Source organism: Aegilops tauschii, chromosome 4 (assembly GCF_002575655.3).
Source record: "Aegilops tauschii subsp. strangulata cultivar AL8/78 chromosome 4, Aet v6.0, whole genome shotgun sequence".
In the NCBI taxonomy this organism is placed as follows: domain Eukaryota; kingdom Viridiplantae; phylum Streptophyta; class Magnoliopsida; order Poales; family Poaceae; genus Aegilops; species Aegilops tauschii.
Window position 1 is genome coordinate 496,809,945 of NC_053038.3, and position 144,179 is coordinate 496,954,123.

At 46.9% G+C, this 144,179-nt stretch overlaps 4 protein-coding genes across 7 annotated transcripts; all 4 read right to left on the reverse strand.

Moving 5' to 3' along the window:
* Positions 1 to 3,532: 3,532 nt before the first annotated feature.
* LOC141022001 (uncharacterized) lies at positions 3,533 to 7,232 on the reverse strand. The gene is made up of 3 exons (XM_073497872.1): positions 6,275 to 7,232; positions 5,298 to 5,472; positions 3,533 to 3,907 (listed from the first exon to the last, which is right to left on the reverse strand). The coding sequence occupies exons 1-3, from the start codon at positions 7,129 to 7,131 to the stop codon at positions 3,533 to 3,535; spliced, it is 1,407 nt and encodes a 468-aa protein (XP_073353973.1). The 5' UTR covers positions 7,132 to 7,232.
* Positions 7,233 to 10,017: 2,785 nt separating this feature from the next.
* LOC109735429 (transcription factor BHLH3) lies at positions 10,018 to 12,668 on the reverse strand. Of its 4 annotated transcripts, XR_002226122.4 has the most exons (5): positions 11,823 to 12,656; positions 11,488 to 11,664; positions 10,718 to 10,888; positions 10,439 to 10,582; positions 10,018 to 10,288 (listed from the first exon to the last, which is right to left on the reverse strand). XR_002226122.4 is itself a non-coding variant. In XM_045228014.2 (4 exons), the coding sequence occupies exons 1-4, from the start codon at positions 12,447 to 12,449 to the stop codon at positions 10,496 to 10,498; spliced, it is 1,044 nt and encodes a 347-aa protein (XP_045083949.1). In that variant the 5' UTR covers positions 12,450 to 12,662; the 3' UTR covers positions 10,018 to 10,495. The 4 variants fall into 4 exon arrangements, 3 of the variants coding, with proteins under 3 accessions (XP_045083949.1, XP_020150227.1, XP_073353238.1); XM_045228014.2 differs by having other exon boundaries at positions 10,018 to 10,582; positions 10,718 to 10,870; positions 11,823 to 12,662; XM_020294638.4 differs by having other exon boundaries at positions 10,018 to 10,582.
* A 3,711-nt stretch (positions 12,669 to 16,379) lies between these two features.
* On the reverse strand, positions 16,380 to 66,625 carry LOC109735448 (transcription factor BHLH3). The gene is given in 10 exon segments (XM_073497138.1): positions 16,380 to 16,539; positions 16,740 to 16,818; positions 16,948 to 17,118; positions 17,198 to 17,350; positions 17,352 to 17,381; positions 64,263 to 64,320; positions 64,493 to 64,569; positions 64,701 to 64,871; positions 65,472 to 65,692; positions 65,736 to 66,625. Coding segments are annotated over 10 exon segments (1,767 nt in total). The 5' UTR covers positions 66,400 to 66,625; the 3' UTR covers positions 16,380 to 16,396.
* A 58,705-nt stretch (positions 66,626 to 125,330) lies between these two features.
* Positions 125,331 to 125,753, reverse strand: LOC141022002 (B3 domain-containing protein At1g16640-like). The gene has a single exon (XM_073497873.1). It carries the CDS (start codon positions 125,751 to 125,753, stop codon positions 125,331 to 125,333), a length of 423 nt encoding a protein of 140 aa, XP_073353974.1.
* Positions 125,754 to 144,179: the final 18,426 nt, after the last annotated feature.

Below are 144,179 nucleotides of genomic sequence, written 5' to 3' on the forward strand. Positions count from 1 at the left end.
CACCGGCGCGACACCTTGATCTCCATCGTAGCATCGTTGTCGTCTCGTCAATCTTATGCTTCTACGACTATCGCTACCGCTTAGTGATAAAGTAAAGCATTACATGGCGATTGCATTGCGTACAATAAAACGACAACCATATGGCTCCTGCCAGTTGCCGATAACTCGGTTACAAAACATGATCATCTCATACAACAAATTATATCACATCATGTCTTGACCATTTCACATCACAACATGCCCTGCAAAAACAAGTTAGACGTCCTCTACTTTGTTGTTGCAAGTTTTAGGTGGCTGCTACGGGCTTAGAAAGAACCGTTCTTACCTACGCATTAAAACCACAACGATAGTTTGTCAAGTTGGTGTTGTTTTAACCTTCGCAAGGACCGGGCGTAGCCACACTCGGTTCAACTAAAGTGAGAGAGACAGACACCCGCCAGTCACCTTTAAGCAACGAGTGCTCCCAACGGTGAAACCAGTCTCGCGTAAGCGTACGCGTAATGTCGGTCCGGGCCGCTTCATCTCACAATACCGCCGAACCAAAGTATGACATGCTGGTAAGCAGTATGACTTATATCGCCCATAACTCACTTGTGTTCTACTCGTGCATAGCATCAACGCATAAAACCAGGCTCGGATACCACTGTTGGGGAACGTAGTAATTTCAAAAAAAAATTCCTACGCACACACAAGATCATGGTGATGCATAGCAACGAGAGGGGAGAGTGTTGTCTACGTACCCTCGTAGACCGACAGCGGAAGCGTTATCACAACGCGGTTGATGTAGTCGTACGTCTTCACGATCCGACCGATCAAGTACCGAACGCACGGCACCTCCGAGTTCTACACACGTTCAGCTCGATGACGTCCCTCGAACTCCGATCCAGCCGAGTGTTGAGGGAAAGTTTCGTCAGCACGACGGCGTGGTGACGATGATGATGTTCCACCGACACAGGGCTTCGCCTAAGCTCCGCAACGGTATTATCGAGGTGTAATATGTTGGAGGGGGGCACCGCACACGGCTAAGAGATCTCAAGGATGAATTGTTGTGTCTCTGGGGTGCCCCCCTGCCCCCGTATATAAAGGAGCAAGCGGGAGGCAGCCGGCCAAGGGGAGAGGCGCGCCATAGGGGGGAGTCCTACTCCCACCGGGAGTAGGACTCCTCCTTTCCTTGTGGGAGTAGGAGAAGGGAAGGGGGAAGGAGAAAGAAGGAAGGGTGCGCCCCCCTTCCCTAGTCCAATTCGGACCAGACCATGGGGAGGGGTGCGGCCACCTTTTGAGGCCTTTCTCTCCTTTCCCGTATGGCCCATTAAGGCCCAATACGAATTCCCGTAACTCTCCGGTACTCCAAAAAATACCCGAATCACTCGGAACCTTTCCGAAGTCCGAATATAGTCGTCCAATATATCGAATTTTACGTCTCGACCATTTCGAGACTCCTCGTCATATCCCCGATCTCATCCGGGACTCCGAACTCCTTCGGTACATCAAAACTCAATAAAATTGTCATCGTAACGTTAAGCGTGCGGACCCTACGGGTTCGAGAACTATGTAGACATGACCGAGACACGTCTCCGGTCAATAACCAATAGCGGGACCTGGATGCCCATATTGGCTCCCACATATTCTACGAAGATCTTTATCGGTCAGACCGCATAACAACATACGTTGTTCCCTTTGTCACCGGTATGTTACTTGCCCGAGATTTGATCGTCGGTATCTCGATACCTAGTTCAATCTCGTTACCGGCAAGTCTCTTTACTCGTTCCGTAACACATCATCCCGCAACTAACTCATTAGTCACAATGCTTGCAAGGCTTATAGTAATATGCATTACCGAGTGGGCCCAGAGATACCTCTCCGACAATCGGAGTGACAAATCCTAATCTCGAAATACGCCAACCCAACAAGTACCTTTGGAGACACCTGTAGAGCACCTTTATAATCACCCATTTACGTTGTGACGTTTGGTAGCACACAAAGTGTTCCTCCGGTAAACGGGAGTTGCATAATCTCATAGTCATAGGAACATGTATAAGTCATGAAGAAAGCAATAGCAACATACTAAACGATCGAGTGATAAGCTAACGGAATGGGTCAAGTCAATCACGTCATTCTCCTAATGAGGTGATCCCGTTAATCAAATGACAACTCATGTCTATGGCTAGGAAACATAACCATCTTTGATTAACGAGCTAGTCAAGTAGAGGCATACTGGTGACACTCTGTTTGTCTATGTATTCACACATGTATTATGTTTCCGGTTAATACAATTCTAGCATGAATAATAAACATTTATCATGATATAAGGAAATATATAATACTTTATTATTGCCTCTAGGGCATATTTCCTTCAAAAAATGCACTGAAATATGCATTGTTTTGATGAAGTAGATACGTGCAAAGATTTTAAGCAGTATAACTAATAGGACATGGGGCTTCATTAGTGCAGAATCCATAAGGGTCGGTGGACAAAATGAATGAAGAGGGAGATGAAATACTTGAGGTGGTTGCTGCAAATGTTCTATTTTATAACTAGTTATTAGTAGGGGGTTTTCGTAAAATGTACATTAAGTGGCTGAGATCCATCCACCTGAATCTGTGCCATCTACCTATGATCCAATGGCCTAGGTTCCTTTTTCTATTTTTGCACCTGTAGCCCTTTTTCTATTGTAGTCGCTCCCAGTTCATGCAAGCATGCAACTCCTTTAGTTCATGGAACAGTAGACATGCATAAAAACAATCATAAAACAATAGTGGACAAGCAACAAATATGTAAAGCAAAAAAAAAAACAAGTTACAACACATACATGTGTTCATGCAGCCATGCACGAATGGATCTATCTATCCTCCTTAAAAAATGATTCAATTAATTTAATGTATCAAAAAAGACTTTTTGATACATTAAATTAATTGAATCATTTTAAGGAGGATACATGCATTAAATTTAGTGCATGGAATTTAGTGTATCAAAAAATGATCCATCACAAAATTTAGTGCACGAATGGATCTATCTATCAAAAAGTTGTTTTATCGATTTACATTGTGTATCAAAAAATGATCCATCACAAAAATTAGTGCACGACCTACACGGGTGCACCAAGCGGGTGGGCTTGTTTTCTATTTGGCCTGCTTTTTCTCACAGTCCTCCATGAAGAAAAATTTGGCCAAAGTAAAAACAAGTAACATTTTATTTGCCGAAGTTAGAGGTTTATTTGCGGAAGCAACATTTTATTTAAAGGTTTAATCAAAGTATTTTTCTCTAAACATGGGTGCCTCTATGCTATTAAAAAGGGCTGGTGCCCCTACGCGGGTGGGTTGGTCTCTATTTGGGCTGGTTATTTTCTCATGGCCCAACATCTATTCGGCTGCCCAATTTTGTTTTTTACTAGAAACTGAATTTGGGTGTGCACTCTGTTAACTGAAGAACAAAACCAGAGCATGAACACTGAATAATTTTTCAAATTGCTGCTTCATTTCAGATACATGAACTTGGCATGGCGCAGATATCATATCCTCTACCCTGACAGGCCTAAATGCCCATTCTAATGACGAATGAACAACAAATAAAACAAAAACAGAGCAATGATACAACAATAGAACGCCCCTGCCATGATATTTGCTTGCTTCTGCAATCGATCATCTGCATTAGATGTTTCTTGATATTCTTCAGTTCCTCGGTCACTTCAGACTCCGCGTGCAGTTCAGCATTGCGCGCATACATCGCCATCGGCACGACTCTACCCGCCCCTCCGCCCGAGCTCCCCAAATTCTCCACAGCAATCGGCGACACCCCGCCCAAATTGAGCTCCCAGGTTGCGGCCCCGCTCGAATCAATGTAGCCCTCAAACTGAATCCTGTCAATATAATCATCAATCCACTCGAAATGGGTACATTTCTTCAGGATCTGAAAACAACAACATGAACCCTAAATCCCAAATTCGAGGAGAAAAAACAAAATATGGAGAAATCAGAGCAAATGACAGCGAAAGAACGGGCTAAGAACTGAGGTCTAACCTTGCCATTCCTTCCTGCCATTGGTCTGCTCAAGCATTTCACAAATTCCCACCCAAGATTGCCATTCTCATCCGTCTTACTGACCAACCGTTTAAGAGGCTCTGGGCGTGGGCAGTCAGGGCACCTTGTGAGCAGCACTGGACCATATTGTCGTCATTTTGAGTGCGTGACGGAGGAGGTAGACATCTGCGCTAGGTCGTCGGAGAAGAGAAAGATTGGGGAAAGGGGAAGCAATGGGCGGCGCCGGGCGGACGGGCACGGGCGCTCGTCTCTTCTAGCTGCGAGGAGGTAGGTCCCGTGCTTACGTGGAAAAGTGGTGGGTCCCGTGCTTATGTGGATAAGTGATGGGTCCAGCCCCTAACAGCTAACAAGGGCATCAGTTGAGTTTAAGAGCCATGCTGTGCGTGGGCTATTTTTTTTTGCGAGAAAACTTTCAATCTATTCATCTTCTATCATAGCAGTACAACGAACACTAGAAATAATAAAAATTACATCCAAATTTGTAGAACGCCTAGCGACGACTACAATCACTGAAGCGAGCCGAAGGTGCGCCGCCGTCATCACCCCTCCCTCGCCGAAGTCGGGCACAACTTGTTGTATTAGACAGTCGGGAAGTCGTCGTGCTAAGCCCCCATAGGACCAGCGCACCAGAACAACAATCGCCGCTGATGAAGAATAACATAGATCGAAAGGATCCAACCTGAAGACACACGAACATAGACAAACCACAACCAAATCCGAGCAAATCCACCGAGGATAGATCCGCCGGATACACACCTCCACACGGCCACCAACGATGGTAGACGCACCACCGGAATGGGGACTAGGCGGGGAGACCTTTATTCCATCTTCAGAGAGCCGCCGCCGTCTCGTCTTCCCAAGTAGGACACAAACCCTAACAAATCTCGAAGAAACAACTAACAACGGAGCCCTCCCGCCGGTCCTTGCCAGGATCCACCGCGCTCACATGGCCCTAGGGCCACCGGAGACGAGGCGGACCTGCGGCGGAGCCGGCGAGAGGCACCAACCCTAGCTTTTCTTGGAGGAGGAGGCGACGGCTGGAAAGAGGAGCACGATCTGTTTTGTTACATGTGCGTGGGTTATTTACTCTCTCAAAAGTGTCACACGACAGCCATTCAGTCGAACAACGTCTCACCCATTCCAATTCCCACGAAATGTGTCGCACAGGAGCTATAAGCCCGGCCTCATGAGTCTATCGCCACGGGCAGCGGCAGCTCACAACAACACACACAAGGACCGCACATCGTGAGCGGGCATACGTGCAGCGCCCACGGGCTCACGGGCGCCGGGGCAGATTGGATGAGGTGTCCCCGTGTGAGGGCGCACGGCGTGCTGGATCCGCAGCTAGTTTTGCACCGGAAAACAGTGGTGCATGGTGACCGCAGCGGCACGATGATTTCACGGTCGTCGTTGGAGATGTCCTCAGAGGTCACCCTGTAAAACTAAGTAACCTTTTTGTATTTCTAGCAAAACTAGGCAGCTAGCTAGGCGTGTGGCCGTGTCAGTGAGCCAGGCCAGCTGGTCGGCTGGCTACCGATCGAAATGGTCCCCGATGCGCTGGCGACGCAACCGGCCGCCGCGAATACGAGCGAGCTCGATCGGTTTAATCATGCCGCCGCTGGATCACGTGCGCGCACGTACTTGGTCGATTATAGTATGCTGGACACATTCATCCTTGGTCGTCCGGATCAGCTATCGGATCAGATGTGATCGATCGGAGGAATCGAATGAAAATAATGCAAACAAAATCGTAAGAGCAACTCCAACGGGCCGACCCAAACGGACGGCGATTTCGTCCGCTTTTTGTCCGTTTGGGTCGGCCGCCCGCCCGGCGTCCGCCCTGTTTTTCATATGGGTCGGCAGCGCGCCCAACGCGCCGACCCATATGTGCAGGCGTGGCCGGCTGGCCGCCCAATTTTACATTGAGTTGCATTCAACATATTGTGAAATGAAAATTTAACAAGCAAAATAGTTTAGCCGCCCAAATAAATAGTATAGTTTTACATGCCAAATACAAATAAAAATGTTTCACATAGTTTTGTAAACGAATAAAAGAAGATACATCTATTGGTTGCCAACATGAGTCCACATATGCTCAACCAAATCATTTTGCAGTTGCACGTGAGTTTCCCAATCACGCATGTCTTCATGAAACTGAGTGAACTGCTCAAATGTTGACGCTACTCCATGCTCAGACACAACATTCTCACCCTGAAACTGAAAGCCTTGATCGTACAGACGTTCCGGGCGCTCGTCTACTACGATCATATTGTGCATGATCACACAAGCAGTCATCACCTCCCATAGTTTCTGCGTGCTCCAAGTATTAGCAGGATACCGAACGACGCCCCATCGAGATTGCAAAACACCAAAGGCACGCTCGACATCCTTTCTAGCACTCTCTTGCTCTTGGGCAAATGTTTTCCTTTTCTCTCCGACAGGGTTGGGTATTGTCTTTACAATAGTGGTCCACTGAGGATAGATACCGTCACCCAAATAGTACCCTTTGTCGTAGTTGTGGCCGTTGACAGCAAAGTTCACCGGTGGGCTGTTGCCTTCGGCAAGCTTAGCAAACACCGGCGAGCGCTGAAGCACGTTGATATCATTGTGTGATCCAGCCATGCCAAAGAAAGAGTGCCAGATCCAGAGATCTTGAGACGCCACGGCCTCTAGTATGATAGTGCAAGCCCTGACATGTCCCTTATACTGCCCTTGCCAGGCAGAAGGGCGGTTCTTCCACTCCCAGTGCATGCAGTCTATGCTGCCAAGCATCCCCGGGAAGCCCCTGCTAGCATTCATCGCCAACAAACGGACTGTATCTTCAGCTGTCGGCTCTCTCAAGTATTCAGGGCCAAACACAGCAATCACAGCCTTGCAGAACTTATACAGGGACTCTAGGCATGTAGACTCGCTGATACGGACGTACTCGTCAATGAGATCACCGGGCACTCCGTATGCAAGCATTCGGATGGCGGCAGTGCATTTCTGATAAGAGGAGAAACCAATCTTGCCGACGGCATCCTCTTTGCACTCGAAGTAGTCATCATAGCCGACCACTCCCTCTCTAATACGGTTGAAAACATGCCTACTCATACGGAACCGGCGGCGGAATTTGTGATGTTTGAACAACGGGTTTGTTGTATCAAAATAGTCCTTCCAGAGAAGGAAATGCCCGCTCTCTCGGTTACGATTCAACGCCGGAAGGTGGCCCGGAATGGAGCCACGGAACAATGGCCGCTGGTTGTTGAGGTGGTGATGGACCAACACGGCAGCCAATATCTCCTCCTTGTCGTCGGACGACGAATCGTCGGAGTCGCAAATGAAATTGTGGAAAAAGAACTCGTCGGCGGAGTCCATTTTCGTACCTTGGCAAACTGTCGAACAGCTTGCGGGCATCGAAGAAGGAGACGGCCGGCGAGGGGAGACGTGGCGCCCACAGAACAGCTAGCTGCCCTGCCGGCGTCCGACGAGTGTGACGGCGTCGAGCGAGCGTGCCGGTCATATGTGGCGGGGGCGGCGAGGCGTCTTCTTGGTCGCGGGCGGCTGGGCGGTGGGGGAATCGGCGGCGGGAACCAGTTTGCTCCCCGGCGGCAAAACGGCGGCGGCGGGTGACTGGGGGCAGGGCGGCGTTGCGGCAGCTGGAAGAGTTGCCTACAAAAATGGGCGGCGGCGTCGGTGACGGAGGAGGCGGGGGCGAGGGTTGCTTGTTGGCCGGGGGGAGGGGAGGTCAATGTGTCACAGACCAGCGGGCCCGGAGACAGGAGTAGGCGAGCGCGCGCGTCCGTCGCGTGTCCGCGCCGACGCAAATCAGGCTAAAAAATGGGCCGGGAATGGGTCGCCCGCGGACGAAAAACGGACGCGCGTCCGTTTGGGTCGGCACGTTGGGCCGCCTTTTCTGTCCGCGCCGACCCAAACGGACGGCCGCGGACGAAATGGATCGCCCCATTAGAGTTACTCTAATCTATAATTTATTATCGGGGTTGCTAGTTCTCATCTAGACACACCCATTTACATGACTCAGACATGCACGCAATACATATTTTCACACAACTCAGATCTGTACGTACGTGCAAGCATCGATCATGACATCATGTCTCCCACCACCTGACCTGATGATCACATACGGCCGGACGCAGCCTGGTGAATGCATGGATCCCCGCTACGTGCTCACGGCGCTCACGGGCACGGCTAAGCTAGCTTCCAGCACGGGACAAGTTGGAGGTGTCACCATGTCGGGGCGCAGGGCCGTAGCCTACGCGCGCCGGCGCCGTGTCCGCCGACGGTTGCCAAATACAGCTGCGCAACGTCGTGGCTGCGTGTGCCGTGCGTACACGGATACCGCGCGGTTTTGCCCACCAAACAGCGGCGCCCGTTGTCCCGTAGTGGGTAGTAACTTAGATTAGCCTAACATGCATAGTCTAAGTTACTATCTCTACAATGGCGAATAACATATGTGTGGTGTCATGCAACACTTCATTTATTAGGTTATAGACTCATCTTCCTTGGTATGTGTGATGTTACTCATAGTAGTAGTAACTAGCTACTATGTTACTACAAGCCTCTCTTTCTTCATTAATTGCTTGCCACATCATCTATTTTATCTAGATATGTGTGGTGTTACCATCTATGTTACTCTCACAGTGGGTAGTTAGGATGATGGGGCGTTCCCGGCCGGCGTCAAGCAGCCAGAAGAGATGTTGGGTCGGCGGTCGGCGTATGCGTTGGCGCTTGTGTGTGTGAGGGGGGGGGGGGGGGGGGCTTTCAAGGTAGGTGTTGGTGTGTAGCAGGGGAACTACTTGAATAAATAGTTTTTCACCTAGTATTATCCACATTAGCTAACCCTCAATTGATTGACTTTAGCTAATGGGTTAGTCGATTTTCAGATTCCCCGAAGAAATTCGCCAGAGGAAGGCCAGAGGTGAGGAACGCGAAGGAAGGGGTTCGCCGGAGGGCTACCACATTATCTATCTTAGGTTTAGGGTGGGGCGGTGGTGGGGCTTCGCCAGAGAAAAAATTGGACTCGGACAGAGCTAGAGGGATGTCCAGGGGTGGCGGAAGGTCGGCCGTGGGGGCGCTTCAGCGGAGGGCGGGGCGGCGAGGCGGTCGCCGGAGCGCCGACAGCAGCGGGTGGTGGTCGCAGGCGGTTCAACCGGTAGCCTGTGCAGCGGTCTGGGAAGAAGAAGGCCAACTGAAGGAAGAAGAAAGCCAACTGCATGCCATCATTTGAAAATGTAGATGTGATATACCTAGGGGGCCACACCGAGAGATCTAGATGGGATTAATACTTCCTTCGCCAACGTCTACATAGGATGCACGACATACCATTCTCTATGCCAATACATCTTCATTTCCTATCTATTATACATGTTTTATTTACTCAATATAGTCAGATTATTGTTTATTATAATTGTGCTAGGCGATTACACGCAAAAATTGGTGCTTGAGTAGCATGCATGGATGAACTATAACAGAAGTATGCATAGGATTCCACATTTAAAAATATTTGTCCTATGGGTCTGAAGAATGAACTCAGAGTTGTAGTGGAAAGTATCAATACCAAGAAGTAACTACGGAGCATCTATAAATCTTCTTGGTTTAACATGAAATTCAATTTCACTCATCAAAATTTTCAAATCACAATTTCCCTCAATGTCTATGGCATCGACATAGCAGACGAGAGTTTGCATCCTCTTGGATGTTTGCCTCCAGTTTGTATCTCGTTGGATAAACCATAAAATAACGATTTCAAATCAATATATGTCCAAGTCAGAATGTTACTAGTGGTGTAAAATGCACACAGCAGGGTCACACAATTCTCCAAACATGGAAGGAATCAACGGACCACTGTGTGTACAGTATGAGAGGTACTCGTCAGGGCTTGTTCATATGTGCCCATATGTGTACCCAATCCTTGACCACTGTGCTCGTATACCCCAGGTAAATCTTGATGAACAATTGTTGTCAGGAAACAGCTAAACATGCACAAGAAACAAAAATCTGTAACAGTGCCCAACCAAATGCAACAATAGATTGGTATCTTTTCATGTCGGCCAAATCCCAATACTCCACTCCACATTGATACATCTGGCATGCATTACACTCACGGACACACACCCAACTATTACAATCTTGTCACAAACATTTGAACTTTAGATACTACTAAAAAGGCAGCCCGGTGCATGTAGCTCCCGCTTGCGCAGGGTCCGGAAAAGGGTCCGACCACTTTGGGTCTATAGTACGCAGCCTTTCCCTACATTTTTGTAAGAGGCTGTTGAACTTTAGATAGTACTACTATTCAAAAATCTAACATAAACACTACATATGCTTGATTGATGCAGATATATTTCAAAACAAATCAAGCAAATATATGCAAACACAAATCTCACGGATGATTAATTACCAAATTACAAGCAGCTTGTTCTGCTACATCATTGATGAATTGGCATGCTCCATCGATCTAGAGACACCTTCCTCTATAGCCTGCACTCGTGAACAATGCCTGCTTGATCTCGTTGGTGCTTGTCACTCGGCTCCTCCCTTCCTCCTATATACAACACACACACCATGCATCGACGATTGAGTTATAATAGTGTAGAAAACATGTACATTCGGGATTTGGCCAAGAAATTAGTGGAAAATTTAGCTTCTCCAAGAAAAAGACACACAATTAATTCCTTACTTGTGAGCAGGATGCCTGAATCGCGAAGTCACCGAAACAGCTGACAACGCACTGCTCAATCTCCAACCCCAGCACCTCCAGCGCGCTCACCGTCGAGATCAGCACACCGGGGCTTGTGGCGCAGCAGATGTCGATCCTCGTTTCGCCAACGCCCTGCTTCTCGATCACAAACTGGATGGATAACAATCAGTTCAGATTTGAAGGGTTGGGTGCGCTTCGATGCGTTGTTTGTACTGTTGGGATTTCATTAAGATAAAAATTGGTTTGGCACGTGAGGAAGATGGTGAAGCTTATTTTTTAATGCAGTGTTTTGTGTCAATTTTTCGCGGTATGATTCGTGTTATCTGCTAATCAACTCATACTTACATGGTGAAATTTATTTCATTGGTGGCCGCATGTAATATTGGTGCCACAATGAACGTGCCGGTGCTTCTTTTTTACCCCCTCCGTCCCATAATATAAGAGTGTCAAAAAACGTCTTAAATTATGGGACGGAAGGAGTAGTAGTGAAAGGGTGCATGGGATGTGTTTTACAAGCTGGCTGGTGCCAACTAATTTAAAAGGTCATTGACCCACTCAAAATTATGAATCAAATCTGAAATATAAGTCCTCAATTTAATGATAGAACTCCTTGAGAAATTGTTGATCCGGTCAAAATCATAAACCAAATTTTAGTTGAACACCTCAATTAATTAGGAGAACTCTAAAATTAGGGAGCAACGTCACGAACTAGATGATTTGATGTCTGGCTGCCTGAGCAAAGTGTGCACCTTTGTGGAATTCCTCATCGGCATCTCCTCGCTGCTACCGCTGGAGAAATTCTTCCTAGTGTTCAGCAGGTTCAGCTCCTCCGGCGTGGCGCCGATCTCCTCCTCGAGGGTTTTGATCCGCTCGGTTAGTTCATTCACGTAGTCTATGGTGTCCCCAAGGATCGAGGTCCTATCCATCTACAGATTGATCGATTGATTCGATGTAAAGATGTTAACAAGGTCCACAACTCTCATTGATAACTGATACTACTACTCGATAGAAATTAAGAAATCACTAGCTAAGTTAATTAACTAATTAGGTCACTGGACAATGCGAGTTGCGACTTGCCACACACCTTGGTAATCTTGGGCACGATGGAGCGGAGCATGGAGAGGCGGTCGTTCAGACGCTTCCGGCGCCGCCTTTCCGCCATGAGGTTCTTGGACGTAGTGCCGCCGTTGAGCTTGCCTCTAGCGTGGGCGCCGGTGAGGACGCCCCTTATCATCTCCGGGCTCTCCCCGGCGCCTCCTGCTCCGAACACGATCGGCACCGGTGACGACGACGACCCACCACCGCGATGCAGGTTGCCGCCGCTGGGGCCGTCCTCCGCCATGGCGTCGTGGAGGGGAAACTGAGACAGCGCCTGGCCGGCCCCGTGGGCGACCCCATGCCGAGGGACGACGCCGACGCAGCTCCTATAAGGATTGCACACTTCGCTGAGGCAGTCGAAGTTGAACTCCTCGTGCGGCCCGTGGGGAGACGTGCCCGGCGGTGGCGCCATGGGCTGCTGAATCGGCCCGGCAAAGTCCATTCCGCTGCTCGCCTCGGTGGTGCCGTCGCCGCCGTAGAGTAGGAGGTCGCTCGTCGTCATCATGCCGCTGCCCGGGTACGCCTGCCACGGAGCCGGAGCCGGCACCGGCGCCTCCTCCCGGCGCAGCGACATAAGCTCGTCCAGGAACGACTGCTCATCAAGCTGATCCATGCCGCCCAAGAACTACTACTAGGTACCAGCTCTAGCTAGAATATGCTTGCTTCCCTTGATTTCTCTGCCAGCTAGCTTGCGCAAACTCCTCACGCTTATACTCCCAGCTGCAAGCAAGGCGGCCAGTAGCTAGCAGTAGCAGTAGCACTTCCACAGGTGACAGGTCCACACGACACGGCCAACTTGCGGGTAGCTAGAGTCCAATGGCAGTGTAGGGCTGGGCCAGGAGGGGGTCACGGAAGGAAGCAACCTGGGAGTTAAGTGCGGCGTGACAAACCCAAGCGACAATCATTCCTTGGCATCAACTGGTGTTGTCACGGCTGGTTGCATCGGCTGGGTTGGTCAGGCAGAAATGGCTAAGCTATCCTGCCGTTATTTTAACTCTTTGGGAGCTCGGTTCATGCATGCACGCGGCTTCAATTGCCGTCCTTAAATCTGCAACCTCACCGCCACGGTGCGCCTGACGCCTGTCGCCTGATTTGCCAACCAATCACCGATCGAAAGGAATTCATTGTGCGCTTTGTTTAATCATGCTATGCGTGTGCAGGGGATCGTAGGGGAGTTGGCACCTGCTAATCAGCCATCTTTGTTATTGTTTAATGAAACTTGTTCTTGTTTAGCGGTAAAATGATGAAAGAGGGAGAATATTGCTTTGCTGTTTTGGCAACTCGGCCCACCGTGACAGAGCTACTACGGCGGGATCGTGAGTCGGGGTCTCGAGTTTGTACGTGCAGCAAGTGCTTTCCTGGTGACATAGACACGTCGCGTGCGCCACCGGCGTGTTCGGTGGGTAATCGAGCTGTCGACCGATCGGTTCTAATCAGCTCGATCGGTTAGTCATGCCGGCCGCGCGGTTACGTGCGTGAGGAGTCCTTCAGGATATCGTGGGTCTCGCTGTCTGGGAGATTTAGGGGGATTAATCAATCGTCGATCATCCGGATGAGCTATGTGATCGGATGTGACGGGGATGGTGCAAGGAGCCAAACAAAACACATTGCGCACGCACTACGAACCAGAATTGCTTTGTCCAGTTAAGAAAAGACGTCGATAACTGCCACACGTGTGGCAGGAAGGGAGACGCACCACATGTCTCTAATGCAAATAGATTGTCATGTCATCGCATGCATGCGTGCGAGAATCTTTTTGAATTTTCAGTTTTTAAAATGTTTTATCTCTTAAATGAAAAATCCGATTGAAGATCCGTTTTCACCATTAAATCCCTCGCGACGAGATCTTCGAAACTAGATCTCATATCAATATATTTCGACGAATTATTTTGGGGGTTAAAAATTGCCATGTCTATTGCACATGAATTGCCATGGTGTTTACACTGAAGTTGCCATGATATGTTTCAGTTATTTTCTTTTATATTTAAAAGTAATTTTTGACATACTATAAAACGAGGAATTAAGAAACTAGACTTGCCATGCACCATAAACTAAAATTGCCATGATACATGCACTTAAAATTGCCATGATTCATACAAAAAAATATTTTCATGGTCAAAGTACTGGAATTGCCATCATCAAAATATTAAAATTGCCAGGATCTACAAACTAAAATTGCCACATGGCAACTTTAGTTTAAGCACTATGGCAATTATAGTGTAAACATCATGGCAACTTCTGGGAAAAAAATCGTCAAAACATATCAACATGGGGTCTAGTTTTGAAGATCTCGTTGAGACGGATTTAATGGTGAAAACGGATTTTTAATTCACTTTTCTAATTAAGAGATAAAACATTTTTAAGCCAAAAACCAAAAAGATTTCTGCTGATGTCATCTATTCATACGTGGAAAAATGAATAGTGATGGAGGCGTGTGAGAGATGTGCAAACGTCCACACGTGTGGGCGTTAGTTTTTCCGTAAAAAAACAAAGTTGCTTGTCGATCGTATCGAGCCATTGGACCTACACTCAAGCATAATGCATCATTGTTCGTGTCTCCGTGCACTTGATGATCCATATAACCACGGCCGGTCGGTCCCTCGCGGGAACCATTAATGCAAGTGCCTGCCACGGCACGGGCGCGCCGGCGGCTGCACTGCAGCACAATATTTAGGACTTTCTACCTTCCGAACGGTTGGAAGATAGCTACATCTCTGAACGCCCCTTTCTCTTCCTTAATTGCTAATCACACATTTAATTCCTCATTCTTCTTAATTACTGTAATATCTTTCATGCTGATGAAGGGCATGCATGTATTGATTTGTGATTCTATGAATGCATGCAAACTACAATACAAACCAGATGATGTCAGCAAAAAGTTCTTCCTATTTTGAAAGTTTAAAATGTTCTGTAACTCAAACCGTCGGTCGGATTGAAAAACTGCCACACACAAAATTCGCGGTGATGAGATCTTTAAAACTTGATCCCATGTAGCAATGTTTCGATGGATTTTTTTTAGGTAAAAGGTTAATTATCAGGCCAGGGCTACGTAAGTTATTATGTCTGTAACACATAAGTTACCAACCTACTTTCACAGAAATTATCTGGTATGAAATATGATTTTCCAACATTTCTTTCCACATGCACATGCATGCATGCACTAGAGGACAAAGCGTTGATATTATCCTAGAGTCACCCCATTTTGAAACTTCAAAATATTTTGTAACTCAAACCATCTGTTCGATTGAAAAATCATTTTCACATAAAATGTTCGTGGTGATGAGACCTTTGAAACTAGATCCCATGGTACGTTTCGACGACTTTTTTTTGGATAATAAGTTACCATGCCTGGACACATAAGTTACCAACCTGGTTTCATAGAAATTACCAGGCATGGAAATAAAATGGTATTTCAACCTTTCTCTAGTGCATGCATTAAGTTACCAAACCTGGACTAAGTAAGTTATCAGCTCTGATGTGTGTATATTATCGTGTTATTTGCACATGAGTTACCGTGATGCGTTTTCAACCATTTTTTTCTCAGGACAAAGTTCTCGCGGTGTTTGTGCGTGAGTTACCACGCCTAGGGTCCGTATATTACTCCACTATTTACACATAAATAATCGAGGGGTATGTTTTCAAATAACTTCCTCCCCAAGGGTCAAAGTTTCCCTGTTGTTTGTATGTGAGTTATCAAGTCTAAGGTGCGTATATTACCGTGCACTTTTTACGGAAATTATCGGGAGGTGGATCTGTTTTCAAACAACTTTCTCCCCTCCCCCGCCCCCGGGTCAAAATTACTGCGGTGTTTGTGCGTGTGTTATCACATATATGGTGCGTATACTATCATGCTATTTACACTTTAGTTTTCAGGGGTATATTTTCAAGCAACCCCCCTCCTCGGACTCAAAGTTACCATGGTGTTTGTGCATAAGTATCATTTATGTTATGCGTATGTTACCATGCTATTTATACAGAATTTATCATGTGTATGTTTTGAAAAACTTCTTTCCCCCGGGTCAAAACATCTATAAATGTTATTGGTTAACATGAAATTAATATTTTTTTTAATTTTCACCGGGGAGGGAGAAGAATCTCACCACCTGAATTGTATTCATTTTGCCTATAATTCTTTACAGCCTTGTCGCAAGATCGGGTTCAAGTGAACCAGATATACAAAGAGGCATAGAAGAAGAAAATGAAACTCAATTTCACTCATCGATTTTCCGACTCGCAATTTCCCTCAATGTCTATCGCATCGACATAGCAGTCGAGAGTTTGCATCCTCGTGGATGTTTGTCTCCAGTTTGTATCGCTTTGGATAAGACCATAAAATAACGATTTCAACCCAATATATATGCAGGTCAATATGTTACTAGTGCTGTAAAATGCACACAACAGGCTTACACAATTCAGCAAACACGGAAGAAATCAACGGACCACTGTGTGTAAAGTACGAGAGGTACTCCTGAGGGCTTGTTCATATGTGCCCATATGTGTACCCAATCCTTGACCACTGTGTTCGTATAGCCTAGGACAAAACTTGATGAACAATTGTTGTCAGGAAACAGCTAAACATACACAAGAAACAAGAAGCTGTAACAGTGCCAAACCAAATACAACAACAGATTGGTATGTTTTCATGTCGGCCAAATCCCAATACTCCACCCCATATATTGATACATATACATGCATGCATTACACTCACGGACACACGCCCAACCATTGCAATCTGGTCACAAATAGCTGAACTTTAGGTAGTATTACTACTATTCAAAAGTTTAACATAAACACTACATTAATTCATACAGATATTTATCAAAACAAATCCAGCAAGTATATGCAAACACAGAACTCACGGACGATTACAAAATTAAAATTACAAGCAGCTTGTTCTACAGACACCTTCCTCCATAGCCTGCACTGGTGAACAATGCCTGCTTGATCTCGTCGGTGCTTGTCACTTGGCTCCTCCCTTCCTCCTATATATATACACCACACACACCGTCCATCGATGATCGAATTATAATAGTGCAGATAACAAGTACATTCGGGCAAGAAATTAATGGAAAATTTGGCTCCTCCAAAAAAAGGACACGATAATTCCTTACTTGTGAGCAGGATGCCTGCATGGCGAAGTCGCCGAAGCAGCCGACGACGTACTGCTCGATGTCCAGCCCCAGCACCTCCAGCGCGCTCACCGTCGAGATCAGCTTGCCGGGGCTTGTGGCGCAGCAGATGTCGATCCTCGTTTCGCCGTCGGCCTGCTTCTCGATGACAAACTGTATGGATAACAATCAGTTCAGATTTTATGTCTGCATCCTGTAATTTGATCAGCTGCCTGCTGAGAGAAGTGTGTACCTTGGTGGAATTCCTCATCGGCATCTCCTCGCTGCTACCGCTGGAGAAATTCTTCGTGGTGTTCAGCAGGTACAGCTCCTCCGGCGTGGCGCCGATCTCCTCCTCAAGGGTTTTGATCCGCTCGGTTAGTTCATTCACGTAGTCTATGGTGTCCCGTGTCCCCGAGGATCGAGGTCCTATCCATCTACAGATTGATCGATTGATTCGATCTAAAGATGTTAACTAAGGTCAACAACTCAAATTGATAGCTGATACTCCATAATAGAAATTAAGAAATCACTAGCTAGGTTGATTAATTAATTAATTAGGTCACAGGACAAATGCGAGTCGCCGGGTACGCCTGCCACGGAGCCGGAGCCGGTGCCGGCGCCTCCTCCCGGCGCTGGGACATGAGCTCGTCCAGGAACGACTGCTCGTCAAGCTGATCCATGGCGCCCAAGTTCTACTACTAGGTACTGGTACCAACTACCAACTCTAGCTAGAATATGCTTGCTTCCCTTAATTTCTCTCCCAGCTAGCTTGCGCAAACTCCTCACGCTTATACTCCCAACTGCAAGCAAGGCGGCGAGTAGCTAGCAGTAGCAGTAAAACTGCGCCACTGCCACAGGTCCACACGACACGGCCAACTTGCAGGTAGCTAGAGTCCAATGGCGGTGTAGGGCTGGGGCAGGAGGGGGATCACGGAAGCAAGCAACCTGGGAGTTAAATGCGGTGCGACAAACCCAAGCGACAATCATTCCTTGGTCTCAACTGGCTAGTTACTCTTGGTGGTGTTGTCACGGCTGGCTGCATGGGTTGGATTGGTCAGGCAGAAAATGGCGAAGCTATCCTGCCGTTATTTTAACTCTTTGGGAGATCTCAGCTCTGGGTGCATGCATGCATGCGGCCTTAGAGCGACTCCGGGATCCAATTCGTCCGGCGTGTCCGTTTGAGTCTGTGTGGACAAATAACATAGCCCAACGCAGGGACCCATTTTCATTTCGTGACTGTTTTGTGTTCGTTTGAATCCATTTTCGTCCTAAATTTGGGTCATATTTGGATCAAACGCGGATACAAAGCAGACGTTTTACGTGTCCCTCTCGTCCGTATGTGTCCGCTGCATGCGAGTGGTGACCCATCTCTCATATCCAAACAGGAGGGGGCCACCCACCTATCCAACCCCCCCCCCCCCCCTCTCTCTTCTCCTTTTCTCTCGTTCTCTCCATCCACGCCACCGGGCACGCCGATGCGGGCGTGGCGCCGGCCGCTTCGGCCTCCGCCGTGAGCGCCTCGCTGGCCTCCACCGCCGCCAGCCTCTGCTTCACTTCACCTTCTTCTTCCTGATGCGCTCCTCCACGTAGCCCGGTGAGCGCATCCAGGACCTTGCCGAGGTTCCTGCACGACCATGGCTTCATCGAAAGCACGGCCTGGGCAAGCGCACAGGCGAGCTCATCGCGGTCCAACAACAGAGCTTGCATGCCAAGTTTAAGGGCTCGCATCACCACTTCGTCTACTCCTCCCGTGGCAGGGCAGAGCAGCGGCGGTGGAGGTGAGCTCGTAGGCGGGACGGGCGGCGGCCGCTATGGGACCTCCACGCTCGCCATAGCGCGGTCTGCGTCGTTGTCGGGCGCCCAGTTCAGCTCCGTCCAATTCAATTGCCGGCACGGCTTCGTTGCCAGGAGCTCGGGCTGGTGTCTACGAGCAGTTCGGCCTCGGAGTTGCCTGGCGCCGGCTTCGTCTGCGGGCAGTGTTGCGGCGCAGGAGCTCGGGGCGGCGGCCCACCAGGTGTTCGACGAAATGCCGGGACGAACATATCAAAAAAATCCGTCCACCCTCCGTTGGACACATCGGCTGATGCAAACGAAAACAGGCAAGCCTATCCGGACCGATCCAAATGAACAAAAAACGGACAAAGCGCGCGTCTGTTTGGGTCGCGTTGGAGTTGGCCTTAAATCTGGTACCTCACGGCCACGGGGCGCCTGACGCCTGTCGCCGGCGGCGATCGAGGCCTGCGGGCTGCCAACCAATCACCGATCGAAAGGAATTCGTTGTGCGCTTTGTTTAATCATGCTATGCGGAGTGAAGTCTAAAATAAACCTTGTAGTTGTAGAGCTCGACGCAAATGAGCCCTCACCTCTAAATCCCTGAAGTTTGTACCCTGTTCTTTCCAATCCCGGCCATTTTCAACCTTATATGCCTATCCAAACGGGGAACTAGAAGGTGGCAGTGGAAATGGCTGGGATGGATGGGCTATGTGCTGGAAATTCTACTAACCGACTAAGTTAACATATTTCGTGTGCGAATATGTGCTGAAGGCTACTTACGTTATGAGGCCTTATCTGAAGGCTAGCTTATGCATGCATGTGTGCGCGGTATATAGTGTATGTGTTTTCACTGACTGACATTGCTAATCATGCTTTGGGTGCGCGTAGACCTAGCGAAGCTCACGGCCAGGTTAGCTTCTCTTTGCAATTGCATCGATCGGCGTTTCTAATCTGGATGCATGGCACGGCACTTCAATTATGCAGGAGGACTCGGTGCTCTGCAGGGTGCTCGAGAAGCAGAAAGTGGACATCGAGCAAGACACCGTCCACTCCTCCTCGCTGACCTTCGCCGGCTTCTCGTAGGCAACGCAGGAGCTGTCCGTGACGGATGCGAGCAGCGACCAGATGGGCTCAGGCGCCGGGTTCACACCATGACAGGAGGAGATGGTATGTCACTCGAACCCGTTGACAAACGCAACGATATGGCAGCAATACAACTCGGCAAAGAAAATTGTTATGATCAAAGTCAGCAATCCCGGCCTTTAGTTGCCACATCATCAAATCCACTCATAAAACCGCCAGAAGGTTTATTTAGACCGGGATTAAAAAATGTAGGGTACAAACTTTACGGATTTAGAGGTGAGGGTTTATTTGCGTCGAGAGCTTTATAACGACAGGGTTTATTTCAGACTGTAGGGGAGTTGGCACGGGCCAATCAGCCATCTTGTTCTTGTTTAGCGGTAATGACGAAAGAGGGAGAATATTCCTTTGCTGTTTCGGCAGCTCGGCCTACCGTGACAGAGGTACTACGACGGTATCGTGAGTCGGGGTCTCGAGTTTGTACGTGCTTTCCTGCTGATGTAGACACGTCGCGTGCGCCGCCGGCGTAATCGAGCCGTCGATCGAAGCTGCGTGCCCGTCTCCATCGGGCGGGTCAGGTCTGCCGGCGTTGTGATCGATGCGCTGGCGAAACAACCGGCCGGCGCGAATACGAGCTCGATCGATCCGTTAATCATGCCGCTGGGTTGCGTGAGTGATGAGTCCTCAAAGGTCGATTGGATCGTGTGGGTCTCGTTGTCCGGGAGATTTAGGGATACTTAACAAGTACTGTATGTCACTGATTTTATGTGAAGATTTGTGTGGGTATTTATTGTTGTCTTTTTTTCTTTTTAGTTTGATTGAATAATTTAAATATGCAATAATTAGGGCATATCTAGATGTGCCTTAGACAAATCTTTTTTTTAGTACAGTAGAGACGCATGCGCTCATATATTCGCGCATATACTCATCCCTATGAACGTATACACGCACGCCCTAACCCTATGAGCATCCCGAGAGACTGTACCGGCATATCATCTTGAGATTTTACAAAGTCACCGTAGACGCCTCGTAATCGACGGGAACGTCTCATCTCACTGAACACGCATCACTGAAAATCCTGAAATAAATCTAGAATAAATGTAAGCATCAGGATTTGAACTTCGGTGGACTGTAGATACCACTGTCCTCTTAACCATCCAACCATAAGTTGGTTCACGCACACATACGTTATTATTCGTGTCTCCGTGCACTTGATGATCCATATCACCACGGCGGGTCGGTCCCTTGCGCAAGTCATTTTAAGCAAGTGCGCAAGTGCTGACGGCTGCACTGCAGCAGATCTCCAAACGAAGATGCTTTGCGTGCGCGCATGATCCAAAACCTAGCCTCTTGAGTCTACCGCCACGGGTAGCGGCAGCTCACAGCCTCACAGCACATACAGGGACCGCATGGCGTGAGCGGGCATACGTGCAACACCCTCGGGCTAGCTCATGGGCGCCGGGACAGATTCGAGGAGGTGTCACCGTGTCAAGGCTCACGGCCTGTTGGATCCGCGGCTAGTTTTGCCCCGAAAAACAGTGGTGCACGGTGACCGCGGCGGCATGATGGTTTGAGGGTCGTCGTTAGAGATGTCAGGTCACCCTGTACTTAAGTAACCTTTTGTAGCTAGCCGCGTGGCCGTGTCGGTGGGCCAGGCCAGCAGGTCCGCTGGCTACCGATCGATGTGGTCGTCGATGCGCTGGCGAAGCAACCGGCAGGCGCGAACACGAGCGAGCTCGATCCGTTTAGTCATGCCGCTCGGTCGCGTGCGCGTACTTAGGTGGTCGATCACACACAGTATGCTGGACCCGTCCATCCATGGTCGTCCGGATCAGCTATCGGATCGGATGTGATCGATGGGGATGATAAACAAAGGAATCCAACAAAAATAATGATAAAGTGCAAGTTCTCATCTAGACACACCCATTTACATGACTCAGACCTGCACGCAATACATGTTTTCACACAACTAAGATCTGTATGTATGTGCAAGCATCGATCATGTCTCCCACTACCTGACCTGATGATCCATATCGCGCGCACACCACTAATTGCACTGATGCAGATGCCATGGCACGGACGTACCGGCTGTACTAGCTGGAGCAACATATATATCTCCAAGCGAAGATGCTTTGCGTACGCGCATGATCAAAGCAGCTCCTGCTTCCTACTCGTACACATACGGACGCGGCCTGGTGAACGCATGGATCCCCGGCTCCCCGCTGCGTGCTCACGGCTCACGGGCGCGGCTAAGCTAGCTTCCAGCACGGGACAAGTTGGAGGTGTCACTATGTCAGGGCGCAGGGCCGTAGCCTACGGGCGCGGGCGCCGTGTCCGCCCGCGGTCGCCAAATACAGCTGCGCGGCGTTGTGGATCGGCGGCGTGTGCCGCGCGTGCACGCGTAGCGCGCGGTTTCGCCCACGAAACAGCGCGCCGCCGCCGCTTAGGATGATACGGCAGCAAGCAGCGCAAGAAGAGAGGTTGGGTCGGCCGTCGATGCGTTGGCGCGTGCGGGGGCATTCAAGGTGGGCGTAGGTGTGTAGCGGGGAACTACTCGAATAAGAGCGACTGCAACGGGCCGACTCAAACGGCATTTGTCCGCTTTTTGTCCGTTTGGGTCGGCCGCCACACGCCGACCCATTTCATGCCCGTATTCAATTTTTAAATAAAAAAGGTCCGCGGCCGATCATGCCAGCGGCCATGTCTCATGCCGGCACCATGCTAGCGCCGGCATACAATGCCGGCTTCAAAAAATATCACCACAGTTCATGCTCGCGCACTCGCCAGCCGGCCGGCACACATGCCAACACATAAAACGGGTGGGACTTGAGTTCGATCACGCTATCGCGGCTCCCGTGGTCATGCCGGCACACCTGCCGGCATACAAAATAGATGGCCCTCGCCGCCATAGATTACTTGTCGTCGAATTTGAGCATGTCGGCCTGCATCTTCTCGAACCACGGCCTCTTCCTTGGCGACACGGTGTTGAGATCCACCTTCATGATCTCCACCGCGGTCATCATGCTCGCGAGAGCCACTTCTTTCGCCTTGGTCTTGGCGTTGGCGGCCTCGATCTCTAGCATCTTGGCTTGCTTCTCCGCCTCGAGCTCGAACATCTTGGCTTGCTTCTCGGCGTCCAGATGAAGCCTCCTCCTTTGGATCTCCATGAAAGCATCCATTTGCTCCACCTTGAAATGTCGGCGCTCCTCCTCCCTTGAGTCCTTTTTATTCATCATGCCGTCCACGCTTGCGATCAAGGCGTTGGTGGCCGCATCTCGCTTGTCCTCCTTCTTGGAATTGGTCTTCCTCCGCGGCCGTGCCGGCTCGCCCTCCCCAACATCCTCCACTGTTTTCTTCCCCCCACGTGCCTTGAGTGCGGCATATTGCGCCTTGAACTTCTTCTCATCCTTGATGACCCGATAACAATGGGAGAGGTTGAAGCACTTGCCATTGTGTTGAACCTTGAATGCCTCCAAAGCTTGAAATGCCCACAAAATGTTTCCATGCAAGCATATGGGCAAGTGATATGCAAATGAACACGCAAAGGATAATCTTGATGACACAAAAGAGGGCGGCTTGCTTGCTATCGTACCATGTCTTGCATGCCGATGCCGCTCATGGGGCGGGCCTTGACGCTCTCAAGAGTGGCGCAAAACTTGTTGCACTCTTGTTGAATCACCCTCCACCGCTTGGAAATGGAGACCCACCCGCGCGTGCTCATAGATTGGTAAGGTAGAAACTTCTTGCGCTCATGAAACTCTCGGTGGACACGAGTCCAAAAGGTTGAATGCTTTTGCTCGGCGCCCGTCTTGGGGTCTTGTCCAATGTCTCGCCAACACTCGCAAAGAAGCTTGTCCTCGGCAGCTGTGTACGCCTTCGTGCGCTTGCTCTTGTGCTTCAGCTTAGGACCGGCGGCTTGGTTGGCGCGCTCGTCCTCGAACAAAGGCTCCACTTCGATGTCGCACTCGTCCTCTTCCTCTAGCCCATAGTCGTCCGGGAACTCGTGGTCGAGGGGGAAGCCGTCCAGGTCGATGCCGACCTGATCACGCATGAAGGCCGCCTGATCGGGATCATAGCCAGCGGCCGGCGTGAGCGCCCCGCGACCGTCCCGGCTTAGTGTCTCGTCGGGATCGTAGCCAGCGCCCGGCGCACCTGACAGTGTCCTGGACTAGGGGGTACTCACCACGTCATCTCCCGATCTGTTAGATTGGGCCGAGGACCCCCATGACCGTGTACTCATGGGCCAGTTCGGACAGCTGCCGCATACGAGGAAGATTCCACAAGACTTGACGATCAAGACAAGGACTCCTCCCCACCAGCGTATTCGGCTAGGACTCTTGTTATCCTAGGCCTCTGGTGCATTATATAAACCGAGGCCAGGCTAGTCGATAGATATATACACAATCATAATCATAGGCTAGCTTCTAGGGTTTAGCCTCTACGATCTCGTGGTAGATCAACTCTTGTAATACTCATATCATCAAGATCAATCAAGCAGGAAGTAGGGTATTACCTCCATCGAGAGGGCCCGAACCTGGGTAACATTGTGTACCCCGCCTCCTGTTACCATCGATCCTAGACGCACAGTTCGGGACCCCCTACCCGAGATCCACCGGTTTTGACACCGACATTGATGCTTTCATTGAGAGTTCCGCTGTGTGATCGGCAAAAGGATCAATGGCTCTGCAGATCAACTGCTATGTCGGCTTCTTCGTCACCGGCTCGGCTGGTCACCTTGGCTGGACCGAGGACTGCGTCCTACCTTCGATCGTCATGTTCGGATGAGGGCCTTCATCAACATCAACTCCGATCTCTATCAAGATCATGGAGGAATCATCCTGGGAGCCCGGGGGCTCAACGTCAACATTGCCCTCGGGCGACCGTGCTGTTTTTCTGGACAGCGAACTTGTATCCGCCGCCACCGCCTCCTCAAGTGTCGTTTTAACGATTGCTTCGGTGGAATTGTGCGGAATTGAGTCTACAACAACCCTGGAAAAATTCGTTGAGTTCCGATGGAGGAATCTCTCGCAATCCGCGATATACCGGAGCCATGTCAAATCTGGACGGGAATCTGGACGAGTTTAGGGCGTGGTGTCCAGCTTCTAGCTCGGACGTCCTTTGGAAGATCCAACCGTTGATCGGCTGCGGAATTCCTATATCTACCACCCCTCGCAATTTCAGCTCGATCCGACAGTCGAAACTTCGGGAACCTTCCGATTAGTGCATCACTTTTCGGATCTGTTTTCTGCGCGAAAACGAATCCGACCCGAGCTCGTCTTTTTTATGAACGGGATTTCGGACATCCTTTTTGAAGGAAGTTTTGTATGGAGTATTGTGTTTTGTTCTCGAACACATGGCACTAACTTTAAAATCTTTTGAACATGATCTTCATCATCATGCTGGTGTCAAACCAGTCCGGCAATATTGCTCCAAGGCTGCCGACCTGCGCTAGACACGTCGTCGCTTTGCTGAGCAAAGCTCAACTTCTTCGGATCATCATCTCGGCAAGACGAACAAGAATTCGGCATCGCGAAGGATAAATCATCACCAACATCGCCGCCCCACGGATTCCACGGAGCGGGCACACCGGCATCGCCGCACGGTCACTTCATCAAGCCGACATCGACCACGTCATGACCTGCATCTGCAGGGCCGCACTGTTGCTCCTTCAAGTGGTGTCCATCACGCCGACCTACTTCGACTCATCAGCTGACATCGAGGCTTCGACATCTCGGCTGGACCGGGGGCTTCGCCATCTCTTCATCAACCTACTTCGGAGACTCCGGCGTCACTAGCCGACCAACTCCGTCACGTTAGCTGGACCGAGGGCTTTGCCTCGGCGAGCCAACCTTTGCCAGCATCGCCATACCGTCGCTTTATCGCCCATCAGGCAATGGGTGTGCGGATCGAGTCCTAATTTTTGGAATCACCTTTCTTCGGATTGTTACAACAAATAAACCAGGTGCTATTAATCCTAATATTTTTTTCCTTGTTTGGGTTCATTTTTTCCAATGAATTATTACTCTGGTTTGTCCATCGTATGTACGCAGGTCTATCAAATGGTGGCCGCATTAACGATAGTCACATGGTGGTTCGATCAGTTTTCGTACATAGTCCGGCGAACGCCGCATCCGGAACTCGAACCGACCTGTGAATTCAGGCTTTGCCACGCCTTTACCGCATCACGCCGACGCCCTGCATCGACATTGACTTCGGCGTCAGGCCATATTTCTTTTATTACTCACGTTGCATAAATTATTTATTATGCATCAATTTTTTTATTATTACTATTATCTCCGGTTTGTACTATTTTTTGTGCACGGGAAAATGATCCGGGTTGGGTAGTATCGTCAACTCTGCGTACTGACATACCACGTCACCCCGGCTGGACGGGGGGCTTCGTTAACACTTCATTACCCCGTGCCGGGGATTTCGGCATCACTCTCCCGGCCTGCATTGACCGTGCTATGTCACCACTTTGGAGTGCCGAGCTCTTCGCTCCGCCACCTCGGGACCGGCTTAGGGGATGGAACCTTGTCCCGCATCAAGCTTGGACCGCATCATCAATACCGAACACATTAACCAGCTAAGTTGCCTTCATGCTCAAAGTTTTAAATTTTTAACTTGTGTTCGGTTCGACCAAGCATTATACTTTTTTGGAAAAAAGTTGCTTGTAAAAGAACTCCTTGTCAAAACTTTGTTTGTGACACACAAATTCAAATACCCCGTTTACTTGGGGGCTTCCTTTATGAAGCATTTCCTCTTGCAAATGATTACACTTGTACGGCTTCGTTCCTTGTTCGTGTATTACGCCACAATATGCACCATGTTGACTTAAGCGATTTGCAAGCTGGGTTGCCTCGCTCCTGTGTTTACCCCTACGTTCCCGATTGTTCGGCTAGGGAGTAAAGGGAGCACATCTGCGATTGTCACGATCGGGTCATCCGAGCCGGACCTCAGACTAGGTGAAGCCGAAACTAGCGCTCGTATTATTTTTAATTATGGTCGGCACACAACGGAACTCATGAGTACAAAAAATCTATTGCACAAGTCTCATAGTAGCAATGAGCAACCGAAGAAAGGTATCGGTGGGGGTACTATTTTCTTCGAAGATGCTTCTTACACTTTGTCAGTAATATAGCACAAGATCCCTGAGCGCACTTTGTCTGTTACAACCTTATGGTCTGATTGCCTGGTTATCGGAAACACCGTTGATATTTTCGACAGGTGGAGTACATAACACTTTTCGGTACTTGACCGAAGAGGGAGAAGCCGACAGTCGGTTAAGACGCATTTAAAGTTCGGGTGAACAAAGATATGATATTAGTACTTCGGTACATACAATCATTATACATAAAATTCTTTTACCCAAGTCACGTGGGGGCTCTTAAATTTATATGAGCCGTTTTATAGTAAGTGTTCTTCTTGTTAGTCGTTGCAAAGTTTTTATTATTATTATTTACCACTCCCTTTTTCGACACGAGTGTGTAGTCACTAGCCGGGGAGCCTAATTTCTCTCACAAAACCGCTAGAGATTAGTTTACTAAACTGGCCTAACGAGAAGTACTCCGCCGTCGGGATAGGAGGTTGAAGCCGTAGGCTGGCCCGCTTGGAGTCTTGAGATAGGATGTGTCATGTTAAAGCACGACAGAAGCACCCTTTTTTTCTAAGACCAATTTCCGATTTGGCACCGAACACTTGTTGTAGTTCGGACGTCCAGTTTTTACTGAAGTTTTTTTTGGTTTTCCAAGCCTATGGCACTTTTAAACTATTTGTGTGTTTCCAGCATAAGTCTCGCAGTGCAACGCCGGACACCTTTAGAGATTCGGCAAAAACATTCTCGGACACTACTATATATGCATTGGTTTCGAATTGTGTCTTTGGTCAATAGTTGGGTTGCCCGGCTCCTGTGCTTGCCTCCTACATTCCGCTTTGTTCGGCTAGGTGTGCAAAGGGAGAACCACTGCGATTGTGCTTCCAGCTCGTATGGTTAAGCACCTCAGTGGAGAAAGCCAAAAACTGACTGTCACAATAAGTGTAAACTGGTCAGCGATCCGATGACTATGTTAAATCATGGGCCGTTCATAACATTGGCCGAAGTGTTTACGGCTTGACCTCGGATGTCGCCGAACACTAACCGGGGGCTCATAGCTAGCTTCCCCAGTTTAAAGCTCCTATGACTAAGCGAAAGTTATAAAGCCCGCATACCTGATTGCCTCGTTTCCGCTGACACAACCGCCTTCGGGCACTGAGACGTCGGCTAAGGGTTCTCTTGTTATTGCGGAAACACCCTGCGTAGTATCTACAAAGGGGTAGAAGCCGGCGATGGGCCACTTTCAACTGATAAACGATCGCAATGGAGTAAAAATAATGATGTAAAGTACTTGGATACATAGAATCATTACACATAATCTGTGATTTTACTCTGGATATCGATCCTTAATGCGGCCACCCGTGCCCACATTAAGGCTCGTGGGCTACTGGGCTCTGCGCTCATTATTTACAAATATTAAAGGGGCACATCGATCCCCTGATCTGGTGTTGCCACCCGACCAGTGTCTCGGGGGCTACTGCATTGCCTATTCAATGTAGAAAATTCAAAGGGCTCAGTGTTCGGCCTGATCGAACTATGGGAAAGCGCATCTTCGGACAACAATAAGTACCATCTGGACCTATCTGGCATCGAGCTAATATATCACCGCGACTTCTCACGGCCCTCTCTCAGGGGCCCGTTCGCCGATCACTATTATCTCTAATATATTACACTACGTTTCTATTCCTACGTGTGCTACCGAGCTAGGAGTTGATCCTCAGGCCGATTCCGCGCATCGACCTGAGTCTCAGGGGCTTCTAGGATCAGCGGTTTCATGTTTCCCTTCAGGTGCATCTCGGGTTTTAGACTGACACACACCTTGAGGGCTACTAGTTATACATGTTGACAGCTAATAAATTTACGCGCATCGGAAATAAAATCCATAAACAATCAGCCCAAGCTCGAGGTGGTGCACCACCTTGGAGGTAGTCCGACATAAAGCTCGGATTTGAATGGCTGGCTCCATAGAGGGCATTTTCGGCATTAATCCACTAGTAGAAAAGAGGGCTTTGGTTCAGGCCGGGTCAGTCCATTAGTCCCGGTTCAGTCCAGAACAGGGACCAATGGGGGCACTGGTCCCGGTTCGTGAGGCCAGGGGCCTGCCGGGCCTCGTGGGGGCATTGGTCCCGGTTCATCTGGCCCCTTTGGTCCCGGTTGGTGGGACGAACCGGGACCAATGGGCCTCGCTCCTGGCCCACCACCATTGGTCCCGGTTGGTGGCTTGAACCGGGACCACAGGCTGCCCTTTAGTCCCGGTTCATGCCACGAACCGGGACCAATGAGGTGCCTATATATACCCCTCGCCCGCGAGTAGAGCACTCCAGTGCTCTGTTTTTCTCTGGCCGGCGAGGGGAGGGCTTTGTGGTGCTCTAGCTCACCTCCTATGCACATGAGGTGTTTGATGAAATGCCCGAGCCACAGTAGTTAAGCTTTCTCCTCTCGAAGCTCGACCTCAAAGCTCCATTTTCCTCGAGATTTGTCTAGGTGTCTTCACCGCCGTCGATCGCCCGCGCCGATCTCGTCGCCGGCACCACCGTGGTGAGCCTCTTGTTCTTATCTTCTTTCTGAAAGAAAAAAAATTCTTACTTGTTGGGGAACGTAGCAGAAATTCAAAATTTTCTACGCATCACCAAGATCAATCTATGGAGTAATCTAGCAACGAGGGGAAGGGGAGTGCATCTTCATACCCTTGAAGATCGCGATGCGGAAGCGTTGCAAGAACGCGGATGAAGGAGTCGTACTCGTAGCGATTCAGATCGCGGTTGATTCCGATCTAAGCGCCGAACCACGGCGCCTCCGCGTTCAACACACGTGCAGCCCGGTGACGTCTCCCACGCCTTGATCCAGCAAGGAGAGAGTGAGAGGTTGGGGCAGACTCCGTCCAGCAGCAGCACGACGGCGTGGTGGTGATGGAGGAGCGTGGCAATCCTGCAGGGCTTCGCCAAGCACCGCGGGAGAGGAGGAGGACATGGAAGAGGGGGAGGGCTGCGCCAGAACTTGGGTGCGGCTGCCCTCCCACCCCCCACATATATAGGGGCAAGGGAGAGGGGGGCCGGCCCCCTCAGATCCAATCTGAGGAGGGGGCGGTGGCCAGGGGGTTGCCTTGCCCCCCAAGGCAAGGGGGGCGCCTCCCCTTAGGGTTCCCCCAAAACCCCAGGCGCATGGGCCCTGGGAGGGAAGGCGCCCAGCCCACTAAGGGGCTGGTCCCTCTCCACATACAGACCATAGGGCCCTCCGGGGCTGGTGGCCCCTCCCGGTGGACCCCCGGAACCCTCCGGTGGTCTCGGTAAATTACTGGTGACGCCCGAAACTCTTCCGGTGGCCAAAACGGGACTTCCCATATATAAATCTTTACCTCCGGACCATTCCGGAACCCTCGTGACGTCCGGGATCTCATCCGGGCTCCGAACAATATTCGATAACCACGTATATCTATTCCCTATAACCCTAGCGTCATCGAACCTTAAGTGTGTAGACCCTACGGGTTCGGGAATCATGCAGACATGACCGAGACGTTCTCCGGCCAATAACCAACAGCGGGATCTGGATACCCATGTTGGCTCCCACATGTTCCACGATGATCTCATCGGATGAATCACGATGTCGGGGATTCAATCAATCCCGTATACAATTCCCTTTGTCTACCGGTATGTTACTTGCCCGAGATTCGATCGTCGGTATCCCGATACCTTGTTCAATATCGTTACCGGCAAGTCTCTTTACTCGTTCCGTAACACATCATCCCGTGATCAACTCCTTGGTCACATTGTGCACATTTATGATGATGTCCTACCGAGTGGGCCCAGAGATACCTCTCCGTTTACACGGAGTGACAAATCCCAGTCTCGATTCGTGCCAACCCAACAGACACTTTCGGAGATACCTGTAGTGCACCTTTATAGCCACCCAGTCACGTTGTGACGTTTGGTACACCCAAAGCATTCCTCCGGTATCCGGGAGTTGCACAATCTCATGGTCTAAGGAAATGATACTTGACATTAGAAAAGCTCTTAGCAAACGAACTACTCGATCTTGTGCTAGGCTTAGGATTGGGTCTTGTCCATCACATCATTCTCCTAATGATGTGATCCCGTTATCAACGACATCCAATGTCCATGGTCAGGAAACCGTAACCATCTATTGATCAACGAGCTAGTCAACTAGAGGCTTACTAGGGGCATGGTGTTGTCTATGTATCCACACATGTATCTGAGTTTCCTACCAATACAATTTTAGCATGGATAATAAATGATTATCATGAACAAGGAAATATAATAATAACCAATTTATTATTGCCTCTAGGGCATATTTCTAACAGTCTCCCACTTGCACTAGAGTCAATAATCTAGTTCACATCGCCATGTGATTAACACCCAAGAGTTTACCAGAGTCAACAATCTAGTTCACATCACAATGTGATTGTAATGATTCCAACACCCATGGGGTTTGTTCATATCTTGCTTGTGAGAGAGGTTATTAGTCAACGGGTCTGAACCTTTCAGATTCGTGTGTGCTTTATGAATATCTATGTCATCTTGTGGATGTAGCTACCACGCGCTACTTGGAGCCATTTCAAATAACTGCTCTACTATACGAATCCGGTTTACTACTCAGAGTCATCCGGATTAGTGTCAAAGTTTGCATCGACGTAACCCTTTACGAGGAACTCCTTTTCACCTCCATAATCGAGAAAATTTCTTAGTCCACTAGATACTAAGGATAAGTTCGACCGCTGTCATGTGATCCATTCCCGGATCACTATTGTACCCCTTGACCAACTCATGGCAAGGCACACTTCATGTGCGGTACACAGCATAGCATACTGTAGACCCTACGTCTAAAGCATAGGGGACGACCTTCGTCCTTTCTCTCTCTTCTGCTGTGGTCAGGTCTTGAGTCTTACTCAATACTCACACCTTGTAACACAGCCAAGAACTCCTTCTTTGCTGATCTATTTTGAACTCCTTCAAAAACTTGTCACGGTATGTATTCATTTGAAAGTACTATTAAGCGTTTTTGATCTATCCTTATAGATCTTGATGCTTAATGTTCAAGTAGCTTAATCCAGGTTTTCCATTGAAAAACACTTTTCAAATAACCCTGTATGCTTTCCAGAAATTCTACATCATTTCTAATCAACAATATGTTAACAACATATACTCATCAAAAATTCTATAGTGCTCCCACTCACTTCTTTGGAAATACAAGTTTCTCATAAACTTTGTATAAACCCAAAATCTTTGATCATCTCATCAAAGCGTACATTCCAACTCCGAGATGCTTACTCCAGTCCTTACAAGGATTGCTGGAGCTTTGCATACTTGTTAGCATCTTTCAGGATTGACAAAACCTTCTGGTTGTATCACATACAACCTTTACTCTAGAAAATCGTCGAGGAAACAATGTTTTGACATCCTATCTGCAAGATTTCATAAATAATGTAGTAACTGCTAATATAATTCCAACAGACTCTTAGCATCGCTACGAGTGAGAAAAATCTCATCGTAGTCAACTCCTTGAACTTGTCGGAAAACATCTTAACGACAAGTCGAGCTTTCTTAATGGTGACACTTACCATCGTTGTCTGTCTTCCTTTTAAAATCCATCTGCACCCAACAGCCTTACGACTATCAAGTATTTCTTCGAAAGTCTACACTTTGCTTTTACACATGGATCCTCTCTCGGATTTCATGGCCTCGAGCCATTCGTTGGAATCCGGGCCCACCATCGCTTCTCCATAGCTCGTAGGTTCATTGTTGTCTAGCAACATGACTTCCAAGACAGGATTACGTACCACTCTGAAGTAGTACGCATCCTTATCGACCTACGAGGTTTGGTAGTGACTTGATCCGAAGTTTCATGATCATATCATAAGCTTCCACTTCAATTGGTGTAGGTGCCACAGGAACAACTTCTTGTGCCCTGCTACACACTAGTTGAAGTGACGGTTCAATAACCTTATCAAGTCTTCCACCATCCTCCCACACAATTCTTTCGAGAGAAACTTTTCCTCGAGAAAGGACTCGTTTCTAGAAGCAATTACTTTTGCTTCCAGATCTGAAATAGGAGGTATACCCAACTGTTTTGGGTATTCTATGAAGATGCATTTATCCGCTTTGGGTTCGAGCTTATCAGCCTGAAACTTTTTTCACATAAGCATCGCAGCCCCAAACTTTTAAGAAACGACAACTTAGGTTTCTCTAAACGGTGTCGTCTCAACGGAATTGCATGGTGCCCTATTTAAAGTGAATGCGGTTGTCTCTAATGCCTAACCCATAAACGATAGTGGTAAAGAGACATCATGGTATGCACCATATCCAATAGGGTGCAGTTATGATGTTCGGACACACCATCACACTGTGGTGTTCCAGGCGGTATTAATTGTGAAACACTTTCCACAACGTCTTAATTGTGTGCCAAACTCGTAACTCAGATATCTCTATGATCATATCATAGACATTTTATCCTCTTGTCACGACGATCTTCAACTTCACTCTGAAATTACTTGAGCCTTTCAATAATTCAGACTTGTGTTTCATCAAGTAAATATTCTCAGCATCTACTCAAATCATTTGTGAAGTAAGAACATATCGATATCCACTGCGTGCCCAGCACTCATTGGACTGCACACATCAAATGTATTACTTCCAACAAGTTGCTCTCTTGTTCCATCTTACTGAAAATGAGGCATTTCAGTCATCTCGCCCATGTGGTATGATTTGCATGTCTCAAGTGATTCAAAATCAAGTGAGTCCAAACGATCCATCTGCATGGAGTTTCTTCATGCATATATACCAATAGACATGGTTCGCATGTCTCAATCTTTTCAAAAACGAGTGAGCCCAAAGATCCATCTACATGGAGCTTATTCATGCGTTCTATACCAATATGACTCAAATGGCAGTGCCACAAGTATGTGGTACTATCATTACTATTTTATATCTTTGGCACGAACATGTGTATCACTGCGATCGAGATTCATTTTAGGTGCAAGACCATTGAAGGTATTATTCAAATAAACAGAGTAACCATTATTCTCCTTAAATGAATAACCGTATTACGATAAACATAATCCAATCATGTTTATGCTCAACGCAAACACCAAATAACAATTATTTAGGTTTAACACCAATCTCGATGGTAGAGGGAGCATGCGATGCTTGATCACATCAACCTTGGAAACACTTCCAACACATATCGTCATCTCACCTTTAGCTAGTCTCCGTTTATTCCGCAGCTTTTATTTCGAGTTACTAACACTTAGCAACCGAACCGGTATCTAATACCCTGGTGCTGCTAGGAGTACTAGTAAAGTACACATTCATATAATGTATATCCAATATACTTCTGTCGACCTTGTCTGCCTTCTCATCTACCAAGTAAGGGTAGTTCTGCTTCAGTGACCGTTCCCCTCATTACAGAAGCACTTAGTCTCGGGTTTGGGTTGAACCTTGGGATTCTTCACTAGAGCAGCAAATGATTTGCTGTTTCATGAAGTATCCCTTTTGCCCTTGCCCTTCTAGAAACTAGTGGTTTTACTAACCATCAACAATTGATGCTCCTTCTTGATTTCTACTTTCGCGGTGTCAAACATTGCGAGTTGCTCAAGGATCATCATGTCTAACCCTGATATGTTATAGTTCATTACGAAGCTCTAATAGCTTGGTGGCAGTGACTATGGAGAACCATCACTATCTCATCTGGAAGATTAACTCCCACTCGATTCAGGTGATTGTAGTACTCAGAAAATCTGAGCACATGCTCAACGATTGAGCTTTTCTCCCTTAGTTTGCAGGCTTAAGAAACTCGTCAGAGGTCTCATACCTCTTGACGTGGGCACTAGTCTGAAATCCCAATTTCAGTCTTCGGAACATCTCATATATTCTGCGACGTTTCAAAAACGTTTTTGGTGCCACAATTCTAAACCGTTAGCATTACGCACTGAACTATCACGTAGTCATCAAAACGTGTATGTCAGATGTTTTGCAACATCTACAGACGACGCTAAGGTTCAGCACACCGAGCGGTGCATAAAGGACATAAGCCTTCTGTGCAGCAATGAGGACAATCCTCAGTTCACGGACCCAGTCCGCATAATTGCTACTATCAACTTTCAACTAAATTTTCTCTAGGAACATATCTTAAACAGTAGAACTAAAGCGTAAGCTATGACATAATTTGCAAAGACCTTTTGACTATGTTCATGATAATGAAGTTCATCTGATTATTTAATGAACTCCCACTCAGATAGACATCCCTCTAGTCATCTAAGTGATACATGATCCGAGTCAAACTAGGCCGTGTCCGATCATCACGTGAGACGGACTAGTCATCATCGGTGAACATCTCCATGTTGATCGCATCTACTATACGACTCATGTTCGACCTTTCGATCTCTTGTGTTCCGAGGCCATGTCTGTACATGCTAGGCTCGTCAAGTCAACCTAAGTGTTTCGCATGTGTTCTGAGGCCATGTCTGTACATGCTAGGCTCGTCAACACCCGTTGTATGCGAACGTTAGAATCTATCACACCCGATCATCACGTGGTGCTTCGAAACAACGAACCTTCGCAACGGTGCACAGTTAGGGGGAACACGTCTCTTGAAATTTTAGTGAGGGATCATCTTATTTATGCCACCGTCGTTATAAGCAAATAAGATGTAAACATGATAAACATCACATGCAAATCATAAAGTGACATGATATGGCCAATATCATCTTGCGCCTTTGATCTCCATCTTCGAGGCGTGGCATGATCACCTTCGTCACCGGCATGACACCATGATCTCCATCATCGTGTCTTCATGAGGTTGTCTCGCCAACTATTACTTCTACTACTATGGCTAACGGTTAGCAATAAAGTAAAGTAATTACATGGCGTTTTCATTGACACGCAGGTCATACAATAAATTAAGACAACTCCTATGGCTCCTGCCGGTTGTCATACTCATCGACATGCAAGTCGTGATTCCTATTACAAGAACATGATCAATCTCATACATCACATATATCATTCATCACATCCTTTTGACCATATCACATCACATAGCATACCCTGCAAAAACAAGTTAGACGTCCTCTAATTGTTGTTGCATGTTTTACGTGGCTGCTATGGGATTCTAGCAAGAACGTTTCTTACCTACGCAAAACCACAACGTGATATGCCAATTTCTATTTACCCTTCATAAGGACCCTTTTCATCGAATCCGATCTGACAAAACTGGGAGAGACAGACACCCGCTAGCCACCTTATGCAACTAGTGCATGTCAGTCGGTGGAACATGTCTCACGTAAGTGTACGTGTAAGGTCGGTCCGGGCCGCTTCATCCCACGATGCCGCCGAATCAAGATAAGACTAGTAACGGCAAGTAAATTGACAAAATCGACGCCCACAACTACTTTGTGTTCTACCCGTGCATAGAAACTACGCATAGACCTAGCTCATGATGCCACTGTTGGGGAATGTAGCAGAAATTCAAAATTTTCTACGCATCACCAAGATCAATCTATGGAGTAATCTAGAAACGAGGGGAAGGGGAGTGCATCTTCATACCCTTGAAGATCGCGATGCCGAAGCGTTGCAAGAACGCGGATGAAGGAGTCGTACTCGTAGCGATTCAGATCGCGGTTGATTCCGATCTAAGCGCCGAACCACGGCGCCTCCGCGTTCAACACACGTGCAGCCCGGTGACGTCTCCCACGCCTTGATCCAGCAAGGTGAGAGGGAGAGGTTGGGGAAGACTCCGTCCAGCAGCAGCACGATGGCGTGGTGGTGATGGAGGAGCGTGGCAATCCTGCAGGGCTTCGCCAAGCACTGCGGGAGAGGAGGAGGACATGGACGAGGGGGAGGGCTGCGCCAGAAATTGGGTGCGGCTGCCCTCCCACCCCCCACATATATATAGGGGCAAGGGAGAGGGGGGCCGGCCCCCTCAGATCCAATCTGAGGAGGGGGCGGCGGCCAGGGGGGTTGCCTTGCCCCCCAAGGCAAGGGGGCGCCTCCCCTTAGGGTTCCCCCAAAACCCCAGGCGCATGGGCCCTGGGAGGGAAGGTGCCCAGCCCACTAAGCGGCTGGTCCCTCTCCACATACAGCCCATAGGGCCCTCCGGGGCTGGTGGCCCCTCCCGGTGGACCCCCGGAACCCTCCGGTGGTCCCGGTACATTACCGGTGACGCCCGAAACTCTTCCGGTGGCCAAAACGGGACTTCCCATATATAAATCTTTACCTCCGGACCATTCTGGAACTCCTCGTGACGTCCGGGATCTCATTCGGGACTCCGAACAACATTCGGTAACCACGTATATCTATTCCCTATAACCCTAGCGTCATCGAACCTTAAGTGTGTAGACCCTACGGGTTCGGGAACCATGCAGACATGACCGAGACGTTCTCCGGCCAATAACCAACAGCGGGATCTGGATACCCATGTTGGCTCCCACATGTTCCACGATGATCTCATCGGATAAACCATGATGCCGGGGATTCAATCAATCCCGTATACAATTCCCTTTGTCTACTGGTATGTTACTTGCCCGAGATTCGATCGTCCGTATCCCGATACCTTGTTCAATCTCGTTACCGGCAAGTCTCTTTACTCGTTCCGTAACACATCATCCCGTGATCAACTCCTTGGTCACATTGTGCACATTTATGATGATGTCCTACCGAGTGGGCCCAGAGATACCTCTCCGTTTACACGGAGTGACAAATCCCAGTCTCGATTCGTGCCAACCCAACAGACACTTTCGGAGATACCTGTAGTGCACCTTTATAGCCACCCAGTCACGTTGTGATGTTTGGTACACCCAAAGCATTCCTACGGTATCCGGGAGTTGCACAATCTCATGGTCTAAGGAAATGATACTTGACATTAGAAAAGCTCTTAGCAAACGAACTACACGATCTTGTGCTAGGCTTAGGATTGGGTCTTGTCCATCACATCATTCTCCTAATGATGTGATCCCGTTATCAACGACATCCAATGTCCATGGTCAGGAAACCGTAACCATCTATTGATCAACAAGCTAGTCAACTAGAGGCTTACTAGGGACATGGTGTTGTCTATGTATCCACACATGTATCTGAGTTTCCTATCAATACAATTTTAGCATGGATAATAAACGATTATCATGAACAAGGAAATATAATAATAACCAATTTATTATTGCCTCTAGGGCATATTTCTAACATTACTTTAGATAGATACTTGTCTAATTTTCTTACTATTGTATTGCTTGTTATTATATAGTGCGATGGTTTTGGTATCCGCCCCCGTCGGCCCTCGTCCTGTCTATGATTCGGATGTGGTATATATTATCTTTATAACTATTGGTTCATTTATTGTTTATGAAAATTATGCCGACCAACGTGACATAGATTTTATTTATCTAGGAGGTATTTGAACCGGAAATTCCAACCAACCCTATTGTCGAGAGGTTAAATTTAGTTGAAGAAGAAAACAATTTCTTGAAGGAAAAAATAAAAAAATTGAGGAGGAGAAGATGATATTGGAGTTGCATGTTGCGGATGTCGTCGATGATCACAAGATCAAGATGGATGCAATGCGCTTGAAGATTAGAAAGATTAGAAAATATGCCATTCATACCGAGGCTTGGTATCATTATGCCGTTGGATCAATTGTTACCTTCGTTGCGATTATGATCGCATTTGTTTTCGCATTGAAATGTTTTACATAGTTTCAATGTATGGTTTAATTAATTAGATGCTCTGGAGAGCTATATGTTGTTAGATGAGAACTATGTATGTACTTTGGTTTTAATGTGATGATGAACTTCTATTAATTTGGTCACTTAATTATCTATTCATGATGTTCTGTAACCCATTTTCACGAATGGAGTTGAAGCGGCGCTTGATGTGCCTGGTCTTCTTCTGAAACCTGGGCTCCTTGGCAAGGGCAATAGCTCCAGTGTTGTCACAGAAGAGAGTCATCGGCCCCGATGCATTGGGAATAACTCCTAGGTCGGCAATGAACTCCTTCATCCAGATTGCTTCATGTGCTGCCTCCCGGGCTGCCATGTACTCCGCTTCACATGTAGAACCCGCCACGACTCTTTGCTTGCAACTGCACCAGCTGACTGCCCCACCATTCAAAATATACACGTATCCGGTTTGTGACTTAGAGTCATCCAGATCTGTGTCGAAGCTAGCATCGACGTAACCCTTTACGACGAGCTCTTCGTCACCTCCATAAACGAGAAACATATCCTTAGTCCTTTTCAGGTACTTCAGGATGTTCTTGACCACTGTCCAGTGTTCCATGCCAGGATTACTTTGGTACCTTCCTACCAAACTTACGGCAAGGTTTACATCAGGTCTAGTACACAGCATGGCATACATAATAGACCCTATGGCCGAGGCATAGGGTACGACACTCATCTTTTCTCTATCTTCTGCCGTGGTCGGGCATTGAGCCGTGCTCAATCTCACACCTTGCAATACAGGCAAGAACCCCTTCTTGGACTGATCCATATTGAACTTCTTCAATATCTTGTCAAGGTATGTGCTTTGTGAAAGACCTATGAGGCGTCTCGATCTATCTCTGTAGATCTTGATGCCTGATATGTAAGCAGCTTCTCCAAGGTCCTTCATTGAAAAACACTTATTCAAGTAGGCCTTTATACTTTCCAAGAATTCTATATCATTTCCCATCAATAGTATGTCATCCACATATAATAAGAGAAATGCTACAGAGCTCCCACTCACTTTCTTGTAAACACAGGCTTCTCCATAAGTCTGCGTAAACCCAAACGCTTTGATCATCTCATCAAAGCGAATGTTCCAACTCCGAGATGCCTGCACCAGCCCATAGATTGAGCGCTGGAGCTTGCATACTTTGTCAGCATTCTTAGGATCGACAAAACCTTCCGGCTGCATCATATACAATTCTTCCTTAAGGAAGCCGTTAAGGAATGCCGTTTTGATGTCCATTTGCCATATTTCATAATCGTAGAATGGGGCAATTGCTAACATGATTCGGACGGACTTCAGCTTCGCTACGGGTGAGAAGGTCTCATCGTAGTCAACTCCTTGAACTTGTCGATAACCCTTAGCGACAAGTCGAGCTTTATAGATGGTAACATTTCCATCCGCGTCCGTCTTCTTCTTAAAGATCCATTTATTTTCTATCGCTCGCCGATCATCGGGCAAGTCTGTCAAAGTCCATACTTTGTTTTCATACATGGATCCTATCTCGGATTGCATGGCTTCAAGCCATTTGTTGGAATCTGGACCCGCCATTGCTTCTTCATAGTTCGAAGGTTCACCGTTGTCCAACAACATGATTTCCAGGACAGGGTTGCCGTACCACTCTGGTGCGGAACGTGTCCTTGTGGACCTACGAAGTTCAGTGGTAACTTGATCATGATCGTCATCATTAACTTCCTCTCTAGTTGGTGCAGGCACCACAAAAACATTTTCTTGTGCTGCGCTACTTTCTGGTTCGAGAGGGGTCATCTCATCAAGTTCCACTTTCCTCCCACTTACTTCTTTCGAGAGAAACTCTTTCTCCAGAAAGGACCCATTCTTGGCAACGAAGATCTTGCCTTCGGATCTGAGGTAGAAGGTATACCCAATGGTTTCCTTAGGGTATCCTATGAAGACGCATTTTTCCGACTTGGGTTCGAGCTTTTCAGGTTGAAGTTTCTTGACATAAGCATCGCATCCCCAAACTTTAAGAAACGGCAGCTTAGGTTTCTTTCCAAACCATAATTCATACGGTGTCGTCTCAACGGATTTCGACGGAGCCCTATTTAAAGTGAATGTGGCAGTCTCTAAAGCATAACCCCAGAACGATAGCGGTAGATCGGTAAGAGACATCATAGATCGCACCATAACCAATAGAGTGCGATTACGACGTTCGGACACACCATTACGCTGAGGTCTTCCAGGCGGCGTGAGTTGTGAAACAATTCCACATTTCCTTAAGTGTGTGCCAAATTCGTGACTCAAATATTCCCCTCCACGATCTGATCGTAAGAACTTTATTTTCCTGTCACGTTGATTCTCAACCTCACTCTGAAATTCCTTGAACTTTTCAAAGGTCTCAGACTTGTGTTTCATTAAGTAGACATACCCATATCTACTCAAGTCATCGGTGAGGGTGAGAACATAACGATAGCCACCGCGAGCCTCAACGCTCATTGGACCACACACATCAGTATGTATGATTTCCAATAAGTTGGTTGCTCGCTCCACTGTTCCGGAGAACGGAGTCTTGGTCATTTTGCCCATGAGGCATGGTTCGCACGTGTCAAATGATTCATAATCAAGAGACTCCAAAAGTCCATCTGCATGGAGTTTCTTCATGCGTTTGACACCAATGTGACCAAAGCGGCAGTGCCACAAGTATGTGGGACTATCATTATCAACCTTACATTTCTTGGCATTCACACTATGAATATGTGTAACATCACATTCAAGATTCATTAAGAATAAACCATTGACCAGCGGGGCATGACCATAAAACATATCTCTCATATAAATAGAACAACCATTATTCTCGGATTTAAATGAGTAGCCATCTCGCATTAAACGAGAACCAGATACAATGTTCATGCTCAAAGCTGGCACTAAATAACAAATATTGAGGTTTAAAACTAGTCCCGTAGGTAAATGTAGAGGTAGCGTGCCGACAGCGATCACATCGACCTTGGAACCATTCCCGACGCGCATCGTCACCTCGTCCTTCGCCAGTCTCCGCTTATTCCACAGCTCCTGCTTTGAGTTACAAATATGAGCAACCGCACCGGTATCAAATACCCAGGAGCTACTACGAGCGCTGGTTAGGTACACATCTATAACATGTATATCACATATACCTTTGGTATTGCCGGCCTTCTTATCCGCTAAGTACTTGGGGCAGTTCCGCTTCCAGTGACTGTTTCCCTTGCAATAAAAGCACTCAGTCTCAGGCTTGGGTCCATTCTTTGTCTTCTTCCCGGCAGCTTGCTCACCGGGCGCGACAACTCCCTTGCCGTCTTTCTTGAAGTTCTTCTTACCCTTGCCTTTCTTGAACTTAGTGGTTTTATTCACCATCAACACTTGATGTTCCTTTTTGATCTCCACCTCCGCTGATTTCAGCACTGAATATACCTCAGGAATGGTCCTTTCCATCCCCTACATATTGAAGTTCATCACAAAGCTCTTGTAGCTAGGTGGGAGCGATTGAAGGATTCTCTCAACGACCGCGTCATCCGGGAGATTAACTCCCAGCTGAGACAAGCGGTTGTGCAACCCAGACATTTTGAGTATGTGTTCGCTGACGGAACTATTCTCCTCCATCTTACAACTGTAGAACTTGTCAGAGACTTCATATCTCTCGACCCGGGCATGAGCTTGGAAAACCATTTTCAGCTCTTGGAACATCTCATATGCTCCGTGCTGCTCAAAACGCTTTTGGAGCCCCGGTTCTAAGTTGTAAAGCATGCCGCACTGAACCAGGGAGTAATCATCACTACGTGACTGCCAGGCGTTCAGAACGTCTTGAGTTGCTGGGAAAACAGGTGCATCACCTAGCGGTGCTTCAAGGACATATGCTTTCTTGGCAGCTATGAGGATAATCCTCAGGTTACGGACCCAGTCCGTGTAGTTGCTACCATCGTCTTTCAGCTTGGTTTTCTCTAGGAACGCGTTGAAGTTGAGGGCAACATTAGCGTGGGCCATTTGATCTACAAGACATATTGTAAAGGTTTTTAGACTAAGTTCATGATAATTAAGTTCATCTAATCAAATTATTAACGAACTCCCACTCAGACAGACATCCCTCTAGTCATCTAAGTGATACATGATCCGAGTCAACTAGGCCGTGTCCGATCATCACGTGAGACGGACTAGTCATCATCGGTGAACATCTTCATGTTGATCGTATCTGCTATACGACTCATGTTCGACCTTTCGGTCTCTTGTGTTCCGAGGCCATGTCTGTACATGCTAGGCTCGTCAAGTCAACCTAAGTGTATTGCGTGTGTAAATCTGGCTTACACCCGTTGTATGCGAACGTTAGAACCTATCACACCAGATCATCACGTGGTGCTTCGGAACAACGAACCTTCGCAACGGTGCACAGTTAGGGGGAACACTTTCTTGAAATTTTAGCGAGGGATCATCTTATTTATGCTACCGTCGTTCTAAGCAAATAAGATGTAAAACATGATAAACATCACATGCAATCAAATAGTGACATGATATGGCCAATATCATTTTGCTCCTTTTGATCTCCATCTTCGGGGCGCCATGTTCATCATCGTCACCGGCATGACACCATGATCTCCATCATCGTGTCTTCATGAAGTTGTCTCGCCAACTATTACTTCTACTACTATGGCTAACAGTTAGCAATAAAGTAAAGTAATTACATGACGTTCCAGTTGACACGCAGGTCATAAATAAATTAAGACAACTCCTATGGCTCCTGCCGATTGTCATACTCATCGACATGCAAGTCGTGATTCCTATTACAAGAACATGATCGATCTCATACATCACATATATCATTCATCACATCCTTCTGGCCATATCACATCACATGACACTTGCTGCAAAAAACAAGTTAGACGTCCTCTAATTGTTGTTGCAAACTTTTACGTGGCTGCTATAGGTTTCTAGCAAGAACGATTCTTACCTACGCCAAAACCACAAAGTGATATGCCAATTTCTATTTACCCTTCATAAGGACCCTTTTCATCGAATCCGATCCGACTAAAGTGGGAGAGACAGACACCCGCTAGCCACCTTATGCAACTAGTGCATGTCAGTCGGTGCAACCTGTCTCACGTAAGCGTACGTGTAAGGTCGGTCCGGGCCGCTTCATCCCACGATGCCGCCGAATCAAGATAAGACTAGTAACGGCAAGTAAATTAACAAAATCGACGCCCACAACAACTTGTGTTCTACTCGTGCATAGAAACTACGCATAGACCTAGCTCATGATGCCACTGTTGGGGATCGTAGCAGAAATTAAAATTTTCTATGCATCACCAAGATCAATCTATGGAGTTTACTAGCAACGAGAGGGGAGGAGTGCATCTACATACCCTTGTAGATCGCGAGCGGAAGCGTTCAAGAGAACGGGGTTGATGGAGTCGTACTCGTCGTGATCCAAATCACCGATGATCCAAGCGCCGAACGGACGGCACCTCCGTGTTCAACACACGTACGGAGCGGTGACGTCTCCCACGCCTTGATCCAGCAAGGAGGAGGGAGAGGTTGAGGAAGAAGGCTCCAACAGCAGCATGACGGCGTGGTGGTGGTGGAGTGACAGTTCTCTGGCAGGGCTTCGCCAAGCACACGCGGAGGAGGAGAGGTGTTGGGGAGGGGAGGGGCTGCGCCTTGGATGTGGTGCTGCAGCCCTCCCCTCACCCCTCTATTTATAGGGAGAAGGGGAAAGGGGGCCGGCCCCTCTAGATGAGATCTAGAGGGGGGGCGGCAGCCAAGGGGGAGGGAGCTTGCCCCCCAAGCAAGGGGGGCGCCCCCTTTAGGGTTCCCCCCAAACCCTAGGCGCATGGGCCCTAGGGGGTTTGGCTCCCAGCCCACTAAGGGTTGGTTCCCTTCCACCTACAGCCCATAAGGCCCTCCGGGGCAGGTGGACCCTCCCGGTGGACCCTCGGAACCCCTCCGGTGGTCCCGGTACAATACCGGTATACCCCCCGAATATTTTCGGTGACCGTATGGTGACTTCCCATATATAAATCTTTACCTCCGGACCATTCCGGAACTCCTCGTGACGTCCGGGATCTCATCCGGGACTCCGAACAACATTCGGTAATCACATACAAACCTTCCTTATAACCCTAGCGTCATCGAACCTTAAGTGTGTAGACCCTACGGGTTCGGGAATCATGCAGACATGACTGAGACACCTCTCTAGCCAATAACCAACAGCGGGATCTGGATACCCATGTTGGCTCCCACATGTTCCACGATGATCTCATCGGATGAACCACGATGTCGAGGATTCAAGCAATCCCGTATACAATTCCCTTTGTCAATCGGTACTTTACTTGCCCGAGATTCGATCGTCGGTATCCCAATACCTCGTTCAATCTCATTACCGGCAAGTCACTTTACTCGTTCCGTAATGCATGATCCCGTGACTAACTACTTAGTCACATTGAGCTCATTATGATGATGCAATACCGAGTGGGCCCAGAGATACCTCTCCGTCATACGGAGTGACAAATCCCAGTCTCGATCCGAGCCAACCCAACAGACACTTTCGGAGATACCTGTAGTGCACCTTTATAGCCACCCAGTTACGTTGTGACGTTTGGTACACCCAAAGCATTCCTACGGTATCCGGGAGTTGCACGATCTCATGGTCTAAGGAAATGATACTTGACATTAGAAAAGCTTTAGCAAACGAACTACACGATCTAGTGCTATGCTTAGGATTGGGTCTTGTCCATCACATCATTCTCCTAATGATGTGATCCCGTTATCAATGACATCCAATGTCCATGGTCAGGAAATCCTAACCATCTATTGATCAACGAGCTAGTCAACTAGAGGCTCACTAGGGACATGTTATGGTCTATGTATTCACACATGTATTACGATTTCCGGATAACACAATTAAAGCATGAACAATAGACAATTATCATGAACAAGGAAATATAATAATAACCATTTTATTATTGCCTCTAGGGCAAATTTCCAACATTTTTGACACACTTAATTATATATAATGCACGCAGATGAACCGACAATGGATGTACGGTGACAGACACACCTCCGAGTACATTAAGGGCATGCATGATTTTCTCGAAGTGGCTGAGGCAAACAAGCAGAATGGTTTTATGTGTTGTCCATGCCCTAAATGTGGGAATACAAAGTCTTACTCTGACCGGAAAATCCTTCACACCCACCTGCTTTACAAGGGTTTCATGCCACACTATAATGTTTGGACGAGGCACGGAGAAATAGGGGTTATGATGGAAGACGGTGAAGAAGAAGAGGACGATGACAACTATGTGCCCCCTGAATACGGTGATGCTGCAACGGGGGAAGCTGCTGAAGATCAAGAGGAACCAGACGATGTGCCCAATGATGCTGCAACGGGGGAAGCTGCTGAAGATCAAGAGGAACCAGTGCCCGATGATGATGATCTCCGCCGGGTCATTGTCGACGCAAGGACGCAATGCGAAAGTCAAAAGGAGAAGCTGAAGTTCGATCGCATGTTAGAGGATCACAAAAAAGGGTTGTACCCCAATTGCGAAGATGGCAACACAAAGCTCGGTACCGTACTGGAATTGCTGCAGTGGAAGGCAGAGAATGCTCTGCCTGACAAAGGATTTGAGAAGCTATTGAAAATATTGATGAAGAAGCTTCCAAAGGATAACGAATTGCCCGACAGTACATACGCAGCAAAGAAGGTCGTATGCCCTCTAGGATTGGAGGTGCAGAAGATACATGCATGCCCTAATGACTGCATCCTCTACCGCGGTGCGTACAAGGATCTGAACGCATGCCCGGTATGCGGTGCATTGCGGTATAAGATCAGACGAGATGACCCTGGTGATGTTGACGGCGAGCCCCCCAGGAAGAGGGTTCCTGCGAAGGTGATGTGGTATGCTCCTATAATACCACGGTTGAAACGTCTGTTCAGAAACGAAGAGCATGCCAAGTTGATGCGATGGCACAGTGAGGACCGTAAGAAAGACGGGAAGTTGAGAGCACCCGCTGACGGGTCGCAGTGGAGAAAAATCGAGAGAAAGTACTGGGCTGAGTTTGCAGCTGACCCAAGGAACGTATGGTTTGGTTTAAGCGCGGATGGCATTAATCCTTTCGGGGAGCAGAGCAGCAATCACAGCACCTGGCTCGTGACTCTATGTATGTATAACCTTCCTCCTTGGATGTGCATGAAGCGGAAGTTCATTATGATGCCAGTTCTCATCCAAGGCCCTAAGCAACCCGGCAACGACATTGATGTGTACCTAAGGCCATTAGTTGAAGAACTTTTACAGCTGTGGAATGGAAACGGTGTATGTACGTGGGATGAGCACAAACAGGAGGAATTTAACCTGCACGCGTTGCTGTTTGTAACCATCAACGATTGGCCCGCTCTCAGTAACCTTTCAGGACAGACAAACAAGGGATACCACGCATGCACGCACTGTTTAGATGACATTGAAAGTATATACCTGGACAAATGCAGGAAGAATGTGTACCTGGGCCATCGTCGATTTCTTCCGACCAACCATCAATGTCGAAAGAAAGGCAAGCATTTCAAAGGCGAGGCAGATCACCGGAAGAAGCCCGCCATGCGTACCGGTGATCACGTACTTGCTATGGTCAATGATTTACACGTAATCTTTGGAAAGGGTCCCGGCGGACTAGCTGTTCCGAATGACGCTGAGGGACACGCACCCATCTGGAAGAAGAAATCTATATTTTGGGACCTACCCTACTGGAAAGACCTTGAGGTCCGCTCTTCAATCGACGTGATGCACGTGACGAAGAACCTTTGCGTGAACCTGCTAGGCTTCTTGGGCGTGTATGGGGAGACAAAAGATACGCTTGAGGCACGGGAGGACCTGCAACGTTTGCACGAAAAAGACGGCATGCCTCCGAAGCAGTATGAAGGTCCTGCCAGCTACGCTCTTACGAAAGAAGAGAAAGAAATCTTCTTTGAATGCCTGCTCAGTATGAAGGTCCCGACTGGCTTCTCGTCGAATATAAAGGGAATAATAAATATGCCAGAGAAAAAGTTCCAGAACCTAAAGTCTCATGACTGCCACGTGATTATGACACAACTACTTCCGGTTGCATTGAGGGGGCTTCTACCGGAAAACGTCCGATTAGCCATTGTGAAGCTATGTGCATTCCTCAATGCAATCTCTCAGAATGTGATCGATCCAGAAATCATACCAAGGCTAAGGAGTGATGTGGCGCAATGTCTTCCCACCATCCTTCTTCAATATCATGACGCACGTCCTAGTTCATCTAGTCGACGAGATTGTCATTCTGGGGCCCGTATTTCTACACAATATGTTCTCCTTTGAGAGGTTCATGGGAGTCCTAAAGAAATATGTCCATAACCGTGCTAGGCCAGAAGGAAGCATCTCCATGGGCCATCAAACAGAGGATGTCATTGGGTTTTGTGTTGACTTCATTCCTGGCCTTAAGAAGATAGGTCTCCCTAAATCGTGGTATGAGGGGAGACTGACTGGAAAAGGCACGCTAGGAGCGGACTCAATAATATGCAGGGACGGGCATTCTTGTTCTCAAGCACACTACACAGTTCTACAGAACTCTACCTTGGTGACCCCGTATGTCGATGAACACAAGAACAGTCTGCGCTTCAAACACCCGGAGTAGTGTGACGACTGGATTACATGTGAACACATCAGGACTTTCAGCAGTTGGTTGGAAACACGTCTCAGAGGTGACACCACTGTTTGTGATGAGTTGTACTCGTTGTCCAGGGGACCATCTTCGACTGTATTGACTTACAAAGGATACGAGATAAATGGGAATACATTTTACACGATCGCCCAAGATCAAAAGAGCACCAACCAAAACAGCGGTGTCCGCTTTGATGCAGCAACCGAGAGGGGAAAGGACACATATTATGGTTACATAATGGACATATGGGAACTTGACTACAGACATGATTTTAAGGTCCCTTTGTTTAAGTGCAAATGGGTCAATCTGTCAGGAGGCGGGGTACAGGTAGACCCACAGTACGGAATGACAACAGTGGATCTGAATAATCTTGGGTACACTGACGAACCGTTCGTCCTAGCCAATGATGTGGCACAGGTTATCTATGTGAAGGACATGTCTACCAGACCGAGAAAAAGAAAAGATAAGGAAGCGAATACATCATACGATGAGCCAAAGCGCCACATAGTTCTTTCAGGAAAAAGGGACATTGTGGGAGTGGAGGGCAAGACAGACATGTCTGAAGATTATGAAAAGTTTCATGAAATTCCTCCCTTCAAAGTCAAGGCTGACCCAAGCATCCTGATAAACGATGAAGACTATCCATGGTTACGGCCCAATAAGCAAATGACACAAGCGAAGAAAAAGTGAAGACTTTCTCCCGCAACTATTATGATGATAGCATGCCAACTTTGTAATAGACGAGTATGATACCATTGTCCGTTTTGTACACGAAGTGCATCCAGTTTTTGTCGTAACCCTCTCAACTTTCTTGCACATGCTATGTGGATGAAATGATGATACCATGCCAACTTTCAACCTTTTCAGAGTTCATTTGAAATGCTTTTCAATTTCAGGGTCTTATAGCTCAAAATAATCAATAAATGCATGAAAAATAACAAATGAAGTCAGAAATGGTTGAAAATTGATGATATGCCTTTGAATGGTGCATTTTGAACACACAAAAAGTCAGTAGTTCAAATAAGTTTTAAAAAATAAAATCCCTTTTTAACAGGCGAGTTTCCGTATGAAATCCTGATACTTCGAAAGAGATTGTCCGTTTTGTACACGAAGTGCATCCAGTTTTTGCCGTAACCCTCTCAACTTTCTTGCACATGCTATGTGGATGAAATGATGATACCATGCCAACTTTCAACCTTTTCAGAGTTCATTTGAAATGCTTTTCAATTTTAGGGTCTTATAGCTCAAAATAATCAGTAAATGCATGAAAAATGGTGCATGAAAAATAACAAATAAAATAAATAAGTAATTAGAAATAAAATAATATAAACTTTAATAAAATATATAAGTAGAAACAAAATAAAATAAACTTTAATAACATAAATAAAATTTATGAAACTAAAATTATCAAAGTATTTTCTGTTCAAAACATTATAAGCAACCTCTAGTATTATTGAAACTAAAATTATATAAAATTGATGCAACTAAAATTATCGAAGTATTTTCTGTTCAAAATCATTGAAAGCAAAAAGAATTTTCATAAAGAAATTTTTTTGTTAGAAACTTTAATAGCAAAAAGAATTATCATAAAATAAATAAATAAGTAATTAGAAACAAAATAAAATAAAATAAATAAGTTTTTTGTTGTAAGTAGAAACAAAAAAATAAATAAAGCAAAAAAGAAAACAAAAAAATAGGCAAAAAATAAAAATTATGCCACCTACTGGGCCACCACGGCCTGAATACGACTAGAAACCCATCCATGGGCCAGGATTCAGGCCCGCAGAAGGCCCAATAGGCCCACAGGCATGTACAGAGAGGTTAGGCCCGTAAGCCTGCTCTAGAGAGGAGCTCGACAGCTCAGGCGCACCGCACCTTATAAACAGGTGCGGCTCTCTCTCAGCTAGCGAGGTGGGACTAAACTCCCACCACCACGCCGTTGTGCAAGGCTTCCCGTCCCGGTTGGTGGCACCAACCGGGACTAAAGGGTGCCTTTGGTCCCGGTTGGTGGCACCAACCGGGACCAATGCCCCCCCTTTAGTCCCGGTTGGTGCCACCAACCGGGACCAAAGGCCGCCGCTTCCCGCCCTTTGGGCTGCTGAAAAGAGGCCTTTGGTCCCGGTTGTGGCACCAACCGGGACTAAAGGTAGCATTGGTCCCGGTTGGTGGCACCAACCGGGACCAATGCTCTTTGTATATAAGCTGGACTTGTGAAATTTCACAACTTCACCGTCAGTTCGTGCCCGACGCCCAAGCGCTGCTCCTCGTCGCCGTCGCCGTCATCGCCCCTGCCTCCGACGCCGTTGCCGCGCCGCCCTGCCTCCGACGCCGTCGCCGCGCCGCCCTGCCTCCGACTCCGTCGCCGCACCGCCCCTGTCCCCGACCACGCTGTCGCCGCGCCGGCCCCTGCCCCGCGCCCGAGCCCCTTCCCGCGGCCTGCCCCCGCGCGCCGACGCCCTCGCCTCCCCCGCCGTCGCCATCGCCAGACGCCCCCGCTGTGAGCCGCCGCGCCGGTCCGGCTCTGTTTTTATTTTGTATTAGATTATTTTTTTGTTCATATATATATAATGTATATTTGTATGTATGTGGCTATATGTAAGTTCAGAGCATGTTTTTTATTAGATTAATTTCTTATTAGATTTATTACATTAATTTTTTTGTTCACAACATGTTTTTGTTCATATATGTATTTTTTGTTCCTATGTGTATTAATGTTTTTGTTGTATATATGTAATTTTTTTCAATGTATATATGTATGTGGTAGCTATATATGCATGATGAGGGGGGTGGGGGTCGATATACCCCCTCCCCGATAATTTCAACATGAGGGGAGGTCGATACCCCCTCCCCGACAACATTTTTTAGAAAAGTTTTATATATCTAGCTAGGAAGAAAGGAAGAAGGAATGAACTAAGAAGAGGATTAAGAAGAAAAATAAGAGGAGAAGAAGAAGGAATAGAGGAGAAGAAGAAAAAATAGAGTCTATTTTTTCTTCTTCTCCTCTATTCCTTCTTCTACTTTTTTTTCTTCTTCTCCTCTTTTTTTATCTTCTACTTCCTCTTCTTAATTTTTATCGGGAACTCCATTCCAAAATAACTTCGACATGATGGGCGGTCGATATATATACCCCCTCTCGACCATGATAACTTATACCACGGGAGAACCCCCCGGCCCTCTCGCTCGACCAAAACTCTCGAGGACACCCAAACCGTAGAAAAAAACGATGTCGGTCTCCTACCCCCTCCCGCCGCGCCCCTACCCTTGAAGCGTTGCCGAGGCCACCCCAAACCCAGAATAAGCTAGGTCTACGTTTGCACTAATATATCCACCTGCTGTCATGTTTGTGTAATAATTGCCATGTTGTAATATTTGCAGAAACAATGGAGCACGGACGAGACGAGGAAGCAGAAGAGGTGTTGGGGGACATAATCTTAGCCGGAGGTGATGTCTTGTCGTATCTTAACGACAATGATGGTCTGGAAGAATAGGGTGAAGAAGCAGGCTACGGTGATCGAAGAGTGGAGGAGGAAAGACATGATTATGATGGCTCTGGTGACCCAATGCTGGTGCAAGAAGGAGCCCGTGGTGACGGCTCCGGTGACCGAACAGAGTCCGGCCAAGTAAATATATTAGTTAAGCCTATGCTGACTAGCTAATTGATGCATTCATTGTTTTGGTATGTACACATATTAATTAACTCTCGTCTTTCTTCTTTTTTCTAGCCCTCCGGATCGAGCACAACTTCGGTAAAGAGACGAGGCCTGAAGAGAAAGTTGCACTCGGATGAAAGGTTTGAGATCACAGCAATCGCGCGCGACGGCCAACCAATTGAACCCATCCGGACAAAGGAAGCATTTGCTGCTCAGTGCGGGGTTCTTGTTAGGGACAAGATCCCGACCAGCATCCACCAATGGTGTAAGCCTAAGAAGGAAGACCCTGAGGTGTCTTATGTCAATGATATGCAGAAAGATGATCTTTGGACTTAGCTGAAGGCAAATTTCACCCTACCGCCAGAGGAGAAGCTAGTTAAAGAGCAATTAATCAAGTCTCATGCTCTTAAGAAGATGGCATACCTATTCAGGAGGTGGAAGAATGAGCTGAAAACGTTTGTCGACAAAGAAGAGACACCAGAATTCATCGTCCGGTATGAGAAGATCAGAGATCACTGGCCCGCATTTTTGGCCCACAAGACATCGGAAAAGAGTAAGAAGATGTCAGCGACAAACAAGAAGGATGCTGCGAAGAAGAAGCTTCACCATCGCACGGGGTCAGGTGGCTACCTCAAAGCCCGGCCTAAGTGGGCCAAGGCTGAGAATGATTTGCTTGATAAAGGGATCGAACCACAGACAATGAACTGGCCAGACCGTTGCCGGACTTGGTTCTTCGGGGCTGGCGGAAAATTGGACCCTGTATCTGGGAGGTGCGTTTGGACGGACGAGCTTTTGAGAATACCAGTCAAGAGGCTTCAGCACTATATCGATGCAGCGCAGGAAGGGACGTTCGTTCCAGACAGAGAGAACGATGAGCTCACAATGGGCCCTCGGGAATCCTGAGCACCCTGGACGGACACGAGGCACGCCAGGCTCCGTTCCGTGGAAGGCTGGTTTTCCGGACGCAGGCGGTTACAAAAGCCAGGAGAGGAGGAAAAAAGTGGAGCAGACCCAAATTCAGAAGCTGCACGAAAGGGTTCAAGCGCTAGAGGAACGAGACGGCAATTGACATGCCGAAACTACCCCCGAAGCTACCCCGCCATCTCAGTGGAGAAGCAGCGTGGCTTCCACCGAGCTGCTTCAGCCGGAGCATGTCTTGACGGCTCCTGCTAGCTACCCCGTGGATGCTATCACGGAGTCTCAACATTGCCACCTTATGACGCAATGGATGAAATTCAAAGTCAAGGCGGCTGTTGGCTCTGTTTTACCTACTGAACCTGGCGCAACCTACCACTGCCGGCCAATTCTAGAAGGATATGCTAGGGTGATGGTGGATGAAATAACGGACGGATTTGAGGACCTCGAGCTTGACCACCCTACCGGTGAAGGGGAGACTCGGCTGGGTTCTGCTCTGAAGACTCCATGCCTATGGCGGAAGGAGCTCATCAACCTTCCGAACTGGACGCCTCCGGCGAGTAAGGGCACTCCGCCTCCTCCTCCGGCGAGTGATCAGGGCACTCAGCCTACTTCTCCGGCGCGTGGCGGCACTCCGCCTCCTCCTCCGGCGAGTGATCAGGGCACTCAGCCTCCTTCTCCGGCGCGTGGCGGCACTCCACCTCCTTCTCCGCCTGCGCCGGCGTGCCAGAGCAGACAGCCTCCTCCTTCTCCGCCTCGTCAGCAAGGGCGGGAGAGACCCGCCGCCGCTACGGCTGCTCCGGCGCATCGTAGTCCTTCTCCTCCGCCTCGTAAGCAAGGAAAGAAGACAGCCGCAGCCGCTCCGTCTGCTCTGCCAGCGTCTAGCAGTACAGCCAGAGGCGGGAGGCAATACAGATTCGGTCCTTCTGTGAAGACTCCAGAGAAGTTACCATACGAGAGGACCGAGGAGGAAACCACGAAGATCGTGCGAGCCGAAGTGACGAACTTCTTTGAAGGGGTGAAAGCAAAGAAACATCCACCTCCGGAGGAGAAGGTAGATCCGGTGAAAGCGAAGCGCACTCTGGCTGCCCTGACAAAACCACCAAAGTCTCCGTCGAGAGGCAACTATGAGCGCATTATTGCAAAGACATTTGCAGAAGCGGAGCGGTCGGGAAGTACGGTCAGTGATCAAAGGCTAAAAGAACGACAAGCTGGGAAAAAATTTGCCCAGCTCGGCGAACAAGCGAACCAATTGTGCCCCCCGCTCAAGGTGTCTAGCGACATCGTCGCTAATGATCCGAGGATGGTGCCCGGTTATAGCAATCTTGGAGATTACCTGCCCGACGATGTACATTATGATTTCTTGGAGGTGGACAAACACAAATACCATTACGGGAAGCCTCTCATCAAAGATGAAAGATCTCTAACAACGATGATGCGAAGATTACATGATTGGTACATGAAAACCTGCAGAGAGTCTAGGGGGAGGAATACTTTGACCCTCAGAGTTAAACAGGAGCATGACCTCGTTGGAATTGAACTGTTGAATGTTCCATTTGAGGAGTTCTTCCAGTTTCTCAATCAAAAGGCCCTCGATAAATCAACGATCACTTGCTACTGTCTGTAAGTAGTACTACTTCTGTTATTAAGTCTCTCCATAGGTCAGCTCTTTCATTGCATGTATTTATAATTATCCTCACTATATTATGCAGATTGAAGATCGCCGAATTGAAGAAAATACAAATCGGTGATATTGGGTTCATTAACAAAAATCTCACAGATGCAACTGAAGTTAAATATCATGCCGAAAATACCGAGGCCAACTAGCTACGATCGTTGGTAATAAATGAAAACAAAGATATAGTACTCTTTCCTTACAACTTCAAGTGAGTGTTACTGTCTTGTGCATATTCGGTTTCCTTATTAGTCCAGGTTATAGTAATGTAATTGATGACTTATGCATGTGTGCGCAGCTTCCACTATATTCTCCTAGAGATTAAGCTTGAGCAGGGAGTAGTAACCGTCTTAGACTCGAGACGAAAAGATCCCCAGGATTATGCGGACATGACTCAAATGCTCGAGAAGTAAGTTAAATCGATCATTATCCACCATATCAGCAACTTTGTTCATTTCCTGATATCAAGTAATTGTTTTCTTTGTCTGGCAGGGTTTGGAGAAAATTCACCAAAAAAGCTCCGGGACTGCCGAAGAAGCTGCAATTTAAACACCCGAAAGTAAGTACTATAGTAGCATGTTCCGCGCATCTCCTAGTGATTCAAGCGCTAGTTTCATCAATACCATTTAGCATGCTTGCTTATCAGTTTGATTGACCTCTATTTCTTGTAAAGTGGTTGTGGCAGGAACCCGGGAATAATTACTGTGGATACTACGTTTGCGAGTCCATCCCCTACACGACCTGTGAGCGGGGCTACTCTGACGAACAATATGAAGTGCGTAAGCAATAATATTCACAATTTTATTTTATTACCATCATTTGTGTTGAGTTTCATTTATTCATATATATATGTATTGACCCCCTTCTTCAAATTAGATCTTTCGGATGCGGGATGAACTCCTAGCACCAGATCGTATGTGAGCAATTCAAGAGGAATTGGCGGCATTCTTCCTTGACCACGTGATCGCTGAAAACGGAGAATACTATGTGGACCCTGTGTTCTTACAATTTAATTAGGAGATTATATTGTAAGAGATAATTATTGTATATATGTAGCCGGTAGTGTCGGATAGATATACGAGAACTTGTTGTTCGACCAATCTCTCGGAGAAGGAGAGGTGGTCGATATCACTTCTCTCTATATGCATATGTTCATGATGATCTTCTGTTTCCTTCATTTGCTTACTAGCTAGCGTGTCTAGTCCTCTCCATACGTATATAGTACGTAGCGTCGACCAAGCACGGAGATAAGAGAGGACACTTCTCTCTATTAATTAGCTAGCTAACACAATATATGAAACACCTAAATTAACCCCCCAAAACCCCCACCCCCCCCCCCCCCCTTCAAAAAAAACAAAAACCCCAGCCCCTGAAATGCTGACGCGTGGATGCCTATTGGTCCCGGTTAGTGCCACCAACCGGGACCAAAGGCCCTCCTGCCTGGGCTCGCCGCACCGGCTATGTGGAGGCCTATCTGTCCCGGTTCGTGTAAGAACCGGGACTAAAGGGTTAGGGCATTAGTAGCGACCCTTTAGTCAACCGGGACAAAAGGCCCTTACCAACCGGGACAATAGGCCCTTTTTCTACTAGTGATCTCGTCTAAACTCCTTCAACTTTTTTGAACCAAGGTGATCTATGACACCTCGGATATAGTCCGGCGTTGGAGCTCGGATACAGTCCGGTGTTGGAGCTTGGACACAGTCCGGCGTTGGTGCTTGGCTGCAAAGGATACCTCGAATGCAGTCCGGCGTTGGGGCTCGGATGCAAGACACCGCCGCACGGGAAAAACTTCAAACCCGAGGCGTGGCATAAAAATAACAAGGCATTGATAAAGGCCGAAGACTTAAAGGGCTCCTCGGATACCCGACGTATAAACTCATCAGATTTAGCTCGGCAATCCTCAAGACAGATGATGGGAAAATTTGTTGAACCAGTTTTCAAGACCGACGACCGAAGATGAAGAACAGTTCAGAAGAATCGAGGAGCGTCCCTAACTTGAAGACCGGTTCAGGGGGCTACTGACGGTGTCCTGGACTAGGGGGTACTCACCACGTCATCTCCCGATCTGTTAGATTGGGCCGAGGACCCCCATGGCTGTGTACTCATGGGCTAGTTCGGACAGCTGCCGCATACAAGGAAGATTCCACAAGACTTTGCGATCAAGACAAGGACTCCTCCCCACCGGCGTATTCGGCTAGGACTCTTGTTATCCTAGGCCTCTGGTGCATTATGTAAACCGAGGCCAAGCTAGTCGATAGATATATACACAATCATAATCATAGGCTAGCTTCTAGGGTTTAGCCTCTACGATCTCATGGTAGATCAACTCTTGTAATACTCATATCATCAAGATCAATCAAGCAGGAAGTAGGGTATTACCTCCATCGAGAGGGCCCGAACCTGGGTAAACATTGTGTCCCCCGCCTCCTGTTACCATCGATCCTAGACGCACAGTTCGGGACCCCCTACCCGAGATCCGCCGGTTTTGACACCGACAGCACCACCCTCGAAGATGAGGTTCTGCATGTAGTCCTCGTCGACGGTGGAAGGCATTTCCTCGAACGGGTTACGGGCAGAGCCCGCCCGCCGGCGTCTGCCGCGCGCGTTTCCTCGTGCCGCCGGATGACGAGCCACCGACCACCAGGGTGGCGTTGAGGTCGATGGGCGTGGGCGTGAAAGGCGCGACCACGCTCACGTTGGGCGAGCACTCCCCGGAGAGGCGGGAGGCCTGCGGGTAGACGTGGAAGCCGGGGATCGGGTTGCAAGCCGACGCGCGGGGTGAGTCGGGCAGCACCATCCGAGGAAAGGCCGACGAGCCGGTGCTGGCCGCGGCGACGGCGGCTTGGACGAGGCTGTGCTGGCTAGGGTTTACCCCGAGCATGTAGAGCGCCTCCCTCGTTGCCGCCGCGACGCGGGCATTGGTGAACTCCTGCTGCGCGGCGGCGACGGCGGCGGCCTGCGCGGCGGCCTCATCCCTCGCGTCCGCGGCGTGCCTTCGGCCCTTCCTCTTGGCTGACTCCCTTGCCCGCTGTTCGGGCGTCAGCGCGTTCTTCAGCTTGGTCGCGGCGGTGGTCTTGGGCGGGGCATGAGGCTTGCCTTTCCCGGACGGGGCGGCAGTGCCGGACGAGGCGAGGGAGGCGAGGCCGGCGGCAGCGTCGAGGTCGATGGCGTCGACCATGGCTGGATGGGGGCGAGAGCGCGCGCGGGCGGGGGTGTTTTGGGGGAAAATGGGGGGAATGGTGCTGGCTCCCACCGACAGGCGGGCCGGGGGAGAGGAGTAGGCGCGCGCGCACGTCCGTCTCGTGTCCACGCCGATGCAAATCCGGCTCAAAATTGGGCCAGGAATGGGTCGCCCGTGGACGAAAAACGGACGCGCGTCCATTTGGGTCGGCGCGTTGGGCCGCCACTTTTGTCCACGCCGACCCAAACGGACGCGGGCGGACGAAATGGGTCGCCCCATTGGAGTTGCTCTAAATACTTGGGTTTGGCTCAGGCACATCAAGATGTGCTCTAGTTAGGTCATATACGGCTGGTCATAGTGGGGAGTAACTTATACTAGTGTCATGCATATGACACTAGTCAAAGTTACTACATCTATAGTGCAAAGTAACATAGTAGTAGTGTCATACATTGTCTCACTTATTAGCTTGTACACTTATCTTGTCTTGGACTCATTAACTACTTACCACATAAGCAAAATTTTCTTGAAGTGCGCCATGTTATTAGCTATGTTACTCCCACTATGACTAGCCTACTACTAGTAGTATCATACGTTAATATCTTATATTACCTTATTAAATGCTATGCATGGGATAAAATAGTACAACATTTAATATGATACAGTATCATAATATGAGATCGCATCCTCTCTTTTTCTTATTTAATTGTGTGCCAGATCATAAAAAAAGTATAGTTGGTATGCATGATATCGCTTATGATACTCCCATTACAACCAGCCTACGGGCATCTCCAACGGCAACCCGTAAATTTCCTCTGCATCCGTCTGCGGACACGGATGCAGGAGGCCGCCATCCAACCGTAGCCACATACATCCGGTCTTCCTTATTGTTTTTCAAGTCCGACGATCAAATAGCCGCATGCAAAGGGTACATTCATGCAGCACTAGTTCAAATTTAAAAAAGTTCAAATATTACATCCCAACATTGTTGTCCCCTTTCACCGCCCACTGATGTTCAATTAGATCTTCCTTCAGCTGCTCGTGAGTTGGTCGATGCCGAATTTGTTGATGCATTTGAATAAACTCTTCAAATGTGCACGGATTCCGGTTCGGAAGTTGGATAGGATCACCCATGTTCTCAAATTTCAGAGCTGCGGCAGCATTGTCACCCTCATCCTCGACGATCATGTTGTGCATGGTCACACAACATGTCATCACCTCCCACAAGGTTTTCGGATCCCATTATTTTGTAAGTCCACGAACAACTGTAAAACGGGCCTACAGAACCTCAAATGCCCTCTCAACATCATTTCTAGCGGCTTCTTGTCTTTGCGCAAAGTGAGCCTTTTTCTGGCCAACTCGGTTTGCACTACTAGAAAAAGGCCTGTTAGTGGCGCACCTATTTTTGCCATTAACGGCGCACTATATAGGTGCGCCACTATTACCACGTCACTAGTAACAAATAGTAATGGCGCACCTATAGTGCGCCATTACTATCTGACTTAGTAATGGCGCGCCACATAGAAGTGCGCCATTACTAACAATTTTTTTCAAAAAAAAATTCCGAATTTTTTTGTTCAAATTTTTTTTTATTTTTTTTCTAAATCTCGGGTAACTATGGCTTAATATCGGGTCAATATGCTTAATCTCAAGTCAAATCGCACTAAGTGGTCAAACGTCCCGGAAGGTCACCCATCCTCACACTACTCCAGCCCGAGCACGCTTAACTTCGCAGTTCTATCCAACCCAGCACCACCTCATTTAACAGACACTTGTTGATATATCTATCATACCAATCCTATTAAACCTTGTTGATGTCTAGGACTTTGTTCATGTTCATGAGTGTGATGAAATTTTGAAAAAATATTTCAAACTTCCCGGTCATATTACGTATCATATTTTGAAAAAAAATTCCAAAAAAAATTCGAAACCAATTTTTTTTCTGTTACTAGTGGCGCACCTAGCAAATGGTGCGCCATTACTAAGTTTGAAACTTTTTCCATTTCCCCCCTCTAGATCTTAAAAGCCTCGTATCTTTCGTTCTGTTAGGTTGGGATTCTGAAAATCTTCAACGGGGTTCCCTCGATTGAATTCAGATGTAACTTTTTGAGTAGATGATTTTTCATATAAAATTTTTTTAATCCGAGTTCGTATGCAAAAGTTATGTCTATTTTACTAAATTCCAGAGAGATTTTGCAAATAAAGTTGAAATTCATATTTGTAAATTTTCCCAACAACTAGACCACATATCACGTGGAAAACTTTTTTTTTGACATTTCCATCATTTTCTTTTATTTATTTTTAACTGAAAAGGCAGTCCAGGGGGGTGCATTTGGTTATGAGTTGTTAGCAGTGGCGCACCAGGGGTAGTGCGCCATTACTATGTGTATGACTTGGTCAAACTTAGTAATGGCGCACTTTGTACATGTGCGCCATTACTAAGTTTGACATACTAATGGCGCACCTATGCAAAGTGCACCATTACTAAGTTTGACCAAGGTTTGACCAAGTCATACACATAGTAATGGCGCACTTTGTACAGGTGGGCCATTACTATGTCAACTAGTAATGGCGCACTATCCCCTGGTGCGCCACTTCTAACAATTTTTTTTTCAAAACTAGTAATGGCGCACTACACACCAGGTGCGCCATTAGTAATATGTCAATAATGACGTACCTGTATCTGGTGCGCCACTTACATGGTGCGCCATTAATGTCCATATTAGCTATAGCCCTTTTCCTAGTAGTGTTGAGATGGCGCTGGCAAAGGTACCCCATGAAGGAAAGATACTGTGTCAAGCAAATAGTAGCCCATGTTGTACTCATGTCTATTGGCAGTACAGTGCAAGAAGGAGCTTTTCCTTCAGTCGGCCTCTCAAACAACGGCAATCGTTGCAGCACATTGATGTCATTATGAGATCCGGGCATATGCGAAAGAAAGCGTGCCAAATCCAAATATCCTGTGATGCAACTGCTTCAGGAATGATGGTGCCCTGATATTGCCCTTGTAAAGCCTTCATGCAGTTCTTCCATTTTCAATGCATGCAGTCAAGATATCCAAGCAAACCTGGCCACCCTCTTGCTTCCGAGATTGCCAAGAGCCTCTCAGTGTCTACCACAGTTGGTTCTATCAGGTACTGAGGTCCGAACACCTCGACCATGGCATTTGCAAACATGACCATGGCATCTTCGTGCTCTCAGACATCCGTAGGTACTCGTCCCACGAATTAACGGTCGTGCCATATGCAAGCATCTGGCGTGCGGCCGTGCACTTCTGGTAACCAAAGAAGCCAATGGTTCCCACGGCGTCCTTCTTCAGGATGAAGTAGTCATCGTAGGACTAGACGCCATGGTACAAATGATCGAAGACAGTCTTGCACATCAGAAAACACCGGTGAAATAGTGCATCGGGGCAAAGTCGTCAGCCATCATTGTCAAATGCCCGCGTGCCCTGGTGCGGTTGAGCACTCGATGACCCTTGATCGAGCCCTTGAAATTGAGAACATGCTACTCTGCACGCCTCGCGTCTTCAAGGACCGCCTGCATCATCGCCGTCTCATCAGAGTACTCCTTGTGCGACGTCGGATGACTCAACATACTGCTCGTATATGTACTCCAAATCGGAATCCATTACTACAAAGAAGTAGAAAGGACAACTGTTTTCAACTCCGGCGATTCGTCGAACAGTTGCCGGGCATGGTGAGAATAGCAATAGAGTATGGTACCTGGCGGGGCGGTCGGAGGACAGGGGTTGAACAAAGATGGAGGAGAAAGCGGTAGGGAGCCCTGCTAGAGCGCCGAAGGTGAGGAGATGCAGGGTTTTGGCAGGGGTGTGCCGTGGTGGCCGGGATGGTGGAGCGGCAGCGAAGGTAAGAGAGAAAGAAGGAAGGAGAGAAAATGAGGAGGATGGAGTCCCGGGGTCCGGGAAGGGTATTGGGTGGGACGGGGGTGTCAGATTCGTATGTTTCGTGTGTCCCGACTCCTGCAAGCCTCCCTCACTTTTGTCTCTTGTTTACGGAAGAAATCACGTCCGGACCGCCCCGCGGCCGATATAGACCCGTGTTGGATGGTTCCCGCGGTCCGGGCGGATGGACTGTTTGCGGGCCCGCCTTGGAGATGTGCTAAGTGACTGAATCAAACTTGAAAGGAAAAGGAAAAAGACAAAAGAAAATGCTTTCACAAATCTTCACGTAAAATCAATGGCATAAGATTTAGCTGTGCAATACTTAAGGCACATATAGATGTGCTTTAGCAAAACTGTAAATAGCTCTTCACCTAATTTTATCCAAAGGATACAAAACTGGTCAAAGAAAAGTAAACTAAACTAAAAAACGCAAAATAGTGCACAAGACATGCACTACTGGTCGCCACCACCTCACCGGATGGGAGAGGGGAAAGGGCCCCCGCCTACCACCATTTTTGTTTACAAAGTCCGCTGAATATCAAGAAAACAAAATGAACTATTAAATAGCACAACTAATCTTGTGAAAAGCCTTTTGTGTTCCAAGCTAATTAAGTGTCGCAAGTGGTGTCTTTTTCTCTATGGTTGCATGCAAAGTTTGCATTAATAAGCATCATTGTACGAGGCGAAAATCTGGCCCAATCCTTCTCGGGAAGCAGTAGTGGTCTTGTATAGAAGCAAATTCTGATTTTGGTAGTGCCTTGTATATTAAACCGGAAAGAGTAGCATTAGTAAACACTCTCTACCAATTGAGCTAAATTATTAACATATACCTACAAATTATGCTATTTGAGAGCATCTTTAATCGTCCCCTAATAATAGGGATGTCAAAAAAATTACAGTTTTAGAAATTAGACCTATCTATGCATCCACAAAAGGTCTTAAAATCCCAAAATACTTTTGGGACAAATCAAAAAACTAAAAATCCTATAATAGGTATCCTTACCTTATAAAACCCCTCTCCCCACTCATGAATTTCACAGTGGGCCCCACACCTATTTTCGCTCTAATCTCTCAACGTAATCGCGTACTTTTCATAGCAAACCCCTCCGTACGTGTAGCATTGCTCATCAAAAACCGCCTCCCCTTCCCAAAAGACTGGCACAATGCGACCGTTCCAATGTAAAAAAATTGCAAGAGGAACATTTCGGTTCCAACTGCTGCAGTAATTGGTGCCAACCCTCTTTATTGATATTATCTTGATATGCTATCACTTATTTGGTCGCAATGCCTTCTACTTATGCTATGGTGACATGCCGCATGATGTATGTCGGTGTCTTGCATATGAGCCTGCTTGTTTTCTTTGACGTGTTGACAATCATGAGGTATTGATCTCGTGGTCAGTTGGTTCTTACAAGTATGTTCTTACCAAAGCTTGGTGGATCCATGTGTGTAGACATCAAGCAATGTTTACTTGTTGGTGTATCTACACATCGTGCTTAATGCAACACTTGCAAGGATTCAACTATCTGTTTGATTCTAATGACATATGACATGTGACATCTATGATTTATGCCGCTCATGATATGTTTAATAGAATGCGAGCATATTATGATATGTCACCAAAATTACTTAGTATTTGATTTGAAAATTAGCATGCCATCATTTGCAAATGTAGATGTGATATACCTAGGGGGGCCACACCGAGAGATCTAGACGGAATTAATACTTCCTTCATCAACGTCTAGGTAGGATGCACCACAGACCATTCTCGACGCCAATATATCTTTTCTATCTGTTATACATGTTTTACTTAATCAATATAGTCATATTATTGTTTATTATAACTGTGCTAGGTGATTACACACAAACATGGGTGCTCGAGTAGCATGCATGCACGAACTATAACAGAAGTATGCATAGGATTCCATATTTAAAATTATTTGTCCTCTGGGTCTGAAGAATGAACTCTGAGCTGTAGTGGAAGTATCAATACCAAGTTACTAGGGAGCATCTATAAATGTTATTGGTTTAACATGAAATTCATTTTTTTTTAATTTCACCGCGGAGGGAGAAGAATTTTCTCACATGAATTGTATCCATTTTGCACATAAGGCTTTACAACCTCGTTGCAAGATAGGGTTCAAGTGAACCAGATATACAAAGGGGCACAGAAGAAGAACATGAAATTCAATTTTACTCATCGATTTTTCATATCACTATTTCCCTCAATGTCTATCGCATAGACATAGCAGTTGAGAGTTTGCATCCTCGTGGATGTTTGTCTCCAGTTTGTATCGCTTTGGATAAGACCATAAAATAACGATTTCAACCCAATATATGTCCAAGTCAGAATGTTACTAGTGGTGTAAAATGCACACAGCACGGTCAGACAATTCTCCAAACATGGAAGGAATCAACGGACCACGCTGTGTGTACAGTACGAGAGGTACACGTCAGGGCTTGTTCATATGTGCCCATATGTGTACCCAATCCTTGACCACTGTGTTCGTATACCCCATGACAAAACTTGATGAACAATTGCTGTCAGGAAACAGCTAAACATACACAAGAAACAAAAATCTGCAACAGTGCCCAACCAAATGCAACAACGGATTGGTATCTTTTCATGTCGGCCAAATCCCAATACAACACTCCACATTGATACATACATGCATGCATTACACTCACGGACACACACCCAACTATTACAATCTGGTCACAAACATTTGAACTTTAGATAGTACTACTATTAAAAAATCTAACATTAACACTACATATGCTTGATTCATGCAGGTATATTTCAAAACAAATCAAGCAAATATATGCAGACACAAATCTCACGGATGATTACCAAATTACAAGCAGCTTGTTCTGCTACATGATTGATGAATTGGCGTGCTCCATCGATCTAGAGACACCTTCCTCCATAGCCTGCACTCGTGAACAATGCCTGCTTGATCTCGTCGGTGCTTGTCACTCGGCTCCTCCCTTCCTCCTATATACACCACACACACCATGCATCGACGATTGAATTATAATAGTGTAGAAAACATGTACATTCGGGATCCGGACAAGAAATTAGTGGAAATTTTAGCTTCTCCAAAAAAGACACAATTAATTCCTTACTTGTGAGCAGGATGCCTGCATGGCGAAGTCACCGAAACAGCTGACAACGCACTGCTCAATCTCCAACCCCAGCACCTCCAGCGCGCTCACCGTCGAGATCAGCACACCAGGGCTTGTGGCGCAGCAGATGTCGATCCTCATTTCGCCATCGCCCTGCTTCTCGATGACGAACTGTATGGATAACAATCAGTTCAGATTTGAAGGGTTGGGTGCGCTTCGATGCGATGTTTGTACGGTTGGGCTTTCATTAAGATAAAAAATTGGTTTGGCGCGTGAGGAAGATGGTGAAGCGTTTTTTTAATGTGGTGTTTTTCTGGCAATTTTTGGCGGTATGATTCGTGTTATCTGCTAATCAAATCATACTTACATGATGAAATTTATTTCATTGGTGGCCGCATGTAATATTGGTGCCACAGTGAACGTGTTGGTGCTTCTTTTTTACTCCCTCCGTTTCATAATGTAAGACGTTTTTTGACACTCTTACAGTATGGGACGGAGGGAGTAGTAGTGAAAGGGTGCATGGGATGTGTTTTACAAGATGGCTGGTGCCAATTAATTTAAAAGGTCATTGACCCACTCAAAATCATGAATCAAATCTGAAATAGAAGTCTTCAATTTAATGATAGAACTCCTTGAGAAATTGTTGATCCGGTCAAAAACATAAACCAAATTTTAATTGAACACCTTAATTAATTAGGAGAACTATAAAATTAGGGAGCAACGTCGCGAACTAGATGATTTGATGTCTGGCTGCCTGAGCAAAGTGTGTACCTTGGTGGAATTCCTCGTCGGCATCTCCTCGCTGCTACCGCTGGAGAAATTCTTCCTAGTGTTCAGCAGGTTCAGCTCCTCCGGCGTGGCGCCGATCTCCTCCTCGAGGGTTTTGATCCGCTCGGTTAGCTCATTCACGTAGTCTATGGTGTCCCCGAGGATCGAGGTCCTATCCATCTACAGATTGATCGATTGATCCGATGTAAAGATGTTAACTGATACTAGTCGATAGAAATTAACAAATCACTAGCTAGGTTAATTAACTAATTAGGTCACAGGACAAATGCGAGTTGCCAGTTGCCACACACACCTTGGTAATCTTGGGCACGATGGAGCGGAGCATGGAGAGGCGGTCATTGAGACGCTTCCGGCGGCGCCTTTCCGCCATGAGGTTCTTGGACGTAGTGCCGCCGTTGAGCTTGCTTCTAGGGTGGGCTCCGGAGAAGAGGCCCCTGGTCATCTCCGAGCTCTCCCCGGCGCCTCCTGCTCCGAATACGAACGGCACCGGGGACGACGACGCCCCACCACCGCGATGCAGGTTGCCGCCGCTCAGGTCGTCCTCCGCCATGGCGTCGTGCAGTGGATCCTGAGCGAGCGCCTGGCCGGCCCCAGGCCCAGGGACGATGCCGACGCAGCTCCTGTAAGGGTTGCACACTTCGCTGAGGCAGTCGAAGTTGAACTCCTCGTGCGGCCGGTGCGGAGGCGCGGCCGGCGGTGGCGCCATGGGCTGTTGAAGAAACGGCCCAACCAAGTCCGTGCCGCTGCTCGCCTCGCCGGCGCCCTCGCTGGCGTAGAATAGGAGGTCGCTCGTCGTCATCATGCCGCTGGCCGGGTACGCCTGCCACGGAGCCGGAGCCGGCACCGGCGCTTCCTCCCGGCGCAGCGACATAAGCTCGTCCAGGAAGGACTGCTCGTCAAGCTGATCCATGACGCCCAAGTTCTACTAGCTAGCTAGGCACCAGCTCTTGCTAGAGTATGCTTGCCTCCCTTAATTTCTCTCCAAGCTAGCTTGAGCAAACTCCTCACGCTTATACTCCCACTCCCAGCAAGCAACGCGGCCAGTAGCTAGCAGTAGCAGTAGCACTGCCACAGGTCCACACCACACGACACGGCCAACTTGCAGCCAGGGTCCAGTGGCAGTGTAGGGTTGCGGCAGGAGGGGGCACGGAAGGAAGCAACCTGGGAGTTAAATGCGGTGTGACAAACCCAAGCGACAATCATTCCTTGGCATCAACTGGCTGCACCGGCCGGGTTGGTCAGGCAGAAAATGGCCAAGAGCTACCCTGAGAATGGAATGGAATCTCCCCGTTATTTTAACTCTTTGGGAGCTCTGGGTGCATGCATGCGGCTTCAATTATCGTCCATGCATGTTAGTTTTGGCCTGTCGCCGGCGGCGATCGACGCCTGGCAACCAATCACCGAGCGAAAGGAATTCGTTGCGCGCTTTGTTTAATCATGCTATATGCGTGTGTAGGGGCCGGATCGGAGGGCGAGTTGGCACGGGCTATTCAGCGATCTTGTTCTTGTTTAATTAAGAGTCAATTACACCGGTGGTGCTAGAACTTGACACAAACAATCACTTTGGTGTTAGAACTTGTGGCATACATTAAACTGGTGTAATAAGTTGGCTCGAACGTGCAAATACGGTGCAAATCACGTTTGTGTACGCCCGAGCAGCTGACTAGACGTGCCAGCGTGGCATGGGGCCCGCTGTCAGCGACTACAAGACATGGAGGGGGCGTATGGGTATGGCCTATTTTTTGTGAAAACCATCTCGACTTTTTTATTTCTCGCAAAAAAGCCCCTGCCGACAAGGAAAAAATAACAAGGAAAACGAGTACTCCGATTCTCGATTCAGCGATGTATAGCTATCACAAATTCGGTCCTTGCCAGTCCATCGGTACAGCCTTCATGTGCTACAGATAACTACACAAAATATATTTAACCGCAGGCGCTCGTTGAGCCAAAATGGGCTGCAGTCTGTGGAGCCCATTTGGACCTGCTCGTTTCTTTTGGAAATTTGTAAAAGCTATGTAAATTATAACCTCAGTGATAAAAATAACTTTCAAATATTTTTGGTGTATAAATATTATATAAACCCAAACAAAATAACTTAATTTTCAAAAAAAACACGTATTATTTTCAAAACCTTAATATATATAAAATTATTTATGAATTATATATTTTTTATCATTTTAAAATACAATATTAATATTCGTAATTTTAAATTAATTATTTTTTGCATATACATAAAAGTATAATTACAAACCCTTCAATAATTATATGCACATTTCTATAGTTCAACATTTGTATAATAAAAAATATTCATAATTTAAATTTTAAAATTTCATATGAATATTCAATTGTAGCTACTATGAAATTGTAGATCTTTGAAAATTATACTACATTAAGGACTGTTATTGACCAAATCCATCATAACTTGAGTGGTGTAGTGGCCATGACCGCATTCATTCTTGCCGTAGGTCGTGTGTTCGAGACGTGTCATTTAGGCGGAAAAAATAAAAAGGCAACTAACACGTAGACATGGTTTTTTTTATGAAATCAAGGGGGGTTTTGCAAAAAATAGGACACACGTGCTCCTCTCAGCCTTCTAGTCGCTGACAGCAGGCCCTGTGCCACGCTGGCACGCCAAGTCAGCGTCGATTTTGTATCCGAACGTGATTTGTACCGTATTTGCACGTCTGAGCCAAGTTATTGCACCAGTTTAATGTATGCCACAAGTTCCAGCACCAAAGTGACCGTTTGCACCAAGTTGTAGAACCACTGGTGTAATTGACTCTTTAATTAATGAAAGACAGAGCTTCCTTTGCCGTTTTGGCAGCTCGGCCGCCGTGACAGAGCTACTAGCTAGGACGGGATCGATGTGGACACGTCGCGTGCGCCGCCGGCGTTTTCGCCGTCGATCGGAGCGTGGCCGTCTCGATCGGGCGGATCAGGCCTGCCGCCGTGGTGATCGCTGCACTGGCGACGCAACCGGCCGGCGCGAATATTAGGTCGATCGATCGGTTAATCATGCCGCCCGGTTGCGTGAGGGATGAGTCCTGAAAGATGGACCGAGGATCGTGTGGGTCTCGTTATCTTAACTAGTCCTTGAAAATCTTGATGAGCTTTAGGATCGATCGTGACGACTCATGCATGGAGACAAACAAAAACAACGCGCACGCACTACGGACCAGAATTATTCCTTGCAGATCGACCGATCGATCGGGCCTGCACGCATGCATTATTATTCGTGTCTCCATGCACTTTGATGATCCATATCGCCACGGCGGGTCGGTCCCTTGCGCAAACCACCCGTTTAATGCAAGTGCACTGCAGCAAATATCCTAACGGAGATGCTTTGCGTACGCGCATGATTCAAGGCCTGGCCTGATGAGTCCCGTCGAGGACACCGATTTTAGAGCGTTGCCTGTAGCAAGCAGCCCTTAGAGCAACTCTACCAGATCCCTCAACTAGCGTGAAACTCGTTTAAGGGCTCCTGGAATTATGTTTTTACGAAACCGTGAGCCATCTAACGAAACAGTTCCCATAAACCCGTCCCGTAAATGTTTTGCGGGACGCGCCGTAGTCCCACAAATTTGTCACAACTTTCTTAATTAGAGATTTCTAGAACCAAAACTGAATGGAATCATAAATATAACTAAACATATGAATATAAATGGTCCGAAGAACAATTCACGTTACAACAATCGGTCTCATTACAACAACACTTCTGCTTCGGTAGACCCCCCCTAAACACAAGGACGGCTCAGATTAGCCCATACCTCTTCATAATAAAGGACATGATTGTCATATTTTGTTGTGTATGTTTTTCTTTTTATAATATCAATTCGATGTACGTATAGGCCGTACAATTGCGCACTGGGCCGTCCCAACCATCTCTTTAAATCGCAAAAAATATGAGTGTGCCAAGATTCGAGACACGAACTTCTGGTTTAAAATGCAACGCGATAACCAACTTGCCACAATCACTTCACGTGGTTCCAGGTGTCTTTCTTATTCTTTTCTTCTATCCGCTTTTCTTTTTCCAATTTTCTTCTTTACTTCTTTCTTTCTTCCTTCCTTTTTTCTTGCTCTTTTTTTCTCGTTTTAACAGTTTTGTCCCAGATTTATTTTCCTTCTCTATTTCTTATTTTTCGTTTTCCTTTCTTTTTTGTTCATTTTTTATTTTCCCTTTTCTCTTGCAATGTGCAAACTTTTTCCAATTTCCTTTTTATGAAAGAATGGACTTTTAACAAAGTTTGCAAACATTTTTTTCAAACTTGGTGAACGTTTCCTAAATCGATATCTTTTTTAAAATTCATAAAAAGTATTGATGAACGTTTTTTCAAAATAGATGATTTTTTTTTTTAAATTGATGTTCCTTTTTCTCAAAATTGATGAAGTTTTTTTCAAAATAAACATATATTTTCAAAGTAGATGAATTTGTTTTGCCAAGATTGATGCACTTTTTTCAAAATGGATGAACTTTCTCAAATCCTTAAAAAAAATCTACAAACATGAAATTTTTATCAATTCATGTTCCAAAAAATGCAAAACTTGTTGAAACCCCAAACCACTTGACATGGTGCCTTAAATTGATCATGCAAGGACATGAAAAAAACTGAGACCATTTAAGAGATGTTGAGAAATGGGCTACTCCCAAACGGACTCTTCTGGCCTAACCGAACAGTCTCCGTCGAACATGGTATTTTTGGAAATCTCAAGACTGACCCAAACTTTCCTAAGTAGGTAGGCGTGCCCATGGTAGTCATTTACGCCAGGTTTGAATGATTTCCTACACCATATGCAAGTTGCGACACGTCCTGCCATTTATCGACCATTTTTTACCGAGAAAACTCCAGAAAAATACAAAAATTGTCGAAAAGCAAAGCAACTTGGCATGGTGCCATAACTTGGTCATACAAGCCACTGGAAAAATAGGGTCATTTCAAGGATGTCGAAAAACAACATGCTATGAGATGAAGCTTTGTATTTTATGAATATTTGTATTTCAATGTTTGTACCTTTTTTTTACAATTGTGTCTGTTCAATGTTTGTATAATTTTTTAGAATGCGAATGTTATAATTTATGAACAAAATTTGAAAAGGCAAACTTTTTTTTTGAAATTTTGAAAAAATGAAAATGGAAAAGAAACAAAAACTATCGGCAAAAAAGAGAAAGAAATAGTGGAAAAAGTCTGTTTTGCTACAGTAAGCTGGTTGGTAATGAAGGAAATATGCCCTAGAGGCAATAACAAAGTTGTTTCTTATATCATGATAAATTTTTATTATTCATGCTAGATTGTATTAACCGGAAACTTAGTACATGTGTGAATGCATAGACAAAACAGAGTGTCCCTAGTATGCCTCTACTTGACTAGCTCGTTGATCAAAGATGGTTATGTTTCCTGACCATAGACATGTGTTGTCATTTGATGAACGGGATCACATCATTAGAGAATGATGTGATGGACAAGACCCATCCATTAGCTTAGCATAATGATCGTTTAGTTTTATTGCTATTGCTTTCTTCATGACTTATACATATTCCTCTGACTATGAGATTATGCAACTCCCGAATACCGGAGGAACACCTTGTGTGCTATCAAACGTCACAATATAACTGGGTGATTATAAAGATGCTCTACAGGTGTCTCCGAAGGTGTTTGTTGGGTTGGCATAGATCGAGATTAGGATTTGTCACTCAGAGTATCGGAGAGGTATCTCTGGGCCCTCTCGGTAATGCACATCACTATAAGCCTTGCAAGCAATGTGACTAATGAGTTAGTTGCGGGATGATGCATTACGGAACGAGTAAAGAGACTTGCCGGTAACGAGATTGAACTAGGTATGATGATACCGATGATCGAATCTCGGGCACGTAACATACCGATGACAAAGGGAACGACGTATGTTGTTATGCAGTTTGACCGATAACGATCTTCATAGAATATGTAGGAACCAATATGAGCATCCAGGTTCCGCTATTGGTTATTGACCGGAGATGTGTCTCGGTCATGTCTACATGGCATGAACAATAGACAATTATCATGAACAGGAAAATACAATAATAACCATTTTATTATTGCCTCTAGGGCATATTTCCAACAGGACTCCCCCCCATGGCGCGCCCCTCCTGGCCGCCGGCCTCCTCCTCCCCTCCTTTATACTAGAAGAACGCCCGTGCTTTGCAACGGGGCCACATTAACTTTAAAAGTTCAATATTAATATTCTCATACATATCAAGTGACATTGGCGACCTTTTTTACCATCAAATCCTCACACACACACACTCTCTCCCTCCCTCTTCCTCACTCTCTCTCCCCCTCTCCCTCTCTCTCTAACACACAAACATATCCATCTTATTGGGTATGGGACCATAATCCATCTATTTCACACACACACACACACACGCTAGTGCATAACAATATGGATTATGTGTATTATATTTGCCACCACAACTGACGGAATTAATTTCATGTAAATCGGCCAGCCACAGCTCCCAGAATACGCGGAGGAGGTGGCCCGGGTCGGCGTCGGCGCCGTCCGGCGCGGGCTACGGGCCCGCTTCCAAGTGCGTCTACGCGCCGACCACCCACGCCGGGTCCTTCAAGTGCCGCTTCGAACGCACCAACTCCCAGGGCCACGGCCACGGCCAGGGCCAGGGAAGCCGCCCTTCTTCGCCCCCTTCACCGGCCGCGGCACCCGGCCTCGCCGTCCCCGTCCTCCGGCACCGTCGCGACCCAGTGACGCAGCCCAAGCCTCGGCCTCAAGAATCAAGAACGCTCGACAACGGAGAGGGAAGGGAAGATCATATACATGTCATAAGAAAGGGCGTTTATTTACTGCTCCCTCGATGTATTGTTTCCTTTGTTTGGAGATTGATTACCATCCGTGAGTTAAGGTAAGGTTAATGTGATTGAGCGATTTTTCTGAAAATCAATTATTTGTTTTCTAATTAATGTGATTGAGTGATTTAAGGTAAGGTTAATTAATTTAGCTTTGATCTTTAGAGATTGTTCGTGATTGATTCTACATTACTAAATAACTTGCGCCAGTATGAAAAGTTATGATCTGTTCAGATTTCTTTCGTTGTGTGTGAGGGTGACGCGAAAATAAACCGATGAAGTGGGGGGAGGGGACAAAAAAAAATCTACGAAAAAAAACCAGCGAAGGTGGGAGGAGGTACCAAGAAAAACCATGGAAGGTGGGACGAAAAAAACCTGAAAGCGAGACTACTAACTGCTCCATTAGGAGTAGAGATACGGGGGCGGGGGCACCCAAAGGCACATCAATTGTTCTCTTAGCCGTGTGCGGTGCCCCCTCCACAGTTTACTCCTCCGGTCATAGCGTCGTAGTGCTTAGGCGAAGCCCTGCGCGAATCACATGACCATCACCGTCACCACGCCGTCGTGCTGACGAAACTCTCCCTCGACCCTCTGCTGGATCAAGAGTTCGAGGGACATCATCGAGCTGAACGTGTGTTGAACACGGTACTTGGATCGGTTGGATCGTGAAGACGTTCGACTACATCAACCGCGTTAACCTAACGCTTCCGCTTTCGGTCTACGAGGGTACGTGGACACACTCTCCCCCTCTCGTTGCTATGCATTTCCTAGATAGATCTTGCGTGATCGTAGGAAATTTTTTAAAATTGCATGCTACGTTCCCCAACAGGTAAAGGATAGTTCTAGTAGTTTGTGTTTTTGTAGTTAGACATTTGAGCTTATCAGTTTGTGTACCTAGCGGCGAGGGGTCGGCAGTGAGAGTTACAGGGTTTGATCCGCGCATTTCCATTTCCTTTTTAATGTATTTTCCCTGTTTTCGCGTGCGATAATGGGCGGGGCCAGTCGAGGCAGCGTACTGTGCGCGGCACCTTCTATTTGACTCTACTTCCCGAAGGCGAACCCTATTTGCCGCCCGAGGGTGTCAAACCGTCATGGCTTTGTTGAAGCGAAGCGACCAACAAGATAAGCGTCTGCCCACTTTGAACGAGCAACTGATTTTGGGAACCTTTTAGAAGGTTCCCTAAGCTCACCGTATTGAAGAAAAGTATTCACCGTATATTAGGAAAATGTTCACTGTGTATAAAAAGTGTTCATCGTGTCTACTAATTTTATTCAACGTGCATTTCAAAAATATTCAGCATATATTTTAAAGAAAGTTTAGTTTGTATTTGAAAAAAACACCGTATACTAGGAAAATGTTAAGTGCGAATTTTAAATTCACTTTTTAGAAAACTGTTCATATTTAAGAAAAGAATATATTTTTTTATGATTTGAAACATTGTTGGCATTTTCAAGAAATTTTGTTCGCACTGTTTTGCAAAAGTATTGGAAAAGAAAAAAAAGTCGGATCTGCAGCTCTAAATAGTACTTTAAACGTTAGCGCTGCCTTTAAGTTGTACTCAGTTACTAGGCTGTCTGGTTAGCATCGTTTCCATTCATGGCCAGGTGGTGAGTTCGATACCCGATGCAAGTGTTTTTATTTTTTGCATTTATTACGGATACGTGTCTCAAAAATGTATATTAATACGTGTACGACAGACTACCGTATAATTTGTGAAATGTCTATATTGCCCTTTATACGCTTTGTGAGGGGGGGTCTACCGAAGCATTGCTCTTACAACAAATGTTCGAATTTGAATTATTATTACACCACCAAATTGTTCAAATCAAACACAAATACAAATGAATAAAAGGGGGAATCTATTCTCCCTAGAGTTGCCACCGATGCTCAATAAGATCATGCTTGAGTTGGTTGTGTGCATCACGGTTCTCCATCTTCCGGTAGGTCTCAAGAAATGCAGTGATCTCATCTGCGTCCCTGACATGCTTCACAGGCTATCAACATTGTCATAATTGTACTCCAAGTCCAAATCCCTCTCATCCTCAATGATCATGTTGTGTAAAATTACACAAGCAATCCTGATGTTTCTGAGGGATTTTTATCCCAGAAGCGAGCAGGACCTCGAAAAATGGTAAACCGAGCTTGCAAGATACCAAAAGCCCTCTCAATATCCTTTCGGCAAGTTTCTCGTGTTTCAGCAAAAATCTTGCGTTTCTTGATTTTGGGGTCACTAATGATCTTCACAAATGTTGACCAGGAAGGATAAATATCGTCGGCTAGATAGTACCCCATGTTATACTTATGGCCATTGATGGTACAGTTGCAAACCAGAGCTTTGCCACTAGCTAGCTGAGCAAATAGATGATACCACTGCAGGACATTGATATCATTTAGAGACCCCGGCTCCTAGCTGCCGGCGCCTCCAGAAGACGGACGAAGCAACTTCAACAGACCACTCGGAGTAGGAAGCTGTTGAGGCTTCTCGACTTTTCAGCCGCGGCGCCCCACCAGCTTCGGGGACTACTGTCAGAGTAAATGACCATGGGTAGCCTCATCAGCCCCCCATGGTATTTCAAGACATCGGGGCTGGCTGCGCCCCTCACACCTCCAAGACGAACGACCATCTTCTTGGGCCGGCTGGTCTGAGCGGCCGGCTGCTAGAAGGCTGCAGAACCCCAGAAGGCGGCCACGAGTGAGGGTCGACTCCTAGAAGGCGGCCCCTCGTCCCCTCAAAGTTTGCACCCCATTAACCACGACAGGACGGGGCGTGGCTACAGTGCGGCCTGTCACCCCCAAATCTAGGGCAGAGCGTGGCTACAGTGCGGCGTACCAAGCGGACACCCCATGCCCGGCGCGGCACTGCACCCACGCGGCCTGTGACATCACCTACATCAGGAGGAGCCATGCTCCCACGATGACCGGTCGGTACGGCCCGCAGGCGGCGGACCCTACCTGTCGGCGAGACCAAGAAGGCGGCGAATCCCCGAGCAGGCGGCAACGAGGGCGGGCCGACTCCTAACAGGCGGCCCGTCTCCCCCTTGAAGTCTGTGCGCCATTAACCAGACAAGACGGGGTGTGGCTACAGTGAGCGCCCGCCAGGCGGCGGGACTGTAACCACGCTCTCCCCGACAAAGCCTCCGTCATCAGGGGCGAGGCTACAGTATAAAGCGGCCGGTATGGCCCGCAGGCGGCGGGCCCAACCTGTCGGCGAGATTACGGCAGTCGGCGGGCCCCAGCAATCGGCGGAGAAGCCGGCGACCAGAGACACTGACGGCCGGGTCCTACACCCGGCCGGATTACTGTTGTACCCCTGGGGGTAGGCCTATATAAACCCCCCAGGCCACCCCATGCAAGGGGTTCAGAGCCTTAGTTACCATGCACACACGTAGAGAGAGTGGAGTAGAGCTAGCCTCGTTCTTCTTCCTCCTCTAGCCAAACAGCTCAAGAAGCAAGCTTGTAGCTACCATGTTGAGATAGTGATAATGCGAAGACCCCGCAGAGCAGGACTAGGGGTGTTATCTACTAGGAGAGCCCCGAATCTGGGTAAGATTTGCCAGCGTAGGCTGTCTTGCTCACTCCCGCTTCTAGAGCCCGGCGACGTACTCTTGTCCCCATCCGTGATAAGCCACCCCTGACATATGTCGCACAATATCCCCGACAATCCTGAACAAGCGAAGGGCACTATATTAGCGGACATCCAGCGCTGGGCCATGCATCAGGCAGACTCCGGCGATGCTAGACAGAGGGCAAGATGCTGGGCAGAGTACATGGCTCCTCAAAACTAGCGTGCCGCAGCGTTCTAGACTAGGACGTTGGTAGCACTGGAGGACGACCACGATGCGGTGCAGATGGTGGTCAGGGCGCCACGGCACGACCGGTCGGTCCCTCGCGGGAACCATTAATGCAAGTGCCTGCCACGGCACGACGTACCGGCGGCTAGCTGCACTGCAGCATAGACGGAGATGCTTTGCGTACGCGCATGACTATCCAAGGCCCGGGCCTGATGAATCTCCCGCTACGCTACGGGCAGCGGCAGCTCACAGCCTCACACACAGGAACACAGCACAGCACAGGGACCGCACGGCGCAAGTTGGCCGAGTACGCGCGACCTCGGGCTCACGGGCGCCGGGACAGATTGGAGGTGGTGTCACCGTGTCAGGGCAGGGCGCGCGGATCGATCAGCTGCGCGCGGCGTGCTGGATCCGCGGCTGGTTTCGCCCCGGAAAACAGCGGCGCGCGGTGACCGCGGCCGCACACGCTCTCGCCCCGCCGACGAACGACGCCGATTTTAGAGCGTTTCCTGTAGCAACCGAAGGAATTCGGTGTAGAGGCTTTGCCTATCCGCGTTGTGCATACGGGCCGGGCTAGCTGGTCGTCGGTCCATCTCGTTCCTTCTACCACTCCTACTAGTTTAGTGGGGGATGTCCATGGCGGGCAAGCTTCCGCTACGGGCAGCGGCAGCTCACAGCCTCACACACAGGAACACAGCATGTACGCTACGATGGGATCGGGGGTATTGTGGGCGCAGCTGCTTTGCTGGTGACGTGGACGCGTCGAGTGCGCGGCCGGCGTCTTCGCTGCGTGATCCGCTTCGTTTTCGAGCTGTCGGAGCTGTCTCGGTCGGGTCGGCCGGGCTGCTGGCTGCCTGCCGACGTGGTCATCGATGCACTGGCGAGCAACCGGAGTACTGGTTAATCATGTGCATGCTGCGCGGCGACGAACGCAAGTCTTTGCGTGTCCATCCCCGCCGCGCGTGACGAGTGCTATCGGATAGATCGGTGGAATATGCTGGATTAGATCGTGGGTCTCGCTATCTAGGAGATTTTAGGGGGGATTAGCTAATCGTTCATCAGGATGAGCTATCGGCTACATGTGATGTGACGGGGATGATGCAAGGGAACAAAAGCGCCGTGTCGATTGCTTATCTGTGCAAGATGACAAATTGAAAATAGAACTGACTTGTTGGGCCTGGGATGGATGCATGTAGTTTTTGGCAGTGACATGACCATTTGTTGCGTGTGTATATAGTAGTATCCTATCAGAAATAATAATCAATCAGAGTAGCAGTGTATTCTCGAAACAGACTTTTGCAAGGCTTTACAAATAAGAAGGCCAGGACAACCAAACGATATAAGAGCGTCTCTAGCCGATCCCTCAAAACCGGTTAAAGAGTAAAATTTCGTTTTGAGGAGTTAAACCGGACCACCCGAACTCTTATCCGCATTAATTCCTCAAAATATTTACTCCTCGCATCGGCCGCGGCTTATATTTACTTGGCCACGGCTTAAACTCGTAAAAAAAGAAGCTCCCATGCACCACCCTTCTCCCTCATTCGCACCGCATCGGCGCCGGTGTCGCCCAAATCCACACCGCACCCCCACCCCCGTCGGCACTCCTGCTCGCACCGCAGCCACACCGCACCGCCGCAGGACCAGCCCATCAGAACATCAACCGTCGCTGATGAAAAAAGGTATATATCGGAAGGATCCAACCTGTAAACACATGAACGAAGAGTGGATTCAAGAAGATCCACCGAAGGCCAGTACCGGTCGAATCCCGCGAGAGCCGCCGGAGACACACCTCCACACGACACCCGACATTGCTAGACACAACGCCGGAAAGTGGGCTAGGCGGAGAGAACCTTATTCCATCTTCAGGGAGCCGCCACCGCCTCATCTTCCTAAGCAGGACACAAACTCTAAATGAACTCACAATAATATCTAAAAAGGATCAAGATCCCTCTAGTCGGCAAGGGCCGTTGTCCACCGCACTTCCAAGGGCCTAGGGCCACCGGAGACGAGGCAGAGCAACCCTAAGCAACTCAGAACACCTCGGTGGACACTTTAGCAATATATCAACAGCCAGCGTGATAAAAACGCATGGACTTTCCAAATCTTCTTTTTTTGAAGCTGTGGACTTTCCAAATCATATTCACGCTAATATGTTTGCATGCGCACCCATCGTTCGTTCGTACGTAGTATCTCCATGTGACCATACCACGGCCGGCGGGTCGGTCCCTCGCGCCGCGGGAACTGCACCGCATGCCACGGCCGGTATCCAAAGTTACACAAGCGAAGATGCTTTGCGTACGCGCATGGTCCAAGCAGCTCATATGTTTCTTGCGCACGCACGCCAACTCGCCAATCCGAATCTCCGGCGACGTGCGTGCGCCGCGGCAGCAGCTCGCTCGGCTCACGGCAGAGGCGTCACCGTGTCAGGGGAGAAGGGAGTAGCCTACGCGGTCCGGCGCGGCGTCTCCGCCGGCGGATCAGCTCATGGATTGGCGGTTTTGCCCGGAAACAGCGGGGCGGGAGGACGCGCTCGCCCGCAGCTGCCGGTAGCCGGCCGGCAGCAAGCAGCCAGAGGACCGGTGATGGATCGTCGTCCGAATGCGTTGGCATTTGTGCGGGGCCGTTTTCTCTGCGCGTAGGCGTGTAGCTGAAGTACTCCCTCCGTTCGGATTTAGTCGTCGCGACGGTGCTTTTGCGAAAACCTCCTCGATCTATTTCCGACCGAACCCACGGTCCTCGCGCTCACTCTCTTCTCCGGCTGGCCGCCGCGGTCCGCTCGATGCTCTTCTCTGGGTCGCCGCCGCGCTCCCCCTCCCCCCCCCCCCACCCCCCACCTCCTATCGCGTCGCCGCGCTCCTCTCCTCCTTCCCGCGTCGAACTTCCAAAAAGCTTGGACCTTTGAGTTATACCAGTGCTTCTGAGTGGACACCGTCATCTTCTCTTTTTCCATGACACACGGGTCTGTGTTAGAATTAATTCGAGTTGCGCAATCGATCATTCCAAGGGCAATCACAGAGGCATGACATCAAAATTTGTTAACCAGGTTCATTGTCATGGTATGGAGAGTTTTTGAATAAGTCAAGTATCACAAACTTTGACCAAATTTATAAAAAAATATTTACATTTAGAATGCGAAACTTATATCATTACATTCATTATTATATACTAGCACATGTGCCCGTATGTTGCAAAGAGATAATTGACATGTCCATTAAAATATCCGTTAGCACGGCCCGACAACATCCCAATTGTACTCGGCCATGGCGGAGAGGCGCATGTCAGTAGTACATAAAGAAGCATGCTACGCATACAATACTTTCGGTACTTTTTTTGTACGGCGATTCTCATCTTAAAGAGCCTATTTTTTTTCAAACCAAGGCATTATTTATAAATTGAACCAATATTTGGAACTTGCACCAAGTCGTGAGAAAAATCTTAATAAATGGAATTTGTTAAATGTGTTTTAGGCCATCTTTGCATATGCTTGAAGATTAATAAAAAAATGTCTACGTATGAGAGAAACGGCCCTAATTCATTGCATGCAACTCCATGCTCACATAGCGCCTCTCACCTTCCTGGCTGCGTTATTTCTGTTGCACATAATGGTCGCACACTACGCAGCAACACATATATGTGTGTCCCTCCCATTCCCTTGGTATAATTCCTTTTTATTATTGCATTTAATGCATGCCACGCTCTTGGTGTATTAATACCAATTCCTTTGCATTATTCTCTCCATATGTTTTTGAATATCCCGTTCTTTTTCTATCCCCCCGATCACGCCTTTTATTCTCATTTTTATTACTTCTATATGCCCATTGAAACTGATATTTCATATCCATATATGCCCTCCTAACATACTTCATATATATAAATGTTATATAATAGTTGTATTGTGCGTTAGCATTTTCCGAAATACACCATTACAATTAATTAGGTTAATTAAGATTATGCATTAAAAATAATTTTAAAGCGGTTAGCATGAATAAATAATAGCATGGCTGGAAACTACACATTTTCTAATCAAATTATATATAAAGATTATTCTAATCTGAGTTACGGTTGCAAAGTTATAGTATTATCATGTTTAACATATTCTCTGTAAATAATAAAGCATGGACCTAAACGAGCTGAAAACATAGCGAACTGGGCCTCCTGATGCTGAACAGGGAATACTAATCAGCGCCCAGACGTGCGAGATAGCGGCTACCATAATTGAGCCAAAGCCCTACAGGGAAAGACACTTAATATTGGACCGCGGCTTACTTAAATAAAAAAACTGGGGCTATTATGTAAAAATGTTGACGGTGAACGGGCAGACACCCTTCATACTTTATTAGTAGGTATAGATTTGATATTGTAGATAGGAATAGTTATCTCTAATAACTTAGTTAAAGTTTTTAAAGTTTGATTTAAAAAAATCTATACGCACTACATTTTGAATCCGATGGAGTATGATATATATATATAGTTGTTCCAATTCCAAGTTTAAGATTGAAAATAATTAAATGAACTCACTCTTGTGTGCGTGTGGTGTCGTGTGAGAGGAAAAAGAGGAGAGAGAAGACATAAAGTTGATTGATGGATTGAGAATACAAGACTATAATACTCAGGCAATAACAAATATTATTGACAAGTTTGCATGCATCCTGATCTCAAATCGAGTCGACGGCTGATCCATGCACAGGATGTCCCATGCATAATAGAACTGCTTTGCTTCCATGTATATTAATTGAACTTGAGATTATACCATAAGCAATGTGCTATTTTCAGATTCTATGCGACTCCATCTACTACTGTAGTCCCTTCTAGTCTTCTCCTCAAATCAACACTCGAGCAATATTAAGTTCTTCTTTATTCTATTGTGTGCTCCCAAACTTCTTGAGTATTAGTTCAACGTCATCACACGCCGATCACTAATCCGTGTGAAAATGAACAACACACATATTAAACGCCAAACATAATAGTTACCCGAACTCAACATCCTAGTTCTTTCTTGGCTGTCTACCTTAAATTTGAAAGAATTTCACTGTTGTCGTGTGTCATCCTGAGTCAAATTCATAGTTGTGTCACCCTTTTTCGGATAATCTTTTACATGTCCCACAACTATAATACTATGCCTCCTTCTGTATTTGCCATCCACATTTTTTCATGTGCATTGAACACCACAGAATATACGACCATGTATTCTGTTAGCTTTTGACAATTTAGACGTTCCGCCACTTTCCCAAATTGTCCATGGTTAACTCCCGTCCATCCACGGGCATCGATAGACCTAATCACCAACTTGAATTTGGTACTCGGCAACGCTGCTTCACCACCCCTGCACACTTTGTATGACCACGAGGGCCATGGTCCGGTGTTGTGTCATGTTCTTACTGCACGCCTCGCCGCTTATCACCGCGCCGAGCCTCTGCTGTCCCGGTCGAGTCTCCAAGTCGCAAACCCACACCACTTAACACCCACTGCAGATAACCACTGATTATCATCGATCGATGCCGAGTATCACGTCTCCTTTAGACCACTAGGCCTCAGTCCGAACAACGTGTCTCCCGCTTTCCCGCTGAAATAAGTTTAGACTTTCCGAGCTCTTATGATGTAGCCCCTCCATCAACACAGAGTGAAGTCTTCCATCAAACTCCAGCTCCACCTTGAACATGATTCTGTGTAGATGCTCCATGCTACCCTGCGCCCCGTTGACTCCAAGCTCTCATGTGCACCGTCCTGAATCAACATGCGCCATAGTCTTGTCAAAGCCGCACAAGCTCTCAGGCTTGCACCACGTGTTTCCTCGTCCCAGAAGTCGACCACCATCAGCATCACACTCTTATGTTGCCGTCGCTGAAATCACCGCTTTCTTCCATTCTGACCGGCATCCCTGCGATCCGTCAGACTTGTCTCTAGTCCAACCCAGCGAACCTTAACCGACTGCAATCATGCTCCACCCTGTGTCATGTCCGTCTCGCACATCTATGTGCATTGCTTGACACCATGTGTATGCATGATCCTTTAGAATGCACTCGAAACTCGTCTGAGCCTTATGCACCAGTCCTTGTTGTACGCACACCAAGCCCCTCAGCAAACTTGACCCAAAGAAACCACTTATCCGTGCAGAATTTGACCTTTCATGGATCCCTCCTGTACACAGTTTTCCTTTGCTACCCCTAGCTTCTTCGTGTACCTGGCTTGGTGTCCTCTCGCCGTTCTTCAGATCTGGCAAGATTAGTCTCTCGATTTGTCGATGGTGTATGTTGCTATTCGCGGCGGCGTTGGCAGCCAGGGCGAGACCGATGCTCTGGAGATAGTAGTTTGGTCCGATGGTGGTGGATCTATCGTTCTCCCCCAACCTCGTCGATGGGATGCGGCGGATCTTGCTCCAAGGTAGCACAGGTACATCCCCCGGTCGACGTGCCAAAGTGACATGTGCCTTGCTGCTTGCAGCAGGCCTATTCATCGACTTACAAAGCTTCTTTGGCGATAGTGCTTCTCTCGGTCTGGCAATGATGGAAGCTTGACGTCTCTTTTGGCGTGCACTTTGGCGGCGATGGATTTGGGCGGTGGCCGCTGGCTTCGGCGAGTGTAGGAGAACCTAGGTATAATTCTATATTTTTCTATCTGTTAGGGGTCTATCTGCAAAGTTTTCAGGACAGCCGTGTTTTCCTAGTAAGTATTTTAGTTTCCACGTGTGTTTGGCTATGTAACTTTATTTTCTATCAGTGAAATAAATTACGTGGTTACTCTAAAAAACAAGACTCCTGATTTCCTTTAACAAATCTCATGTCATGATGCTTTCCAGATCAGCTCGTCCACCCCTAGGCCATGGCACCGCAGCGCACGCAAGAACCTTACACGACATCACCTCCTGTACGGGCCACACGGTGGCTGCAAGAACAACTAACTAAGGAGCGCTCGTTCGGGAGCTGTCCCAAGGGTCACTTGGGGTGGGCTGATAGTGCGCCACTTGGCGCGCTCACAACCGCCGCCATGTGTCGCGCTCTTGGCGCTTTCTTCGGATTTTATTTTTTTATTTTTTGCACGCGTTTTCATTTTTTTCGATGGTTTTTTCGGTTTTCCACCGGTCATCCTTAGCTTTTCGACCAAAATTGTTTAAAAGAACAATTTTGCACGAAAAGCACGTTTTTTTTATTTCGTGAGAGGTACGGTTTTGCTTTCGCGAGCGGCGCAGTTTACTTCTGCGAGAGGCACGGGCAGTGCCTTCTGGAAATAAAAAAATGTGTTTCCTTTTTTTGCCTTTTGCAAGAGGCATGGCCTTGCCTCTCGGACACGGAAAAAATGCATTTTTTTCTTCTACGAGGCACGGTTTTACTTTTACGAGAGACGCGGTTTTGCTTCCGCGAGAGGCATGGCCGTGCCTCTCGGAAATGGCTTTCAGAAAGGGAAAAAAGCGCTCCCGGTGTGATTTTTTCGTCCGGTTTTTTTCATGAACAAAAAGTTCATCAAAAGCTGAAGATCTCGACATGAGAAATCTAATGGTGAAAACAGTTCGAAATTTGCGCGCACGACTTAAGAGATAAAACATTGTGAATAAACAGATCTACGAAAAAGAAAAAACTCTAGATTGCGATTTGTCGTAACCTATGAAGATGGAAATGATCTTTGGAAAGGGTACTGCAACTACGCTGCTTGGCCTTAACATCGGCTCCACAGGCCTCATGTGAGCACACCTGGCCTTTGGCCTGCTTGCCCGACTGGGCATTCAACATCCTACGCGCGTCCTCGACTAGGAACCAGCACGCACACCAAACGTGCTCTGCGCTAGGGTTGCTGCTCCTGCTATCTCCTACCACCACGCGACTCGGTCTCACCGACTCAGATGCCGAACTGAATATGCACCGGACTTCTGCTGCCGCCGCCACTAGGTTAGCCGACCGGATCAAACCGATCCGATCAGCCCCGATGTGTTGGCTGCACGTGTGTTACGCCGTCGCTGCAAACCGATCTGCATCCTGTGCCTGCTTCCAATTGCTTCTTCGACTCGCTAACTCCCCAGATCGATTTACTGCATGTACATGTTTATGTCTCGACGACCTCCCATGCAGACAATATTGATCCATGTCGAGCTTTCCTCCTCTTGATTAACAACCATGACCTTCGATCGGTACCTCAAGTCCAATTGTAACCTATCTTGTAAAAATATTTGACACAATTCTAAAAGTTTGGATGGACGCAGACAGTCTCGCTTATTGCGAGATGACATAGAGAACCCCAACTCTTTTTTGGCGCCTTCGGCGCCACTTACAGTGCTTTTTGCGCACAACCCCCTGCTGTCCTTGACTCGGCCCATGTATTTTTCTTCTTCTTTCTAACCTTCAAAAAATAGGACCTCGACCAGTCACGGAGGCGATAACCAGTGTGACATAACACTTTGGTGTGCATACTTACTTCCTTTTCTCTTCTTGTGGCAAAAGCAACGTTAAAAATGCTATGGTTTTTCTTTCTGGTTTTTTGTTCTGTTTGGCCCTTTTTCTATGATTGTTTTGTTTTTCCTCTTTCTGAAGTCGCAACCTTTATTCAAAATTCATGATTTTTTTAATTGTTGTCAACTTTTTTGAAAGTCCGTGAACATTTTTTCAATTTTGTTCTTTTCCAAATTCGTGAACTTCTTTTTAGCAAAATCAATGAACTTTTTTCAAATCCCTGAACTCTTTTAAAAAAATCCAGTGAAGTTTTTTTAAATCAGTGAACTTTTTTTAAATTGGTGACCTTTTGTTAAACTCCATGATTATTATTTTCAATTTCGTGCACTTTTTTCAAAATCGATAAACTTTTTTGAAATTCATGACCTTTTTTATTCAAAATCGATGAACTTTTTCAAATCGGTGATATTTTTAGAAAAATCTGCCTTGCTCACCGGGCTCGCCGGCCCTGCCTCCGTCCGCCGCACGTACACAAGTTGCTGACCGGGAGCACGCACGCAAGCTGCTGGCCCAAAGCGCGCGCACACGTTGCTGGTCAGATGCATGCATGCACGAGACGCATCACCGCGGCGCTCCTGGAACACGGCAGTAGCAAGCAAGCACAGCGGCAGGAAGCTAGCACGGCAGTATGCCACCAAAACACAAACACACGTGCGCGCACAGACAGCACGCCCACGCAGAGCTCGCCTCTGTGCCCCTTGACGGCACGCACGCGCGCACACACGGCCGCGTAAAAGAGACACGCACAACCGCTCGGTGCTCTGTGCTGCCGCTCGCTGCGTCCAACTCCGGCAAGCAATTGCCGGTGGAGGAGAGAGCAATCGGTACCTCCGACCACATGCCATGGTCGCCTCACCGTCGCGAACCTCCTCGGACACCCCACGGAAGAAGAAGACCACGGGAACGCCGATCCCGACGACAACCGCACTGCCCGTCGTCTTCGTCGGCGAACCCTCGTGGACGAGATCTCCGCGGGTGGTACCGACCTCGACGAGCTTCCAGACAAGGCCGTCGTCCGGTTCTTGCTGAAGGGCGCCGACGCACTCGTACTTCGCCGGGTGCTCGCCGTAGACTTCTGCTTGGCGCTGGCGGCGCTGGGGTGGTATTGATGCGTGGCCGGGGAAGGAGCGATGAGTGATGTTCGGCGGGGAGTGGTCGTGGGAGGGACGCCTCGCGAGCTGAGACGGCAGCGGCAGCAACCGGCTCCAGTCCCACACGTGTGGTATTTTATACATCGTTCATACGCCTTCTTTACCACTCATTTTGCCACATGTGAACAGATGACATCAGCAGGAATTTTTTTGGTTTTCGGTTTAAAAATGTTTTATCTCCTAATTAAAAAATCAAATTAAAAATCCGTTTTCATTATTAAATCCGTCTCGACAAGATCTTCAAAACTAGAGACCATGTTGATATGTTTCGACGAAACTTTTTTTTCTTCTAAAAGTTACCATGATGTTTACACTGAAGTTGCCGTGCTTAAACTGAAGTTGCCATGTGGGAATTTCAGTTTGTAAAGCATGGCAATTTTAGTATTTTGATGATGGCAACTCTAGTACTTTGACCATGAAAATTATTTTTCATATGAACCATGGCAATTTTAAGTGCATGTATCATGACAATTTTAGTTTATGGTTCATGACAAGTCTAGTTTCTTAATTCCCCCTTATATAAATGTCAAAAATTAATTTTAAATGTAGAAGAAAATAGCTGAAACATATCATCGCAACTTCTGTGTAAACACCATGGCAATTCATGTGCAACAGACATGGCAAGTTTTAACCTTAAAAAATCGTCGAAATATATTGATATGAGATCTAGTTTCGAAGATCTCGTCGCGAGGGATTTAATGGTGAAAACGGATCTTCAATCAGATTATTTATTTAAGAGAAAAACATTTTAAAAGCTGAAAATTCAAAAAAATTCTCACATGCATACATGCGGTGACGTGGCGCAGTCTGTATGTTATAGGGCGTGTGGGCGGATTTCGCTCCCACTACATGTGTGGGCGTTAGCGTTGTCCTAATTTTAAATAGCCTGCTATAGACTTTTTAGCAGGGTGCCTCTAAAAAAATCTGCAAATCCATTAAATTTTTTTAAACTCATGATCTTTTTTAAATTTATGAATTTTTTTGATTTCATGAACTTTTGAATTTTTGAATTTTGGAAAACATGATTTTTTTTATTCGGTGAACTTCCAATTTTTTTCACATTTATTAAAAAAATCATGTTTTCCAAAATGATTTCAAATAATTCTAAAATCTAAGCGCTATAGTAAACGGTACAACATATTGTTCAATAAATTGCGCAACTACAATTGTTCTTAAATACTTCGCTCTTTAATTGGTCACTACGACCTAGGAGGCCTAGTGGTTAACCAAAAACGGGGATTCCTATTCGGCGCGTAGGGCGCCGCCAAGCACCCCCGCGCATACCCACACCCCCCCTCCCCTGCTGGATGTTGTATGAGCAGGACCATTTTACGTTTTTTTTTCTTTCCTTTTTTACTTGTCTTCTTTTCTTCGTTTTTCGTTTTGCTTGTTTCATTTTCTCGTTTTTGTTTTTGTTTTCTTTTTTGTTTCCTTTTTTCTTTTCTATTTTTTATTTAATTTTTTCACTTTATTTTGCGGACTTCCTTTTCAAATTTGTGAAATGTTTTTTGCTCATCAGTTAAAAAAATGCTCATTGAATTCATTTTTTGTTCATCAGCATTTTTTCATCAAATTAAAAGTTTGTTCATCCAATTAAAAAATTCATCAAAATCCGATTTTTTTATCATTTTCAAAAATTGTTCATCGATTTCTAAGAATGTTCACGAAATAAAAAAAACTCATCCATGGTTTTTCAAAAAAAAGTTCATCCAACTCGAAAAAATGTTTATCATATTGAAAATTTGTTAACCATAACTTTTAGAAATGTTCATTAAATTTGATAAATGTTCACTCATTTTACAAAAAGTTCATCCCGAGTTTTCAAAAACTATTCTTGAATTGAGAATTTGTTCATCAATTCCAAAATATGTTCATAAAATTCAAAAAAATTCATTGAACTAAAATAATGTTCATCAAATTTGATGTTTGTTCATAGTTCTCAAAAAATGTTCATCCAATTCAAAATGTGTTTATTGTTTTTCAAAAGAACTACTCTTGAATACAAATTGTGTTCATCAAGTTCAGAAGATGTTCATCAAATTCAAAAATTGTTCATCAAATACAAAAAATTGTTCATTATTATTAAAAATGCCCACAGAAAATTGTTCATGAAGCTAGAATAATCTTCATGCTTTTGAAATCATGAAAAAAAAATTCAAAAACTGATTTGACAATTCACAATTTTTAGAAATTTCTATAAGTTTTTAAAATACTGAATTATTTTAACATAGAATAAAAAAGAAAAACAGAAAAATAAAAAAAGGAAAAGTGAAAACGAAGACGGAAAGAGAGGGCGTCGCGCCCCGCGCATGGGCCAGCCGAACAGAGCACGCGGGGCTTGGTTGGAGGGTGCGCGCTTCTGTGACTGGGGGCGCCCAGGTCGCCAAATAGGAGCACCCACCCAAAACGTACATGGTATCACGGTGCAAGTTAGTTTCTTGAGGGCCACTATTTGGGGAGATTTTTTTGCGCTATAAATACAATTTGCTGCACTGCTCATTCGTGGGCCAGCCCACCAGGCGCTGCTGTGAGTGCCAGTTGCCTTCGATGGCCCTACCGGCGCGGAATAGGAGGTCTCATGAGGACCTATTTCTTGCCTCTAGCGCTCGCTGTTGAGTCGTTCTAGTGGGCCAGCTCTGTGAAGCGGTTTGGGAATGTTCTGAGCATTAGTTTCGTGGAACCTTTCCCTGGAGAGAAGAAGCTCTCGCCAGAAGCGTCATCCGAAATGGGCCGGCACATTAGCGCACACTTAAAACAAGAGATATAGAGAAAAGTGGGGTGGGGGGGGGCGAAATGGGCCGGCACATTAGCGCACACTTAAAACAAGCATAAAATAATCTTCATGCTTTTGAAATCATGCAAAAAAAATTCAAAAACTGATTTGACAATTCACAATTTTTAGAAATTTGTATAAGTTTTTAAAATACTGAATTATTTTAACATAGAATAAAAAACAGAAAAAAAAGGAAAAGTGAAAACGAAGACGGAAAGAGAGGGCGTCGCGCCCCGCGCATGGGCCAGCCGAACAGAGCACGCGGGGCTTGGTTGGAGGGTGCGCGCTTCTGTGACTGGGGGGCGCCCAGGTCGCCAAATAGGAGCACCCACCCAAAACGTACATGGTATCACGGTGCAAGTTAGTTTCTTCAGGAGGGCCACTTTTGGGGGAGATTTTTTTGCGCTATAAATACAATTTGCTGCGCTGCTCATTCGTGGGCCAGCCCACCAGGCGCTGCTGTGAGTGCCAGTTGCCTTCGATGGCCCTACCGGCGCGGAATAGGAGGTCTCACGAGGACCTATTTCTTGCCTCTGGCGCTCGCTATTGAGTCGTTCTAGTGGGCCAGCTCTGTGAAGCGATTTGGGAATGTTCTGAGCATTAGTTTCATGGAACCTTTCCCTGGAGAGAAGAAGCTCTCGCCTGAAGTGTCGTCCGAAATGGGCCGGCACATTAGCGCACCGTTAAAACAAGAGATATAGAGAAAAGTGGGCGGGGGGGGGGGGGGGGGGGGTGGGGGGTGGGGGGGAGAAATGGGCTGGCACATTAGCGCACACTTAAAACAAGCATAAAATAATCTTCATGCTTTTGAAATCATGAAAAAAATAAATTCAAAAACTGATTTGACAATTCACAATTTATAGAAATTTGTATATGTTTTTAAAATACTGAATTATTTTAACATAGAATAAAAATAAAAATGAAAAAATAAAAAAAGGAAAAGTGAAAACGAAGACGGAATGAGAGGGCGTCGCGCCCCGCGCATGGGCCAGCCGAACAGAGCACGTGGGGCTTGGTTGGAGGGTGCGCAATTCTGTGACTGGGGGCGCCCAGGTCGCCAAATAGGAGCACCCACCCAAAACGTACATGGTATCACGGTGCAAGTCAGTTTCTTGAGGAGGGCCACTTTTTGGGGAGATTTTTTTGCGCTATAAATACAATTTGTTGCGCTGCTCATTCGTGGGCCAGCCCACCAGGCGCTGCTGTGAGTGCCAGTTGCCTTCGATGGCCCTACCAGCGCGGAATAGGAGGTCTCATGAGGACCTATTTCTTGCCTCTGGAGCTCGTTGTTGAGTCGTTCTAGTGGGCTAGCTCTGTGAAGTGGTTTGGGAATGTTCTGAGCATTAGTTCCGTGGAACCTTTCCCTGGAGAAAAGAAGCTCTCGCCTGAAGCGTCGTCCGAAATGGGTTGGCACATTAGCGCACACTTAAAACAAGAGATATAGAGAAAAGTGGGGGGGGGGGGCGAAATGGGCCGGCACATTAGCGCACACATAAAACAAGCATAAAATAAACTTCATGCTTTTGAAATCATGAAAAAAATAAATTCAAAAACTGATTTGACAATTCACAATTTTTAGAAATTTGTATAAGTTTTTAAAATACTGAATTATTTTAACATAGAATAAAAAAGAAAAACAGAAAAATAAAAAAAGGAAAAGTGAAAACGAAGACGGAAAGAGAGGGCGTCGCGCCCCGCGCATGGGCCAGCCGAACAGAGCACGTGGGGCTTGGTTGGAGGGTGCGCGCTTCTGTGACTGGGGGCGCCCAGGTCGCCAAATGGGAGCACCCACCCAAAACGTACATGGTATCACGGTGCAAGTTAGTTTCTTGAGGAGGGCCACTTTTTGGGGAGATTTTTTTGCGCTATTAATACAATTTGCTGCGCTGCTCATTCGTGGGCCAGCCCACCAGGCGCTGCTGTGAGTGCCAGTTGCCTTCGATGGCCCTACTGGCGCGGAATAGGAGGTCTCGTGAGGACCTATTTCTTGCCTCTGGCGCTCGCTGTTGAGTCGTTCTAGTGGGCCAGCTCTGTGAAGCGGTTTGGGAATGTTCTGAGCATTAGTTTCGTGGAACCTTTCCCTGGAGAGAAGAAGCTCTCGCCTGAAGCGTCGTCCGAAATGGGCAGGCACATTAGCGCACACTTAAAACAAGAGATATAGACAAAAGTGGGTGGGGGGGAGAGATGGGTTGGCACATTAGCGCACACTTAAAACAAGCATAAAATAATCTTCATGCTTTTGAAATCATAAACAAATCAAAAACTGATTTGACAATTCACAATTTATAGAAATTTGTATAAGTTTTTAAAATACTGAAATATTTTAAATTAGAATAAAATGAAAAATGAAAAAATAAGAAAAGGAAAAGTGAAAACGAAGACGGGAAGAGAGGGCGTCGCGCCCCGCGCATGGGCCAGCCGAACAGAGCACATGGGGCTTGGTTGGAGGGGGCGCGCTTCTCTGACTGGGGGTGCCCAGGTCGCCAAATAGGAGCACCCGCCCAAAACGTACATGATATCACGGTGCAAGTTAGTTTCTTGAGGAGGGCCACTTTTTGGGGAAATTTTTTGCGCTATAAATACAAATTGCTGCTCTGCTCATTTGTGGGCCAGCCCACCAGGCGCTGCTGTGAGTGCCAGTTGCCTTCGATGGCCCTACCGGCTCGGAATAGGAGGTCTCATGAGGACCTATTTCTTGCCTCTGGCGCTCGCTGTTGAGTCGTTCTAGTGGCCCAGCTCTGTGAAGCGGTTTGGAAATGTTCTGAGCATTAGTTTCGTGGAACCTTTCCCTGGAGAGAAGAAGCTCTCGCCTGAAGCGTCGTCCGAAATAGGCCGGCACATTAGCGCACACCTAAAACAAGAGATATCGAGAAAAGTGGGGGGGGGGATGCGCCGGCACATTAGCACACACTTAAAACAAGCATAAAATAATCTTCATGCTTTTGAAATCATGAAATAGTTAAATTCAAAAACTGATTTGACAATTCACAATTTTTAGAAATTTGTATAAGTTTTTAAAATACTGAATTATTTTAACATAGAATAAAAAGAAAAACAGGAAAATAAAAAAAGGAAAAGTGAAAACGAAGACGGAAAGAGAGGGCGTCGCGCCCCGCGCATGGGCCAGCCGAACAGAGCACGTGGGGCTTGGTTGGAGGGTGCGCGCTTCTGTGACTGGGGGCGCCCAGGTCGCCAAATAGGAGCACCCACCCAAAATGTACATGGTATCACGGTGCAAGTTAGTTTCTTGAGGAGGGCCACTTTTTGGGGAGATTTTTTTGCGCTATAAATACAATTTGCTGCGCTGCTCATTCGTGGGCCAGCCCACCAGGCGCTGTTTTGAGTGCCAGTTGCCTTCGATGGCCCTACCGGCGCGGAATAGGAGGTCTCATGAGGACCTTTTTCTTGCCTCTGGCGCTCGCTGTTGAGTCGTTCTAGTGGGCCAGCTCTGTGAAGCGGTTTGGGAATGTTCTGAGCATTAGTTTCGTGGAACCTTTCCCTGGAGAGAAGAAGCTCTCGCCTGAAGCGTCGTCCGAAATGGGCCGGCACATTAGCGCACACTTAAAACAAGAGATATAGAGAAAAGTGGGTGTGTGTGGGGGGGGGGAGAAATGTGCTGGCACATTAGCGCACACTTAAAACAAGCATAAAATAATCTTCATGCTTTTGAAATCATGAAAAAAATAAATTCAAAAACTGATTTGACAATTCACAATTTATAGAAATTTGTATAAGTTTTTAAATACTGAATTATTTTAACATAGAATAAAAATAAAAACGAAAAAATAAAAAAAGGAAAAGTGAAAACGAAGACGGAAAGAGAGGGCGTCGCGCCCCGCGCATGGGCCAGCCGAACAGAGCACGTGGGGCTTGGTTGGAGGGTGCGCGCTTCTGTGACTGGGGGCGCCCAGGTCGCCAAATAGGAGCACCCACCCAAAACGTACATGGTATCACGGTGCAAGTAATTTCTTGAGGAGGGCCACTTTTTGGGGAGATTTTTTTGCGCTATAAATACAATTTGCTGCGCTGCTCATTCGTGGGCCAGCCCACCAGGAGCTGCTGTGAGTGCCAGTTGCCTTCGATGGCCCTACCGGCGCGGAATAAGAGGTCTTATGAGGACCTATTTCTTGCCTTTGGCGCTCGCTGTTGAGTCGTTCTAGTGGGCCAGCTCTGTGAAGCGGTTTGGGAATGTTCTGAGCATTAGTTTCGTGGAACCTTTCCCTATAGAGAAGAAGCTCTCGCCTGAAGCGTCTTCCGAAATGGGCCGGCACATTAGCGCACACTTAAAACAAGAGATATAGAGAAAAGTGGGGGGGGGGGGGGGGGTGAAATGGGCCGGCACATTAGCGCACACTGAAAACAAGCATAAAATAATCTTCATGCTTTTGAAATCATGAAAAAAAAATCAAAAACTGATTTGACAATTCACAATTTTTAGAAATTTGTATAAGTTTTTAAAATACTGAAATATTTTAACATAGAATAAAAAGAAAAACAGGAAAATAAAAAAAGGAAAAGTGAAAACGAAGATGGAAAGAGAGGGCGTCGCGCCCCGCGCATGGGCCAGCCGAACAGAGCACGTGGGGCTTGGTTGGAGGGTGCGCGCTTCTGTGACTGGGGGCGCCCAGGTCGCCAAATAGGAGCACCCACCCAAAACGTACATGGTATCGCGGTGCAAGTTAGTTTCTTGAGGAGGGCCACTTTTTGGGGAGATTTTTTTGCGCTATAAATACAATTTGCTGTGCTGCTCATTCGTGGGCCAGCCCACCAGGCGCTGCTATGAGTGCCAGTTGCCTTCGATGGCCCTACCGGCGCGGAATAGGAGGTCTATATATGTTATTTTCGATGACAGTAAAAAGTAAATCAATTGCTATATATGTTAGAGTCAACAAATTTTATTGCACAATGTACTAGAGTCTATCAACATCTTACATTTGTGTTGTCGCGTGGAAATTTACTTTTTGCTCATCCAGTAGATTACCTTTCTATAAATCATGTGATCCATTTTCAGCTATGTAGTAAAGAAAATGAACCTCATAGGAGAAAATTCCATGTTTTTTCATTAAATATTAATTCACAGTGTGTGTAATGCAAATATAGTGAATGATGATTTTCAGGTACATAAATTTGTCAGATTGCCTATCCCTCTACAGTCATGCAATAAGGTATTTCCTTTCTTATTGCATTTGTTGGTTCATTTCTAAGATGGTAATGCACATATTGTGGAATGTTTTTTTGCGGATTAAAAAACAGAAAAAAAAAACTAGATGGGCAGGCCGAACGCTGATGGGGGGAGGGGGGGGGGGGGGGGGGATAGGCAATATCAGAGGGTAGGTACAAATGGAACACAGTAATAATCGGATTGGCCATCTGTAAAATACACAATAACGAGCGCCTGAAGCGCCAAGTAGGAAATGCCCCTCACACACTGGAAATTCCTTTTCTCCTGTTTGTGCTACGTGTGTGTTGGCCCATGGATGTATAGACCCATGCATTCAACTGACATTTCTTTTCCTATTCCTCTATTTGTCTATACACCTTGTGCATACATATACAATAATTATTTAATAATTACATAATTTCACTGTGTCATCCACATGTCACATTAATCGGGTTGCCCATCAGGTAACCCATGTGTGTAGGCTTATACCCATACCCTACCCACTACTAATTGGGTTGCCCATGGGTCGTACCCATGGGTACACATAGTGACCCATACCCCATTCGGGTCGGGTGCCCATGGATGCGAGTACCCATGGGTCGAATTGCCAGGCTGATGTGGGCCTCTGGTTCAACTTAACGGGTAGAATGGCTCAGTGGCTGAGCTACCCGGTAGAATGAGGGGAGACTTGTATGAGATCTCACATCAGGTTAGATCAACCCTAAAAAAATTATATTTAGACATTTCGAAAAAAATCTGAAATTATTTGGCAACATCCATATGGGGTATGTCTACTACAAAAAAAATCAGCACAAAACTCGATGTATATTCAGATGAAAAAAAGACAAATCCAAATGTGAATAGTGGCAACTTTGGGTGAATATTACTTTGACACTATTCACTCACGTCCAATTTAATTTCTCTTTTTTGTTTCTACTAATATAGGTAGAATTAGGAGCTGGAACTTTTTGAGGTTGAACATCAACCATTGATGTGTGTGCACAAAAATATTTGAGAATGCTTGAACATGTGGGATCTCACACAAGTCCTCCCCGGTAGAATGTATATAATGTTATGGTCGCACCACTTATTCGAGGGCCCTATGCACCCATATGGTTGCGACTGAGTGGATTATGGTGTGAAGTCTAGTTCAATACTTTTCAGTTATACCGATTATTACATCAAACTATAACAAAAGGTAAGAATGAATTAGCCACCCATCTGAATGTGACCTAATGGTGTCTGTACATTACCAACGACGATATCCTTTATGGTTGACACACTGTCACATTATTGCGTGGCCGAGCCAGAAACTCAATATAGAGGGGGCAAAACATGTAATATAATGTTAGAGGGGGCCAAATTACCTAAATCTAGCTAATTTTGTTTGACCAATGAAGGATTAGAAGCAAATATAGTTGTATTTTGAAATCATAGGGGGGCCTTGGCCAAGGCCCCTGCAAGCACCCCTGCCTCCGCCACTGCGTGGTTGTTTAAGTGTGACAACGGGCCCGCGTTATTGAGGATCGCGCCCAGCTTGTGTGGTAATGTGGATGTGATGTACGAACTATATGCATCTTGCATGGACCGTTTTAGAGTAACGAACAATAATCATAGAGAAAAATATCAGAGCAGAGCTCTCTTATTTTCAATCGACTAGGAGGGTGCTTGGATACGTTTTAGTCTCATGATTAAAAGTAGTGGGACTAAAACTTGCTAGCCTCATCCATGCTTGAATCCAAATACTAAAGAGACTAAAATCAAGTTAATGAGCATTTATTATCCTTCAACCCTTCAATCCAGAACTCGCCTGTGTTAAAGGAGAGGAGTTAAATGAGGAGAGAGAGGACTAATCCACATTTTAGTAGGGGTACCCCTGACTAAAAATTTTTAGTCTCAAGACTAGTTTTAGCCTCTCTTTATATTAGTCAGGGGTGCTTAGAAATTTAGCCTCTTAAAGAGACTATTTTTAGTCAGACTAAAATAAGCCTCTTGGATCCAAGCACCCTCTAATTATGGTTGGTAGACTAATTAAGCACACCATAAATACTGCCTATATTTCTTCTGTCGATGACTGTACATATCTTAGGGTAGTTAGCTGTAGGTGAAGGCGGTGATTAAATGGGAGACGTTAGGCGACAAAGCATCGCCCAGTGCCCACTGACGGTGTATCACACACACACGCACGCACGCACATGTATACTATGTATGTGTAAAATTTCACAATATTTTACTTTCACATGTGGCGTACAAAGAAAAGACAAATATGTATTTTCAAACGGCCCGCTTTTTTCTGTTTTTGAGCCGGAATTTTGATTTTTTTTATAGCTTACAAATTACATTTTTTTGAAACAAAATTTCATGGATCCGTAGTGAACACATACAAGTTTTCACAGAACAGTTTTCATTTTTTGTAACTTCTAAATATGTTTTTTTAATAAAGGGCACCATGGCGCCCGTGCACCATAACTTTGTACTCGTATACAATGCCACCCTACCTTGTCAGATGCGATATTCTCTTCCTAGGAAAAGACAGTATGTAGGTACTATGTTGCATCTATGCATCTCAAATAGACAAACCATATTGTAGCTAACAGCCTAACATACATTAATTTTTTTCAGATCTCACATTGAGCCTCATCATTGAAATGCAGGAACCGCCGAATTTGTTAGCTTAGTCCACCAACAGCTAGATCTCGACAAAGAGAACATCTCCATCGTCCAACATGTAACCGTTAGCAGTGCATTCTTCGTGATCTTTAAATCACATCGTGTTTAATTGTTGCATGTTTAACTTTTACATTAAGATTTTCTTTTATTTCTTGCAGATACTTCTTACATGTTTTTGAATATATTTTTTGACAAAATGATAGCAGGGGGAAAACCCCTACTATTTAGCATATATCTATATAAATGGGGGGTTTACATAGATATATCAGCTACTTTACATCTAACTGCACCCACACCTGGGATGTGGATGCCCAACCAGTTCAAAAAAGAGGAGGCGGCTATACAACAGAAGTACAAAGTTGATCAGAGCAGCTCTATGTGCTGCCTTAACCCTATGCTGCAGTAAAGACAAGTCTTCCTTGAATCGTTTAAGCCAAGAGTCAACACTGGGAGCCAGTCCTCTGAAGTATTTGTTATTTCTCTCCTTCCAAATACTCCACGCCGCGGTCAAAAATGTTTCATAGAAGAATGGGTTCGACCAGACCTCCTTTGTGGTTTGAAGAAGATCAAGGCGGCAAAGGAAGGTTGGCCAAGCCAAGTTTAGTTTAGCCTAGCAGCTCTGACTAAAAGGGCAAGAGAAGATCATGTGATCGACCGTCTCCTCAATGTGCTGGTTGCAGAGGACGGAGTTGAAGTTGTTGCCAATATTGTAATGCCTCCTCTTCGACATGTTGCGCGTCTTAAGCCTGTCATGAAACAAGAGCCAGCCAAATACTTTGATTTTCATAGTGCACTTAGATTTCCAAAGCTAACTAAATGTCTGATGCGTCACCCCGTCCCTAAAGTAGTTGTTGTAATAGTCCTTTGGTTTGTAGAGCGTGGAGCCCCAGGAGTAGTGCCACACATCATGCAAAGATGTCGATGGAGAGGTCCACGTTGGTTGTGATTGGATGTCCTGGATCTCAGCAAGAGCCTGGGGTGAGACCGGAAGGTGAAAGGTTGCATGCATGTACGTGCTGTCCACTGCTTCGGCGACCGACAGATCCTCTTGTATGGTAAACAAGAAGGCGGGGGGGGGGGGGGGGGGAGGGTGCGAGGTTTGTAGTACATCTTCTCTCCAAAGATCTTTCCAAAAGAGGGTCGACGTACCATCCACCAGCTGAACCCGAGAAATTCCTTGGTAGATGGGGGTCAGCTTAAGGATGTCCCTCCACCAGAACGAACCAACGGGGTCCACAGCATGTGGAATTTTGCCATCATAGTGGTTATCCCAGATAAGGTTGACCCAAGGCACATCATGTCTGTTAAAGAATTTGTGAAGGAATTTTAGTAACGAGGCCTCATTGTGAATTTTCAAGTTGATCACCCCTAAGCCCCCTTTTTTCTTGGGTCGACAGACCAAATCCCAAGCAGCCAAAGAATTACATTTTTCACCATGTTCGGTTTTCTTGGTCCAGAGGCATCTGCGCCTGATCTTATCAAGGATCTCAATGAGCTTGGGAGGGAATTCGAGAGTGCACATGGCAAACACCAGAAGAGACGTGACCGAAGCATTCAACCAAGATATCTTGCCTCCGTACGACATCATCGCAATGGTGGGTGTCAGTTGTCTTTCCAATCTGCTAACCAAAGGCATGAACTCTTGGAATTTGATGCAATGAATTTACACAGTATGTAATATTTGGAAACCAAATCTCCGATTCTTGCAAGGACACAATGGATACCATCTAATCTGCAATGAACTATAGCGCGACACCCCTATTGCACAACGCCGGCTAGATGTTTGTACGTAGTCACGTCGATGTCTCCATCTATACAACATGAACGACTATCCGAAGAACGTTCACTCTCTAAATTTTTGGATTAAACAAAGGGTAACACTAGGGCGCGCCCTTCTTACATGCAATCAAATCAAAGTTTTCCACGTCATATCGCTCATCCGATCTCACCAGACGTGCAATCAAACAGTTGTTCCGTCGTGTGCTTTGTGCGTTTCCCATCGCAAGCTTCGAGGCATATTAGTCTTTGATGAGATTATATTTACAAGTCTAGGCTACCTAAGAAGATTACTATGGATTTCATCATTTTGTGTTGCTTGAATTTATGTATGCAACGCGATGGCAAGATTTTGAAGAACATTACTCTAGGAAATAATTCTTGAAGGTATAATCTCAAAAAAGATCTTGATATGGTTAAGCACAGAACTAAAAGAAAATTTTCCGACTGCCTCACTAACTGAATGAACTCTCTCTGCTGACTGCTTTAAAAGCAAATAGAAATTACTATGTTGCCTAAAGCAAGATTTGGACAGTTTCACTCTCCTCTTGTTTTCCCCTTTTACTCTTTGTTCTGTTTTTTTACGTAGATATATCTTTACTTATATCACATATGAAAAAACCGTAGGACAATTATTCTATGGTTTTCTGGTGAAAAAAAGCAAACCAGTAGTGACAAGCGTAAGTGTGTAACATACCTGTAGGATGAGCCTATGTAATTGCTTACGATATTGTGTTATGTAATAATGTACTACCAAAGGCTATAACAAAACTATAGGCTGTCCAAGGGAACAAAGCATAACTCAGATGATTAGATTTCTTGTGGTGGAACATACACCAGGGTTCCACTCCCGGACTTGGCACGGTGGTCGCATTTTCTTGAATTTATTTCAGGCTTTTCGGCAATACTCTTTCAGCGGTATGACATGTCTGTCGTCAACTATGAGATGCATGCGACACTTCGTCAATCTCAAGATCTATTGGCTTAGTCTCTCGAAGGTGCACATAGGCATATGTGTGTGCGTCCATCATAGGGATGAGAGTGTGTGGATAAGCGTCTAGGATTGTGTTTGTACTATGTTTGAAAAACTAGAGCATGTCAAAGAAAAGAAAAGGTATAGTTTCTTTCCAGGGGCCCTAAATTAATGGGATATATATTATTTATTATGTAGTAAAGGTCGGAGCGGCGTTGGCCGTTAGGCCGTAGAACTCGACAAATATATAGGAGATGGTACTCTCAACTCTCGACACCTTTGCGAACCAACCTGTGGTTGGATGGTTAGAGGGATTCCATCAGGGTTCAAGTCCAGGTGCTCGCATTATTCCTGAATTTATTTCAGGATTTCCGACGATGCGCTTTTAGTGGGAGGAGATATCCCGTCGATGATGAGGCATCTACGATGACTTCGTAAATCTCAAGATGATATGCCGCCTTAGTCTCTCGAGGGTGCTCATAGGAATAGGGTGTGCGTGTGTGCGTTCATAGTGATGAGTGTACGCATATATGTATGAGCGCTTGCGTCTGTACTGTGTTAAAAAAACTCTCAACACTTAAGAACGAACATACTGTCTTCTACTGTAGTATCTCGTACAAATTAGCTTACGATGACTTCGTAAATCTCAAGATAATATGCCGCCTTAGTCTCTCGAGGATGCTCATATAAATCAGGTGTGCGTGTATGCGTTTATAGGGATGAATGTACGCACGTATGTGTGAGCGCTTGCGTCTGGACTGTATTAAAAAAACTCTCTAACACCTTTAAGAACGAACATACTGTCTTCGTACAAACTATATGGCGATGCACATGCACGCCCATTGACACGTCGTCTCGGACAAGCAGCAACCGCCGACGTTGCACACAAAGCCGAAGGAGGCGTCGTCTCCGGCTCTGAAAGGATGATGGAATACAGCAGGGAAGCCGAGCAGCGTCGAAGATGCGGGTCAGGCCGCCGCCGCCGTTCACCCACGAGGACAACCGCCGCTTCCTCGAGGTGCTCTGCGAGAAGGAAAGGTATACGCATGCAACGATCTCAGAGCATCTCTAACAGCCGCCCAACACGTGGCGCGCTAAAAACCAGTTTGCAGCGCGTTCAATCGTCTGGTTTGACGCGGCGGGCAGCGCTGGCACCAGTAGTCGCGGTAAAATGTAGCGCGCGCACGTAGCTTCAGCAGCGCGCAAAAATACAGCGCGCGCGAGCAGCAGGCGCTTGTCATATGTTGCATTTTGGACACAAAATAAATTTCAAACATCACAAAACAAAGACATGGCATAATTTAAATCACACAAACAAGTTGATGACTAAAAGTTCATGCCCACAAATTCAAATTCATGCCTACAACATCATCCAACCAAGTTCAAAATGCAAACCAAGTCCATGACACAAACGAAAGGCACATCAACAATCAAGCCTCGTCCTCGTCTTCATCCTCATCTACCTCCGATTCATCCGACTCCTCCGAAGACGATTCTTCCTCCCCCTCTTCATTATCGCGCGCCGCATCCTCATCACGTGAAGCTCGGAAGGTGTTGGCAAGATTTTCAACGGCATCTTCATGCGAAGGTGTGTGAGGCACACCGGAAGACATTCCGCCCATGGCGTCCGGGGGTGCACCCATGTCTCCCACGCAAAACTCATGCCTCACATGCCGACCATGCCGCCCGGAGGTGCTCCGAAGCCACCCATGCCTACCATGGTCTCCATGGTAGCTCCAAAGCCACCTATGGCACCCATGCCGCCCATGGTAACTCCGAAGCCACCCATGCCTGAAGGAAATATGCCCTAGAGGCAATAATAAAGTTATTATTTATTTTCTTATATCATGATAAATGTTTATTATTCATGCTAGAATTGTATTAACCGGAAACATAATACATGTGTGAATACATAGACAAACAGAGTGTCACTAGTATGCCTCTACTTGACTAGCTCGTTGATCAAAGATGGTTATGTTTCCTAGCCATAGACATGAGTTTTCATTTGATTAACGGGATCACATCATTAGGAGAATGATGTGATTGACTTGATCCATTCCGTTAGCTTAGCACTCGATCGTTTAGTATGTTGCTATTGCTTTCTTCATGACTTATACATATGTTCCTATGACTATGAGATTATGCAACTCCCGTTTACCGGAGAAACACTTTGTGTGCTACCAAACGTCACAACGTAACTGGGTGATTATAAAGGTGCTCTACAGGTGTCTCCGAAGGTACTTGTTGGGTTGGCGTATTTCGAGATTAGGATTTGTCACTCCGATTGTCGGAGAGGTATCTCTGGGCTCTCTCGGTAATGCACATCACTTAAGCCTTGCAAGCATTGCAACTAATGAGTTAGTTGTGGGATGATGTATTATGGAACGAGTAAAGAGACTTGACGGTAACGAGATTGAACTAGGTATTGAGATACCGACGATCGAATCTCGGGCAAGTAACATACCGATGACAAAGGAAACAACGTATGTTGTTATGCGGTCTGACCGATAAAGATCTTCGTAGAATATGTGGGAGCCAATATGAGCATCCAGGTTCCGCTATTGGTTATTGACCGGAGACGTGTCTCGGTCATGTCTACATAGTTCTCGAACCCGTAGGGTCCGCACGCTTAACGTTTCGATGACAGTTATATTATGAGTTTATATGTTTTGATGTACCGAAGGTTGTTCGGAGTCCCGGATGTGATCACGGACATGACGAGGAGTCTCGAAATGGTCGAGACATGAAGATTGATATATTGGAAGCCTATATTTGGATATCGGAAGTGTTCCGGGTGAAATCGGGATTTTATCGGAGTACCGAGGGGTTACCGGAACCCCCCGGGAGCTTAATGGGCCATAGTGGGCCTTTGTGGAGAAGAGGAGAGGCGGCCAGGGCAGGGCCGCGCGCCCCTCCCCCCTAGTCCGAATAGGACAAGGAGAGGGGGCGGCGCCCCCCCTTTCCTTCCTCTCCTCCACCTCTTTCCCCTCCACTCCTAATCCAACTAGGAAAAGGGAGGGAGTCCTACTCCCGGTGGGAGTAGGACTCCACCTGGCGCGCCCCTCCTGGCCGGCCGCGCCTCCCCCCTTGCTCCTTTATATACGGGGGCAGGGGGCACCCTAGAGACACAACAATTGATCGTTTGATCTTTTAGCCGTGTGCGGTGCCCCCCTCCACCATAGTCCACCTCGATAATACTGTAGCGGTGCTTAGGCGAAGCCCTGCGTCGGTAGAATATCATCATCGTCACCACGCCGTCGTGCTGACGAAGCTCTCCCTCAACACTCGGCTGGATCGGAGTTCGAGGGACGTCATCGGGCTGAACGTGTGCTGAACTCGGAGGTGCCATGCGTTCGGTACTTGATCGGTCGGATCGTAAAGACTTACGACTACATCAACCGCATTGTGCTAACGCTTCCGCTTTTGGTCTACGAGGATACGTGGATGTCAGGACCCCGATTCCAAGTCACATCGATCTAGCCGGTAACACCTCATATCACTTTGCGGCCTCACGCATGGTATTCCCACGGGTGTCGCCTTACCATGGCCCGGGACCGTTTGCACAACTAGTCCTGACTATCAGTTGATAGACGAAGGTCGGAATACGACTGAAGAGGGACAACTCAAAGGAACATATAACTTTCTGAGTTGTGGACGCATAGGTTAGTATGTCGACCAAGTTCAACATATTTCTTCCGGATAACCCATGCAGAAAGGTAGAACTGGCAGATTCACAATGTAGAATGGAGAACTCATCGAGAGCACTCTTGTTGTGATCTTTTGGTTCAACGAGGAGGTTCTGCCAAGGATGGTTCATGGTATTTGGAAGAATGGTATACCACGGACCTCGAGGACTATCGCAAAGGTTACTAATATCCTAAAGGTACGAGCAACACTATCAACACGAGGTAGGGTGACTCTCGGGTCCAAGAACCCAGGAATAGAATGCCTACTAACTAAATGGCATCATGGGATGCTTTCGAGAATAATGGCCAGAATCATCACACTGGGGATACAAAGCATTGCTAGATTACTGAGTGGTCCTCTATGACACCTAGGGTCATAATAATAGCTCCAACATATATGTCGAGGCAATGGAGTACCTCAATAGACCGATTAGTGTGGTTAATCTGGCCCAAAGGAACATCGAGAACGGACGGAAAGGATTTGCAAATGCATCAGACTATTTAGGAGCCTGGGATGACTCGGACAGCATAACGGCTATAAATGCTCAAAAAGAATTGAGACATCCTGCAAAATGGTGGCATAACCACTCAACATCACAATATAAACTTCCGGGATCAATGGTCAACATACGGAAGTAGTAGGAACTGAACTGAGGCCTGGAACCAACAATCCTACGAGTCTACGTATTTAGTAACACGTGATCCTGATAGAAAGATGAGAAGCCTAGTTCTTAATCCCCGTAGAAGAGAAGAGGGTGACTCAGATCAGAAGGGCATAAGGTAAAGGAGTAAAAAGAGCCTTACGTTCCCTTCCACAATCAATTCCCTTATATAACTAAAGCACTTCTAGACTCAACTTCGACCAGTTTGGCTTGGTAATCCTACAGGCAGTCAGGCTCTGATACCAAAGCAGTCAGGACCCCGATTCCAAGTCACATCGATCTAGCCGGTAACACCTCATATCACTTTGCGGCCTCACGCACGGTATTCCCATGGGTGTCGCCTTACCATGGCCCGGGACCATTTGCGTCTTTTGGCTCACGTATATGATAGTGTCGCTAGCATCCATATGACAGAGAACCCGGGCCGACATGACTAGTCATGAACCCAAAGTGGCACTAACTTACGGGGACAGGCATACATGAATCAACATCGAGCATGTCGATCAGCAGCGTGCGAATCCGGGCTGTAGCACTGGGCTAACAGGACTCTGGTGAACCGGGCTGTAGCAGGCTAGGCAGGACTCCGGATGTCACCGCGTGACATTTCCCCGAAGGGACAGACACAGGAACGAAGTGAATCACATGCCGGCCAGTCAAGTGTTCCGGAGCAGTAGTGCTGGGCTAGCAGGACTCCGGTGAACCGGGCTGTAGCGGACTACTATGGCTGATGGAAGCACAAGACTACATTTCCCCATAAGAGAGGCTACCAAGGATAAACAACTAGGTTGTCGGATCCCACACATACCAAGCATTTCAATCATACACACAATATGCTCGATATGTGCAAATACAACATGGCATCACAACAAGACTCTACGACTCAGAGTATCTATTCATTAGGCTCCGAAGAGCCAGATATTACAAACATGGGTCTCATGACCCAACATTCAGAGCATACAAGCAACAAGCACATGCAGAAGCTTAACTTGTCTGAGTACAGACAACTACAAATGAAAAAGGCTCAGAAGCCTGACTATCTACCAGATCCTGCCGAGGGCACAAGATCGTAGCTGAGGTATCAAGCTAAACGTCGAAGTCCACAAGGAACTACTAGCGAGACTGACGTCTCTCTGCAAAACATAAAATAAGCAAACGTGAGTACAAATGTACCCAGCAAGACTTACATCAGAACTATCTACATATGCATTGGTATCAACAAAGGGGGTGGTGGAGTTTAACTGCAGCAAGCCAGCTTTGACTCGGTGGCTATCCTGAACTACGACGGCAAGTAACTCTTTTGAGGTGGCGCACACGAGTCCACATATTCACCATATCAATACACCACTATGGATCCGCTCCCGTCTCCCTACGAGAACGCCATCCATAGCACTCACGCTTATCTTGCGCATTTTAGAGTATCCACTTTCACTTGTCTATGAACTGTTATAGGCAACCCAGAAGTCCTTTACCGCGGACACGGCTATTCGAATAGATCATATTAACCCTGCAGGGGTGTACTTCTTCACACACGCTCTCGCCACTTACCACCATGTACACGTCGTGTACCTCGGCAACCTTCAAGCGGAAGCCTGGCGAGGGAGTCGGCCACGACCTGACTAACCACACAAGTCTCTCGTCCAGTTTTATCACCTATTCGGGTTCCATCCGCAAGGAGATCCGGCTGGGGTGTCGCTCACGGCCCCAAACGATGTGTGCAGGGTTCCCGAGCCCAGCATCCGGGTGCCACTCGGTACACCAGGCCACGTGTGCCTAGTCTGTCCCAAGCCCACTTATACCGGGTGCCACTTGGTAGACTACTAACACTACCTACAAACACCAGAAACTAGTTGCAACTCCTGGACAGAGATCAGGTTGATTAATAAGTCGAGAGAGCTTGGAGCGCCCGGAGCCCAATGTGTGGTAGTAATTGTTCATGGATCACAAACACAGAACTCAGTTCCTGAGGACGGTTTCAATGAGACAACCCACCATGTACTCCTACATGGCCTCTCACCGCTACCTTTACCAAATCGTGTTCACACCCTTAGCTCTCACACAGTAGGACATGTTCACCACTTTCAATTCATCCCCGATGAATCAGACCTGACACAACTCTAAGCAATAGCAGGCATGACAAACAAGCATGAATGAGTAGGCACATCAGGGCTCAAACAACTCCTACTCATGCTAGTGGGTTTCATCTATTTACTATGGCAATGACAGGTCATGCAGAGGAAAGGGGTTCAGCTACCGCAGCATGTAACAGTTGAAATGTTGTTGTCCTAATGCAGTAAAAGAGAGCAGGAGCGAGAGAGTGGGGTTGTATTGAAATGAACAAGGGGGTTTTGCTTGCCTGGCACTTCTGAAGATAGTATAACTCCTCATCGGTGTCAACGATCACAACGCCGGAACATCGTCTACCGAGAGGGGACAAATACCGGCAACAGAGAAGAAATACAATCAATGCAATGCACAATATGATGCATGATCATGACATGGCAATATGAATGTGTTTTGGGCTAATGCAAGCTAGAACAGATTGAGATGAGTCCATTTGAACCAAAGATTCAAATACAAACCCATTTTATAGAGTCATATAAGTGCATTATCTTGTTTCATCTAAACAACATGGTTAGGTTGCTCTAACATGCATGAAACCAGTACAGATGGATAGATTGGATTTTTCTGATCATTTTTCATATATAAATCTTTTCATTCTGAGCTACGGTTGAATTTCTATGATTTTTAGAAGTTAGCACTATTTTCTGAAATTTCTGAATTATTTTGAATCCAGAAATCAAATACTACGTCAGCATTGCGTCACTGTGACATCAGTGGTCAACGGGGCCGGTCCAGGTCAAACTGACCAGTGGGTCCCGTCTGTCAGTAGTTAGTTAAGCTAACTAAGTTTAGTTAGCGTTAAACTAATACTAACCTAGTTTAGTTAGCGGCCTGGGGCCCACACGTCAGTGACCCAGGGGGTCAAACTGGGTCCACCCGGGGTCAACGGCCAGCGGGGTCAAACTCGCCGGTGACTCGACGCCGGCGAGGCCTGAGACGGCGGCGCGGCTCGGAAATCGCCCACGGGTGTCCAAATGGGCGGCGGAGAGGCTCTACGGGTGCAGCGCGACGAGGCGCGTCTAACGGGGCAAGCGGGAGCAGCTGGGGTGGACCGAACTCGTCGGAAGCAAGCTCGCGGCGGCGGCCGGAGTTCGGGAACATGCGGGCACGAGGCTGCGATGCACTAGGGGGCCAGTTAGCGGCTGCGTTGGCCTCTCCGTTGCTCGAGGAGTACGCCGGAGGCTCAAGCTCAAGCGGAGACGCACGGTGGCTGCGAGAGCAACGTCCACGGCGGACGGCGGCGCTCGGGTACGGCGGCTGGTATAGTTAGAGGACAGAAACGATCTTGGGGAGGAGGGGAGAAAGTGTCGGAGCTCACAGCGATCTCAAGGGAGGACTCACCGGGCTCGGGGAGGCGGAGACGGCGGCGAATCACCTGTGAGGTTGCCGGCGGCCGAAGGTTGGGGATGAGCTCGGGGAAAACGCTACAGGGCTCCCGCGGTCGAATGGGTTGGTGTAGACGACGCAGAAGGCGATGGCGGTTCCTCTGGACCCATCGGGGAGGCACGGGATGGACAGTGGCCGCGGTAATTTGCGTCGGCGACGACGAGCTCCGCTCGGGTGTGCTCGGGAGAGGGAGCAGAGGGCGAGGGAGAGAGCAGAGAGTGAGGGAGAGGAGCGAGGGAGTCGAGGGGAGGTGCGTGGCATTCACAGCCGCGTCGGGGAAGCGGTGGGAAGCAGGAGGTGGCGCGGGCGCTTGCTCGGCGGCTGTGCGCTGTCCCCCTCCTCTGCCTACTGGCAAAGGTAGCTGGTGACTGGCATGGGCCAGGTGGGCCGGCCCAGTCCAGGTAAGTGGCCTGAGGCCTATCTCTCTCTCTCTCTCTCTCTCTCTCTCTCTCTCTCTCTCTTTTCCATTTCCTGTTTTCTATTTTCTGTAATTGTGTTTGGCTTTATTAAAAATGCCAGAGCATTTCCAAAAATCATGCAACTGACTGTGGCCACTGTTTGGAATATTTCCAACAGTAAACATTTCAGTTTGTGATTATTTGAGCATTTAAAATATTTAATAGCATTTAAATGCCCAAATGCAAATAGAGTATGATTTAATCCAGAGCCCAAATATGTCATGGAAAAATGTGCATCACCTCTGGTTACTGTTTCCAGCATTTTCCAAGAATGATGAACATTTTTGAAAGCCATTTGGATTTACTGGAAATATTTTGGTTGAACCTAGTGAATTCCGTTAATGCTAGGGTTTAGGCAATCCCCATTTCAAGTTTCTTTCAAAGTTTAAACATGATGCACACATGAAGTTAGCCTAGTGCAATGTCAGAAGCTAGGGATGTGACAACTCACCCCCACTAAACAAAAATCTCGTCCCGAGATTCAAGCGTAGGGTAAGAAGAAAGGGGAACGCAAAGTAACATAATCTTCACGATCCAATTGTTCTTCTCGAAGATGTGGATTCATTGCATCATCTTGATCTTGACATCTTTTCTTTCGAGAGCTTCATCCAACTATGATGACGGAAGAGAGGGAAACTCTACAGGATTGATCTTCTCGAAGATCGAGCTATACAAGATCAACTCGCGGAATGAGATGTTGAAACATCTCGAGTTGAGACACAAAACACATCGAGAGGGATGGAAGAACAAACGATGAGGTTTGATTTGGTGGGCAACAATCCCACGCTTAGATAATATGGTGCATGGGTTCCAAAGCAGCGAGGAGTTAATTGCCATGACTCCATAACGGGGCACCTTAGGAAAGGTGACTCGTAGAATTATTCCCTTAAGTGGCAAAAAGAATTACTTTTGATTCAGAGATCATTGAAACTCTTCATACCAGCCTAAGGCAATTTACAAATGATCGTTTGAAAGAATTCAAAAGAATGGCACACTCAATTTGGAAAGGAAACTATGGTTATAGAACAACTCGGCAAATGGAAGGCACATTCCAGTTGATACCAAGGATATAACCTAGTGACTGAGCGTGCTTTCAAGAACTTGAGCATTTCCATATTCATCAAGGTTTTACCAACATCCGTGCCGAGGATCCTGGCAACACATCATACTACCATGATGAACGGTGATGGAGGATGCAGGTGCGAAGGAGGACAACACTTTCTCAGATTTTTCCTTAGCAATGCCAAAGAAGCAAATCTGGATGATCGACCGAGAGACATTTAGCACTCCGCTTCTAATGTTCTCCTTGATGCACTAGCATATCCCATTCATAGATATGGTTTGATATCTAGAACATCAAGTAAAAGGTCGGACTTCGGAAATATAAAAATCCATAAGGAACAACTAGGGAGCAAATCCTACGAAATCCTTATGGGGAGGTGGCCAACTTCGTCAATCAAGTTACTACAATAATAGGTCTTCCGGCTGGGTGTGTTGGCCACGACATCCACTTACCGGGTTACGAAGACCAATATTATAGCTATTGGGAGATGTTCCAACCATCATATCTGCCTGAGATTCAGATCTGGTTGGTAACAGGATATTTCAGACATCATGTCCGGAAAAGGAAAGTTTGCAACACAAACCGACGAGATGGCGTTGCGAGATTCTCGGGAGATGGACTACGGTAGTAAGCTCCAAAACATGAGCTGGTTCTGCTACAAACATGTGAACACGTTGTCCCAGACAAGCATGCCCACATGGTAGTCTTACAATGAAACACTACCGAGTTCTGGTTGGGAACCATCAACGAGGATATCGAAGTTCTTTCATAAGTCCGGATTAGCTCTTATGGAGGAACTCCTTCTCCTTGAACAAGTCAGTTAGTGGCTTGGTGTACTAGGGATACATATGGAATGGAGGTAATTAATCTACCAAACCATAGAATACTTCGCACGAATGCATGACTGACTTGGGATGATTCCAAAGGAAGCAAAAACAAGCTCCCTCGAATTCACGGCGGCAACTTGCATTGATTGCACGTGAATTTAGAGGAAGTCACTACTTTCATCCAAACATATACTTCATGAACGGGGCATGAAGAAAATGCTTACACAAGTTTCCAACACTAGCTGGATGTTCAACATGAATCATGGAGGAGACGAGATGCTGCTGATGGGCTCAATAGCAACTCATCGGAATTTCCATATCACTGGACTTCCACCATCATGTGAACACGGTGATAGCATTGGTCAGATCCAAAAGATATAATGGTGTATGCTCGAGGGATCAACCACGAGTAAGACAACATTACGAACACCATTGGTTCTGATTTGATTTGACGATAGCCCATACTCAAATCAAAGTTTGGACAAGACAATAGATCCAACAATTGATCACAAGGATCAATCAATGAATATAACATCTTTCTTCAACACACATACAAGATATCCCTTAAGATGAACTAAGCCAGGCAAGCTTTTATCTTCCAACTCTCCAAGTTGTTGTTTAGCTTGGCCAACTAGCTCAGGGTTATCCAACACAGATTCTTGGAGAATGGGTGGTTTGGAGGAAAACCAACATGATCACAAACTCAACATAGCGGTCAGGTGACAACCTGGTAATACATCCGAGAAGATATTCGGGACATCACGAACCACCGATATGTTACTAAGCTCGAGAACGATCTTGCTTTTCAGGGCAAGACGATGTGATCTAGAGAGTGATGGATTGACACAATCCTATCTCGTTGATCGAGGTGTGCACCAGGGAAAATGGACTAGGTTGCACGATAAATCTTAGGATGACGATTCAATAACCGGCATACTAAGGATGAGGGTATTGTCCATTAACTACCAAGCAACGGGGTTGCTAGGTGTATTGATTTCACACGTCAGAGTTCACTTGTCAGCGTTCCGATTACAACCAACACGGAGACCGAGAGATGAATAATGATGGCGAGAAGTATCACTACATCAAGAATTCATGAGAGATTGTGCAATTCTCACGTCATTCTAGATATGAAAGAGGGTGACACTCCAAGGTAGAACAAATCAAAGGCTGGATTGGCAATTTGATCTGCGGAATACAACTACTTTGACCCATCCTAAATATGGACAAGGTACCGGAGTTTGTTTCTCCTAGTCATTCTGAAATAGAATGGCTTGACAGACAACAAGAATAGAAAGGTATCGATAACACGGATGCACAACTAGTCCTGACTATCAGTTGATAGACGAAGGTCGGAATACGACTGAAGAGGGACAACTCAAAGGAACATATAACTTTCTGAGTTGTGGACGCATAGGTTAGTATGTCGAGCAAGTTCAACATATTTCTTCCGGATAACCCATGCAGAAAGGTAGAACTGGCAGATTCACAATGTAGAATGGAGAACTCATCGAGAGCACTCTTGTTGTGATCTTTTGGTTCAACGAGGAGGTTCTGCCAAGGATGGTTCATGGTATTTGGAAGAATGGTATACCACGGACCTCGAGGACTATCGCAAAGGTTACTAATATCCTAAAGGTACGAGCAACACTATCAACACGAGGTAGGGTGACTCTCGGGTCCAAGAACCCAGGAATAGAATGCCTACTAACTAAATGGCATCACGGGATGCTTTCGAGAATAATGGCCAGAATCATCACACTGGGGATACAAAGCATTGCTAGATTACTGAGTGGTCCTCTATGACACCTAGGGTCATAATAATAGCTCCAACATATATGTCGAGGCAATGGAGTACCTCAATAGACCGATTAGTGTGGTTAATCTGGCCCAAAGGAACATCGAGAACGGACGGAAAGGATTTGCAAATGCATCAGACTATTTAGGAGCCTGGGATGACTCGGACAGCATAACGGCTATAAATGCTCAAAAAGAATTGAGACATCCTGCAAAATGGTGGCATAACCACTCAACATCACAATATAAACTTCCGGGATCAATGGTCAACATACGGAAGTAGTAGGAACTGAACTGAGGCCTGGAACCAACAATCCTACGAGTCTACGGATTTAGTAACACGTGATCCTGATAGAAAGATGAGAAGCCTAGTTCTTAATACCCTAGAAGAGAAGAGGGTGACTCAGATCAGAAGGGCATAAGGTAAAGGAGTAAAAAGAGCCTTACGTTCCCTTCCACAATCAATTCCCTTATATAACTAAAGCACTTCTAGACTCAACTTCGACCAGTTTGGCTTGGTAATCCTACAGGCAGTCAGACTCTGATACCAAAGCTGTCAGGACCCCGATTCCAAGTCACATCGATCTAGCCGGTAACACCTCATATCACTTTGCGGCCTCACGCACGGTATTCCCACGGGTGTCGCCTTACCATGGCCCGGGACCGTTTGCGTCTTTTGGCTCACGTATATGATAGTGTCGCTAGCATCCATATGACAGAGAACCCGGGCCGACATGACTAGTCATGAACCCAAAGTGGCACTAACTTACGGGGACAGGCATACATGAATCAACATCGAGCATGTCGATCAGCAGCGTGCGAATCCGGGCTGTAGCACTGGGCTAACAGGACTCCGGTGAACCGGGCTGTAGCAGGCTAGGTAGGACTCCGGATGTCACCGCGTGACATTTCCCCGAAGGGACAGACACAGGAACGAAGTGAATCACATGCCGGCCAGTCAAGTGTTCCGGAGCAGTAGTGCTGGGCTAGCAGGACTCCGGTGAACCGGGCTGTAGCGGACTACTATGGCTGATGGAAGCACAAGACTACATTTCCCCATAAGAGAGGCTACCAAGGATAAACAACTAGGTTGTCGGATCCCACACATACCAAGCATTTCAATCATACACACAATATGCTCGATATGTGCAAATACAACATGGCATCACAACAAGACTCTACGACTCAGAGTATCTATTCATTAGGCTCCGAAGAGCCAGATATTACAAACATGGGTCTCATGACCCAACATTCAGAGCATACAAGCAACAAGCACATGCGGAAGCTTAACTTGTCTGAGTACAGACAACTACAAATGAAAAAGGCTGAGAAGCCTGACTATCTACCAGATCCTGCCGAGGGCACAAGATCGTAGCTGAGGTATCAAGCTAAACGTCGAAGTCCACACGGAACTACTAGCGAGACTGACGTCTCTCTGCAAAACATAAAATAAGCAAACGTGAGTACAAATGTACCCAGCAAGACTTACATCAGAACTATCTACATATGCATTGGTATCAACAAAGGGGGTGGTGGAGTTTAACTGCAGCAAGCCAGCTTTGACTCGGTGGCTATCCTGAACTACGACGGCAAGTAACTCTTTTGAGGTGGCGCACACGAGTCCACATATTCACCATATCAATACACCACTATGGATCCGCTCCCGTCTCCCTACGAGAACGCCATCCATAGCACTCACGCTTATCTTGCGCATTTTAGAGTATCCACTTTCACTTGTCTATGAACTGTTATAGGCAACCCAGAAGTCCTTTACCGCGGACACGGCTATTCGAATAGATCATATTAACCCTGCAGGGGTGTACTTCTTCACACACGCTCTCGCCACTTACCACCATGTACACGTCGTGTACCTCGGCAACCTTCAAGCGGAAGCCTGGCGAGGGAGTCGGCCACGACCTGACTAACCACACAAGTCTCTCGTCCAGTTTTATCACCTATTCGGGTTCCATCCGCAAGGAGATCCGGCCGGGGTGTCGCTCACGGCCCCAAACGATGTGTGCAGGGTTCCCGAGCCCAGCATCCGGGTGCCACTCGGTACACCAGGCCACGTGTGCCTAGTCTGTCCCAAGCCCACCTGTACCGGGTGCCACTTGGTAGACTACTAACACTACCTACAAACACCAGAAACTAGTTGCAACTCCTGGACAGAGATCAGGTTGATTAATAAGTCGAGAGAGCTTGGAGCGCCCGGAGCCCAATGTGTGGTAGTAATTGTTCATGGATCACAAACACAGAACTCAGTTCCTGAGGACGGTTTCAATGAGACAACCCACCATGTACTCCTACATGGCCTCTCACCGCTACCTTTACCAAATCGTGTTCACACCCTTAGCTCTCACACAGTAGGACATGTTCACCACTTTCAATTCATCCCCGATGAATCAGACCTGACACAACTCTAAGCAATAGCAGGCATGACAAACAAGCATGAATGAGTAGGCACATCAGGGCTCAAACAACTCCTACTCATGCTAGTGGGTTTCATCTATTTACTATGGCAATGACAGGTCATGCAGAGGAAAGGGGTTCAGCTACTGCAGCATGTAACAGTTGAAATGTTGTTGTCCTAATGCAGTAAAAGAGAGCAGGAGCGAGAGAGTGGGGTTGTATTGAAATGAACAAGGGGGTTTTGCTTGCCTGGCACTTCTGAAGATAGTATAACTCCTCATCGGTGTCAACGATCACAACGCCGGAACATCGTCTACCGAGAGGGGACAAATACCGGCAACAGAGAAGAAATACAATCAATGCAATGCACAATATGATGCATGATCATGACATGGCAATATGAATGTGTTTTGGGCTAATGCAAGCTAGAACAGATTGAGATGAGTCCATTTGAACCAAAGATTCAAATACAAACCCATTTTATAGAGTCATATAAGTGCATTATCTTGTTTCATCAAAACAGCATGGTTAGGTTGCTCTAACATGCATGAAACTAGTACAGATCGATAGATTGGATTTTTCTGATCAATTTTCATATATAAATCTTTTCATTCTGAGCTACGGTTGAATTTCTATGATTTTTAGAAGTTAGCACTATTTTCTGAAATTTCTGAATTATTTTAAATCCAGAAATCAAATACTGCGTCAGCACTGCGTCACTGTGACATCAGTGGTCAACGGGGCCGGTCCAGGTCAAACTGACCAGTGGGTCCCGTCTGTCAGTAGTTAGTTAAGCTAACTAAGTTTAGTTAGCGTTAAACTAATACTAACCTAGTTTAGTTAGCGGCCTGGGGCCCACACGTCAGTGACCCAGGGGGTCAAACTGGGTCCACCCGGGGTCAACAACCAGCGGGGTCAAACTCGCCGGCGACTCGACGCCGGCGAGGCCTGAGACGGCGGCGCGGCTCGGAAATCGCCCACGGGTGTCCAAATGGGCGGCGGAGAGGCTCTACGGGTGCAGCGCGACGAGGCGCGTCTAACGGGGCAAGCGGGAGCAGCTGGGGTGGACCGAACTCGTCGGAAGCAAGCTCGCGGCGGCGGCCGGAGTTCGGGAACATGCGGGCACGAGGCTGCGATGCACTAGGGGGCCAGTTAGCGGCTGCGTTGGCCTCTCCGTTGCTCCAGGAGTACGCCGGAGGCTCAAGCTCAAGCGGAGACGCACGGTGGCTGCGAGAGCAACGTCCATGGCGGACGGCGGCGCTCGGGTACGGCGGCTGGTATAGTTAGAGGACAGAAACGATCTTGGGGAGGAGGGGAGAAAGTGTCGGAGCTCACAGTGATCTCAAGGGAGGACTCACCGGGCTCGGGGAGGCGGAGACGGCGGCGAATCGCCGATGAGGTTGCCGGCGGCCGAAGGTTGGGGATGAGCTCGGGGAAAACGCTACAGGGCTCCCGCGGTCGAATGGGTTGGTGTAGACGACGCAGAAGGCGATGGCGGTTCCTCTGGACCCATCGGGGAGGCACGGGATGGACAGTGGCCGCGGTAATTTGCGTCGGCGATGACGAGCTCTGCTCGGGTGTGCTCGGGAGAGGGAGCAGAGGGCGAGGGAGAGAGCAGAGAGTGAGGGAGAGGAGCGAGGGGGTCGAGGGGAGGTGTGTGGCGTTCACAGCTGCGTCGGGGAAGCGGCGGGAAGCAGGAGGTGGCGCGGGCGCGTGCTCGGCGGCTGTGCGCTGTCCCCCTCCTCTGCCTACTGGCAAAGGTAGGTGGTGACTGGCATGGGCCAGGTGGGCCGGCCCAGTCCAGGTAAGTGGCCTGAGGCCTATATCTCTCTCTCTCTTTTCCATTTCCTGTTTTCTATTTTCTGTAATTGTGTTTGGCTTTATTAAAAATGCCAGAGCATTTCCAAAAATCATGCAACTGACTGTGGCCACTGTTTGGAATATTTCCAACAGTAAACATTTCAGTTTGTGATTATTTGAGCATTTAAAATATTTAATAGCATTTAAATGCCCAAATGCAAATAGAGTATGATTTAATCCAGAGCCCAAATATGTCATGGAAAAATGTGCATCACCTCTGGTTACTGTTTCCAGCATTTTCCAAGAATGATGAACATTTTTGAAAGCCATTTGGATTTACTGGAAATATTTTGGTTGAACCTAGTGAATTCCGTTAATGCTAGGGTTTAGGCAATCCCCATTTCAAGTTTCTTTCAAAGTTTAAACATGATGCACACATGAAGTTAGCCTAGTGCAATGTCAGAAGCTAGGGATGTGATAGTGGACAACACTCTCCCCTCTCGTTGCTATGCATCACCATGATCTTGCGTGTGCGTAGGAATTTTTTTGAAATTAAAACGTTCCCCAACAGTGGCATCCGAGCCAGGTTTTATGCGTAGATGTCATATGCATGAGTAGAACACAAGTGAGTTGTGGGCGATATAAGTCATACTGCTTACCAGCATCTCATACTTTGGTTCGGCGGTATTGTTGGATGAAGCGGCCCGGACCGACATTACGCAAGACTGGTTTTACCGTCGTGCTTTGCACACAGGTGACTAGCGGGTGTCAGTTTCTCCAACTTTAGTTGAACCGAGTGTGGCTACGCCCGGTCCTTGAGAAGGTTAAAACAACACTAACTTGACGAACTATCGTTGTGGTTTTGATGCGTAGGTAAGAACGGTTCTTGCTCAGCACATAGCAGCCACGTAAAACTTGCAACAACAAAGTAGAGGACGTCTAACTTGTTTTTGCAGGGCATGTTGTGATGTGATATGGTCAAGACTTGATGAGATATAAGTTGTTGTATGAGATGATCATGTTTTGTTGAAGTTAGCGGCAACTGGCAAAAGCTTTATGGTTGTCTCTTTATTCCATAAGATGCAAGCGCCAAATAATTGCTTTACTTTATCGCTATGCGATAGCAATAGTTGCAAGAGCAATAGTTGGCGAGACGACCATGTGACGACACATTGATATAGATCAAGATGATGGAGATCATGGTGTCATGCCGGTGACGATGGAGATCATGACCATGCTTTGGAGATGGAGATCAAAGGCACAAGATGATGATGGCCATATCATGTCACATATTATGATTGCATGTGATGTTTATCTTTTATACATCTTATTTTGCTTAGTTCGGCGGTAGCTTTATAAGATGATCTCTCACTAAATTTCAAGGTATAAGTGTTCTCCCTGAGTATGCACCGTTGCGAAAGTTCTTCGTGCTGAGACACCACGTGATGATCGGGTGTGATAGGCTCTACGTTCAAATACAACGGGTGCAAAACAGTTGCACACGCGGAATACTCAGGTTAAACTTGACGAGCCTAGCATATAACAGATATGGCCTCGGAACATGGAGACCGAAAGGTCGAGCGTGAATCATATAGTAGATATGATCAACATAGTGATGTTCACCATTGAAACTACTCCATGTCACGTGATGATCGGACATGGTTTAGTTGAAATGGATCACGTGATCACTTAGATGATTAGAGGGATGTCTATCTAAGTGGGAGTTCTTTAAGTAATATGATTAATTGAACTTTAATTTATCATGAACTTAGTCCTGGTAGTATTAGCATATCTATGTTGTAGATCAATAGCTCGTGTTTAGCTCCCCTGTTTTATTTTTGATATGTTCCTAGAGAAAACTATGTTGAAAGATGTTAGTAGCAATGATGCGGACTTGGTCCGTGATCTGAGGATTATCCTCATTGCTGCACAGAAGTATTATGTCCTCGATGCACCGCCAGGTGACGAACCTATTGCAGGAGCAGATGCAGACGCTATGAACGTTTGGCTAAGCTCAATATGATGACTACTTGATAGTTTAGTGCACCATACTTAATGGCTTAGAATCGGGACTTCAAAGACATTTTGAACGTCATGGACCATATGAGATGTTCCAGGAGTTGAAGTTAATATTTCAAGCAAATACCCGAGTTGAGAGATATGAAGTCTCCAACAAGTTCTATAGCTAAAAGATGGAGGAGAATAGCTCAAGCAGTGAGCATGTGCTCAGATTGTCTGGGTACTACAATCGCTTGAATCAAGTGGGAGTTAATCTTCCAGATAAAATAGTGATTGACAGAATTCTCTAGTCACCATCACCAAGTTAGTAGAACTTCGTGATGAACTATAGTATGCAAGGGATGACGAAAGTAATTCCCGAGCTCTTCGCGATGCTGAAATCGACGAAGGTAGAAATCAAGAAAGAGCATCAAGTGTTGATGGTTGACAAGACCACTAGTTTCAAGGAAAAGGGCAAAGGGAAGAAGGGGAACTTCAAGAAGAACGGCAAGCAAAGTTGCTGCTCAAGTGAAGAAGCCCAAGTCTGGACCTAAGCCTGAGACTAAGTGCTTCTACTGCAAAGGGACTGGTCACTGGAAGCGGAACTGCCCCAATATTTGGCGGATAAGAAGGATGGCAAAGTGCACAAAGGTATATTTGATATACAGATTATTGATGTGTATTTTACTAGTGTTCGTAGCAACCCCTCGGTCTTTGATACTGGTTCAGTTGCTAAAGAGTAGTAACTCGAAACGGGAGTTGCAGAATGAACAGAGACTAGTTAAGGGTGAAGTGACGTTGTGTGTTGGAAGTGGTTCCAAGATTGATATGATCATCATCGCACACTTCCTACACTTTCGGGATTAGTGTTGAACCTAAATAAGTGTTATTTGGTGTTTGCGTTGAGCATGAATATGATTTGATCATGTTTATTGCAATACGGTTATTCATTTAAGTTAGAGAATAATTGTTGTTCTATTTACATGAATAAAACCTTCTATGGTCATAAACCCAATGAAAATGGTTTGTTGGATCTCGATCATAGTAATACACATATTCATAATATTGAAGCCAAAAGATGCAAAGTTAATAATGATAGTGCAACTCATTTGTGGCACTGCCATTTAGGTCATATTGGTGTAAAGCGCATGAAGAAACTCCATGCTGATGGGATTTTGGAATCACTTGATTATGAATCACTTGATGCTTGCGAACCATGCCTTATGGGCAAGATGACTAAAGGCTCCGTTCTCCGGAACAATGGAGCGAGCAACTGACTTATTGGAAATAATTCATACTGATATATGCGATCTGATGATTGTTGAGGCTCGCGGTGGGTATCATTATTTTCTGACCTTCACAGATGATTTGAGCAGATATGGGTATATCTACTTGATGAAACATAAGTCTGAAATTTCAGAGTGAAGTGAAAAATCATCGTAACAAGAAAATAAAGTTTCTACGATCTGATCATGGAGGAGAATATTTTAGTTACGAGTTTGGTCTTCATTTGAAACAATGCGGAATAGTTTCGCAACTCATGCCACCTGGAACACCACAGCGTAATGGTGTGTCCGAACATTGTAACCGTACTTTATTAGATATGGTGCAATCTATGATGTCTCTTACCGATTTACCACTATCGTTTTGGGGTTATGCATTAGAGACAGCTGCATTCACGTTAAATAGGGCACCATCTAAATCCGTTGAGACGACACCTTATGAACTTTGGTTTGGCAAGAAACCAAAAGTTGTCGTTTCTTAAAATTTGGGGTTGTGATGCTTATGTGAAAAAATTTCATCCTGATAAGCTCAAACCCAAATCGGAGAAATGTGTCTTCATAGGATACCCAAAGGAGATAGTTGGGTACACCTTCTATCACAGATCTGAAGGCAAGATATTCGTTGCTTATAATGGATCCTTTCTAGAGAAGGAGTTTCTCTCGAAAGAAGTGAGTGGGAGGAAAGTAGAACTTGATGAGGTAACTGTACCTACTCCCTTATTGGAAAGTAGTTCATCACAGAAATCTATTCCTGTGACTACTACACCAATTAGTGAGGAAGCTAATGATGATGATCATGTAACTTCAGATCAAGTTACTACCGGACCTCGTAGGTAAACCAGAGTGAGATCCGCACCAGAGTGGTACGGTAATCCTGTTCTGGAGGTCATGTTACTTGATCATGACGAACCTACGAACTATGAGGAAGCAATGATGAGCCCAGATTCCGCGGAATGGTTTGAGGCCATGAAATCTGAGATGGGATTCATATATAAGAACAAAGTATGGACTTTGGTTGACTTGCCCGATGATCGGCAAGCCATAGAAAATAAACGGATTTTCAAGAGGAAGACGGACGCCGATAGTAGTGTTACTATCTACAAAGCTAGAATTGTCGCAAAAGATTTTCGACAAGTTCAAGATGTTGACTACGATGAGAGTTTCTCACTCATATCTATGCTTAAGTCTGTCCGAATCATGTTAGCAATTGCCGCATTTTATGAAATCTGGCAAATGGATAACAAAAACTGCAATCCTTAAATGGATTTATTAAAGAAGAGTTGTATATGATGCAACCAGAAGGTTTTGTCAATCCTAAAGGTGCTAACAAAATATGCAAGCTCCAGCGATCCATCTATGGACTGGTGTAAGCATCTCGGATTTGGAATATACGCTTTGATAAGTTGATCAAAGCATATAGTTTTATACAGACTTGCGGTGAAGCCTGTATTTACAAGAAAGTGAGTGGGAGCACTACAGCATTTCTGATAAGTATATGTGAATGACATATTGTTGATCGGAAATAATGTAGAATTATTCTGCAAAGCATAAAGGAGTGTTTGAAAGGAGTTTTTCAAAGAAAGACCTCGGTGAAGCTGCTTACATATTGAGCATCAAGATCTATAGAGATAGATCAAGACGCTTGATAAGTTTTTTCAATGAGTACATACCTTGACAAGATTTTGAAGAAGTTCAAAATGGAACAGTCAAAGAAAGAGTTCTTGCCTGTGTTACAAGGTGTGAAATTGAGTAAGACTCAAAGCCAGACCACGGCAGAAGATAGAAAGAGAATGAAAGTCATTCCCTATGCCTTGGCCATAGGTTCTATAAAGTCTGCCATGCTGTGTACCAGATCTATTGTATACCCTACACTGATTTTGGCAAGGGAGTACAATAGTGATCTAGGAGTAGATCACTGGACAGCGGTCAAAAATATCCTTAGTGGAATAAGGATATGTTTCTCGATTATGGAGGTGACAAAAAGGTTCGTCGTAAAGGGTTACGTCGATGCAAATTTTGACACTAATCCAGATGACTCTAAGTCTCAATCTGGATACATATTGAAAGTGGGAGCAATTAGCTAGAGTAGCTCCGTGCAGAGCATTGTTGACATAGAAATTTGCAAAATACATACGGATCTGAATGTGGCGGACCCGTTGACTAAACTTCTCTCACAAGCAAAACATGATCACACCTTAGTACTCTTTGGGTGTTAATCACATAGCGATGTGAACTAGATTATTGACTCTAGTAAACCCTTATGGTGTTGGTCACATGACGATGTGAACTATGGGTGTTAATCACATGGTGATGTGAACTATTGGTATTAAATCACATGGTGATGTGAACTAGATTATTGACTCTAGTGCAAGTGGGAGACTGAAGGAAATATGCCCTAGAGGCAATAATAAAGTTATTATTTATTTCCTTATATCATGATAAATGTTTATTATTCATGCTAGAATTGTATTAACCGGAAACATAATACATGTGTGAATACATAGACAAACAGAGTGTCACTAGTATGCCTCTACTTGACTAGCTCGTTGATCAAAGATGGTTATGTTTCCTAGCCATAGACATGAGTTGTCATTTGATTAACGGGATCACATCATTAGGAGAATGATGTGATTGACTTGACCCATTCCGTTAGCTTAGCACTCGATCGTTTAGTATGTTGCTATTGCTTTCTTCATGACTTATACATATGTTCTTATGACTATGAGATTATGCAACTCCCGTTTACCGGAGGAACACTTTGTGTGTTACCAAACGTCACAACGTAACTGGGTGATTATAAAGGTGCTCTACAGGTGTCTCCGAAAGTACTTGTTGGGTTGGCGTATTTCGAGATTAGGATTTGTCACTCCGATTGTCGGAGAGGTATCTCTGGGCCCTCTCGGTAATGCACATCACTTAAGCCTTGCAAGCATTGCAACTAATGAGTTAGTTGTGGGATGATGTATTACGGAACGAGTAAAGAGACTTGACGGTAACGAGATTGAACTAGGTATTGAGATACCGACGATCGAATCTCGGGCAAGTAACATATCGATGACAAAGGGAACAACGTATGTTGTTATGCGGTCTGATCGATAAAGATCTTCGTAGAATATGTGGGAGCCAATATGAGCATCCAGGTTCCGCTATTGGTTATTGACCGGAGACGTGTCTCGGTCATGTTTACATAGTTCTCGAACCCGTAGGGTCCGCACGCTTAACGTTTCAATGACAGTTATATTATGAGTTTATATGTTTTGATGTACCGAAGGTTGTTTGTAGTCCCGGATGTGATCACGGACATGACGAGGAGTCTCGAAATGGTCGAGACATGAAGATTGATATATTGGAAGCCTATATTTGGATATCGGAAGTGTTCCGGGTGAAATCAGGATTTTACCGGAATACCGAGGGGTTACCGGAACCCCCTGGGAGCTTAATGGGCCATAGTGGGCCTTTGTGGAGAAGAGGAGAGGCGGCCAGGGCAGGGCCGCGCGCCCCTCCCCCCTAGTCCGAATAGGACAAGGGGAGGGGGGAGCGGCGCCCCCCTTCCTTCCTCTCCTCCACCTCTTTCCCCTCCACTCCTAATCTGACTAGGAAAAGGGAGGGAGTCCTACTCCCGGTGGGAGTAGGACTCCACCTGGCGCGCCCCTCCTGGCCGGCCGCACCTCCCCCCTTGCTCCTTTATATACGGGGGCAGGGGGCACCCTAGAGACTCAACAATTGATCGTTTGATCTTTTAGCCGTGTGCGGTGCCCCCCTCCACCATAGTCCACCTCGATAATACTGTAGCGGTGCTTAGGCGAAGCCCTGCGTCGGTAGAACATCATCATCGTCACCACGCCGTCGTGCTGACAAAACTCTCCCTCAACACTCGGCTGGATCGGAGTTCGAGGGACGTCATCGAGCTGAACGTGTGTAGAACTCGGAGGTGCCGTGCGTTCGGTACTTGATCGGTCGGATCGTGAAGACGTTCGACTACATCAACCGCGTTGTGATAACGCTTCCGCTGTCGGTCTACGAGGGTACGTAGACAACACTCTCCCCTCTCGTTGCTATGCATCACCATGATCTTGCGTGTGCGTAGGAATTTTTTTGAAATTACAACGCTCCCCAACAATGCATCCCATGCCGCCAAGGCCACCGCCACCCACGCCGCCAAGGCCACCGTCACCAATGGCGCGAATCATGGCTCTTTTTTGCATCAAGACTTCTTCACGGGCAAGATTTACATACTCCTTTTGCGCCTCATTGAGAATAGATGTGTCCAAGAAGAACAAGTGCTTCTCCCAATCCAACAATCTAGATCGCTCCTCCATGCCCACCTTCCTCTCCTCCAATGCCACCTTCCTCTCCTCGGCCGCCAACCTCCTCTCCTCGGCCGCGGCATCTTGGTTCCTTGCCATCTTCCTCACCTCGTTGGCTTCTTTTCTTGCCTTCACAATAGCTTCCATAGCATTTTTGAGCTCATCATCTCCTTTCCTCTTCTTCTTTTCTTTTGCGTCTTTCTTGGTACCATCCGATCGTTTTGGCTTCGAGAATGAAACCGAGTTTGGTGTGGGGCTTCTCTTGCCGTCATCACTTGATCTTCCCCTTCTTTCATTTCTCATCATCCTTCAATGCTTCATAGCAATGAGGCAAGGTAAATGGCCTTCCTTTCTTGATCTTCCCCTTCTTGGTCCTCTTCTCCTCTCCTTTGAACAAGTTTTGTGCAATATTTAACTACATGAAAACAAAACAAGTTAGCACTACAAACACCAACAACAAGCATGATGAACATGGATGAAATGGCACTTACCCTATCTTCATCATTAGTGCCACTTGGGTTCAACTTGTCAACCGCCTTTTGTGCGGCCGCCCACCTTTGACAATCATTGTTGATTGTCGACCACCGGGAGCGAACAGATCGATCGGAGCGGTCAATTCCACTCTCGTTGCGTAGATCAAAGTGTTCCTTCATCCGATTCCAATAAGCATCTCTACTTTGATCACCTCCAACGGATGGATCCCTCGACACTTGCAACCAAGTTTTGCATAGCAAGACATCTTCTTCGTTGGTGTAGTTGCCTCCTCTTCCTTTCGGTGCGTCGACAATGCCCTCACCATCCTCGTCCACCTCGAACTCATGGTCTTCGAAATGCATGTCATTGGTTTGAGACCAATGCGAATTGTTGGAGCCAACACCCATAGTTGACATGTATGCCTTATCGTTGACACTACAAAGTATATAGAACAATGCAAATAAGCTATCTATATGTATGCATTCAAAAATAACAACAACAAAAAAGTTGGCGAAATTTTATACCTTTGGGGCATTTCCTCGAACACATTGTGCGCGTCGGCCGCCGGCTCAACAAGTGAGCTTGCCGGCACTTCGGTAGCAGCCGCGCCCGTCGCACGCCCTGCAACCTTCTTCCTCGACGGCTTCGAGGAGCCGGAGCCGTCCGCCGCCTTGTTCTTCTTCGCGGATGTCTTGCCCTTCTTTGGCCGCGCCGCATTTGGGAGCTTCGAGAGGGGGGCACGTGGCTTCACGGCGGGCGCCGGTGCGACGCCACCCGCCGCCGAGGTCATCCGCGGCAGCATGAAGAGGCCGCGCGCGATGCCGGTGCTCGGAGGAGCTCCGGCGGAGGCGAAGCCAAAGCTCCCTGTGCTAGGGTTTGCGGCGGCGGCGGTGGAGGGGTCGCGGCTGTAGGAATGGGCGAGGGGGGTGCCGGCGCGGGCGTCCATCGGGTCAATTCATCGACAGCGGCGCGTGCGGGGCGAAGGTGGCGCGGTGGAGAGAGTGCGGCGCGAGCGCTCGAGTGTGCCGCACGCGGAAGCGGGCGCACCAAATACACAGCGCGCGCTGGCGATTCGGACCGCGCGCCCAACTCTATATGCCGCGCGCGCTTATTACGCGTCCGCTGGAGCCCCTCTACCGATTACGCGTGCGCTAAAAAAAGCAAATTTACGGCGCGGCAATTATTTAGCGTGGCTGTTGGAGATGCTCTCATGCAAGGATCGATTGAGCCAGCCAGCCGGTTTTAATGAGTTCGGGCTGAGAGCTTCGCAGGCTTGGGGTCGTCTCCGAGAAGGTGGAGGTGCGGTTCGAGGAGCTCACCGTGGAGGCCGACGTGAGCATGCGCCACGCGTGCTGCCGATGCTGCTCAACTGCGCCGTCAATGCCGCCCAGGTATATGTTTTTACTTGCGACAGAAAAATTATTGCTCCATGCGTGGATATATCCATTGCTCAATTGTTCGCCGAGGAACCACCAGTTAATTAGTACCTCTGATTATAAATATAAGACGTTTTGATAGTTCAATTTAAACAGCCAAAACATCTTATATTCATGAACAGAGGGTGTACAGTCCAACTGAACCCGCAAGCATCAGCTAGTTACCGCTGGTCGCCACGGTCGTGTGCTAGTTGTTGTTGTTGGTCGTGTGTTTGTGCTAGCGCACGCTAGCTCAAGAGAGAAAGAATGACAGAAAGGTGAGGATAAATATGACATGCGGACCTGGCCAGTCGGTGAGAGTAGTCTGTGATGCCATTAGGGTCGTCTTTTTCCCTGTACGCCAAATGGGCCTAGGGTCAAAATAGACCGGGATCGATTAGTACAGGGTACAAACTTTAGAGATTTTAAAATTAGGGTTCATTTGCGACAGGCTATATAAATTCAAGGTTTAAAATAGACTTCACGCATTAGAACAAGTTTAACATAGTAGGATAAGTTTTAAACTAAACTGCAACACATAATATAGTCTTAAACCTAATGCAACATGCAAGAGGCAACATGAGCTCTCTAGACGGTCACGGCAAAGGCGTCGTCGTACTTCTTGCACTTGGTGACCACCTCCATGCCGTCGTCGTTGAAGACAACCATCAAGGTGTCGGGAGTCAGCAACTTCAAGGTCACCATGTACCCAATCCTGATCTGGTGAACGGTGACGAAGGAGGCCCAACCCTGGTCAAGAGTGACCCTGTCGTGGATCACACTGACCATGACCCTCCATGCGCACCCGGTGTACGTCTTCAATCTGAACTTTGTAGGAACGGCGGGGAAGTGCTTCGTGAAGCCTAGAGGCAAAGGCAAGCTCTCCAGCTTCGGAGCAAGGATCACCTTGGAGAAGAGGGTTGGGCATGCCTGCCCGTAGTTCCTCCGCTTGCCGCGGGGGGCTCCTACACCACCACGTCGTTCCCAAGGGCGGCATGACCTCCTTTCCATTGTCCAATGGCGGCACGACCTCCTTGCCCTTGTCTAATGACGGCACAACTTCTGTGTCGATCTACATTTTGAACAACATGAAGATCAAAGATCAACATTCATTGCTATCGGCCTAACGCTTCTATATTTACCTACCCTACTTACGCACCACCGCATTCAAACCCTCTCTGTCTCTCCTCCTCCACCTCTCTGTTTCACCACCTATCGGCCTAACACCATGAACCCCATCCCCAGGGGCATTCGATGGAGGGCCTTCTTCCGCAGGTGCTCGCTCAGTGACTGCACAAAGTTTGAGAACACCGTGGAAGTGTGCTCGAACTTCAGTAGCATCGAAGACATGCACAAGGAGGCAGACGCTGTGGTAAAGAAGGCTATGGTGGAGGAGTTGATGACACTGATTCCTGACCCAGCGAAGGGCGCTATATCAGCGGACATCCTGCGCTGGACCATGCATCAGGCAGACTCCAGCGATGCTAGACAGAGGGCAAGATGCTGGGCAGAGTACGTGGCTCCTCAAGACAAGCGTGCCACAACGTTCTGGACTAGGATGTTGGTAGCACTGGAGGATGACCATGATGCGATGAAGATGGTGGTCAGGGCGCCGGCGGTAGGCGACCGTGCAAGACCCATCGTTCGTGATGAAGACGATGAGGACGAGATTGCGGATGGTGAGTGTAACGCCCACGATGCGGCTATATCTCCCACGTGTCGAGGCACGACTTAGAGGCATAACCGCATTGTAGGTATTGTCGCAAGAAGGGTCATCTTCACACAATCCCATGTAATGAACAAGAATGGGACAAAGAGAGTTGGCTTACAATCGCCACTTCACACAATACATAAATTAATTCATACAGCAACCAAAATCCACACATAGACCGGCCACGGTCAAATCCAAATGAAAATAAGATAACCTCAAATGCTAGATCCCCGATCGTCCCAACTGAGCTCCACTACTGACCATCAGGAAACGAAACATAGTAACGACCACGGTCCTCGTCGAACACCCACTTGAGCTCGGTTGCGTCACCTGCACTGGTATCGTCGACACCTGCAACTATTTTGGTAGAATCTGTGGGTCACGAGGACTCAGCAATCTCACACCCGCGAGATCAAGACTATTTAAGCAACATGATGCAATACATGCATGATATGCGAGATGTGATATGCGATGCATATGCGTGCTCCAGAAGGGAAAAGATGAACAAGACATCAACTTGGCAAACCAAGTATTCCGTTGGAAAGATGAGATGATTTCGGTCGAAATCGATATAAAGATCACCGGAAAAGGATGCACGGTTTGCAAATGGTAAGCAAAACAAGAATGACACAAATCTGCGATTAACAGCATGATGGCACTTCGAATACATCAAGAAACTATGCTACAGCACCCCAACATAGCAACAAAGCATATGGCAGTGATCTATAAGAGATGCTTGACAAACGATGAACACTGAGCTACGGCTAGATCACAATATAACAGGTCAAAACAAGCATGGCAAAAGTGCAAAAGATATCAGCTTCACTGACTTAGTGAAAATACTGAACATGGATTAAACAACATCAGGTAGCAATGTTCAGAGCAAGCAATCAACATGCTACAGGAACTTATCATAGCAAAAAAAGGCATGCCATGAATCTACTAAATGCATAGAACAAAAGTCCCTTACTGACCATGAGACAAAAAGGCACAGAAGATATGATGGCACCCATGTAAACATAGCAAGTTTCGTTAACAGGTTTCAGACTTAACAGAAAACAGAGAATGGCATTAACAGAATTATGAAGGCATCTTTGTGAGCTCGATTCACTCATCACAAGACAATTCATGACAAAACAAGGATACCAAAAGTAATACGACATGTTTATGAAGCTATCCATGGCAAGAGCACATTCATAGCATGTATGGATCAACTACAACAACCTTGACAAAATTGAATAGCATGTTAACATTCTGCCAGGAACATTTTATAGCAAAAGTAGAGCAAGATTTAAACATGCTAGAGCACTCCATAATTGCAAAAAGGGGCATGGATGGATAGAGCATAACCATATATTCAAAACATACTTACTGAAGTATCTCAAAATAAGCACGGATCTCACTGTAGCATCAAGTTTACTTGGCATAAAAAAACAGCAGCTAAAGGACTTAGCAAAATCCTAAGTCCCTGAAAACAGAAACATCACGAAGCCTTGTTTGCATACTTGTGCTAGTCGTCAAATAGATCACAAAAATACATGGCATACACCCCTGTAAAGATGGCATAGCATAGTTCAAAACACATGTAGAGCTCATGCTCATAAGATGCACACATCGAATGCAACAAAAATGACAAAACATCAAGTTCTGTTAACAGACAGCAGTTAACATCATATAGCACTCTTGAAACGATGATTTAGGCATCAAGATGAACTCAAACAAGCATGGCACAATGGAGCAAAATGAAGAGCATCTCCTGTTGAGGATATAACCATTAGAGTCACCCGCCCAGGAGGGGCCGGGTTACGTCATAATGATCATCACGTGAAGCCCAGTACCAAGCTTGAGGACGGCGGGTCAGTAATGGGCTTAAGACCCGGAGATGGCTTAAGGCCCGTAGTGATAAACCACCGTTATGGTGAAACTTGTAGTGTAAGGCAAGAATAGTTAAGAGTCCGAGCCGGACACTGTTATAAGCCGGTCGGGACTCTGAGAGCCGCTGGGCGTCAACCTCTCTATATAAAGGGACGAAGCGGCGGCGGTTCAGGGACAAGATCAAATCGATAACCAGGCAGGGCGGTTTAGCTCCTGGTCATCGAAACCCTAATCAATACAACCTCAACTGGACGTAGGCTTTTACCTTCATTGTAAGGGGTCAAATCAGTATAATCCTCGTGTCCTTTGTCCCGCTTAACCCCTTTAAGCTTCCTAGCTGCGATGGCTCCACGACTAAGTCCTTGCACGAGGACATCTGCCGTGATAATTCCACGACATCTCCTGATGAACATTTTGATATATCATTCACGCAAAACGAAGCAGCATGCAAGGAGATATGATGTGATGAACAGGGCAACATACTGTGAGAAATTCGGGACTTAGAAGAAAAACGAGGGGGGGAGTCAACCTCAGATCTTGATCTAGGGGTCATGCACGTGAACCGAGGCGGCCGGAGCTTCGCCGGAGTTGGAGGGAGATGCCCGGAGGAGGCGCGGCGAGGCGGCTAGGAGCTCGGGCGGCGCCGGATCCGGGACGGCGCGGTCCCTGGAGGCGGCAGCGCCCACGGGCGATGGCGGGACCGCGCTGGAGGGCGCGGGGCGGCGCGGCGCAGTCGTCACGGCGGCGTCCGGCGGCGGGGCCGTGGATGGACGGCGGCGGGGCGCGGAGGACCGAGCGGCGGCGCGAGAGGCGGGGCGCGGGCGGCGGAGACGCGGGCCGCGGGGGCCGACCTCGGGCACGGGCGGGCTGGCGGCGGGGAGCGCCACGTGGCGGCTTCCCGTTGGCTTGGGCGCGGCGGCGGATGCGTCCGGCTCGGACCGGACGTGTCCGGCGCCGGAGAGGGGTGAGGCTAGGGTTTGGACTGCGTGAAAAATCCGGAGGGGATCACATATTTGTAGATAGAGGGAGCTAGGAGACTCCAAATGAGGTGCGGTTTTCGCCCACACAATCGTGATCGAACGACCGAGGGCATGGAGGGGGCTTAGATGGGTTATTGGGCTGTTTTGCAGGGGTGTTGGGCTGCAACACACAAGAGACCTTTGCGGTTACCCGGTTAACCGTTGGAGCATCAAACGACCTCCAAATGGAACGAAACTTGACAGGTGGTCTACCGGTGGTGTACCAAGGCCACTTGGCAAACCTCGGTCCATTCCGAGAATGTTTAACACCCGCTCACGAAAAGAGACAAGAGGGGTGCGCCGGTGCATGTGTGAGTGTCAGAATGCAAAAACGGACAACGGGGAAAATGCTCGGACGCATGAGACGAACACGTATGCAAATGAGATGCACATGATGACATGATATGAAATGCATTACATGGACAAAATGCAAAACAAAGAAAAAAACCCAACCACGGAGGGAATATCATAACACATAGCCAAAAATGGCAAGAGTTGGAGTTACAAATATGGAAAGTCACATCCGGGGTGTTACTACACTTCACCACTACGAGAGGATCTCGTCTCGAGATCTAGGACTGAAAGAACTCCGGATATTTGGAACGGAGGTAGTCCTCGTGCTCCCAGGTGGCTTCTCGGTCGGAATGGTGCGACCACTTCTGTCAAGGATATACCCCGCGGTATGACCCGGCTGGACTTGGCATTTCACCGATGACCCGGTCGGACTCATGGGTCTAGCGGCTCATTGGTCAAACAGCTCATGGCCCAGACGACTCACTGGAGACCCGGCGGGCGGATCAGACGGACGCCACGGCCCAAGGCCCGGCAGGCTGGCTTATACTCTGGTGGGCCGGCTTAAGATGAAAGGTGTGAGGATTATTTCCTTTACAAGGAAGCAAGACCCGGACTTGTATTCAACTTATAAAGAAAGATAGACTAGTCCTAATCCTACTAGGACTCCACATGTAACCCGCCCCTCTAACTTATATAAGGAGGGGCAGGGCACCCCAAAGAGGGACGAGTAACAAGAAACAATCTCTAGGGCTAGACACCGAGAGCCGGTTCCCGGCGACTCTCCCGTGATCATAATGAGACCTAGCCCCAAACAGCATGTAGGGTTGTTACCGGATGATGTTTCCCGGGGCCCGAAGCTGTCTAAATCCTTGTCTTGTGTTGCGTCTCTCGATTCCGCTCAACCCCTCTCAAGCTACCACATAGATGCGTTGGCCTCGCGACTAAGTCCTGACACTAAGGACATCTACCGTGACAATTCCACGACAGTTGGCGCCCACCGTGGGGCCTGCGCACGTTGGTGTTGAGTTCTTGAAGGGATCTCTTTAGGGATCGAGAAGCTCGCGAATAGACGGACAAAGAAGAGCCGGCTTTAAGCAATCGCGCAGGGTAACGTGAGGCTGGACAACCTTGAGCACAGCAGGCGATCAGAATCGTGATTAAACTTCGGAGCCATCGGGTACAAGATTATGATCTTGAGGAAGCTAGGGTTGCGTCGGCTCCGCCGCGGCCGTCCAGAAAAGTCGTCGAGACCGAGATTAAAACTTTCCGCTGCAGTTTTTCCTTCTTGGATTAAGGGACGTATACACCGAGGCCGACGCGAAGTCATCCTGTGCTATGGTCAAGTCCACGTAAGCCTCGTTTTCCTCCAATCGATCAATCTAGGGGGAGCAACCAGATCAGATCTGCCTTTGCAAAAATTCATACAGAAAATATACACCAAGAAGACTGAAGCTGTCACGTGGTAACACAATCCATCATGGTACTAGATGTTATTGCTAATACGCAAGTGGTCACAGGTCAAAATACCATGAGTTAGCGGAAAAAAAAGAGGAAGGCCACGACCCGATCTATTCAATCGGTTACGACTCGGAAGCAACTTCCGCAGCCACGACCTTGCTCAGCCACCGCCGCCGCCGGATTGAGCCGGCCCTCGTCGGTCCCCGGTCGCTTCAGCTTGCCTTGAGGAGTCTTCCGCCTGTGGTAACTCTGGCGCTTTAGCCGCCCCTTGAATTCGGCCACACCGGCCGTGCTGGCCTCCTGCGCCACCCCATACCATCTCCGCCTCGGACTCGCCAGGCCACACGCGCTTCGCATCATCCGCGGATCCCTCTATTTCTTCGAGCTGGCCCCGTGTGGTCATGAAGCCTGAAGCCGCTGACCCGGACGAGACTTTCCAACCCGCTGCGCCGGATCGCCCCGTTTTCAACGCCGAGTTCCACTGGTCACCACACCTCGAGCCGCCGTCCGTTTGCAAGTCGCCTCCACGCGTCCGGGCCTCCCTAGTTTCCATGCTCCTCCTGCCGACTCGCCGGCGTGGCCGTGGGTCGTCGTTCTTCGCCCTGCGGTGCTACGGGTCCTCAACTACAGATGCGCCTTCGACAGCCACGATCTGACTTGCTCCGACCGGCGCCGGCTCACAGCTGCTGCTCCTGCTGGCTGCTCCCGTGCCGGTTCATCTCTGCAAGCCTCGCATTTGAGCTGTCGCACCGGCAAGGGCCAGATGCAGTTTCAGCCTTTTGTTTTAAGATGTCAATGCCTTCCATTCCAACGTCAAGGCCTTTGAGGATTGGGGATAAGGCAAGACTATTCAAAGTTGGATGTATCGTTTCTAGGGAGGTGTTTCAAGCACACGAATGGGTGTCACATCAAACAGAGAAACGAGACTACAAGTTTATAATTACTGGAATATGGCGTTCACCTAATAGAACATCAGGTGATATGTTTCCTCTGTATTTTATCAGCATATTAATTCGCTGAGAACAATCACTCTGGTCTGTGGTTGGTATTTTTTTGCAGGACCATTATTCATTACAAAAGTATCGCAAAGGGACGTGCGCCAATATTACTGTTGCATTAGCGCTTGTCCGTGTCGTGCTGCTGGACGGATACATGCGCAAGTTGCCGCTCCCGCTACGTCAACACACGCGACTGATTCATCGTCTGCGCCCGCGGCCGAGCCGTTTCCAACGCTGCGGGCGACTCTCTCGTCCGCGCCGGCTTACAATGTCGCGGCTGATTCTCTCGTCCGCACCGGCTTACCACGCCCAGGCCGACTCACCCGTCTGCGGCGGTTTACAACACCGCAGACAACTCACCCATCCGCCCCCGCGGCCGGTTCACCAGACTGCACCGGGCCGCATCTATGTTGCCTTTGATGATGCGGTCGTTTTTACCGTCCGTCTCTCGCGTCCTGGTTTACATCAACACACCGGTCCGCACCTGTCTGCATGAGCTGTTTGAGCAAGTCACAGCTTGGGTAGCCCGGTTTTCTTTCAACAAAATGGAGGCAAATTATCATATACTATCAACCGCCGTCTGCACTGGGTGGCTCAATGGGCAGGCGCACAAGTCGCCGCCACTACAGTTTGGTTAACTTCAAAACATCCAGTTGGAAGGAACCATTGGCCGAGTTGCTGACACGGCTCATACGGGATCATTTATAACCCGCCGCAGTCACTTCACCCTTTTGTGGATTCACATCGCGCTATCAACACCAATGATATACACCTTATGCTATGGTCAATATGGAGAATCTCAAAGCCAACTCCTCGAGTCGCCTTGAGACTCAGGGGCTACAATGATATGACTCGGCAGCATTGGTCGGTTTCAATGCATTCAAGAACTCCGGGTCATTGGAGGGAAAAATAATCCGGTTCCGGAGGCTACCGCCATATTGGTGAAAAGTTTAAAGGCCGTCAGAAAATTTCCGGCTTAAAAAGAAGGATTCCGGTTTAGATCCGGCTCAAGAGACTTGACATCTCCCACAAAGCACAGAAGCTCTTCAATATCCGGTTTAAAATCTGGTTCAAGGGAAATTTATCTGGCACAAAGTTTTGAAGCTCTCAAATCCGGTTCAAGGTAAATTTGTTTATCACAAAACTTTGAAACTCTCAATATCCGGTTTAAGAATTTCCGGTTCAAAAAGAATTTATCTCTCGCAAAGTTCGAATTCTCAGGAAAAATTAAAGGGACCAAAGAGAGTCGGTTACAAAGCACAACTCAAACATAGGTACCCTGCTTTAATGGCCATTGAGAGCTGATCGTATTCGAATTTAGCTTAACCCTTTTGGTGTGACCCTGATCGTATTCGAATCAGAGTCGTTAAATATTCTCATGACCACTAGGGGGCTTCCTGTTCAAACATAGGTCGTATTCGAACCAAAGAGAACATAGCTGTCGGTACCCTTTTGATTGGCACACTGCCGAGCTCACTAGGGGGCTTCTTGATCGTATTCGAATCATAGCTCAACCCCTTTTGGGAACCGACGTGGATCGTATTCGAATCAGCGTCGTTAAACAATTCTCAAGGTCATTTGGGGGCTTCCTGTTCAAGCATAGGTCGTATTCGAACCAAAGAGAACATAGCTGTCGGTACCCTTTTGATTGGCACACTGCCGAGCTCACTAGGGGGCTTCTTGATCGTATTCGAATCATAGCTCAACCCCTTTTGGGAACCGATGTGGATCGTATTCGAATCAGCGTCGTTAAACAATTCTCAAGGTCATTTGGGGGCTTCCCGTTCAAACATAGGTCGTATTCGAACCAAAGAGAACATAACTGTCGGTACCCTCTTGATCGGCAACGCCAAAGCCACTGGGGGCTATATGATCGTATTCGAATCTTAGCTTAACCCCTTTGGGACGGTTTTCTGATCGTATTCGACTCAGAAGCCTCAAAAACTTTGAAGTCTCTTTTTGCAAACAATTTTTGGATTTTATTTGAAGCCCTTTTTCATATCTAAAGTGTATATGAGTGGTGGCTATTTAACCCGGCTTGATTTTCGATGATAAATCGCCAGCTTATGACAATCATCATCTATGTGGAAGCATTGGCTTCTAAGGATTGGGTTATCACCCTTACTGCACAGGTCATGTAAACCGGCAGTACAAATTCAATATCACAGTGGTTATATGTGAGATATTATGACCCGCCCTGCGGTAAACCGCCAAGGGATCTTGTGATCTACTTGTGTGCAGGATAAGACTACATTTGGGTGGTTACCCGCCCTGGCTTTTAACGTTAAGTCGCCATGGCATATGTTGTTTAAATTCTGTGCAGGATTTAAAGAGCTATGACTTACATAAATGATTAAATTCAAGCCCATCATCAAAGATTGAAATTGGTGTCTCAAAAGGGTTATCAATTCTTGATTTTCTCAAAGGCTATAAGCTGCCGGGTATTTAAACTCTGGGTTTACTTATCAACAGATGAGGTATTCAAAGTCGCTTTGGCGCAATGGCTATTATTTTATCAAATGGATATGATTTATTCTACGATAGAAGGAATAGTCCTGAGTCACTGCAGGCTTACGACCCGGCACTTGAGGGCTATATTATTCAAATTGATATTACATCGAATATGCAAGTCCCATGTTACTGCCAGCATGAACCATGGCACTTGGGGGCTAATGCAAGGTCATTGTTTGCTCAACTTATTGAAGACCCGACTCATCACATTCTAAATGAGCCGGCCCTTGGGGGCTACCAATTGCTCCTGTCGAAAATTCAAGGTACACAAGCCTTAATCCATTATATTGAAAGAGCCACTACTCAGTTGGTAGAGTACAAAGCTCTTAACCTTGTGGACGTGGGTTCAAGCCCCATGGTGGAGATTACATCATATGCTGTTATTATCAATGAATCATATACAAAGTCCCAGCTCGGTAATATCTTACTGACCTGGCCCTTGGGGGCTACACGTTGCTGGTCAAGTTTACATGATCATATTTACAAAGTCCCTGCTCATTATTGCATAATGACCCGGCCCTTGGGGGCTACACTGGTTCAAGTTTTTATGAGCATAAGGCAATTACAAGTCCCAGGTTGCTGCAAGCATGACAACCCGGCACTTGGGGGCTACAGGTGATATGCATATAAGAGAGGAATAACTTCAAGTTCTCAATTTTGAGCAAATCTGGTATTATTATTATTATTATTGGAGAAATCTACAAAGTTTATGACCCGGCGTCATCTTAAGATTAACCCGGCATCAGCTACATGACCCGGCATCATTTGATAACCCGACAATTTTGGCAGTCATAAATCGGCAAGATCTACATCTTTAACCGGCTGAATATCAATTGAATATTTCAAGACTAATATTTTTGTCAAATCAGAGCATTGAAGGCCGACTCAAATGGATTATTTCTTATAATATTTCTTTACAAGAACCAATGTTAGCAAATGGATTATGAAGCTGGACTATTGACCCGGATATTCCAAGAGAAAATGTCAAGGACTTAAGAATGATCAGGTGCCGGCTTACAAGAATATTTAACCCGGAGCACAACCTGTCAAATTTGTTCTTGTGTTTATGTTGCAGGGTCAGTTTAACATGGATAAATCCAAATTAAACTATGGGCTAATGACGGGGATATACCCCGCGGTATGACCCGGGCGGAAGTATGACCCGGCCGGACTTGGCATTTCACCGATGACCCGGCCGGACTCATGGGTCCGGCGGCTCATTGGTCAAACAGCTCATGGACCAGACGACTCACTGGAGACCCGGCGGGCAGATCAGACGGACGCCACGGCCCAAGGCCCGGCAGGCTGGCTTATACTCCGGTGGGCCGTCTTAAGATGAAAGGTGTGAGGATTATTTCCTTTACAAGGAAGCAAGACCCGGACTTGTATTCAACTTATAAAGAAAGATAGACTAGTCCTAATCCTACTAGAGCTCCGCATGTAACCTGCCCCTCTAACTTATATAAGGAGGGGCAGGGCACCCCAAAGAGGGACGAGTAACAAGAAACAATCTCTAGGGCTAGACACCGAGAGCCGGTTCCCGGCGACTCTCCCGTGATCATAATGAGACCTAGCCCCAAACAGCATGTAGGGTTGTTACCGGATGATGTTTCCCGGGGCCCGAAGCTGTCTAAATCCTTGTCTTGTGTTGCGTCTCTCGATTCCGCTCAACCCCTCTCAAGCCTCTCAAGCTACCACATAGATGCGTTGGCCTCGCGACTACGTCCTGACACTAAGGACATCTGCCGTGACAATTCCACGACAACTTCACTTTCAGGAATTTGATTGACTTGTTGCGAGTCTTGCGTTCGGTTTCTTCAAGAATAGCAACGGGGTGCTCCTGATAAGACAGATCTTCTTGGAGGTCAATCTCTTCGAAGTTGATGGTGCGCTTAGGAGTCTTGAAGCACTTGCGAAGTTGAGACACGTGGAACACATCGTGCACGTTCGCGAAGTTGGAGGGAAGCTCAAGTTGATAGGCGAGGTCGCCTCTTTTGCCAATGATCTTGAAAGGACCCACGTATCTAGGGGCAAGCTTCCCTTTGATACCGAAGCGACGAGTGCCTTTCATTGGAGAGACGCGGAGGTAGACATGGTCTCCGATTTTGAAAGCCAAGTCACGGTGCTTGCTATCATAGTAACTCTTCTGGCGCGATTGCGCGGCTTTGAGATTCTCACGAATGACTTTGCACATTTCCTCTGCTTCTGTGATCAAGTCGTTGCCAAGAAGTTGGCGTTCACCTGTCTCGGACCAATTGAGAGGAGTACGGCACTTCCTGCCATAGAGAATCTCGAATGGGGCCTTGCCCGAACTCGCTTGGAAGTTGTTGTTGTAGGAGAACTCGGCATATGGGAGACAATCTTCCCACTTCATGCCAAAGGAGATGAGACAAGCCCTGAGCATATCTTCAAGTGTTTGATTAACTCGCTCGACTTGGCCACTAGTTTGAGGATGGAAAGCTGTGCTGAAGCGAATGTTGGTTCCCATTGCCTTCTGGAAAGAGTCCCAGAACTTAGAAGTGAAGATGCTTCCACGATCTAAAGAAATCAATTGTGGAATGCCATGCAAGGAGACAATCCTGGAGGTGTATAGCTATGCCAACTGAGCTGCTGTGATAGATTCTTTGATAGGAAGAAAATGAGCCACTTTTGTAAGCTTGTCAATGACAACGAAGATAGCATCATTTCCACGCTTGGACTTAGGAAATCCAGTCACGAAGTCCATTTCGATATGATCAAACTTCCATTCTGGAATAGCAAGAGGTTGGAGGAGACCAGCTGGTCGTTGGTGTTCTGCTTTCACCCTTCGGCAGACATCACATTCATTCGTGAATTGAGCAATCTCTCGCTTCATTCGAGTCCACCAATACGACTGCTTGAGGTGATGGTACATCTTCGTACTTCCAGGATGAATGGAAAGAAGAGAATTGTGCGCTTCGTTCATTATGACCTTCCTTAGATCACCTTTAGGGACCACAATTCGGTCCTCGAAGAATAAAGTGTCTCTGTCATCAATGCGATAGCACTTGTATTTGGAAATGCCCTTGTCAATACCACGTTTCACCTTCTTCACCATGGTATCCAGGAGTTGTGCCTCACGAATTTGATCTTACAAAGTAGGAGAGACTTGGAGATTGGCAAGAAAGCCTTGAGGAACAACTTGGAGATTCAGTTTGCGGAAAGATTCACAAAGGTCCGGTCGGAAGGGCTTAAGAATTAAGCTGTTGCAGTAAGCCTTCCTGCTCAAAGCATCTGCAATGACGTTGGCCTTGCCTGGAGTATATTCAATACTCGGATTGTACTCTTGAATCATTTCGACCCATCGAGTTTGTCTGAGGTTGAGGTTGGGCTGAGTGAAGATGTACTTGAGACTCTTGTGATCGGTGAATATGTCCACTTTCCTTCCCAACAAGAGATGTCTCCATGTTATTAATGCATGGACAACTGCCGCCAACTCAAGATCATGAGTGGGGTAGTTCTTTTCGTTGGACTTCAACTGACGAGAGGTATAGGCCACAACTTTCTTCTCTTGCATTAACACAGCACCGAGACCTTGGAGAGAAGCATCACAGAAAACTTCAAACGGCTTAGATTCATCAGGAGGAGTCAAGACAGGAGCTGTGACTAGTTTCTCTTTGAGAGTGTTGAAAGCAACGTCACACTCAGGAGACTAGACATACTTCACATGCTTCTGAAGGAGGTTGGAAAGAGGCTTTGCAATCTTGGAGAAATTCTCAACGAATCTTCGGCAATAGCTTGCAAGACCAAGAAAACTGCGAAGCTGCTTGACATTTTGAGGAGGTTCCCAATTCACAATTGCGGACACCTTCTCGGGGTTAACAGTGATGCCCTTGGCGAAGATGATGTGACCAAGGTAAAGAACTTCATCAAGCCAGAACTCACATTTGAAAAACTTCGCATAGAATTGATACTCTCTGAGCTTGTCGAGCACCAATCGCAAATGGTTGGCATCGTCCTTCTATTCTTGGAGAAGACCAAGATATCATCGAGATACACCAGGACGAATTCATTGGTGTAGGGGTTGAAGATGAAGTTCATCATTCGAGAGAATGTTGGAGGAGCATTGACAAGGCCGAAAGACATGACAGTATATTCATAAGAACCAAAGCTTGTTCTGAATGTTGTCTTGGGGATATCTTGTTCGCGAATGCGAATCTGATGATAACCCATACGAAGGTCAAGCTTGGAGAAGACTTTAGCACCTTTAAGTTGCTCGAATAGCTCACTGATGTTGGGAAGTGGATACTTGTTCTTGATTGTCTTCTTGTTCAATGGGCGGTAGTCGACACAAAGTCGGTCCGTGCCATCCTTCTTCTGGACAAAAAGAACACCACAGCCCCATGGAGATGAACTCGGTCTGATCAGACCCAGACGCTCTTGTTCATCGAGTTGTTTCTTCAATTCTTTCAGCTCCTTGGGTCCAAGCTTGTAAGGACGCTTGCAAACGGGTTTAGTGCCAGGCTCAAGATCGATAACGAATTCGACTGGCCGGTGAGGAGGCATACCCGGAAGCTCTTCTGGAAAGACATCTTGGTACTCACAAACGACTGGAATCTGAGAGATTGCGTCTAGCTCGCCCTTCTCATTGAAAGAGAATAACCGAATGGTCTCATCACGAGCGGCATAGACGATCACATCCTCAGAAGAGTGTGTCAATTGAATTTCCCTGGCAGCACAATCAAGTTGAGCCTTGTGCTAAGAAAGCCAGTCCATCCCGAGAATTAGATCAATATCAGAGTCGCCAAGAACAAAAGGTTTAGACAGAAATTTATAGTTGCCCATCTTGATAGAAACATCCGGAGTCATTGTGGTAGCCCTCATAGAAGAGCCCGGAGAAACAACTCCCATGGGTTTTTCCAACATTTCCGAAATGAAATCATGCTTTGCAACAAATGATCTTGACATGAAACAATGCGATGCACCAGTGTCAAAAAGAACTTTTGCAGGAAAGTCGTTAACAGGAAGATTACCCATTATCACATCAGTAGATTCCTCCGCTTGAGCTGCATTCATCATGTTCACCTTTGCAGACTTGGGATTATGCTTGACCACTGCATTGCTTGCTGAACGAACAGGAGGAGGAGGCGGAAGGCGCCTTTGGTTGAAGCACTTGTTAGCATAGTGACCTTTCTGCTGACACTTGTTGCAAGTCACCTCTGAGAGCGGACGATGATAAGGAGCATTCGACTTTGGAGCTTGATTCTGAGACTTGTTCTGATAGCCAAGGTTGGGTGGGTGGGAAGATCCATGGCCACCTTTGTTCTTCTGCAAGGCTGACGAAACGGAGGAGGTGGAGGAAGCCAAAACTTCTGTTGCTTAGCAGCCACTAGTGAGGAAGAAGAAGACTGGACTGCGTCCCTGACTCTCTTCTTAGAAGCCTCACACTTGAGCTGAGCAGCTTCTTGCTTCAGTGCCATGTTGTAGAATTCATCATACTTGGTCGGCTCAAAAAGCACGAGAGGTAATTGCAGATCTTCTCTGAGGCCACCTCTGAATTGATAAATCATGCTCTTTTCATCAGGGACGTCTTGCTTAGCGAAGCGAGCGAGTTTCTGAAACTGGGTATTGTATTGATACACGGACATGCTGCCTTGCTTGAGATTGTGGAACTCCTCACGCTTGCTCTCAACAACACTTTGTGGAATGTGGTGAGCTTTGAAGTCTCGGCGGAAATCATCCCAGGTAATCACACGACCTCCACTGGAATCTTTGTATTGTTGATACCACTCGACAGCTTGATCCTTGAGTTGAAAAGAAGCAAACTTGACAAAGTCCTCAGGCCTGACATTGCTACATTCAAAATGCTTGTTGATGTCCACGAGCCAATCATCGGCGTCTGTGGCCTCGGCACAGTAGCTGAAAGACTTCGGCTGATTTGCGAGGAACTGGTTGAGGGTAGCGAAGTGAGGCTGATTGTTGCCTTGGCCTTGATTTCCTTGGTTGCCTTGCCCTTGGGTGCGCTCTTGCAAGAGTTGCAAAATCATCTGAGCATTGGCGTTGGTGGCTGCCATGATAGCTTGCCATGCCTCCGGAGGCGGAGGTGGTGGCAGAGGGTTCGCCTGACTCCCATCATTGCGTTCCGGATTCTGACGCGTTGGCGAAGCCATCCTGAAGAGGGTGACATCCGTTAGCATCTTGATAGACAGATAGGCAAGTTGAATCAACGGATAGAAATTGCAACATATAGTCTTCGCAATAAACATTCGAACGAGGATGAACGAATGAATTCCACAGTAAATCATCACACTTCCATAAGTTGAGAAGCCACTAAGAAAAAAATGTGGAATCAACATTTGACTTCGAAGCAACTCGAATACCACAATTCAAAACAAAACAAAGGTTTGGCTTGCAGAATAAGCCGGAACAAACATATGATAGAGATTTCGTCCGAAGTTTTCGTGGTGGGGCCCACACAGGCTCGATCGTACAGCACCATCATGTACAAGGCAGTGCACATGACATACGAAGCGTCCCCGAGTCGGCATTGCCAAGGACTCTTTAAGACACTACGAGACCACTGTAAAACCAACCGTGGAAAGGCGGGCCACTAGACGTCGAACCCCAATCTCATATCATGCATCTGTCGGAAAGATATCCTAGGAGCTACTTGAATTCCCACTTATAAACTCCCGACACTTTCTGGTTATGCAAGCAGGTGTTGGGGATACAGGGGACACAATATATCTCACCCAAACTAACAATACCTAGATCCAGCTGTATCCATCCTTCAACACATAACCAAGAAACCTTCGGAAATCATTTACCTCAACCTTCGAAAAGCATCCGTTATACGAGTTATGGCAATACTCCCGAACTCCCGCCCCAGTATTGCGTAGCGTCGAGGTGATCTCACCAACAACTGCATAAAAGAGATTTTCGATGTCGGCGAAACTCAGGTATTCCAGAACTGCAACGATAAAATTGTGACGACAACACCTCGGAGCTCAACTCCCCGGGACACTGCCACAACCCCTAAATGTCAGGAGGCACCAAGAACAATGTTCTCGTCACAAAACCATCGGAACGATTCCAAGATACCCGCGTGATCCTAAAATTTTTTTAGTGAAATTTGAGGAGAGAAAAGTCAAAACTTCTACGTCAGGAGGCCTCACCAGAGCGACAAAGGGACTGAGGAGTAAAAAGAATCCTACTCTCCGATATATATAATCCTAAGACTCAAAACCTTTTTGTTCTAGACTCAACAACGCCAGCGATTCGATCAAGCAGGGGGTTCCTAAGTCGGGGATGGCTCTGATTACCAACTTGTAACGCCCACGATGCGGCTATATCTCCCACGTGTCGAGGCACGACTTAGAGGCATAACCGCATTGTAGGTATTGTCGCAAGAAGGGTCATCTTCACACAATCCCATGTAATGAACAAGAATGGGATAAAGAGAGTTGGCTTACAATCGCCACTACACACAATACATAAATTAATTCATACAACAACCAAGATCCACACATAGACCGGCTACGGTCAAATCCAAATGAAAAGAAGATAACCCCAAATGTTAGATCCCCGATCGTCCCAACTGGGCTCCACTACTGATCATCAGGAAACGAAACATAGTAACGACCACGGTCCTCATCGAACTCCCACTTGAGCTCGGTTGCGTCACCTGCACTGGTATCGTCGACACCTGCAACTGTTTTGGTAGAATCTGTGAGTCACGAGGACTCAGAAATCTCACACCCGCGAGATCAAGACTATTTAAGCTTATAGGAAGGATGGGTAATGAGGTGGAGCTGCAGCAAGCACTAAGCATATATGGTGGCTAACATACGCAAATGAGAGCGAGAAGAGAATCAACGCATCGGTCGAGATGCTAGAAGTGACCAAGAAGTGATCCTGAAACTACTTACGTTCATACATAACCCAGACCGTGTTCACTTCCCGGACTCCGCCGAAAAGAGACCATCACGGCTACACACACGGTTGATGTATTTTTATTAAGTCAAGTGTCAAGTACTCTACAACCGGACATTAACAAATTCTCATCTGCCTCATAACCATGGGCACGGCTTTCGAAAGATAATACCCTGCAGGGGTGTCCCAACTTAGCCCATTATAAGCTCTCACGGTCAACGAAGGATATTCCTTCTCCCAGGAAGACCCGATCAATCTTGGAATCCCGGTTTACAAGACATTTCGACAATGGTAAAACAAGACCAGCAAGACCACCCGTTGTGCCGACAAATCCCGGTAGGAGCTGCACATATCTCGTTCTCAGGGCACACCGAATAAGCTAAGCGTACAGGTACCAACGTAACCCAAGTTGCCAAGGGACGGTCCCGCACGGTGCTCTAGTTTGGACCAACACTCGGAGGAGCACTGGCCCGGGGGTTAAAATAAAGATGACCCTTGGGCTCGCGAAAACCCAAGGAAAAAAGGCTTAGGTGGCAAATGGTAAAACCAAGGTTGGGCCTTGCTGGAGGAGTTTTATTCAAGGAGAACTGTCAAGGGGGTCCATAAATCACCCAACCGCGTAAGGAACGCAAAATCAAGGAACATAACACCGGTATGACGGAAACTAGGGCGGCAAGAGTGGAACAAAACACCAGGCATAAGGCCGAGCCTTTCACCCTTTACCAAATATATAGATGCATTAATTAAATAAGAGATATTGTGATAAGCCAAAATATCCATGTTCCAACATGGAACCAATTTCAACTTCACCTGCAACTAGCAACGCTATAAGAAGGGCTGAGCAAAAGCGGTAACTTAGCCAAACAACGGTTTGCTAGGAAAGGATGGCTAGAGGCTTGACATGGCAATATGGGAGGCATGATATAGCAAGTGGTAGGTAGCGCAGCATAGCGATAGAGCGAACAACTAGCAAAGCAAAGATAGAAGTGATTTCGAGGGTATGGTCATCTTGCCTGCAAGGTTCTCAGAGTTGTCGAAAGCTTGATCCCCGTAAGCGTTCTCAACAGGTTCCTCGTAAGCGTTCTCGTCTGCCGGCTCTACCCAAATCAAGAACACAAGCAATGGAACCACAATCAATCGCGGTGCAATGCACAAGCAACATGATGCAATACATGCATGATATGCGAGATGTGATATGCGATGCATATGCGTGCTCCGGAAGGGAAAAGATGAACAAGGCATCAACTTGGCAAACCAAGTATGCCGCAGGAAAGATAAGATGATTTCGATCGAAATCGATATAAAGATAACCGGAAACGGATGCACGGTTTGCAAATGCCAAGCAAAACAAGAATGACACAAATCTGCGATTAACAACATGATGGCACTTCGAATACATCAAGAAACTATGCTACAGCACTCCAACATAGCAACAAAGTGTATGGAAGTGCTCTACAAGAGATGCTTGACAAACAATGAACACTGAGCTACGGCTAGATCACAATATAACAGATTCAAACAAGCATGACAAAAGTGCAAAAGATATCAGCTTCACAGACTTGGTGAAAATACTGAACATGGCTTAAACAGCATCAGGTAGCAATGTTCAGAGCAAGCAAGCAACATGCTACAGGAACTTATCATAGCAAAACAAGGCATGACATGAATCTACTAAATGCAC

Excerpts from the sequence above, each read along its gene's own strand:
- LOC141022001 (XM_073497872.1), bottom strand. The coding sequence starts at position 7,131 with ATGAGTAGGCATGTTTTCAACCGTATTAGAGAGGGAGTGGTCGGCTAT. Across the intron at positions 5,473-6,274 it reads GACGAGCGCCCGGAACGTCT|GGTGACCTCTGAGGACATCT; the intron begins GTACGATCAAGG and ends TTAGTTTTACAG. Across the intron at positions 3,908-5,297 it reads TGAGCCCGTGGGCGCTGCAC|ATCCTGAAGAAATGTACCCA; the intron begins GTATGCCCGCTC and ends TGTTGTTTTCAG.
- LOC109735429 (XM_020294638.4), bottom strand. The coding sequence starts at position 12,449 with ATGGATCAGCTTGATGAGCAGTCGTTCCTGGACGAGCTTATGTCGCTG. Across the intron at positions 11,665-11,822 it reads TCGTGCCCAAGATTACCAAG|ATGGATAGGACCTCGATCCT; the intron begins GTGTGTGGCAAG and ends ATCAATCTGTAG. Across the intron at positions 10,583-10,717 it reads TTCAGGCATCCTGCTCACAA|GAGGAAGGGAGGAGCCGAGT; the intron begins GTAAGGAATTAA and ends TGTTGTATATAG.
- LOC141022002 (XM_073497873.1), bottom strand. The coding sequence starts at position 125,753 with ATGGAAAGGAGGTCATGCCGCCCTTGGGAACGACGTGGTGGTGTAGGA.